Below are 144,179 nucleotides of genomic sequence, written 5' to 3'. Positions count from 1 at the left end.
GAAACTATAGGATTAAATTACTTACTCTATTTAAAGTAAATTGAGTGGGGTGCCCCCGGCCTCTCGGCCTGGGGCTCGGTCACTCAGGCGCGGCTGGCTGCCGGCGGAGCTCACGGGCGCATCACTGCAACTCCCCCTGGCTTCTGCTCCGCAGCTGCTGAGTGAGCCCTCATCTGGGACTCTCCTCAGCTCTTTCCGGGACAGTGGCGCGGCTGCCCCTCTGTTGGTCTTCCTTGGTCTCTTGTGTTCTGGGGGCCTCTGGATGTCTGGAGTTTTGATCTCCTCCATACCTGCTTCATGCCCTGGAGGACGGGGCTGTGGCCCCCCCCACACCCTCTAGCAGATTATTACAAGAAGGAACCTTTTAAAAAACAAAAAACAAGCGCGTCCATGCTCACAGGTGTACACACGGGTGATCACACCCACAAACTACACCCTTTTTGGCTCCTACCTCAAAGCACACTGTGTTCTGTTGATCTTATGTGCTGCACAATGATGTTTAATATTTGGTATTTGCTGTCATATTCCCATATATCATTGTGATGTTGTTTATTCTGTTACTCTTGTTCTCTTCTGCATGTTTTCTTTTTTCTTTCTCAGCAGGTGACCCAGGTGATTGATATATGCATTTTTTTCTTCTCTGCCCGTTCTGTTGGTTTTTGTCTTTTGCCCTTCTCCCCGTCCCTCTTCTCAGCTGTTTCTCTTTCCCTCTTTCTTTCTCCCCTTCTTTCCCCCAGTCAAGTCTGTCCCGTATTCAGTAAGTGAAAATAAAAGAAACAATAAAAGGTGAATCAAATGGACCATTACGGCAAGGCTGGGATGGTCAATTTGGTTAAGTAAATCCGTTGGGCATCTTTCTTTGCCTTTAGACAACAATTCTGATGGCAAAAGAGCCAAACGGGACAGGCAAAGAATAAATAAATAAATAAAAAAAAATAAAAAATAAAAAAAATAAAAAAAATATGAAGCTTTTGCAAAACTCTATCTAGTCCTGTGAAAGACCAAGTACACCCATACTGATTCTGTAGGAATTAGGATGGTAAGTAGCAGCCAGGTGCGGATCATCTGATTTTCTTCATTAATTAGCCGTCAGTAAATGCCAGCGCCTCAATAAAAGCAGCACAATTCAGGTGTGTGTTAACACAATGCCACAGTCTTTCCAGGAATGGATGTCCCAGCAAACTGACCCCAATGGTAGACCATGCAATGCTGAGAGAGACTGCAAAGAACCCAAGAGCGATATCTCAGACTCTGTCAGTCTGTTACATATTAAATGTCATGACAATGCAAATGGAAAAAGACTAAACAAGTATGGCTTGTTTCATGTGTGGCTTGTTTCCCAGGAGGAAACAGCCCAGGTTTGCAAAGAATTTGAATTCTAAAGGTTTGAATCAGAATAAACCACAGCACTTCAGTTTTGACTCAGGAGACAGACAACCTCTCTACTTTAAGTAGGGCTGTCAATGTTAACATGTTAGATTTATGCAATAAAAATTTGTTTTAACGCATTTAACTCAATCTGGAGTGCAGAATGGACAAACTTTGGACAAACTGCCCGAAATGCATTGACAGAGACATTTCAGGGATTTTGAGATGGGTTAATTGCGTTAAACAGACCTCAACTCATTATATATGTTGCAGTGAAACCATAAGAGAGGTGTGCATTAAAGAAAATGTCCACAAACCTCAATGAACTGAAGGAATCTTTTAAAAAAGAGCAAACAACCATATGAGAGTCACACAGAAAACCATTACTTAAAGTTATTGCTGCGCAAGAAGAAACAAGAAAAAAAATAAATAAATAAATAAAGTAAATTGAATAAATCAAACACAATTTTATTCAGTTAACCCAACTTTAATAACACTTGGTGTAAAATGTGCTGAAGCAAACTTTGAGCTGTTCAAAATTCTAGATCAATGCCTTTTTCCTAAACAAAAATATCTTCACATATATGCAAGTGCATATTAAGTACAGGAAGACATAATGCAGAATGTTAAAATCAAGTTATTAAAACTGGAAAGTGTTGTGATTCCAACATTTTTAACATTAACATGACTTAATTTAAACTTGCTTCGGGTACAATGGAAAACTCACAATACAGTCCTATAAACAACAAGTAGAAATGACTTTAGTGGCATTTTTGTCCATATTTAAAAAACCTTTTTTTTCCCCCAAAACTTAAAATGAAGTCCAAACTTAGGAGCAGTCTTGTTCAATGTAGCTGGATGGTGGTAAAAGTTCAACATGAACAAAGCATGCCAAAAAGTATGAGGCCTTGCAGAAGTTCTTGCGGAATTCAAACTGAACAGTTTATAAAGTGCAAGGAGATGGGTTTGAGAATCTTGTAACCAGTTCAGTGTCCTCTATAGTTCAGTGCAGGCTGTTTCACTCAAGCAGTTTGTTTTTCAGAACTTGCACATTCATGGATAGGTTGTTCCCATCCAACTCCATCAGCACCTTCTGAAGAAATTCAAATATGTATTTCAGGTGCTTTGGGTACCTCAGATTTAGACTGTAGATTAGTCCAAGCAGGAGGGCACACCCCTTTGCCACATCACTAAGAGCTTTCAGCACAGTGTATCCTTCTATGATGACACCAATGTCCTCAAGTGTATCTGCAGAGTCTGCTCCTTCATGTCTGACAACGCAGACTCCTAAAGTCAGCTGCTCCGTTTCTCTTCTTGCACTAAGATCCACATCCTTAAAATGAAAACAAGGGGGGGGGGAGTTACTTGCATATAGATACATATGAACAAATGAGCCCACCTTCAATTTACTATCCCAAATTAAAAAAACCAAACAAACAAACTGATCTTTCCCCTTTTCTAACTTACCAAGAATTCCTTGAACAGGTCATCTGGCTTTTTATTTAAGTAGACACAGATAGTTTTTAGGACGCATTCCCGTCGAACATCAATGCTGATATTCTGGTGGAGATAAGAACTCAATGTGAGACAAGATTTTGGTTCTTTTCCACCTCTTCCCAAACCAAAGTCAAAAATATTAACAGATGAGTGATTAGCGATGAGTAATTAAACAATGTTTGACAACTCACATTAGTGACATTCAGTGAGGTTAATGATTGGTTAGGCACTGACTCTTCTGAGTCAGATCAACAAATATATGAACACAAAACTAGAAGCTTTTCAATTTTGACAATACATGAAAGCTTTCACTTTTGCTTTAATCAATTCTAGATTGTTCAACAATATAATTATTAATTGTACCCCTAAAAATGTTAAAATGAAATAGAAGATTAGAACTCGGCAATATGGATTCAAAATCCTATCACAATATTTTCTGGTATTTATTACGATAACAAGAGTTACAATAAAAGATAACAGTAACCACAATCACATCTGAGCCACTTTTGTTGCATCTACTGACAGACAGAACTAGCTGACCAACATAAAATGAAGGGGGGAACACACAAATTGTCACTTTGATAATCAATGGAACTGATACAAGGAGTTAAATGCATTACATATAGCTGTATTACACATAATGCTGCATTTTAATGACACAAGATAAATGCATGTCTTACACTTTAATCACTGATATTAACACTAAACCAGATATCAACACGGGGTAGAATTCCTTCAAACAATGTAGCAACTTATTTGATGCATGTTTCTAAAATACACTATACATATACAGTGGGGCAAAAAAGTATTTAGTCAGCCACCGATTGTGCAAGTTCCCCCACCTAAAATGATGACAGAGGTCAGTAATTTGCACCAGAGGTACACTTCAACTGTGAGAGACAGAATGTGAAAAAAAAATCCATGAATTCACATGGTAGGATTTGTAAAGAATTTATTCGTAAATCAGGGTGGAAAATAAGTATTTGGTCACCTCAAACAAGGAAAATCTCTGGCTCTCACAGACCTGTAACGTCTTCTGTAAGAAGCTTTTCTGTCCCCCACTCGTTACCTGTATGAATGGCACCTGTTTGAACTCATCATCTGTATAAAAGACACCTGTCCACAGCCTCAAACAGTCAGACTCCAAACTCCGCCATGGCCAAGACCAAAGAGCTTTGGAAGGACACCAGGAAAAGTATTGTAGACCTGCACCAGACTGGGAAGAGTGAATCTACAACAGGCAAGCAGCTTGGTGTGAAAAAATCAACTGTGGGAGCAATCATCAGAAAATGGAAGACATACAAGACCACTGATAATCTCCCTCGATCTGGGGCTCCACGCAAGATCTCATCCCGTGGGGTCAAAATGATCATGAGAACGGTGAGCAAAGATCCCAGAACCACACGGGGGGACCTGGTGAATGACCTGCAGAGAGCTGGGACCAAAGTAACAAAGGTCACCATCAGTAACACACTACAACGGCAGGGAATCAAATCCCGCAGTGCCAGACGTGTTCCGCTGCTGAAGCCAGTGCATGTCCAGGCCCGTCTGAAGTTTGCCAGAGAGCACATGGATGATACAGCAGAGGATTGGGAGAATGTCATGTGGTCAGATGAAACCAAAGTAGAACTTTTTGGTATAAACTCAACTCGTCGTGTTTGGAGGAAGAAGAATACTGAGTTGCATCCCAAGAACACCATACCTACTGTGAAGCATGGGGGTGGAAACATCATGCTATGGGGCTGTTTTTCTGCCAAGGGGACAGGACGACTGATCCGTGTTAAGGACAGAATGAATGGGGCCATGTATCGTGAGATTTTGAGCCAAAACCTCCTTCCATCAGTGAGAACTTTGAAGATGAAACGAGGCTGGGTCTTCCAACATGACAATGATCCAAAACACACCGCCCGGGCAACAAAGGAGTGGCTCCGTAAGAAGCATTTGAAAGTCCTGGAGTGGCCTAGCCAGTCTCCAGACCTTAACCCCATAGAAAATCTGTGGCGGGAGTTGAAAGTCCGTGTTGCTCGGCGACAGCCTCAAAACATCACTGCTCTCGAGAAGATCTGCATTGAGGAATGGGCCAAAATACCAGCTACTGTGTGTGCAAACCTGGTAAAGACCTATAGTAAACGTTTGACCTCTGTTATTGCCAACAAAGGTTATGTTACAAAGTATTGAGTTGTATTTTTGTTATTGACCAAATACTTATTTTCCACCCTGATTTATGAATAAATTCTTTACAAATCCTACCATGTGGATTCATGGATTTTTTTTTCACATTCTGTCTCTCACAGTTGAAGTGTACCTCTGGTGCAAATTACTGACCTCTGTCATCATTTTAGGTGGGGGAACTTGCACAATCGGTGGCTGACTAAATACTTTTTTGCCCCACTGTATTTCATTCTTCAAACGGATAGGATCGCTGGCGCTCCTGGTGCTCATTACTGACACCAGGGAGCATGCGCGGTAGATGTTGGGCAGGGGTGCCCAATCCCGGTCCTCGAGAGCTACCGTCCTGCAGCTTTTAGATGCATCCTTGTTCCCACACACCTGAATCAAATGAATGGCTTGTTATCAGGCCTTTGCCAAACATGATGGCATGCTGAAGAGGTAATCAAACCATTTGATTCAGCTGTGTTGGAGTAGGGATGCATCTAAAAGCTGCAGGATAGTAGCTCTCGAGGACTGGGATTGGGCAGCCCTGATGTTGGGAGTAATTTTAAAGCTGCAGTTCTTAGTAGGCAAGTTGCAGCTTAACATGAATCGTAAAACATTTTGGGAAATTACACCGAAGTGGGCCCAATAATATTTGTTAAATGCCTGACTAATAACACCTGTGAGAGGCATACAAGCTAGAATGCTAAAAATTTTTTTTACCAGACATCATTTGTTTTAAAATAAAACATACAGAAGTACTCCCGAAAATGTCGGATGTTTATCATTTAGTACACATTAACCAAATATGTCATCCTTAAATGGTTGTACTTACCAAATAATCCTCAAATGGCAATGGATTTTATCCAGGCTTCTGAGCATGATGCAAGTTTCGGTTGAAAATGGCGGTTGTTCAAACTTCCACACTGCACATGTGCAAACTGAGAAGTACGGAGAGCCTGTTAGGACAATCCTCTTCAAATTAAAGTGCTGTTCATTTTAAATGAACTTTTTACGTTGGATTTAATGTACTGCATTTTGTTGTATTGAAATATTGTGTTTGTAGCTGACGCTGAAATGTTTGTGTGGGTTGTCATGACAACACCAAAGTGAATCTGAGATCGTTATTGTTTTCTATTTGTTTTCTTTATTTGCTTCTCATGCTTGTGTACATTTGCAGTAGGAAAGGTAATCTATGAATCCAGTGATATATCCTGCTTATAAGAAATGTTTCTGTTAAAATATTATTGTGAAGTAGTCACTTCCTGTGAGTTGCGGGAACCGGAAGTTGTGCGCGGGAGAGACAAGACAGAACGTTAACACGGCGGACTTTTCGGAATATACAACTTTTCTACTGCTGGTTTTACAAGGCGTACACGGTAAAAATTCATTATGCTGTTATTTGTTTAACACTTGTGCACCTTGTGAAAGGAAATAAGTGGCTGAGATGAATATCATATGTGCTATTGATATTATTTTACTTGTTTCTAGTTTTCACGGTGCTCCATGATTGTGAGAGGAATAAAAGAATTGTGGACATCAGTACGGAGCGTGGATTCTTTCGACCAGAGTAGAAACAGTGAAAACGTGTCCCAATCCATCTGGAGGCTTCGGTGTGCAAAGCTCTTCTCATCCTGCAGCAAGCTACAGGTCTCGGTTTGCAACGCGCTTCGCCTCCTGCAGCAAGCTACAGGCTTCGGTGTGCAAAGCTCTTCTCATCCTGCAGCAAGCTACAGGTCTCGGTTGCTTCTCATCCTGCAGCGAGCTACAGGCTTCAGTGGACACGTTGCTTTGCATTTTGTGACAACCAATCGGGAGCTGCAGATTCAGCGGACACTCCAAGAAGCGGTTTCAGGCTAAAGCGTGAGTCCTCAGGCCATATTGCGCAGTAATTATGCCTTGTGAGTTGATGGATAGAACATGAGCTACAAATTTGCTGTAATGGACAAGGAATTAATAGTGTTCAAATTTCGGACTGTGTAAAAAAAAAAAAAACGGACAATCTGTTGAAGTTCTGGAAATTATTGTTGTTTTCTTACCTGTTGTTTGCAAGCTTCATGAAGGCTGAAACTGAAAATGTATTTGCTGTCATACGTAAGAATCTAAGCTAAGGTTCCTTTGTGTTAATTTTAATAATTCTCCGCCTATTACATCCATTCTTGTAATTACCTTAGTTATCTTGTCCTCTTCATAAGATACCCCCTTTAAAGTCTGAAAATGTCTAAAGATGGTCATAGTCACCCTGATGTTATGTCAGAAGTACAAGATGCAGGGGATTTGGAAGAGGAAAAAAGTGTAGTGTCTGAGAAATCTGAGACAAAAACAAGAAAATCCTCTCGTGAAAGGCGATTAACGCCAAAAATGCAGGAACTGAAAGATCAAGAGTTAACTCAAAAGGAGAAGAGGTTCAAAGCAACATACGAGAAATGGAAAAGCAACGTAAGAGACATTCGCACAAAGTTAAAGCAAGTATGCTCTGAGAGTGACATGTATGATATGATGGATGAGGCTGAGAAGCTAGAGTCTGAATTAAAGGAACAGTATGACAGAATTCGACTCCAAACCTCACCAAGTCAAGAATTTCGAAGAAAGATCGATGCATGCTCAGCCGTGACGGCCGACTTGCTGCAGCTGATGAGAGTACGTCTGACTGAAGATGAAGGTGAGTTTGACACGGTGGCGGAAAGATCAAGGTTACGCATGCTACTTGATAATGAATATGCTAGGTCCATATATGGATCCACAGCCTCCAGAGTTACTGCACCCAGCTGTCACAATTCTAACCATCTCTCAGAGTCACCTAGCATTTCAGCTATGAGAGCGGAAGTGGCTGCTCAGCTGGCTGCAAAGAAAGCCGAAATTGATATGGAAGCTGCCATCGAAGCTCAACGTCAGCAGTTGAGAAAACTTGAAAATCAGAGGGACATTGATGTAATTCAGGCAAAGCTAAATGTCTACACTGAAGAAGAGGGAAGGGATGGGACACGCAGTCCTCCATTCAGCAAAGTGAGTGATGCACACCCCTTCGCTCACCACATCCCAGATCAAGAACGGCAGGTTGTGCAAAACGAGACATCATTGGTCCAATCGCTACAAGAGTCATTAGCTCTTACTCGCTTGCCAACTCCAGAACCTTCTGTATTCTCGGGCGATCCTCTGAAGTTTACAGAATGGAGCATAAGCTTCAAAGCCCTCATAGAGAGACGATGCTCTGACCCTGCAGACAGGCTATTCTACCTGCAAAAGTACATAGCAGGTGAGGCAAAATCCTCTCTTGAAGGCAGCTTCTACAGAAAAGATGAAGAAGCCTATCAACAAGCATGGGATAGGTTAAATGCTAGATATGGCCATTCCTTTGTAGTGCAGCGGGCTTTCAGAGATAAGCTAAATGGGTGGCCGAAGATTGGTGGAAAGGAATATCTCAAGTTAAGAGAGTTCAGTGATTTCCTCCAAACATGTAGTAATGCCATGCCTCATGTAAAGGGCTTACAGGTTCTTAACGACTGTGAGGAGAATCAGAAAATACTAGTCAAGCTTCCTGATTGGGTGACAACTAGATGGAGCCGTTATGTCACAGAGCAGCTAGATCGGGGCAACGACTATCCAAGCTTTCATGAGTTTGCTTCCTTTATCTCTAAGGAGTCACGCATCGCATGCAATCCAGTGTCATCCTTACATGCCTTAAGGCACTCTGCAGAGGCACCAGCAAGAGAGATGAAGCGTTCAAAAGCAAACACGTTTGCCACAAATGCGAAACCCCCAATTCCATCAAGCTCCACCGCCAAATCTGACCCTGGTGAAATCAAGTTGGGAGATGCAGGGAAACCAAAGAAATGGACCACACCAACACAAAATTCCAATAATGGCCATTGTATTTGCTGTAGTGAGAACCATTCCATACATAAATGCAAGAGGCTTATGGACATGTCTGTAGAGGATAAGAAAAAATGCATACTTGAAAATAAGTTGTGTTTTGCATGTCTAAGAAGGGGTCACAATTCCAAAGACTGTAGGAACAGGGCCATGTGTGGCATATGCAGAAAGAGTCACCCAACGCCATTGCATGAAGATCGTTCTACAGCAGCATCAACACAAGGCGCAGTTGAAGAAAGTACGTTGTCATTATCATGTTGTGTGAGTGGAGGTGAAGGTGGGAGTACATCAATGATAGTCCCAGTGCTCCGGACACTGAAACCCTAGTGTATGCACTATTGGACACTCAAAGCAGTCACACATTTGTTGATCAGGAGGTGTGCGAAAAGCTACAAGCAACAATGGAACCAGTGAAACTTAAACTTTCCACCATGATGGGGAGAGACTCAGTCGTGAAGAGTCAAAGAGTATGCAAGCTCAAAGTTAGAGGATTTTCCTCTAATGTTTCCATCAGTTTGCCTCCAGCCTACACAAGGGACTTCATTCCTCTTGACCGCACACATATTCCCACTTGCCAGACAGCCAACAAATGGAAACACCTTGTAAGCATGGCCCAGGAGATACCCCCGTTGATGGACTGTGGTGTTGGATTGTTGATTGGATACGACTGCTCCAGAGCGTTAATTCCAAGAAGGGTCGTCACTGGGGGTGACTATGAGCCTTATGCTATTGAGACGGATCTTGGTTGGAGCATTGTGGGAAGCGCACCACAGCGTGTGCAGGCTAAAGATGTGACTGGTTTTTGCCATCGAGTGTCTGTCAGAGAGGTGCCACCCATAACACCATTTGCTGTCATCAAGGCCCTGGAGTCTGATTTTGCAGACACAAAACCTGGTGACAGAAGCATATCTCAAGAAGATATTTGCTTCCTGCAGATCTTGAAAGACAGAATCCAACAAAATAAGGATGGTCACCTGGAGATGCCTCTCCCTTTCAAAGCACGTCCGCATCTCCCAGATAACAAAGGGCTGGCGTTAGTACGGCTGAAGCATCTAAAGAGGAAGCTGGACAGAGATCCCAAATTCAAAATAGACTACGTGAGATTTATGGAAGGTGTCTTCAAGGATGGAGATGCAGAGAAAGTGGAAAACCAAGCAGAGCTGGGGAAAGTCTGGTATATAAGATAAGATAAGATAAGATAAGATAACCTTTATTAGTCCCACACGTGGGAAATTTGTTTTGTCACAGCAGGAAGTGGACAGTGCAAAAGTTATGAGGCAAAAATTAGAATACAATAAGAATAAATACAGTACACAACTGTCAGTGTTGGGGAGTAACGGAATACATGTACCGCCGTTACGTATTTAGAATACAAAATATGAGTAACTGTATTCCGTTACAGTTACCGTTTAAAAAGGTGGTATTCAGAATACAGTTACTTTGTTGAAATAAATGGATTACACTGCGGTACTTTCCTGTTTCATTTTGTCGCGGATCAGGACTGTTTGGGTTTTGTTTGACAGCTACGTTCTGTTGTTCCAGGCGGCAGCGTTACGGTTGCCATGGTTACAGGGCGACGCTCTCTCTCTCTTTCTGCGACTGTGTGTTTCCTGGGTGAGAGAGCGCCTTTTCGTTGTTGTTGTTGTGCTAAGCTAACAGGCAGAATGCTACAAGCATAGCTCTAAAGAATGTAGCATCATGGCCAGTGTAGTCCGTGCTGCAGGGAGAATGCACTGCCATACACGTTATGTGTCTGTGAGCGCGAGGAGGGAGAAAAAGGAGAGTGGAAAGGTACGAGTTGTCGTCGAGGAAAAACGGGAGCTGGAAGCATGTAAATATAATAATAACCACTGCAGCCAAGAAGAGTGCCTGACGAGCCCAGTTGTAAGTAAGCTATTTAGACTCGACTGTACACCGTGTTCGTGTTTTCCTCCGAAAACAATAAGTTCCGTTGGAGCAGTCTTTCAACGCCTCTCTCTGTCTCTCGCAAGAAAAATTGACCCACACAACAAAGTAAAGCTATTTTTCGGCTATGAGCCGACAGGGACCCCGCCGTATTAGTCAGAGGTCCCTTTACTACAGTTCGGAGTCGCGGACCTTCAGTAATAGTAATAAATCACACAGCAATAGTACATTCACGTTGTTGTAAAAAGCACGATAATATATTAAGTAATCCAAAGTATTCAGAATACGTTACTCTCATTGAGTAACGTAACGGAATACGTTACAGAATACATTTTGGGGCATGTATTCTGTATTCTGTAACGGAATACATTTTAAAAGTAACCTTCCCAACACTGACAACTGTACAGAATAGAATAAAATAAAATACTATATACAGTAGAATAAAATAAAATAAATATACAATAAGATAAAAATAGAATACAAATACAAATACTATATACAACTGAGTAAAAATACAACGATGACAGAAAGGATTATTGCACTTAGTATTATTGCATATGTATGGATGTGTGTGCTTGATCAGTTAAAGTCTTTATTATGGAGTCTGACAGCAGTGGGGAGGAAAGACCTGCGAAATCTCTCCGTCCCACACCGTGGGTGCCGCAGTCTCCCACTGAAGGAGCTGCTCAGTGCTGTCACAGTCTGCTGCATGGGGTGGGAGATGTTGTCCATCAGGGATGACAGCTTAGCCGCCGTTCTCCTGTCCCACACCAAGGAGTTTACCACCCCAGAAAACCAGGAAAAATCAGAGTGGTTTTCGACTGCTCTGCAAGGTATGAAGGCACCTCCTTAAACGACCATCTGCTAACAGGACCTGACCTCACAAATAGCCTAACAGCCGTGCTGTGCCGCTTCCGTAAACATCCCATCGCAGTCATGTGTGATGTGGAGAAAATGTTCCACAGGTTTCATGTGAGCGAGGATGATAGAGACTACCTGCGGTTTCTCTGGTGGGAAAATGGAGACACAAACTCTGAACCCAGAGAGTACCGCATGAAGGTTCACCTGTTTGGAGCATCATCATCCCCGGGCTGCGCCAATTATGGCATGAAGCACCTTGCCAGCCAATGTGAGAAAGAGTACCCCTCCGCAGCTAACTTCATCCAGAAACATTTCTATGTCGACGATGGTCTCATAAGTGTAGAGTCGGTGGGTAAGGCAATTGAACTGGTCAAAGAAGCCCAAGCCGTGTGTGCCAAAGGAAAGCTGCACCTTCACAAATTTCTCTCCAACAGCCGAGAGGTCCTTGACTCTGTCGATGTTGCAGAGCGTGCTACGGAGGTAAAGAATGTTGATCTTAATCTCGAGGATTTACCAGTTCAAAGAGTGCTAGGTATAAGGTGGAATGTTGAAAATGATAGCTTCTCCTTCAAGGTGTCACTTGAGGAGAAACCAGCAACGCGCCGAGGGATTCTCTCAATTGTGGCCTCCTTGTATGACCCTTTGGGGTTTCTAGCCCCAGTCATTCTTGAAGGGAAAAGAGTGCTGCAGGAGATGTGTCAGAGAGGCACAGGGTGGGATGAGCCACTACCCAAAGGCTTGAAGTTAAGGTGGGAGACTTGGATGAAGGATCTGGAGAACCTGGAAAGAATTGAAATTCAAAGATGCTTCATACCTGACAGCCTTGGCGAGATTCAAAGAGTCGAGCTTCATCATGTCTCTGATGCAAGCAGTCAAGGGTATGGCCAGTGCTCTTACATCAGAGTGGTAAGCAGAGAAAGGGTATGCTGCTCCTTGGTCATGGGCAAGGCGAGGGTTGCACCAACCAAAATAGTTACCATACCGAGACTTGAGTTAACTGCAGCAGTAACCTCGGCATCTGTGAGCAGCATGTTAAGAGAGGAGCTAGAACTCAAGGTTGATGACGAATATTTTTGGACAGACTCAAAGGTCGTGCTTGGTTACATCAATAATGAAGCAAGAAGGTTCCATGTGTTCGTGGCAAACCGCGTGCAGAGAATTCGAGAAACCACCGATGCACGGAAATGGTACTATGTTGACACAGGAGAAAACCCTGCTGATCATGCCTCGAGAGGCCTCAAAGTAGCTGACCTTATCAAGTCAAATTGGTTCTCTGGTCCCAGCTTTCTATGGGAAAGAGAGATAGCCACAAAACAGGCTACTTCAGATTTGCTGGTGGGAGACCCAGAGGTGAGGACTACTCAGGTGTTGAAGGTTGATGTAGCAAGGCAGTTTGACATCCAGAAGCATCTGCTGCGGTTCTCAAGATGGACTACAGCTGTCAACGTCATTGCTCGTATCCAGCGGCTGGCAAAGAGGATCAGGACCGCTGAGCCTTTAAGCGTGGAAGAGAGAAAGCAAGCTGCACAGACTCTCGTCAAGCTTGCACAACAAGATGCCTTTCAAGAGGAGTTAAACACACTCAGCCAGAAACTAGGAAGGCTGCCTTGCAACCACCAACTCTTTCAGCTTGACCCATTCCTCCAAGATGGCATGATGAGAGTAGGAGGAAGACTGAGGAAGGCATCTGTGCCTCTTGAGTTAAGACACCCAGTGATCCTTCCTAAAGATGGTGCTCTTACAAACCTCATCATTGCACACCATCATACCAAGATACAACACCAAGGCAGAGGACAAACCCTCAATGCCCTGAGAGCCAATGGTTACTGGATCACTGGTGGAAGTAAGGCTGTAGCCCAATACATCAGGCAGTGCGTACAGTGCAGGAGAGCCTGCGCGCCACCAGAGGAGCAACGGATGGCAGATCTACCTAGTGACCGTGTTGATCCCACACCACCATTCACTTATTGTGGTATGGATTGCTTTGGTCCTTTTCACACCAAACAAGGTCGCAAAGATCAAAAACGGTACGGCCTCCTCTTCACATGTTTTTGCTCAAGGGCAGTGCATATAGAGATGTTGGAGGATTTGACGACTGACGCATTCATCAATGCTTTGCGCTGCTTCATTGCCCTTCGTGGAGCTGTTAGGCACATTAGGTCCGATCAGGGAACTAACTTTATGGGGGCAAGAAACGAGATGGCAAAGGCTCTGAAAGAACTTGATAAGGAAAGAGTGACTGCATACCTAGCAGAAAATCAGTGCGACTTCCAGATGAATACGCCCCACTCTAGTCATGCTGGAGGTGCATGGGAGCGTCAAATCCGGACAGTGAGAAGCGTACTGAGCACGGTCCTTGCCTGCAGTGTGGGAAGGTTGGATGATGCTTCATTGAGGACATTCCTTTATGAAGCTATGTGCATCGTGAATAACCGCCCACTCACTGTTGATAACATCAATGACCCCAAAAGCTTGGAGCCACTCACACCGAACCACTTGATCACCATGAAATCCTCAGTCCCACTTCCACCTCCAGGTAAATTCGTCAAGGAGGACCTGTATGCTAAGAAACGGTGGAGAAGGGTACAGTATCTGACTGAGCAATTTTGGCACAGATGGAGAAAGGAATACCTGGCCAATATTGCTCTGAGACAGCGATGGCATACACCAAGACGTAATGTGGAGGTGGGTGACATTGTGATTCTCAAAGAGGAAGATGTTCCTCGCAATGAATGGAAACTTGCTAGGCTTGTGGAAGCACATGAGGATGATGATGGACTTGTACGGAAGGTGACAATCCAGACTGGTGATCGAAAGTTAGGAAAGGGAGGCGAACGCCTCGTCCAACCCTCAATCATTCAGAGACCCATTCAGAAATTAGTGGTCCTGGTGAAAAACAGCTAAATGGGAAAAATGTCATTCATTGATTAGATTTCCCTTCTAAAATAGAAGTTGTCATTATGCTGTACTTCATGCACATGTTATGGAGATGTAAAATCTACTGTTCATATTGTTGAATTCATTTGTTGAGAAAATAATATTGTTTATGTCAATGCAAGAATGTTTAAAACAACAACATGGTGCTTGGGAATTACCATTGATATAATGAGAAATGCAAGTGTATTTACGTTCTCAATTGTAATAATCAAAGGTAATTGGTGGGAGTGTAGCTGACGCTGAAATGTTTGTGTGGGTTGTCATGACAACACCAAAGTGAATCTGAGATCGTTATTGTTTTCTATTTGTTTTCTTTATTTGCTTCTCATGCTTGTGTACATTTGCAGTAGGAAAGGTAATCTATGAATCCAGTGATATATCCTGCTTATAAGAAATGTTTCTGTTAAAATATTATTGTGAAGTAGTCACTTCCTGTGAGTTGCGGGAACCGGAAGTTGTGCGCGGGAGAGACAAGACAGAACGTTAACACGGCGGACTTTTCGGAATATACAACTTTTCTACTGCTGGTTTTACAAGGCGTACACGGTAAAAATTCATTATGCTGTTATTTGTTTAACACTTGTGCACCTTGTGAAAGGAAATAAGTGGCTGAGATGAATATCATATGTGCTATTGATATTATTTTACTTGTTTCTAGTTTTCACGGTGCTCCATGATTGTGAGAGGAATAAAAGAATTGTGGACATCAGTACGGAGCGTGGATTCTTTCGACCAGAGTAGAAACAGTGTTATTAATTAAAATCAAAACAATATCCTTGTGTTTGGAGTTAAAAATCAATTGTGACATTAATTTTAACATAAAACGTTTACATAATGCTAGCAACATCAATGTATCATTTCTTAGAGTGTTCACTGACCACACCATCTGTGACGGAGGACTCATCTCTCCCGGTGTCCTGCAAGCAAACAATCATATTTTTTGGAACATGAACTTAATTGCTTTCTTAAAACATTTTTTTCTGCATTTGGTATAAAACAGACTCCAATTTACACAATCTCAGGCTCCCTCCCCACCGGAGAGGTGACATTCAATGTGCAATGCAAATATGTGAAAGGATATATAAGATACTGCGCAGGACCCTCAAGCTCCCAGGCCTCTGGTAGAGGACCCGAGCTTGAAGGATAAACCGCCCGCAGGATCTCACTGAGGGGGTTCAGGCCTATGCAGAACAGCAGTGGGGACAGAGCATCTCCTTGGTAGATCCCGCACATGATGGTGACTTGTGTATATATATATATATATATATATATATATATATATATATATATATATATATACACAAGTATATATGTATATATATATATGTATATATAAAAAAACACCCAGCACGCCCCTGCGGGCGGTTTATCCTTCAAGCTTGGGTCCTCTACCAGAGGCCTGGGAGCTTGAGGGTCCTGCGCAGTATCTTAGCTGTTCCCAGGACTGCGCTCTTCTGGACAGAGATTTCCGATGTTGTTCCCGGGATCTGCTGGAGCCACTCGCCTAGCTTGGGAGTCACCGCACCTAGTGCTCCGATTACCACGGGGACCACCGTTACCTTCACCCTCCACATCCTCTCGAGCTCTTCTCTGAGCCCTTGGTATTTCTCCAGCTTCTCGTGTTCCTTCTTCCTGATATTGCTGTCATTCGGAACCGCTACATCGATCACTACGGCTGCCTTCTTCTGTTTGTCTACCACCACTATGTCCGGTTGGTTAGCCACCACCATTTTGTCCGTCTGTATCTGGAAGTCCCACAGGATCTTAGCTCGGTCATTCTCCACCACCCTTGGGGGCATCTCCCATTTTGACCTCGGGACTTCCAGGTTGTACTCGGCACAGATGTTCCTGTACATATATATATATATATATATATATATATATATATATAGCTTGAAGAAAAACAAGCAAAATTAGAGGAAGTGCAGAACAGATGCAAGAAACTTGACAAGCAAAATGCAGAAACAAATGTGTCAGATCAATATCTTCATTCAAGAATAATTCATCTTAAGTATAAAAACAAGAAAAAAGCTGCACTTTGAGTTTACTTTTATTTGAGGGTTTCTGCATTTCAGGTCTGCTCACCATCTACCACACAGCTCGCCTTGACAATATTTTCTGTTACTGCAGCATCGCAAAAGGACTTAAGCCATGGTTACAAACTGCAGGCCTGTGCACTATTATAGTGCACAGTAATTCAATTAAATATATGCATAAAAACTCACACCACGCACACAAACATGCATCTGCTTAAAACTAAATGTGTATCCATGTATGATATTCACACACCATAAACTCTTTAAAAAGGTGGTGGCTGACAGGTAAATGTAATTAATGGATTACGAAGTGCCATCTTTCTCCACTCCTGATGTTAAATATCATAGTTTCCTCCCCCTAGTTTTTTTGTCACCCCACCACTGATCAATGTTTATAGTCTCTCTTATAACCCTCACCCTAGGTCCTCTCATATTGCCATGTCTCTCTTGGACATTAAATCAAAGTAGATTCCTGTGAAGAGCGGTCAATACTAATGCGGCTCTCATTTGGTGCTACATTATTCACCCTGCAGGTGTGCAGCCCACTTGACCATATTTTCCCAAATATTGTCTAAACCATAAAATGTGATCTTTTCAACAGGCCTTAGTATGAGTTTCATTCATTTCATATTTTAAACATGATTAAAACCTTTTGTGAAAGCAAGATGAACTACTGTACGTCAGGGTATCAGCCCTGAGTCCATTCTGACAGACAGATGAGGTGGAGTCTTTGTAGACTATGATGGTTGCAGATGGCATTGTGAGTGAAAGTAGGGAGTAAATGGCTGAGAGCCTAGAGAGGTGGAGGTATGCTCTTGGGAGAAGAGGAAAGAAAATCAGTTGAAGCAAGACAGAAGGAGAAGGAATGTGTGGGAATGAGAGGGAGACTGGTTTCATTTCATTTCACCAAGAAAGTTTTTCCTTCCCACTGTCACCAAGCTGGGGCCGTTTGATTGTTGAGATTTTCTCTCTGTTATTGTAGGGTCCTTACCTTACAATGTAGAGTACACTAAGGTAACCTTGTTGGGATTTGATGTTATCAATAAAACTGAATTGAATTCAGTCTACGGTCAGAGTAATTGTTGACTGGGTTGAATTTCTAAGGAAGCAGACTAATAAAACTGCAAAAACCAGGTTGAAAAAAGATGATATAGATAAACAATTAACCAACCATTATTGGTTTAAATATAATCCAGCGATTTGCATTTTCATACACTTAATGCACGTGTAGTTTGCCCCCTGGTTTAAAAATCCAAATATAAATAAAATAAAATAAAATAATACAATGTTTCAAAGGGAGGAGACCTCCACCTTGAAAATATGCAGTGAACATAAAACTTTTCTCAGGTGTGTATAATACTGTAAGAAATGCAAATTTCAAATGCAGAGAGGTAAAGCAGAATAAGATTACTGAGATAATATGAATAAAAACACTGATAGATTGTGCTGGAAGGATTTAAACCCCTCAACAGAACAAACATTACTTAGAAAAGAGAAAAGAATCAAAATGAAAGCTGGAAGAAGTGCAGAACAAAGGCGAGTCATATAAGTGAGTGGTGTAAGTTTTGTTCTGGTAGAATATATAATGTATGGTAAAACTATTCTGTCCTTTTCTATTTTCCATTCTTTCCTTCTTTCTACCTCTCCTGCTGTCTCTTCTTCCAACCCCTGGCTGCCAAGGAGGGGAAAACCAATTAACATCACTGTCACTAACCATCTATTATCCTCCTTCCTAATGGAAAATGACAAATTATGGAGTGTAATACGGGATGCTGTGAAGTGGTGTGTGTGTGTGTGTGTGTGTCTGTGTCTGTGTAGTCCATTCACCCTGAAAGTGGTTCTATAACTCAGAAACTTTCCTAGAAACTAAGTCCATGCAGTATGTGTGAATGTAGACAGATAAATTCAACTGCATTCCTTTATTGTAAATACACACAGTAAAACAAGATTCAATGTGCAACTTCTCCATATAATAATCTACCTGTAAAGTGATAAAAGTAATGAGAAAATATGCATTGATTAGGAGACTGCAGAGCTGCTTTGGTTGGTACATTCTTTTTCTTTATCTGGCTTCATCATTGAAAAAGTTTGTTTGCCATACAAAGTCGTGGTCAAAAGTTTAAATACAGTCCTTATAGGTATGAATTTCATAGCAATTTGGGGGTTTTAATGATTTCTTTTGCATAATAATGTCAATAATGATAAATGCTGATTTCTTTCAGGCATACATCTTTAAATAAACATTTTTTTGCAAAAGTTACAGGCCCAAATATATTAATACAGAAAATTGGCAAAGTGAAAGTGATCTTAATATAGATCTAAGAAGGTCTCTAAACTTGAAATTGTCAGGTAGTGATCAGCTGATCACGGGGCCGGGTTTAAAAGAAAGACACCACCCACCTGTTCGCCGTTCAGACATCATTCTCTTCATGTCAGGAGCTCTGAAACCTTGCCTACGTCAGTCTCCACCTGCCTCAGCAACTGTGAGTGTTTTCCCTCTTGATTCCTTTTCTCATCCAGGCTCCGCTCGCTCTCCGTCTGTAACGCCAGTTCCGAAGCCACGTTTCGTGCACTGATCGTTACTAGAATAACTGCGTGCCTGTTCCAACCCATCGATAGCCTTTGCCGCGTTTGGGTCTAGCCAGCACGCCACGCGGGCACGCCGAATTACTGTGTGTAATTCGCCCGATCGTGACAGGATGTCTGAGCCGCTTATAGACCCAGCGGAATTCGAATGGCTGAAAGCCGGAGGACTATATCTTCGCAGTGTGGTAGATCGGATGAGTACAAAAATGGAATCTCTCACCGAAACTGTCTTCCAACTTTCCACTTCCGTCACCTCGCTGCAACGTCAGCCAACGCCGGTAAGCGCGGAGCCCCGGATCGGACTACCAGATAAGTGAAACGGAGTTGATGGCTGGCCTGATGGTTTGCTCGCCACTTTAGACATGCTGTTTGAATGCCAGCCCACGAAATACGCCACCGCCCATGCAAAAGTTGCAATGTTAACCTCTCTCTTGTCTGGCCAGGCTCAGGAATGGGCCGCGGCTCTCTACAACAATAAATCCGCAGCTTGCAATGACTATGCCCCGTTTGTGGAGGAATTAAAAAAGACATTTGTTCCCCCGAGCAGTGAAGTGGAAGTGGAGTCACAGCTGCTTCATTTACGCCAGGGCAGCCGACTTGTCTGTCACTTTGCCTCCCAATTCCGTACCCTGGCCGCTAAGCTAAAGTGAGGAGATGCTTCTCTACGCTCCATTTTTCTGGAGGGACTGGCTGATTACATCCGAGATGAGATGACCGGCCGCGAGGCCCCCAAAACTCTGGATGAGGCCGTGGACCTCGCCCTGAAGATCAACCAATGAGTGATGTCGCGGCCTCGCCACACCCCTCGGGCCTTCAAACCCTTCCAGCCTCAGAGGGCCACGTCTTCGCAGCCTCCTGCCCCCTCTGAAGGAGCAGCTGCTAGCCCAAGCAGTATATCCAGCGAGGAGCCCATGCAGCTGGGTAGACTATCTAAAGAGGAGAGAGAGAGATGCTGGCGTGAGGGTCTCTGTGCCTACTGTGGATCAGCTCGACACCGTCGTCCCCAGTGCCCGCTACGTCCGGGAAACGACGACGCCAGGTAGACTGCGGGGGAGTCCCACCTGGCCCTTCACACTCCTCTGACCCCTCTCGTTTTTTGTTACCAGTAATATTTCACCTGAAACACCAACAGTTCTCATCTGAAGAACCTCCTGGACACCGGAGCCGCTGAGAACTTCATCGACCAAAAACTAGCCTCTCGACTTCGCATTCCATTAGCTCCTGTTGATCGATTTCTCCCGGTGACCTCAGTAGATGGGCGACCCCTCCAACCCTACCCGATCCAGTTCCAGACCCAGCCGGTTCGCATGTCTATTGGGGATCATCAGGAGGAGATCCGGTTTCTAGTAGTCTTGGCCACTTCCTCTCCTCTCATCCTTGGATACCCCTGGTTCCGTCAACATGACCCCCACATTTCCTGGTCTTCCTGCCAGATCCTGGATTGGAGTCCCGAGTGTCCACGCCGCTGCCTTCTCTCTCGGACCAAAAAGAACTCAAAGTCAGAAGAGGCCTTTCCCCCGGAGCCCATTGATCTGGATAAGATCTCTCCGGCTTACCACGACCTATCTGAGGTCTTCAGTAAGAGGCGAGCCTCAACTCTACCTCCTCATCGCTCCTACGACATGGCCATTGAGCTCCTCCCCGGAGCTGTCCCCCCCAAGGGTCGCCTGTTCTCTCTGTCTCCTGCAGAGAATAAGGCCATGGAGGAGTACGTTGCTGAGGCTCTCCAACAGGGCTTTATTCGCCCTTCTACCTCTCCTGCTGCTGCTGGATTCTTCTTTGTCAAGAAGAAAGATGGCGGGCTCCGCCCCTGTATAGATTATCGGGGCCTGAATAAAGTCACTATCAAGAACCGCCATCCTCTTCCTCTGCTATCCACCACACTCAATTCCCTCTCCCAAGCCTGCATCTTCACCAAACTGGACATACGCAGCGCCTACAATTTGGTGCACATTAGGGAAGGGGACGAATGGAAGACGGCCTTCATCCCCCCTAACGGGCACTGGGAATACCTGGTGATGCCCTTCGGCCTCTGCACCAGCCCTGCTGTCTTCCAACATCTGATCAACGATGTCTTGCGGGATATGCTAGGCCGGTGGGTGTTTGCTTATCTAGACGACATCTTGATCTACTCCCGCACCGAAGTGGACCATATTCGCCATGTGAGGGCCGTGCTGAACAGGCTGCTCGAGTACCAGCTGTTCTGCAAACTGGAGAAGTGTGCTTTCCATCAGCGGTCCACCACCTTCCTAGGCTTCACCATCTCCTCCGATGGCCTGACCATGGACCCGCAAAAGGTCCAAGCCGTGACCCAGTGGCCTCAGCCCTACAGCCTTAAGCAGCTACAGAGCTTCCTGGGCTTTTCCAATTTCTATCGGTGCTTTATTCGTAATTTCAGCACCATTGTCGCCCTGCTGACATCCCTCACCAAACCAGCTAACCTGCCTAAACCCTTCTGCCTCTCCCAAGGCGCAAAACAGGCATTCCGAGACCTTATCCACCGGTTCACTACGGCCCCCGTCCTGCTCCACCCTGATCCTGCCAGAGATTTTGTGGTGGAGGTGGATGCCTCCGATGTTGGCGCCGGCGCCGTCCTTTCTCAACATGGCCTGGATGGAAAACGTCACCCCATGCTGCTATTTCTCAAGGAAGTTTTCTCCCACACAACAACAGTACGGTGTCGGAGACCGAGAACTCCTGGCCATCAAGTGGGCCTTAGAAGAGTGGCGGCTTTGGCTCCTGGGAGCGAAAGACCCTTTTCTGATCTGAACTGATCATCAGAACCTGATCCATATTAGGACTGCCAAGCAGCTCAACCTAAGCCTTTGAGCCTTACAATTTCCACCTCGCCTACCAAGAACGCTAAGGCAGATGCTCTCTCCAGACAGTTTGCCCAGGACGGCCTCACGTCAACCCCGGACCTATCCTACTTTCTCATCACTTTGCTGCCCCCCTTCGGTGGCTGTTGAAAGATTTTGAGTTTTGTGTTATGTTTATTTGTAGCTTCATTTAAAGGAAGAAGAGCTTGTGAGTTGGACAATTGAAGGAAGGGAGTGAGACACTGTGTGTTGAAAAAATGTGCTGTGACAGCCAAAAAGCTACCACCTGTTTCAACAGATAAGCTAACGGTCTCTCCTTTTAAGGAGATGTTATTTGAGTTCTACACATGCCACACCTATTTCTGTGAAAGCTTGTTTGAGTATAAATAAAGAACGTACTGGGAGCCCCGGCGCAATTCCTCTGTGACACACACAGTGCACACGTTGGTGCAGTGTCGGGGCATCGCCCATGTACATATAAAATCTTTTTTTTTTTTTTCTTTTTTTCCTAAAAAACCCCAAAACAAAACAAAACATGTAAAATCTTTGAGTCTGTGTTTCTTTGCCTCCTAATAATTTTCTCCTCACAGTGGCCCCTGGAGGACTCTATCCGGGATGCCCTGACCGCCGAACCACCTCCGCCTGACACCCCTGCTGGGAGGCTCTATGTACCATCCCTCTCCCAGCCTCTCGTCCGACTATCACCCTCAGACCAATGGGCAGGTTGAACGGATCAATCAACAGCTGGGGCGCTTTTTGGCCTCGTTACCTGCTGTGGGCTGAGCTGTCTCATAACCTTCACATCTCTTCTGCCACCGGTCTCTCGCCCTTTGAAATCTGTCATGGTTTCCATCCTCTTATCTTCAGCCATCAGGAGGTGGAGGTTGACGTGCCTGCTGCTGAACGAATGGTCCGCCGCTGTCGTCAGGCCTGGATCAAGGCACGGGCTGCCATTTCCCGAGCCAACGCTCTGTACACCAAGCAGCATCATCGCCACCACCGCCCGGGTCATCCTTTTCAGCCGGGGGATCGTGTCTGGCTCTCCACAAGGCACCTGAGGCTCCGCACCGAGTCCAAGAAGCTCGCTCCCAGGTTCGTTGGCCCGTACGAGATCACTGCCCAGCTCAACCCCGTGACTTATCGTCTCAGGCTTCCATCCGCCATGAAGGTCCATCCGGTTGTCCACGTCTCGCAGCTTAAACGGCACGTTACTTCCTCGCTGGCGCCTCCCCCCCCGCCCAGGTTTGTCAATGGGGATCCTGTCTACACTGTCCGGCAGATCTTGGACTCCCGTCCCCGGGGTCGAGGGGTCCAGTATCTTGTGGACTGGGCTGGCTACGGTCCTGAGGAGCGCTCCTGGGTGCCGTCCCGCTTCATCTTGTGTGTGAATGTGTGCGTGAATGGGTGGATGGATGACTGGATATGTAAAGCGCTTTGGGGTCCTTAGGGACTAGTAAAGCGCTATATAAATACAGGCCATTTACCATTTACCCATTTACCATCTTGGATCCCTCCCTTATCTCGGATTTCTGCCGTCCTGGACCGTCGGTTGCCGGTCGTCGGGGGGGGGGGTGGTGATCTGTCAGGTAGTGATCAGCTGATCACGGGGCCGGGTTTAAAAGAGAGACACCACTTACCTGTTCGTCGTCGTTCTCTTCATGTCAGGAGCTCCGAAACCTTGCCGACGTCAGTCTCCGCCTGCCTCAGCAACTGTGAGTGTTTTCCCTCTTGATTCCTTTTCTCATCCCTGCTCCGCTCGCTCTCCGTCTGTAACGCCAGTTCCGAAGCCACGCTTCGTGCACTGATCGTTACTAGAATAATTGCGTGCCTGTTCCAACCCATCGCTAGCCTTCACCGCGTTTGGGTCTAGCCAGCACGCCACGCGGGCACGCCGAATTACTGTGTGTAATTCGCCCGATCGTGACAGAAATTTCATCACTTCAAAAAACTGTATCTAAATACAAAGTATTTGGTATTTATCATTTTGCCAAGATCTGGAAGAGGACCCAGATTCTCACCCTCAAATGAGACCCTGTTATGAAGTGGAAACTGCTAGAACACCAATGTCACCCTTAAAGAAAACAGACCCTCACTCCAAAATTGACATCTTCAAGTTTGACTGAAATTTGCACCATATGGTTTCTGGAGAAAAGTACTAGACAAAGATTTAGATATTAGCCAAAATTATAAGGTAGCCTAGAGGAGTAAATATTAAGTTTCCAAACCTATGAACACTGACCAACTGTTAAACATGGTAGAGGCATCATCACGCTCTGGGGTTGTTTTGCTTTCAGTGCTTCTTGTACATTGCAAGTACAAGTCGATTGAATAATGAAGAAGGAGGATTACCTCCAAGCTTCACTTCAAATCAACAACTAGAGGTTTGAAACTTGGACACTTGGGTGTTCAAACAGAACAATGATCCCAAACACATTAAAAAAAGGCTGATATTAAAGTTCTAGAATGGCCTTCCCAAAGCCTCGACCCTAAACCTATTGAAATTTGTGGACTACTCTTTAAAGCTGGGTCTGTGCCAGAAAGCCAGCCAGTTTAAATAAACTTTACAAATTATGCCAAGAAGAGCTGGTCTAATATCTAGCCAGAGTTATGCCACAACCTTGGTGATATCTATCAAAGATCGGGTTGGGCTAAGTAATTTTAATCAAATATTAGTGAGGGTATATATTTGTTTTTTATGCTTTGTGGATGAGAGAAACTCCAAAATAAATCCAAACCAATTCTTGTTTTTTTGTTTTTAAAATAATTAATGTACAATCGTTCCACCCTAGAAATCATTTAACGCCCCAAATTACTATGACATTCATTCTAATTAAAAGTATATGGAAACTTCTGACCACAACTAGCAAACAAAGTTTTTTCTGTGATGAACACCTGAACAAGTGCATTTTTAAAATAGACTTTAGCAAACAAATTATTAACTATACATATTGCATATTATTACTCTACCACACCACCACATGCAGTTTCATTGAATCTCTCCTTGATTAGCAGTTCTTGTTTTGTTTTTTTATCTGTGACCACTGGTGAGTTATTTATTTCCACATCCTGATATCTTACAACTAGACTGTTCAGCACCAGAAGGATAAACTGAGTCAGTGTTCATTTCTATCTTTATCGAAAATTCTACCTCTATTGTACCTTCAGCAAATTTTTGTGAACAGTGCTCTTCATCTTATGGATCGTGAACCTTGAGGCTGCCACCCCCGTCTTCATTTCCAGCTGTTCTTGGAGTCTGAAGTCTTTTTTCTCCCATGTCTTTGGCGAGAACAGAAGATGCTTTTTTTGTTTGTAGTTTTATAAACAAGCATGTGTTTTTCTATTTGTTGGTCCAGGTGTCCTTGTCCTTAGGTTAACTTAATGTAATTAATGTAATGTAAACGTGATTACATGTTGCTTTGACTGATGTGCCCTTCCTATACTTTCGCCCACACTTGTCTCAGTGCATTAAGTTTCAAATGACACTTACTCACACATCCACTCGACAGCATCTTTACACCTACACATGCGCACATGTCATTAGCAGTGCTTATAATTAGTACACAGGCAGGTTTGTGGAGAGTAGAGAGCTTCAAAGACGTTATTTTCCTCTTTGATAATCACTGGTCTTCCATTTATTCCTGTGATGGGAAGACATGAAAGAATAGATGAAGGTGGAGCCCCAAAGCATTTTTCAGCATCATCATCATCATCAGATTCATGTTGCTTTCTGCTTCTAAGTTTTCAGTTCCTCTATGCAATCAATCTCCAATATAACAACACTTAAACAGCCAAGTGTCATAATGGATAAATACTGCTGTGAAGTTTGCTTGTAAACTCTGCATTAAAGGACCAGGTAATACGCACATGAAACAAAACATAATGTGAATTTGTTCAAATCAGATCATCTATGAAGCTAACATAAATAAATAAAATATCAAACTCTCCTGCCTCAATATGAATGCGTGCGTCATTTTTTTTCCTCCAAGGGGCAAAGTGACTTGACACTTTGGCATTTGCAGAAGATTTGTAGACAAAAGTATCTGCTCTCCTTGGGGCTTGACCATGTGACGCACTAAAGATCACAGGGCCAAGGTAAATCAGGCTGTTGTCATGGAACTTTGCAGGTTAGGCAAAATGAATAGGTATCAAAAATAGCATTTTATCTGCCTCACTGACTGCATTTATATGATTATCTGTTTAACAACTGACAAAAGACATCTCACACTGCTGTTGCAGGGAACATCAAGAAATGCATATATTCCAGTAATTTATTAGGAAGAGGCCATTTTTTTTTTCAGACATAGAGTAAATCCTGGTGGGATTCACAACATTAAAAATGCCTTTTAACCCCTCCTTTCTACCACTTTGAGCTTATTCCCTTCATCTCACAGTCTTTCAGTCACCTCCTTGTCTCCAGCACTTTACCCCTGTGTGGTAAGAAATGTAATTAACCTTGTTTTAACCTATTATTCCACAGGCCCTTCCTCCTGTTCCTTAATATCCCTCAGCGATACCTTGAGCTTTTGATGCTGCTTGATGAGAAGATGGGGGGGGGGGAGTCAGAAATAACTCAAACAAAAAAAAGCTGTGTGTTGAAAATTCCAAAATTAAACCAAGTTTTTAGATGGTGGCCAAATTCTTGGAATTTTTATCGGAAGGGAATTCTCCATTCACTCTCATTGGGTGCTAGAAATGATCTGACACTGCTTTTTTAGCAGGTTTGAAATCAGTAATAAGTTCTGTTAAAATTAATGTTTTAATTCTAATCTAAAAATCATAATCAAAACTAGTAAAATTTATAATTTTCAACAAATTTTAGTCATGTTAATTCCAAACTGCCACACAATTATTAGTTTTCATGAATCAATTGGTCTTGTTTCGAAGTACTTATTCAGTAGTTTGGAAGTTAAAGCAAAACCAAGCAATTATCTACCTCTCAAAATACATTTTTCAGAGGTGTGTATGTGTTAAGTAAGAGCAGGATTTTGAGTGGAGTGTGTAATTACACGGAATACAAAGCAGTGCATCCTGATGCATTCTAAAGTAGACCTTGCTAACAACCTGCTTTGTTTTTTTTACCTATAAAATTATGCACCCACCAGGGCGTATAATTAGAAATCAATTAAACTCCATATCACACATCCAACTAAATTACTCAGAACAATTTTGCAGTGTATTATCGAAGTGTACAGCCCAAGGGTGTAATATTGACAGTTTTGGAGAAGATTGCAAAAAAGTGAAGTACATTTAGAAGAGCCTTTGAGAACACTTATTTGCACATTTTAAGCCCTATATAAATGAGAGTTTACAGTATTTCACTAAACCATTGTGGTTGTGCTGCCATACAGATGCATTTGAACGCACACAAACACACTTTTTAATGCATGCTTACAGTGCAGCTAGTATAGTTGTCATATTATGCGTCTGTCTATCTGCCATCATATGTGACCAACACCAACGTGGTGGTTTGTGTACTGTACTTTGGCTGGTACATGGATGCTTGTTTTATCAAGAAAATATTGCCAAGATGAAAGATACACTAAGGTGTGTGGAATTCAGAGTTTCAAGACCAGTTTGGTTTGAGCCATTAGCACTGAGTACTCAAGTGACACAGCATGTTGACATGGTGATGCTGCTTGTTTGATCCTCTCGAAATTGTCTCTGGATTCATTTCTTTTAACGCTGAAGCAGCTAATTACAAGATTACATTGCACAGAATCTTGGGCTGACAGAGTGAGGTCATAAGTATGAGTTGAAATTGATATGATGAAAAATGAGTCTGCAATGTGGTGTATGATCCAAAAAGACCAAGGACACCCGATTTTAATTTTAATAATGCAGCTTCATAGATTTCTTTCCGGGCACCCAAATAATACCCAAATTGGATGATTCTTGGCATCTTTCACCAAATTTGCTATATAGAAGCTCTGACTTAGAATTTTGTCAAGTTTTACAAATAACTCATGTCATATGAATCTGTGAGAGCCCTGTAAGACTTTTGAATTCGTACATATATTAACTAAGCTACATTTATTTGTGAACTGGAGGTGGTTAATCTGATTTTCTTGTAGGAGAATGTAGTTTTACACAGACTTGCTGTCCACATCTGCAATCTTGTTATTCTACCAGTACTTTATATTTGGTGGCATAGGACTGTTCTGTGACCATCCAGCTGTTGTGTGCTTGGTCATACAAGGAAATTGTTGACTTGGGCATTGAGATCTGCCCATTCGCTGGCTCATAATGCCTCTCTGGAATCCTAGAACTAATACTAGCTTAGTGAAGCTATGTTCTTAGACTTCAGACACCTTTATATCCTCTCTGTAGTGTCAAGCGCTTTGGGGTCCTTAGGGACTAAGTAAAGTGCTATACAAATACAGGCCATTTACCATTTACCATCTCTAGATCTAAAAAAGAAATACAATCATGTCAAAAAAGAAGCTTTATGGGGATTTTATGCAGTCCTGTGAAAAACGAAAAAGAAGTTCAGAGCTAAGCAAATGCACTTGACTAACTGATTATGAGCAAGTGAATAAAGAAGCCTTTATAAAGGCAGACATTTTGGCAATTTGCTGGAGAGAACATGCAGTGCACGACTGTGCAATGCTCAAGGAAACTGCTAAAAGGCTAACAGCTACATTTCAGCCTCTACAGGCCTCAGTCAGAAAGTTAAATCCTTGATGGTAAAGCCATAGTAGAGCACTTGAAAGGAGTTATGGTTGGTATTACAATCAGTTTATTATTCACGCAGTGGCACACAGGACAGAAATCTCTTCATCTGTCCTCTTACTATTTCTCCATTCACTGTTTCCACCCACTCACCTCTCACCCTGCATATTAGCATTGTTTTTGATTGATCAATGACTTGGTGACGCTCATGAAAAGAAAAAGGGAACATAAGAGAAAAGGTGAGATGATAATCATGGTAAAATGTATGACTTTATATACCTACATGATGATTTCTGAACACAGCTCATGATGTTACTACAGGTGACAGGTGTTGTGTGTACATGTGTGTGTGTGTCTTGATATTAGATTTTTTTATTTTTATTCACTTCAACCCTTACATTAAACAACAGCTGCTGGATAGAAATGCAAATGCATCTGCATTTTTATTTGACTAAGAGGGATGTCCTTCCAAGCTTCTTCCTTGCTCAATGAGATTTCTACCATAATGGTTATTTCTAAAAGCTGAGGAGAGGAGTGCTCATTCACTGAAGTTCATGATGGCCCTTCTCTAGCCGTGCAGAATAGGATGAGTTTTTGGGGATTGCTTATTCTCTCTGCCCAGACTTTTGCATTGAACTCTTTTACCCTCCAACGTTTTTTGGAGAATCATGAGTCACTGACACCTTTTAAAAGGAACAGATATAAAGACGCTGAGTGCAGACAGAGGAGGAGGAGTGGCACTTTCTGAAGAAGTGGGTATGCTCTGAACTCAAACCATGAATATTTTTGTTTTAGGCAGACCATCCAGGAAAGGATAAGTGTCCAGTGTTATAAACAGTGACACATAAGACTGCTCTTCCATTAAGTTCAATCAAGTTCCTCCAGTGAGGACATTTGTTGCATATTTTGCTCTCAGTATATGAAAATTGGACCATTCTCTCACCATGCAAGTCTGTGGACCATTTTTTTTTCTTTTATAAGCTTTCTCTTTGTAGACCTGATTTGAAAATCACAGTATAACCATGAATATGTCACAATTATAAGATTAAAAACATTAGGAAATTGTATTAGTCCTATAATGTCAACACCTGGCATATGTTGGTAATTTATAATTTTATAATTTATGAAGTCCAGCCCTTAAAAAGCGCTTTCAATATATTTTGAAGTTTTAGTTAAGGAGGACAACTGGGTGCCTAACAGATTTACCTAGATTGTTTGTCAACGTTCACACTGATAATCAAATAAAAATGCATACATTCATGCTGTTATTTAAAGTAAATGTAAAGTATGGGTAGGCAGCAGAGAATATTTCTTTTTCATTGCATTGCCAAGTTGTGACCCACCGTCTCTTCTGCTTGGTTTATCCTGATAGTCATACACTGGTCCAGTCACTAGTCCTTATGGCTAAATCCAACCAACAAGCCACTCAGAGGCGTTGGGTTCTTCATGTGCATCAGATGGAAGAAAGATATATGTAATTCCTGGATATGTATGTCATATAATACTGAGTGTAGACATGCAAAAAAGCTGTGCAAGCACATATAGACAAGCACACAGTGTGATTAAAATGTAATGTAAAGTCAAGCAGACAATTATCTTATTTTAGCTCATATTAATTATTTATTTCCCTTTTCCTATTCCCTTACACATATGCCTTTGTTACTGTCTCTGTAATACAAAAAAATGAATAAACTAAAAATATAAGAAGTTATTGATTGCCTTAAATCTGTGACTTGGATTTTTATTACTTCAAAATGGCTCTTCTGCTTTATGCTGGGGCTAATGTAGCCAAGAGCCAGCTCCCTAAAACAAACAAACAAACAAACAAACAAACAAACAAACAAACAAACAAATCCTTGCAGCCATAAACACATATTCTTCATTAACCATTTGAACTGCAAAAGTTATTGATTACTCTAAATTATTCACCCAAGAAACACCAACATTTATTTAAATACACATTTTAAAACATAAAGAACTTATATGATAAATCATTTAAAAGTAACGTCTTTAATGATTTGAAAGAAAAAACATAGTAATCAAAAAGTGCAGTCAGCTGTGAAATATAGAAGCAAAAAAGGAAGAGACAAAACAACTTTTGCTGAATGAATAGATGTTATGCTGAAAGCCAATATTCTTCTATTACATCTAAGTTAAGACAGGAAACCACCAACATCTTTACCGTGTTGTCAAATGCATTTGCTTATTGAGTTACTCTGATGAGAAAACTCTATACATGAACCTGTGATATAAAAAATACCACACTATGAGACTTGATTTGTCATGTACTCTGTGCAGGTAGGAATGCTGAACCCAAAAGTGCAGACTAACGGAGGCAAAAAAGGTGAACTCAAAATACAGTTTTAATACTGGACACAAGGAAAACTAACTAAACTGAAGAATACAAATAAACTAAGGCAGACAGATGGAACACACAGTGAGGTATGATGCAAATCACAACATAGACCAAGAAAAACACAGGGTTTAAATACACAGAGGGAGCAAACAGGGAATGGGGGACAGGAGGGAAACACAGCTGGGACAAATCATGCCTAACAAGACAAGGGAAGCAATCTAAAAACACTGACGTGAGACACAGACTTTCAAAGTAAAACAGGAAACATAACACAGAGACACGGATTTGACGAGCAGACAGGGGCAGACGGAGCAACTATGGAACAAAGACAGAAACCAGAAGACTAAAAACTCTAACATTGAACCCAAAAGACTAGAAATGATAAATAATGACAAAATCAAAGTTAAATAATCATGCAAAACTTCAAAACTCTGGGTCAACGACCCAGGTATTCTAACATGATTAGCCTAACACATTCTGTTTGCAGGAGAAGCTTAATGTTCATCAATATAAGTGTAGTGTAGTGTACTTTAGTGTTGTAAGATAATTAGTGTTTAGTCTTTGAATTTTATTTGCTAGTGTCAAGGTAGCAATGGTCCTAATCCTATATAAACTCTGTGGTCTTGAGTAACTGCTACGGGTGCTAACTATCTTCGGTTGCTTACTCTTGGCTTTGTGCAGGTAAATGTTGGTAACATAAAACCAGTTCTGTGTTTGTGTGCTTTGGTGTCTCTGTGGATGTGTTAAAAGCTTATCAAAGGAGAGGTGGTTTGTGTTGCCTCAACAGGAAGTTGTAAGTTTTGTTGTAGTCACCTGTTTTATATTGGCAAAAATTGAGAAGTTCTATGAAACTTTAACAACAGAATTTTTTTTTTTGCTGAACCAAAGTACAGCTTGTGGCTTTGCAGAGCAACGCCACACTGAAACTGGTCTAGTTCTCATAGGAAAAATGAGATATGAATATAAATAGTCAGTCTGTTGAGAAGGTGAAATTGAGGTCTTTTATGTGATTTAATAGCAAGATGGAACAAACAAAGGTTCAGGCACCAGAAGATCTGTCCATGTGTTCACAAGATTTTTTTTGAAAAGGATGTGGAAAGATACTTTCCCATTTTGAGTGTGTATCAAAACCTTTAGAATGGCCTAAATATGCTTGAACATCATTGTTGCTATGTGTCCAGGAAAAGAACCCCCCAACAAGGTTGTTAAAACAGCCATTTGAATTTTTACTGAGGAATTTAGAAATTATGTTCCTGTGGCGGTTGATAAAGTAGCTCTCAGTGACAAACATGAAACTAAAAGCTATGTTTTCTCTCGTACTGTATTCTAAAATTAGCCAGAAAGGTTCTGTTTCTTCAAGGTCAATTATAAAAGCTCTGAATGCTAGCAGTGGGAACTCTGAATGATCTGTTTTTATGATAAAAAGCCAGGTGATTTCATAGCTGACTGTAATGCTCTTAATAAGAAACAAAATACTGTTAAGTTTGTGGGATTGATGGCTCCAGTGCAATGTCAGACACCCATGGTAGAAAGTAGTTTCATTTGTTCACCTTAGGCTATCTCTGTTAACATAATAACTGATCTAGTACAGGAAAAACTAGCCTCAGGTCAAGTGCTGGTGAAGGTGCTTTCAGAGGCACCTCAAAAAGGAATGCCTCCATGGCTAAGTAAAATTTCAGTATGGACCTAAGACAAGTAATTAAAGCCATGCAGCAACATATTAAACACTAACCTTGTGTTGTGGATGAAGTTATTTTCACAATCAAGCCTCCATCACCATGGCAAGATCAAAAAGATGGTCTTGTGTAGGGATGGGTATCGTTTAGGTTTCATCCGATACCGGTGCCAAACCAGAACTTTTGAAACGGTGCCGGTGCTTAAACGGTGCTTGAACCGGTGCTTAAAGAATGGAGAACACAAACTTTGTCCACAAACCTCTTATGTTTTTATTTGGAGCAGTCTCTTTTTTTCTGCAAAATGATAACCAAGTTAACCTTTTTTGTTGATACAACATACCTCCTTTGGTTGGAACCGGTGCTTAAACAATGCAAAACACAAACTTTGTCATAAAACCTCTCATGTTTAGCTCATGTTTAGCTCATGTTTGGGGTGAGGATGATCATGAGAAAGGTGGTCGATCAGACTAAAAGGACACAAGATGAGCTTGGTAATGATCTTAAGGCAGCTGGGACCACAAACACTAAGAACACCTGTAAAACAACGCTGTGATGGACTGAAGCACCTGTTTGTCAGTGAACTTCTAAATTATTTAGCGAAGTTATTTTGGTCAGATGAAACCGAAATCAAGCTTTTTGGCATCAACTTAAGCCACCCTTTTGGAGAAAGAGAAATGGTGAGTATGAGCTAAAAAATACCATCCCCATGGTTAAGCACGGAGGTAGAAATATTATTCTTTGGTGCTGTCTCCAGACATCAGTCCAATAAATAAATAAATAAATAAATAAATGAAAATCGGTGGAGGGAGATGAGACCTGGAGGCTTCACAAAGTCATGTCAGAAAGGACCAAAAACTATCAGGAATTAAGGCAGTTATGTAGCCAAAACCAATAGTAACTATCAAGGTATGACTAATGAATTGGCTGGTGAAAGTATACTCATAATTTTCTCACATTTTACAGGTCAAGTCATGAAAAAAATAAACCTGGGGTGTATTTTGCAGTCTTAACAGAAGCTGCTTTTGTACATTAGCACTTCAGAGGATTTAGGCACTGCACAACTGTTTTTTAGTGAAGTTGCAGCTTTAACCAGCAGCTTCTTTTCAAACTTCTCCCCGGGAGCCAAATTTCAGCCCTCCCTTACTCTCATCTTACGTCTAAACCCAGCAGCTTGTGATTGTAGCACGTCACGGAACCTTCGCCGGATACGTACCGTGGACTATTATACGGAAATGCTCACTATTGTCCGTAGGATGCAAAGCCACTATTGATCTCAGTCTGCCTATTGCTCATGCACCCTCCCTCTCCCCCTCGCTCCCCATCACAGACACACACATACACTCACACACTCACTCACGCTTCCTACCTCCCATCAGCATCCCTGGGCTTTCTTGGACTGCAGCAGAGAAACCGCTGCATCGAAGAAGACAAGAGGAGAAAAAAAATAGAAAAAAGAAAAAAGAAAGAAAGAATTAATTCGTTGCTCACTACCTCCGTGGCCGTGTAGAGACGCAAATCAAGGAACGGACACTTCAGAGTCTTCGAGTTCGTTTCGATGCACTAGAAATTGTAAGCATTTATTCATTTGTCTCACTGAATATCAGCAACTATAAGTTCATCTCCTCCATCACCCACGCTTTAGTCTGGATAACTGTCATTAACGGTAAGAGGAAATTTCGTATTCACCTGCTGCTTAAAAAAATTGCAGTAGAAAAAATAAAATGCTCCGCGCTCATGATTGACGGGAAAGTTGGGCAACTTTCGAAGTCGTCCAGCGCGAGCATCTTAAGCTGTGCTTAGAATTAGAAATCCACACCACAGAACTGTGTTTGATCAGAGTAGCTCCTCATTTTCTTGATGATCAGAGCAGATTCTGAGGCGTGTGTCAGCTTTTGCCTGCTGCCAAAGTTTTATTGATTATTATTATTATTTTTAAATATATTTTTGTGTCTAGTCTTTTTTCATCGTGGAGCAATGCTGCGACTTTTTGCTATGCGTGTGTGTGTCCATGGAAAGGGTGATGGGGTAGGGGGTGCTACCATCCTGACGCGATCATTGGTCATAGAAAAAGCGAGTCGGTGCACGCACGGCGAGGCAACCCCGAGCTTCCCCCTCCGCTTAGCGCGCACGAGCAGCCGGAGTGAAATCTGCAGTAAGATGCGCACAGAGAGAGAGACGACGAGGGGAGGGGGGGAGATAGGTTCATCCATTAATCAGGAGTCAGTGCTCGATGCGGTGTGAGGAGAGCAATCTAACTGTACAGCGTAGTGCGACGTCGTCTCGCAAGGGAACATTGAAAGGACTGCCCGAAATCTAATTATGGGACGCCAGTTGCGTCAGAGGGCCGCGCGGTGATTGATGTTCCTTCCCGCTCGTGCTCTGCGCTATACTCACCCGGTGGCGCCGCCGCGTAGAAGCCGCAGTAGTAAAAACGCTGCAAGTGGAACAAAGAGGAAAGTGACAGATGAGTTTTGCATAAAGCTTTCCCAAACTTCCCCATTCATCCTTCTGGAAATTGTGACCAGGTGTTCGCTTCGAGGCAGTTCTCTTGACCGGATAAATGTTCCATTTGAATAGATATTTGTCAAACACCCAAGTCAGTAAATTGATGTTTGCCTTAGGCCCGTGTGCCTCCGTGTTTGGTTTAGCACGCGAGATGGCAATGAAAACATCCATTCATCTATTCACATTAGTCGTTTTCACTTCTTTGTTAATCTCAATTTTCATCTCTGTTTGAGGACAGTACGCACAAAGGAGGGTTTGGCTTGCATGTCTGCGGCACACGTCTCACAGATGGTGGGGGCAGAAAGTCAGGATACAATCTGTCAGGCGGTCACCAGCCTGTAGAGAGCAGGGCAGGTAACATCAAGCGATTCATATGTGGACATAAGTGAAGAATGTCTCCCTCAATTATTTAGTAGCGCTTCATGACTATGTCTTCTTTTAACTGGATTCAGTGTTCAGTATGCCAACAAAGGTGGGAGAGTCCTTTGTAAAATTCGCTTCATTTGCTGAGATCAGTGATGTGAAGCCACCTTCATGTCTTATGCTTCAGCAGCTCATCGTTTTACTGTGTGGAGGTTAATTGAAATCATAATGAGTTAAAATGTTTCCACCTGACCAAATGTTTTCTAGTATCCCTGGCCTAATTAATGTGTCACGTATAGGACAATGAATTTGTTTCATATAGCACAAGAAGGTACAACAGCAAGATACCAGGAAGAACTGGAGACTATAGAGATCTGACTTTATTCAGAAGCTGAGCTGAACAAACACACTCACACCCGGTCTGTTGCTTTGAACTTCACTGGCTTGTTGAAAGTGAATATTTAAGTTGGAAATTTTTTTCTGAGAGGCACTGTGCAATTTGCTGAGAACAAAATGATGCAACAGCAGTCATCATCCATCCACTGAGGGCTGGATTAAAAAATCCCACTAAAAAGTTAAAGGGTGTTCCAGTGTCCCCTTTTTGAGCAGCATAAGGAGAGAGACAAACAAATATAAAGTGGTGGATTCTGACATGTTGACAAAGCCTAAAAATACAGAAAGTTCAACTGAGCATTGCACTGATCATGACAACAGACACACACGATTCAAAGTTCTACAGAGGGACCTCTACAGCAGCTGGCCAAGCAGTCAGTAAACCTTCACAACTGTCAACTGGCCTATTGGGATTCTGATCAAAGCAGTCAAGTGGGGTTTGCTTGTAAGTTTTTAGTTATTTCCACTCCCTCTGTGTTCTGTGGCAAATACTCACTTGTGGCCTCTAAAATTTGCTATGTAGTGGTTTGATCACACTACATCTTTTGTGTCAATTTTAGGGAAAACTACAACGGAAAGATATCCCTCTAACGTTCTATTAGAAAACAACCAGGTGTTAAATGTACACATAGATAAGAGGTGTGCTAGAACATGGCATAATGTTTCATAATTTTCTGAGATCAATAGGGATCGAAACGTTTTATACCTTCTTCTTTTTATGCTTTGGCGACAGTTGTGAGGTTTCCTTCAGGCTTTGCTAAGCTTCATACACCTTTCATGCAATACAGTTACAGTTTTTAATCTCTGTCTCCTACAGGCAGCAAATCCAAATTCAAGGCTTACTTTACCTACCCATCGTACCACTATAAAAGTACTCATATTGCATGTCTACATGTGGAACCACATGGGAGGTTCTGAAGTATTTCTGTCAAAATTTAAACTTCTCTTGTGAAGCATCTGCAGAGCTTGGCATGTTATTTTATTCACATGATGTGCATGAACAAATGTTCACTGCAGCCATCTGTGGGCACCGTAGAGAGCCTGTAGGGCTTTGCACATACCGCTTACACTCACATATTGTCAGCCAGCATGTCGCATGCACTCACTGGATCTTATGCTCAACAAAATGTTGCTGATTTTGATATTATCAACAATGAATTATAGTTTCAAATTGAATAATATACTGCTGAAAATAGCTTCTTCCTTTTACCTTGTGTCATAAGAATATGCCTTACTGAGTCTCATAGCAAGCACCTCCAAAGTGGACCTGTGTGTGCTTGCAGGCATCTTGTGTTTTCGTGCGTGTTTGCCAGTGATTAATGAATGTTGCTGGATGGCGTCAGCAGGCCATGACAGCTCGACTGCAAGGAAATCATTTCTTCGCCCTCCGCGGACTGCTGATTCAGAACTTGCAGGAATTTTGCTGATTGCTAAAATCACAACATGAGAGTTGTTGTAATAATAACCCCAATAACTGCGTCACAGCAGAAGGCATGAGTCGCCATCAGAAAGAAAATAGAAGTGACCATAAGCAATATTAGCTGTTTATTGGAGGAAATGCCAAGGTTGTTGGTTGAAGTGTGGTGACTTATTGTATAACCATGGGTAATTTCTGACATCAGCAATATGTGTATGTGAGGAAATGGATTAAAGATTGCTTCAAAAAGAGACTGGACATTTGGACCGGACTTTTAAGAATTATCTCTGTAGCCCAAACTATATTGAAAGACTTCTAAATGTCAGCATTAATGGCCATTTGCATAAGGAGGAGAACGGTTAGCCTATCATGAATAATGAAATGTCAACAGAAGAGGCATACGTTTCATATTCTGCATTACCATCAAGATGATGACTTTGAAATTCTTGGCGCACTTGGATAAGCGAGATGAGAGATGGAAGAGGGAAAGAGAGGGAGAAAAAAGGAGGAGGTGAAGAGAGATTGAGAGCCAGAGCGAAAGGAAAGTAGAGATTAGCATGGAGACCAGGGAGTACACGCAGACCCAGGTGTCTGTTATACAAAATTATCCATTTCCCTCTTTTATAAAAAGTTCTCTGAGCATTGCTGGACAGTTAGTTGATTGGTTATTTTCTTCTTGACCATTGGGTGTGGAAACTCTCAGAGCATATCATGAGGTTTATCACACATTTAGACCTTTAGTCAGAGGCATCAAGTTCTCAGTTTGGAGGAGCAGTGTGGTTAAAAATGAGGGGAAGTTTGGAAGGAGGAATGTGCTTCTGTACTCACAGCGGTATGCTCAATGGAAGCTCTTTTGTGCATTATAAAAGCACAGAATGTCATATTTGACCAATAATGTTTGATGTATAATGTAAATCCGAGTGTTACTATGAAGTCCTTCACTATATAGTATCTTGTTTGATTTATATAGGGATCTTATATAAATAACTAAATATGTAGTTATTTAGTTATTAAACAGGATGCTAAGGTCTGACAAGATAATCTACGTAATCTGTTTCAAACCACATTGTGATCTGCCCCTAGATATTTCTAGTTATGGCTAAACTAGTTTTGTTATTTTGAAATGCACCCTGCATCTACTACTTCAGTAGCTAGGTACATTAGTTTAGCTTGCCACCATCTTTTACCTCAGAAGTCAAATGTTGGAACTGAGAACAACGTCAAGCCCGAGTTTGCAGTGTTCCAATAATAATAGTAAGAAAAAAAGCCAATGTTTTGCTTGCATTATCAAGAGTACAATGCAGTATTTGTTTTTTGGGCTCAAAAAGAATGCTTCAGCAAGTTTATAGATAGAACCTGTCCAGTGCTCTGTATGTGGTGTGTTAAACAAGTTACTAATACACAGCAGTGGTAGTACAGTGTTTTGGTGGTAAGACCAACTTAATGGGGGCTTCTAGCTGAAAATTCTGACTGTGAATTTGGAATTTCCTGCTTCCCACCTCAAATGGGACAAATTACATTTACAAAAGTTCTCTCCAAAGACTAAAAATACATTGCTGATCCAGCGAGTAATGGATGTTTGGCCCAAACCAAATCGACTATCGATCTATAGGTTTGAATGACTATGTTGACTCAGGCTAAGTCTGGGTGATAGGTATGTTGGGACATTGAGTCTACATCTGGTCTACGTAATATTTGCCATAACACATGTCTACACAAAACAGTAACATACCTGAGCCTGAAACTGTGAGGACCGATTCATCAGATAGATTAGATATTCCAACATCTAACCTTGTAGAATTTTTCACTTCCCACTTCAGGTTGTAATCCATCTGTTTGTTTTTTACTGTAGGACACATGGAAGCAGTGTAAATTATGTAGTTGTCCTGTAGCCACAGAATTAGTGCTGTATCTTTGGGAATTGTTGGGGGGGGGGGGGGGGGGGGGGGGGGTAATCACCTGCCTGTGCACAAAGTTAGTTAGGGCACTTTCGCCACATCATTTGACTGCTGCATTGCACCAAAATCTGCTTCACGTCGTTGTGGAGCTCCGGCGCTTGTGTTCAAATGACAGAGTCCGACTGATGCTTTATCTAATGCTGCAGAGCAAAGGTGGTAGAAGCACGATACATCAACCTGCCATGGTCAATAGGGTACTTCACCCAGTCTTAACACATCACTGTATGCTTTCCACCCAAGAGATTTCACACAGAAATGCAGAAGTGTGTTAAGGTTTTCATCTGCTCTTAGACAAAATCATTTCACATTACTGTGTGACTGCAATGTATTGTCTTACTGATATGCGTACTAGAATCTACAAGGAAGTACTTACAATTTGCTTCTAATGCTTCTAATTAAAATAAAAAGAGTGTAGCCAGATAAATTACTCTTTCAGGTTGTTTGCGATTACTAGTATTTTTGTTAAGGAGATGCCAGTGACTGCTCTTTTTCTCGAGGCCAGCATTGAAGTTAAGAAAAATAAAGCAGTATTTGATTAATCGAGGATTTATTTACCATTAAACAAACTCAGTCGACGAGCCTTCTTTCTCACATACCTGGCTTGTCAAACACCACTTGACCATTTGTTCAGTGTGCACTCTACAGCATATAGTGATGCTAAAGTGGCTTTGGAATGGAAAGTGATGGCCCAGAGGCTTTCTCGTGTTTCTCTTGCAGCAGTGTTTGGGTACAGTGACTGCTGGGTGCTCATATGGCTTGGCCTTGTGGGTTGACAGGTCTTCTGAAATGCCCCACCAGTGTCATAGTACAGAGTCCCCTAAGGAGAGTCAGTCATACTAGCTGACATGTAATTCCAGCCTAGAAACATGAGCCAGAAACAAATCACATTTGACATAAAACAGAGCAGCAAAAGCCACATTTTCAAGGATGTATTATTTTTGAATGCATAACAGAAATACATATAGTTATGGATATCTTTTCAGAACAATAAAGTTTATTCTGACTTAACAAAAATGTAAACCGCATGTATAAAAACATATACTAAATACAAAGCAAACCTGACATACAGAACAGAAAACAATGCAACAGACGTGGTGCTGAAATGCAATATGGACTCAGCATTGTGAAATTATAATTCTAACATGTTAATGCCAACAAAACAAAACAGGCTTAAAAATAAATTTTTGATCAATCAAATCACAGCCTCTGTCAGTGCGCCCCAGGGCAGCTGTGGCTACAATGTGTGAATGACTGAATGTAGTGTGAAGCGCTTTGGGGTCCTTAGGGACTAGAAAAAGCGCTATACAAATGCAGGCCATTTACCATTTACAGCGCCATGCAAAGAAAGTATCAATAATGCTCAAGATATACATTAATCAGCCACCGCATTAAAGCCACTGACAGGTGCAGTGAATGAAATTGACAGTCTCATTTCAGTGCAGTGTTCTGCAGTGGAAACCTTGAGCTCCTGGATGCATGTAGATGTGCCAAATTCCACTTTGTCATATCCACACCCACTGAAATATTGTCGCAAATCAAGCCCACACCCATACGGCAGTGAGACTCTTTAATGACAGTGGCCTCTGTAAGGAGGGCAGTGCATACCAGCAAACTGCGAAATCTGCTCATAAATGGCTCGAGGAACATCACAAAGAGCCCAAGGCAATAACCTGGTGTTCAAATTCCCCCAGATTTCAGTCCACCCATGACATCCATGATGGAAAAGGTCTGCTGCTAGTAGCCAAGATTCTGACACACAAGGGAGTCATTCCATCTCAAATCATTTTTTTTTCATATTTTAACAAGCCAATTATCAGATATTTTTTATATATCTGTCCCAAGTTACAAACCCTGATTTATTTTGACGGTAAGAGTGACCAGTGAAAATTGGGCTTTTATCTTTAATAGTTTTTTAGATATTCATTCACATTCAATCTGTCCTCTGGCCATTTTTCAAAAAAGAAAAAAAATCTTAAAAACTATTTAATATATGAAAATAAAACTTCACATCAGTCATTTTATATAGTCAAACTTTGGGCCATAACATTTTTATGCAAATTGGAGATGTCCGAGCAATGCTGCATATAAATTTAATAAATTGTTTCACATTTTCTGAAATACGCAATATGGGCAAAAATATTGAGCCACATTTCTTAAGCTTTGAGTTCAGATGTATAAAATTAAGCACCTATGGACAGGCAGACTGCATGGCTTTGGTTTCAAAAAGCTCACCGAATTTGATTGTGGGATGCTGCCACTCCAACAAGTTAGTTTGTGACATGTCTTGGAAATATTTAGGAATTACATCAACATGGGCATGAAGTAGCAGGTCATGTAAAGTCACCAAGCACAGAGACATGCATAAATTCACCAACACAGCTGATTCACTCCAAAAATTCCTCTGGCATTAACGTCAGCACAACAGCTGGAAACTTCAACATACTTTCTATGGCCAAGCAAATCCTACAGGTGTAATGTGTATGTGGCCCTGTACTTTGTCATTTAGTGTAAGTGCAGGGACCACAAACACCTAGTTACAGTTTTCTAGCCACTGATTTCAACACATCATACTTCATGGGTTGGTCATTAATTATGTTTAGACTACTGCTGTCATGCCATCAACAAACTAATAATGTGTGAACAGATCATGTCCGAGAACTGAGTACAAAGCACTATACAATATACTCTAGAAATACTTCAAGGACCTGAGTTGTAATTAAATGAAACTCTGACAGCAAGCATACCGCTATACTTACTGTATTGCTTATTTGTGCACTTGCTTGGACATTGGTTTCTTGATGGGCTCATACAAATAGCTTTTTTTTTTTTGCTATGTAGTTCAAACCATAAATAGGAGCATATTTCAGCCAGACTGAGAGTACAACAGTAGTGTAGGTTTGGGATATTTTGTATTCAGGAATATCAGAAAATTTGGCCAGTAACACTTTTACTTTATATTTTATCCATAGCTAGTCTACTGACTAATATTTATTTTATGCCAGTAGATTTATATTACAGCTATGTTTATGAGCATAACAGAATATGTCTAAGTCCCGGTATGTAGAGTTTCTTTAAATCATCAATGCTACTTTCAGCTAACAACTTCAAACCTGCAAAATTTGGCCTCTGTGACTTTTACTTCCTAGTACATCATTTTCATCTCATTAGTAGACTGCGCTTTCTGTCAACATCAGTGGGGAGTGTGGCTGTCTCTGTGTAAAAATTTTCTTTTGGAGTGTGCCAAGAAATACTGCAGGCAGGTATTTGTGACTGGCAGTCTTTAATCAAGCTAAACTTGCTTTTTTCTGTCTGTCCCTGCAGGTTTCCTCTCCTGAGTGGCCACTGGACTTTGAATCTTGCCAGTCTGAGATCAACTGTCTTCTCTTCAGCACTGTCTAGTTACTGCAATCCAATGGAATTAGACACCATTACTTAATTGCTAGTCTTCTGGCAGTTGGGTGGTATTTCAGGGGTAATAAATTAGCATAAATCTTGCTCTGTCTGGGAATAGAAGATAGAAAAACAACTAAGTAACTTATATTTATTGTAGCTGGTGGAATAAAAGTGGACTAAAGCTGAATTTAGTGCTTGTTACCCTCGTGCCAAGATGGAGGAAACGCATAACAACAGGACTTCCTTGGTCAGAGGTGCCAAGGACATCGCTAAGGAAGCCAAAAGGCAAGCTGCCAAAAATTTCAGCAAAGCTGTTGATCGAGCCTCTGATGAATACTCATCCCAGCGCAGCTACAATCGTTTCCAAAATGAGGATGAAGAAGAGAACAACTACAACAGTTATACTCAACAAGATGGTCTTTATCCCGACAATGCAACCAATGAAGAGGACGGGGCCTCTAGTGATGCCACGGAGGGTCACGATGATGAAGATGAGATCTATGAGGGGGAGTACCAAGGAGTGCCTGGATACAATGATGGGAAGCCACGGGATGGTCAGGTTGCTCTGGGCCAGCCAGTGTCTGACAGCCTAAAGAGCCGCAAGGAACTAGAAAATGAGAGACAAGCAGATGAGGAAGAGCTGGCCCAGCAGTACGAGTTGATCATGCAGGAGTGTGGCCATGGGAGATTCCAGTGGCAGCTGTTCTTTGTTCTAGGTCTGGCACTTATGTCCGATGGAGTGGAGGTGTTTGTAGTGGGCTTTGTCCTGCCCAGCGCTGAGACAGACATGTGTGTTCCCAACTCTGGTGCTGGATGGCTTGGTAAGGTTTTTTTCTTTGAAAAAGATGTTATATTAAGAAAAATATTACATTTTTGATATTATTCACTGAATGGTTTTGACGTCCAAAGAGTTTTCCTCGGTCTTCAAAGAAGTCTGCATTTTTTACAAAAATTACCTTGCAGAGTAAGAATATTACTGTTTCACCACTGATATCACCCTACCATCAATGAGGAACATGAAAAAGAGTTACCACAAAATGGAGATACTCAAATAAAATACATGTAAACATCAAGACTGAGCTTAAATATAGCTACACAATATGGACAAAGGTAATGGACAACTACAAAATGACAACTACAAGAGCTGCTCAGCCATGGAAACCCATGTTATGAAGCTCCAGTCATGCAGTGTTTGTGCTCATGCTAATGCCAGAGGAGGTTTGGGCCCATGCCGTTATTGAGTCAGCAGTGTTTTGAACAGTTGGGTTTACAGGAGCTCTGTTTATGTAGTCTGCCACTTCATGGCTGAGTTGCTGTAGGTGCTTCTCCTTACAGTTGATTGTAGAATAGCTAATAGGGAAGAAATATCACGAGATAACTTGTTGCAATAGTGTCATCTTATTAGAGTACCACACTCAATTTTAATGAGCTCTTTAGAACCATCAATTCTTTCACAAATGTTTGTAAAAGTAAACTGCATGGCTAGGAACTGGATTTTATACACCTATGGAAGTGGGACTACCTGAAATACCTGAAATCAGAGATTTATACCTAAATATCTAATGTTACCTGACTGTGGCCTGCTGGAGGTATTTTGAAAATAACAATTAAGAGCCAAACACCATTCCATGGAGTAGTCTGATATAGATGTGACCTTATCTATAAAACTTGACATAGACTTTTGCGGGAAATCTATGTCTAATTGACATAACCAGAAACTCCTTTTATCCCTACATCTTCCCGTCACTCAAGTTGTTGTGGTATGTGTTGACCTGACATGTAGTCAAGTTTGTGTTTCAGCTTAGCTCAGCGTGTGAGCAGGCGATGACATGGCCACCAGAAAGCAGCAGGGGTTTGAGTCCTGCTTTCTTGTCCATCTCTATTGTCTCTATTCAATATAGGGCAAATGTCAGTCAAATATTTTTAAAAAAAAGAAGGTTGCAGCATAGGGTTAAAATAGGGTTCGACATTTGCGTTATGGCATTAGTTACTACATAGATCTGACGATTCATCTGTTAATGTGACAGTCTTCAGAAAAGAGGTTTGTGAATTGCCAAGGAAAAGTAATACATCATCAGTAAAAGGCTTATCCTAAAGTACAGTGGAACCCCAACTTAAGAAATTAATTCGTTCCCGAGGGTCTTTCGTAAGTCGAAAATTTTTGTAAGTCGAAGCACCCATTGCGCCTTTTGAGTGAACGATAGGCTATAGGCTAATTGCTAACTGCAACAACAATACATCGTTCAAGTGGAACAGCGAAGCGCAAGTACGAAAGCCAAGGGGGTTGTCACATGATTCGGAAGGCATTGTAGGCATTGTAGACATTCTGGGCTCAGCCAATCAGAGCCAACGGATTTCGTTACTCGGGCATTTTGCCGTTAAGTGCCTTCGTAACTTGAATTTTTCGTTAAATGGGGTATTCGTAAGTCGGGGTTCCACTTTATTAATATCTTTTTAATATCTTTATTTTTTTGGATTGCTACTGCTACTGGCTCAGTGAAGACAACAAGAAGTGAAGGGGAGAGTAGGCCACCGAGCTTGGTGCCCTTGTGCAGACTGAAGCTTTTGTCTTGACACATGCATTTGGAGAGCTTTGTAGTGTTTTGTTCCAGTCTATGAAGGAAGAACCAAATCCAAATTTGCACAGAAATACAACTCATTCTCTCTCACTTTTCTCCTACCCCTCCACACCTGTCAGCTCTGGCTGTGAATATACTAATGTGAATAATACTATAAATAAATGAATTGAAACAAAAAGAAAAAAGACAAATGAGGAACTCTATCGAAGTCCTCCTAGCAAAGAAAATGTGTTTAGTGTATGTCTAGTTCTCTGGCTATTAATTTTACTGCATACAATATACTTTTCACTGTTGGGTATGAAAACTGACTGGGCCATTCCGAGCCAATTAGAGACAGCTGTTAAATATCAGTTTGCTATTCCAGAAGAACTTTTTATAGCCATTTTTTAGTCAGATTGTTCAATTAAGTGACCAGGGTCCAGTTTTCATTATTCAACTTAACAGGTGTGTTTTTAATCTTGTTTTACTCATTATTTTGAAGTAAGATTCAGATTTTTTTAAAAAGTGATTTTTATTGCACTTTAGTTAAGCAATGGGATTGAGTTGCTTTACTTTAGTACTTTGAGCTAATGGCAATGTTAGCATGGCAATAATTTATACACATAAAATAATAAAATGTCTTCATCTTTAAGACAACAATAGACAAACATTACTTTCTTAACTTTTTTTTAGATAAAACATATGATTTTTTTTATAAAGTTAAGCAATTCTTTGCGATTTGTTTAATTCACCAATTTTTGTGTGTGACTTGTTTCATTTCAGCTCAGTGTGAGAGTCATTGACATAGAGAGTATAAAGGACATAGCTAATGTGACATTCTTCAGCTCCTCCCATGCCATTCATGCTCTCCATATACAACACAGTTTCTGTCCCTCCATACATAGGACTCAGTTCTGCGTATATGCACCATCTTTGTTTACTCTTTCCCACCCAGTCTTTTAGAGTTCTGATTGGCCAACATTTCTACACGGTTAGGAATATATCGCCACCTGTTGCTTTGGCATGTTCCTAGCAACGTTTTCCTTCGTTTTTGGGTTTACATGTGAACGGAATTTAAAAAAAATAACAAAAACGGAAAATCTCAGTTTTCAAAAATACCCATGTGTGGACGTAGCCTAAATGGAATTACATTGAATAGATTTGCCATGTAGATTAATTCATTGTCACCCATACCTCATATAGCTGAGTCAGCATCTGAGCAATATTGAAATCGGTGTTTGGATAATTATTACTTTGTTGTAACAATTCATATTGGCAAAAAATAAACAAAAGAAATAAATGACCAAAAACAAATTGCCTTACTTTTTGTGTAAGGCAATTTGTTACAACAAATTACAAGTAGACTCCTATTTTGAAGCGCTCTAATGAACCATCTAAAAGTCATCTAACATTGCTATCAGGAGACATTAATGCTTCTGTAAAGTCAGCTTTGTAGACATGGAGCATAATCTTATTGATGCTCATAAATTAAGTTAAGATTTATATGACACTTATAGACTGGTAGAAGTATTAGAGTGTTGACAGAATTAATCTCATGATCCTAACTTTCACAAGATTTGTGCTTTTAATGACATTTGATATGCAGAGAAACTAAGTGGTGTGTGACACTTTTAGCCATAATCTCATTGCTTTAGGAATTGCCAGTGGGTTGTCATGGCACCAGGTATTTGGATAGATGAGTAGGAGGTGTGTTAAGCTAGATGGATCTCTCCCACTCTAGGGAAAAGTTGTCTGTTTGTGTGCCAATATGTATCTGTATGTTTAAATGTGGATGGTGTGTGATTTGGCTTTATCATTTCTAACACAACTATAAAAATACTAGCTTGGCACTGATATTTTTCTCAGTGTGTTTGTGCTAAATGAAAGTTTTTGTCACTTAATAAGTTTCTGAGACAAAAAGTCATCCTTGTCTCTTATTACATTATCTTAGTGTGGCTTTATTACCAGAAGTACATGTAGAAGAGAGTACTAATCTTATTTCATGTTTGGGGGAGCAAGATGGTTTATTATTCACCCAGATTCCTCCTGTATTCTGACTCATCCCTCAGTGGGAGACAGGAGGGAAAGAATAGAAAGAATGAGTCATTTCACCAACTTGTCACACGCTGCATAAATAGACGATGCATATATGTGCTCACTTGCAGATATGCTTAAAAGAACAGTAGCACAGTAGCACTCATTAGTTATTTTTATCACAGATTCTCTGTGAAGGTCAGTGACTCTTGAAGTGGTCAGTAAGATAAGTTTCAGTGGACATCTTGTTAAAAGGAAAAACTGTCACAACGGGACTGAACGGACTCACGCGCAGGCTCTAGGTCTTGAAAGCACAAGAGTCTTTATTATGATGCACCAGGTGATTATTTACAAAAGTGAGGGGAAAGCCGGGCTCCGGGGGTCCACACACGAACGGGAAAGACACGCACACTCTCCGTCCACTCCTCCTCACACTCCACTCACTCGGGTAACACAGGGGTAGGTCCAGGGAATCTGTACACAGAGACACGAATGGGTAGTTAGGTAAATCGCTATGAAACACTTCTGAAGTCATTGAGCTGGGGTTACACTGACGAGGGTCGGCAACGGTCCAGCGACGAGAAACACAGGGCTGCCGTCTTATAAAGGAGCTGGATCACTCGTGATGAGCCACAGGTGCGTGGGCCAAGGGCAGGAGCCCGCAGGTAAGCTCCGCCCAGGCAGAGGGAGGAGGGAAAGAGGGGAAAGGAGAGAGCAGGAAAAAAATTAAAAAAGGAATACAAAACATATGTAGCCGTACTGAGCCGACCGGGTAGGCACAGGGACCCTGACAGTACCCCCCCCCTCAACGGGAGCCACCCGGCGACCCACCGGGCTTACCAGGGTGCCGGCGATGGAAGTCACGGAGCAGGCGCCGACACAAAACAGCCGAGCGAGGCACCCAGGAGCGCTCCTCCGGCCCGTAGCCCTCCCAATCGACCAAATACTGGACCCCCCGCCCCCGGCGCCGAGAGTCCATAATGCGGGAGACCTCATACGCCGGCAGCCCATCAATGATCCGGGCGGGAGGCGGGGGCCCGGAAGGAGGGCACAAAGGACTGGAGAGCACGGGCTTAATCTGGGAGACATGGAAAACGTCGTGGACACGCATGTTGCGCGGAAGGTTCAACCGAACAGACACAGGGTTCACAAGCGCACCGATTTCGAATGGCCCAATAAAAGTAGGAGACAGTTTCTTGGACTCCGCCCGGAGGGGCACATAGCGGGTGGACAGCCATACCTTTTGTCCGACCGCATACTCAGGAGCCGGTGTCCGATGGCGGTCTGCGAGCTGTTTGTTACGTGCCGTCGTCCGGAGGAGGGCAGCTCGGGTGGCTCTCCACACCCGGCGACATCTACGCAGGTGGTGTTGGACGGATGGCACAGAGAGGTCACCCTCAACGGCCGGAAAGAGCGGAGGCTGAAATCCTAATGACGCCTCAAAAGGTGAAACTCCAGTGGCTGAGGAAGTCAGGCAATTGTGGGCGTACTCAATCCATGGCAGCTGGTCACTCCAGGTCGTTTGATTTGTGGACACCACACACCGCAGAGCAGCCTCCAGGTCTTGGTTCGCCCGCTCAGCCTGCCCGTTGGTCTGAGGGTGAAAGCCAGAGGACAGACTAACCTTAGCGCCGAGGGCGGAGCAAAACTCCCTCCAGACCCGTGAAGTGAACTGGGGGCCACGGTCTGACACAATGTCCTCCGGAATTCCATGGAGGCGGAATACATGCGTGGTGAGGAGGTGAGCGGTTTCCAGGGCCGTAGGCAGCTTGGGCAAGGCAACGAAATGGACAGCTTTAGAAAACCTGTCCACAACGGTTAGAATGACTGTGTTACCTTTTGAAGCCGGTAATCCGGTGACGAAATCCAAGGCTATGTGGGACCAAAGCCGTCCCGGAGTGGGCAGCGGTTGTAGCAAACCGGAGGGAGGTTGGTTGGACGACTTGTTACGGGCGCAGGTCGTGCAGGCGGCGACGTATTCCCGTGCATCCCGAGCCAAAGTGGGCCACCAGAAGTAACGCTGGAGGAATCGTATGGTGCGGTGTACTCCCGGGTGACAGGTGAACCGGGCGGCGTGTGCCCATTGCAGTACCTGAGAACGAACAGAGGAGGGCACAAACAACTGACCTGGGGGCCCGGTCCCGGGATCTGGTTCTGTTTTCTGAGCTTCTTTAATCTGAGATTCGATTTCCCAGGTCACCGTGCCGATGGAGCAGGAGGCAGGAAGAATCGGACCTGGCTCGGGTTCCGCTTCAGAGGAGTCATACAGTCGGGAGAGGGCGTCTGGCTTCACATTGCGGCTCCCGGGCCTGTACGTAATTGAAAAGTTGAATCTCGTGAAAAAGAGAGCCCACCTCGCTTGCCGGGGATTGAGTCGCTTTGCGGCTCGGAGATACTCAAGGTTTCTGTGGTCTGTCCACACGATGAATGGTTGAGTGGCTCCCTCTAGCCAATGTCTCCATTCCTCCAGTGCTAACTTGATAGCCAGAAGTTCCCGGTCTCCAACATCATAATTGCGCTCTGCTGGGGAGAGACGGTGAGAGAAAAAGGCACATGGGTGGAGCTTACCCTCCCTCCGTTGGGACAACACCGCCCCGACCCCGGAATCCGATGCGTCCACTTCAACGACGAACTGTTGCTGGAGGTCGGGTTGGCAGAGGATAGGTGCTGTAGCGAACCGTTCTTTGAGACGTAGGAAGGCCTCCTGCGCGGATTGGTCCCACTGAAAAGACACTTTAGGAGAAGTGAGTCTGGTTAAAGGCAGAGCGAGTTTACTGAAATCTCGGATGAAGCGGCGGTAGAAGTTGGCAAAGCCTAAAAAGCGCTGGAGCTGTCGACGGTTTGGGGGTTCGGGCCAGGTAAGCACTGTTTGGACCTTCGCCGGGTCGGGTTTCAGATCACCCCGCTCTATTATGTATCCGAGAAAGGCCACGGAGTCCACGTGAAAGTCACACTTTTCGCTTTTCACAAACAGTCTGTTTTCCAGCAAACGCTGCAGAATCTGTCTGACGTGTGTCTCGTGCTCCGCCACTGTTTTAGAGAAGATAAGGATATCATCCAAGTAGACAAATGCGCACCGATTGATAAAGTCCCGGAGGACGTCATTCACGAGGGCCTGGAAAACTGCTGGGGCGTTAGTCAGCCCAAAGGGCATCACCAGGTACTCAAAATGCCCCAGATGGGTGTTAAAAGCTGTTTTCCATTCGTCGCCTTCCCTGATCCGAACTAGATGGTAGGCATTGCGGAGGTCTAATTTACTGAAGATCGTTGTCTCGTGCAGAAGTTCAAAAGCCGAGGAAAGGAGCGGTAGGGGGTATTTGTTCTTAACCGTAATGTTATTAAGGCCGCGGTAATCAATGCAAGGCCGGAGAGACTTGTCCTTCTTTTCTACAAAGAAGAAGCCGGCTGCCACAGGGGAAGAGGACGGCCGGATTATGCCTGCTGCCAGTGAGTCCGTGATGTATTTCTCCATAGACGCTCTCTCAGGTTGGGAGAGACTATAAAGGCGACAGGTGGGGAGTGTGGCGCCTGGGAGAAGATCAATGGCGCAGTCATACGGCCGATGAGGTGGTAACGATTGTGCATGATCTTTACGAAAAACTTCAGCCAAGTCGTGATACACAGGTGGAACAGAGGTGAGATCCGGAGGCTCAGACAGGTTATTTGGAGGAGACGCGGAGGGCGGAGTTGCAGCCCGGAGGCAATTCATGTGACAATCCACTCCCCAGCCCACCACGCATTCAGATTTCCAGTCGATATGAGGGTTATGCTGTCGCAACCAGGGGTGACCTAAGACAAGCGGTGTTTGAGGAGCTTTAAACACGAATAGGCTTAGAATCTCGGTGTGGTTGCCGGAGAGTGTGAGTGACACGGGCTCTGAGACATGGGTTATATCAGGCAGCCGCTGCCCAGATAAGGCGGTGACATGTAAACGATGAGGTAGAGGGTCAGACCCAACCCCTAATTTTTCCGCGAGGGCTGAATCGATAAAGCTCTGTTCCGCGCCAGAGTCAATTAACGCCATCACAGAATGGGTTTTTGTGTGAACTGTTAACTTGGCCGGTAACATTAAGCGCGGAAGGGAGCTTTTACTAGACAGGTCGCCCACCAGTACTCCCTTAACTACGGGCGGGCGCCCCCTTTTGGTCGAGATGGACAGGTGGCAATGAAGTGGCCCTTACGGCCGCAGTACAGGCACTCACCAGAGACCATGCGTTGCTGACGTTCCGCGGGTGTTAGCCGTGAGCGACCCAGCTGCATGGGCTGCTCGCCTTCCTCGCTTAGCTCGCCACTGTGGGCAGCACTGGGTTTAGCCCTCCATTCCCCCGCTGGTGGGCCCAAGAGCGCCCGTGGCTCCTGAAAGGCCCGCCCCCGGAGGTCTCTGCGAGCCGGAAGGCGATCATCTAACTTAATGCACAGAGTCATTAGAGAGTCAAGAGAGGCAGGCAGGTCATGCATTATTAGTTCGCCTTTTAATTCATCACAGATGTTATTAAGCAAGGCACTCTTTAGCGCCTCCTGCCCCCACCCCGTTTGCTCAGCCAAAACCCAGAAATTGACAGAATAATCCGACATCCTGCGTCTACCTTGTTTAAGATTTAACAGGCGTTGAGCGGCGGCGGCAGCCTCGGATCCTTTGTCAAAAACGCTCTTAAACTTAGACAAAAACTCGGGGTAGGAGATGTCGGGGTGGGATCGTAGCACTGCCTGGGCCCACTGTAGAGCGCGATCACGTAACAGTTGCACAAAGAAGGAAATCTTATCTCCATCGCCAGGGTACCAGTGAATTTGCTGACGAAAAAAATAAGTGAGTTGTGTGAGAAATCCTGCACACTTATCCAACTCACCATGAAACAGTTCAGGAGAGGGAGGCTGATGCCCGACGACCACAGGTGTAGTTTGGGCCGCGCTTGCGGGCTGAGACGCGCTCGCGCCCGGGATGGGTTCGTCTGCCGGAGAGGCTGGCGGGGGCGGAGAGTCAGTCAACGGGGTCCGCTGGGCGAGAGCCAGAGACAAAGCGGCAACGTCTCCACTGAGCCGCATCAACATATGCTCGTGTCGCTGCAACAGCTCATCCAACGAGACCGGGGCTGGGGCGGGTGACGCCGAGCCTGCTGAGTCCATTGAGGCTGGACCGTTCTGTCACAACGGGACTGAACGGACTCACGCGCAGGCTCTAGGTCTTGAAAGCACAAGAGTCTTTATTATGATGCACCAGGTGATTATTTACAAAAGTGAGGGGAAAGCCGGGCTCCGGGGGTCCACACACGAACGGGAAAGACACGCACACTCTCCGTCCACTCCTCTTCACACTCGCACACTCTCCGTCCACTCCTCCTCACACTCCACTCACTCGGGTAACACAGGGGTAGGTCCAGGGAATCTGTACACAGAGACATGAATGGGTAGTTAGGTAAATCGCTATGAAACACTTCTGAAGTCATTGAGCTGGGGTTACACTGACGAGGGTCGGCAACGGTCCAGCGACGAGAAACACAGGGCTGCCGTCTTATAAAGGAGCTGGATCACTCGTGATGAGCCACAGGTGCGTGGGCCAAGGGCAGGAGCCCGCAGGTGAGCTCCGCCCAGGCAGAGGGAGGAGGGAAAGAGGGGAAAGGAGAGAGCAGGAAAAAAATAAAAAAAGGAATACAAAACATATGTAGCCGTACTGAGCCGACCGGGTAGGCACAGGGACCCTGACAAAAACAATGTTAAAATGATAGAGACATCTGCTTATATTTGATTAAAACACTAATCCCAGCTCGTACATTAGTGTTTGTGAGGTCTGACTGAGTGAATACATATCTATATGTGATATGACTTAAAAAATCTTTGCCTCTCCCCTCACCAGCTTCAGATTAAAGATATCTCACAGCCTTATAATATTGGCAACTTCCTGGACACATTTAATTTTAGGTTCACATCTTTGAGAACATGTTTCAGTAAATTTAGTCAAGAGACAAACAGATTAAAATTGGGTGGATAAAAGTCCAAAGGGGAAGGTGACCTCACTGAACTTGTTTTTGGCCATAACTCAGGAAATGAAGTTTATCATGCATAATTATGATATATTTAATTTTATCACAGTATTTTAGATAGAATAGCTTAATACAAACTAAATAACACCAATAATAAATACATATATAATCACTGCCAGGACACTGCTGTCGGAAGGAAAAACTCCCTTTCAACAGGAAGAAACCTGACTAAGGGAGGGGCAGCCTTCTGCCACGACTGGTTGGGGAGAGAGAAAGAAGACAGGATAAAACACATGCTGTAGAAGAGAGCCAGAGATTAATAACAGGTATGATTAAATGCAGAGAGGTCTATTAACACATAGTGAGTGAGAAAGGTGACTGAAGAAGAAATACTCAATGCTTATGACTAAATAAGCAGCACATATATTATCATTGATTACTTGCTGCTATTCAATGCACACCTATGAAAAGTCTGGGTAGTCCCAGATCAAAGCCTTACTAACATGAATATATTTATTATTTATATAAAGGAATTATCTCATTTTTATATTTCTGTCCCTGATCTACTCCAAATACTTTCTTTCCCTTTAATATAATGTAAAAGGTGAAATGCTATCTTGATGTGGGATGGTCCACTTTTTTTTTAACTCCCTGTCTTTTCTGTTACCCTGCTGTAATCCTGCTCTTACGCTCTAACACAACCTCTTTGTGTTTCATAGCCTCACTGGCGATCTGAAGATATGGGCCAGAGTTAATCTCTGCAGCATTGTGCTTCACCGCAGTTTAGCTATGGTAGACTGGCTCACGTACCTCCCGGGAGAAAAGGAGAGAGGCTGAGATTTTACACACTTCCTCTAAATGTCCTCTTCTCCTTTTCTCCTCCACCACATATGGCTTTAATTTGTCTGCCGGTGTTTTCCTGCATCACAATCACCCTTTTTGACTGTTTTAGTTCAAATGTGTGCTTGCTCAGATGAAACCATGCTGCAGGTGTAGTGTAGTAAGAAGACTTTAAAGGGGATTTTGGCCAGCTGATATTTGTTAAGTCTATCACCTTTGCATGCTGTGGTTACGTACTTATAGAGTCACAATCACCACAGACACCTGAAGTTTATCAGCACAGCAGAGTGATAAATAGGCTCTGTGCAGCTTGAGGTTAGCTAATTAAAAACCTAGGCTAAACATGTCCTCTTCACAACCAAGGACAGCATTGTTAGCTAATCACCCACTTAAACGATGTGGGCTTCATAGATAATTGGCAAACTTTCTGGAGGAAACCTGGTCTTGTTAGGAGAGACGCCATCCATCCCACTTTGTATGGAGCAGCTCTCATTTCTAGAAATATGGACAAATTTATTAAACCCCCCAAAATATGACTATCCAGAGTTGGGACCAGTAAGCAGAGTTGCAGTCTAACACGCCTCTCTGTCCTCTGTCCTCCTGCTACCCCCCCCCCCCCCCCCAAAAAAAAAAAACCCATTTCCACTGAGACTGTGTCAGCTGCCAAACAGACAAAAAACAAACTAAAAACCAACAATAGACAACTTAAACATAAAAAAAAATTACAAAGAAAGAACAATACAGTATCCACATCTGAACCAAAGAGTAAAACAGTGAAATGTGGATTATTAAATATTAGGTCTCTCTCCTCCGAGTCTCTGTTAGTACATGACTTAATAATTGATCAACAAATCGATTTACTCTGCCTTACAGAAACCTGGTTGCAGCAGGAGGATTATGCTAGTTTAAATGAATCAACACCCCCAAGTCATTCTAACTACCAGAAATCTCGAAGCACAGGCCGAGGGGGCGGTGTGGCAGCAATTTTTCACACCAGCCTATTAATCAACCAAAGACCAAGACAGACTTTTTGTCACAGGCTGGGTCTCCGACCCAGCACTCTGAGTTCTCTTTGTATTTTTCTCATTTTTTGATATGTTATTAGTTTTTGTGTTATTTCCTATTTTGCCTTTAGTTTGGGCAGTTATTGATGATTGTTCCTGGGTTTTTTTATGTTTGGGGTTTTGTATTCATTCATCACGTATTAGGTCTGTCTTATTGTGTTGTCATGTTTAGTTTTTAGTGTTTCCTGTTTTATTCTGACAGTGTCATGTGTTCTTTGGTCATTGTATTTAGTTTCACTCCTCCTGGTCCTGTCATTAGATTCATGTCAGTCAGCTGTTTCCTCATGTGTCTCCACTTCCCTGGATCACCTCATGTGTGTATTTAAGCCTTTTGTTTTCTGCTTGCCTTGATCAGTTCGTCTGTTTATTTGACCTCAGTCTTAGTTACGGTTTTCGTCTGTTATGTATTATTAGTCTTAGTCATGGTCTTTGCTTGTTATTTTCCACCACAGTCATAGTTTAGGTTTTGGTCTCAGAATCAGAATCAGAATCAGAAAGGGGTTTATTGCCAAATGTTGAGCAGGTTTACAACATTAGGAAATTGCTGCGGTGCTTCAGTGCAAACATAGTGTCATAAATAGCACTTAAATAGACATGAAAAAAAAAATAAAAGTAGGGATAAGAATTAAAAGTGCTACGTAGAAAGATATGTGCATGAGATATACATGGGATATATACATGAGAATAAGAATTAAGAGTGCTACGTTGAAAGATATATACATGAGTGCAGGTGGTGATCAGTGCCAAACATGGAATGATGCAGTGAACACAGCGTAGGGTCATGTGTTAGTGGCGGGAACAGTCATATGGTTATTGTTCATGTGTCCAACAGCAGAGGGGAAGAAACTGTTCTTATGGCGAGAGGTTCTGGTGCGAATGGACCGGAGCCTCCTGCCTGAGGGGAGCAGGTCAAACAGACTGTGTCCAGGGTGAGAAGGGTCAGCTGAGATCCGAGCTGCACGCCGCAATGTCCTGGAGGTGTACAGGTCCTGCAAAGATGGGAGTCTGCAGCCAGTCACCTTCTCAGCAGAGCGCACAACACGCTGCAGTCTCTGTTTGTCCCTGATAGTGGCTCCAGCGTACCACACGGTGATGGAGGAGGTGAGGATGGACTCGATGATTGCAGTGTAGAACTGCATCATCGTCCGTGTTGGCAGGTTGAATTTCTTCAGCTGCCTCAGGAAGTACATCCTCTGCTGGGCTTTCTTGATGACGGAGGTGATGGTGGGCTCCCACTTCAGGTCCTGGGTGATGGTGGTACCCAGGAAGCGGAATGAGTCCACAGAGGTGATGGGGGTGTCAGTCAGGATGATGGGGGGGAGTGGGGCTGTGTGCTTCCTGAAGTCCACAATAATCTCCACTGTCTTCTGGGCATTCAGCACCAGGTTGTTGTGGCTGCACCAGGACACCAGACGTTCAACCTCCCTCCTGTAGGCAGACTCATCCCCATCAGAGATGAGCCCAATAACGGTGGTGTCATCTGCAAACTTGATTAGCTTTACAGACTGGTGGGTGGAGGTGCAGCAGTTGGTGTACAGGGAGAAGAGCAGAGGAGAAAGAACACAGCCCTGAGGGGAGCCGGTGCTGATGGTCCGGGAGTCCGAGACATTCTTTCCCAGCCTCACATGCTGCTTCCTGTCCGTCAGGAAGTCAGTGATCCACCGGCAGATGGGATCAGGCACATTCATCTGGGAGAGCTTGTCTCGGAGATGGTCTGGAAGGATGGTGTTGAAGGCAGAGCTGAAGTCCACAAACAGGATCCTGGCGTAGGTTCCTGGGGAGTCCAGATGCTGCAGGATGAAGTGTAGGGCCATGTTGGTGGCGTCGTCTACAGACCTGTTGGCTCTATATGCAAACTGCAGGGGGTCCAGGAGGGGGGCCGTGAGGGTCCTGAGATGGGAGAGAACTAGGCGCTCAAATGACTTCATGACCACAGATGTCAGAGCCACGGGTCTGTAGTCATTTAGTCCAATGATCCTAGGTTTCTTGGGGACAGGGATTATGGTGGAGGACTTGAAGCAGGCAGGCACATGACATGCCTGCAGTGAGGAGTTGAAAATGCCAGAAAACACTGGGGCCAGCTCGTTTGCACAGTGTCTGAGGGTGGCAGGAGACACGCCGTCTGGGCCGGGAGCTTTCCGAGCATTCAGGTTCTTAAACTGCTTCCTCACATCTGCTTCATGAATATGAAGAGTTGTGGTGGGAGGAGGTGGTGTGAAATCCTCTTTTGTGTGGGGTGAGGAGGGGGGTGTTGTAGGTGAACAGTTTGAAGGTGGTGATGGCTCTATGGAGGGGGGAGAGGTGGGGGAATTAGTGTCCAAAGTGCCTCTATTGTTGGGGCCGTTGGAGGTGTGAAGGCTGCCTGATGGCTCGTCAAAATGGCAGTAGAAGTCGTTAACACTAGGAGTCCCAGGCTTCTACCTTTCTACCTTTAAAACCCACCACCAGCCAAATGGCTGGTAGGCTTTTAGCTAGGCTTTAGCTTCAGCCAAGTGGAAGCTAAATTGGCTAGTCATTCATATGTAAATTAGGTTGTTAGCTGGGAATTCTGGAGGGAGGGGAGTGGGGGTGTGTGGATGAGGGGGTGGGGGAGCTGCTAAAAGCTGTGAACTTCCTTTTGTGTTTCATCTTGATGCATTCTCAATCATCCAGGGAAATAAATCTCCAAAAGTCACCAACTTGGAGTGTTTCAGTTTGCCATCTTAGGGAGAAATCAACACACATGGGTGTAGGTCCTTTGTTGCTGAGATTTATTGATAAAAACAGTACAAAAAACCAACCATTTGTACACATATTTACAAATAATAATAAAAAGTGAGTGAGTACATAAAGACAGCATAAAAGATGAATTTAGCCTCCTGATCTGATAATTGAAGCCAACCTGGAAGTGTCTTAAATCTGGAATCTTTTTAAAGGCCACCAATGAACGATAGCTGTGGTTGTTGAAAGACGTCATATCCTATTAAAGCCCAGAGTGTACATAAAGTGTTACTTTATACCTTGGCACATACCTTTGACGTTGCGTGATGAACTCTGTATTCCTCATCCACAGGTAAACGCAAAAAAGGAGTTTTAAAAAAATCTCCGTTTTCGGTGATTCAAAACGGCGTTTACGTGTGGACGAAACAGCTGCGTTTTCAAAAATACCCGTGTAGGTGTGGACTTAGCGTAAAAGAGTTAGTAGTTTATTTCCTTACTACCTGTAATTTATTGCAGATTACTTGTATTTGCTTAATTGCTTGCTAAATGTTTGAGGTCTGAAATAAACCGCAATGGAGCAAAATATGGGTGTATGTGGTTGGAGGATGTGTGCGTGCGTGTGCGCAAACATTTTTCTTGTAAAACAAAGGGGGGCCTACCAAAAAATGTTTGGGAACCACTAATTAATGCCAGAATGTGTGTTGCTCCCAGGGGTCTTCTCCTCCTCCCTCCCTGAAACAAACTGTTTGTATGATTCCCTGCAGCAACCACCTGTCAATCACAGGTGGTCTTCAGGGAATCCCCTCATCTGTTGAAATCCTGAAGCTCTCCTCTCATCCATGCCAGGACATTGCATGGTGACAGGATGAGAAAACAGAGCAGAAATGTGTCAAGAGAGAATTACACTTGCACATAAGAGCTAATTACTGTGGAAAAGTAAGTGGCATGCATGCAGACTGCTGAGACTCCACTGCTGAAATAATCCCACTGGATGCAACAAAAGCTACACAGTGTAACATTAGAAGCAGACACTGTCTGGTCTTACTTAAGAAGAAGATTAACACTTCATACTTAACAGTTCAGGTGTTTTCAGAACAACTTTAGTAAGGTTTACTTTGCACTTCTGAGGTCCTGTGACTACAAGTGTTTGAGAAATGGAGGCAAGTCATAACCCTTATATGTGTTTAGGGTGGTTGACCATGGCTGTGATACTCTGTGAAAGACGTTGCTGTACAATGTCATCCTTTTAGAACTTTTTACGGACAATATATAATTTTGTCATTTAGATGTTTTTATCTAAACACACACTGAATAAACTTCCAAATCCATCTAGGTGGCTAAAAATGCAGTGGTATGGTGTACTTTTCTACTCAAGCTTTTTTTATTTTTTTATTTTTTTTATTTATGAAATTCCACATTCACCAATATTCATCCAAGCTAATCCAGTCTACATCCAAATTTCTTAATTTTAATGTGAATATTTTAATATTCACATACTGATGAACACACCAGAGAGCAACTTGGGGTTCAGTATCTTGTCCAGGACTTTAAGGTCTTTGAGGAGAAAATGTTCACTTATTCCCTAATATATCCCACCCACTAACAGTGGCCGTGATGAAGAGATAGTCAGTGTTATTTGCTACATTTCTAAGTGGTCATAATATTATGCCTTATCAGTGTAAATATGGAACTATAAAATTTGAATACACTGTTGAATTGCAATATCTGACAAAAAAAAATCACTCTGGTGCCAGGGCTGATTGACCATTGCATGTTTTGGGGGCTTAAATATCTATTTGTTTTAACCATTGAGTATGATTCATGCATAAATCACTTATTTATGATACAGTATTTGATTTTACTGCAATACCAATAGGTTTCTAATCTTGTAAACTATCTCAAATAACATCCATCAAGTGAACTATCACAATCATGTCATTTTATTTTCATATTAATGATCTAATAACTGATCAGGTTGTCATGCTGACAATGTGCACAGTCAAGTAACACTGATGAAATGGAAACTTTGTTGGTTTCTTCGGTAGTTGGTAATCAGGGTTGGAATTGTAACTCACAAAAAAGTCATGTGTTAGACTTATTGAGAACACAGGCTGTTTTACAATAATAATAATAATAATAATGGATACTTTATTGATCCCCATGGGGAAATTACTTGTTTTTCTCTGCATTTGACCCATTCACTCAGTGAAGCAGTGGGCAGCCCACTAAGCAGGCGCCCGGGGAGCAGTGTGTAGGGACGGTACCTTGATCAGGGGTACCTCAGGGTAGCCGTTAAGTGGATTCGAACCGCCGACCTTCCGATCATGGGGCGACCACTTTACCTACTGAGCTATCCCTGCCCCCAAGAGGGATCTGGTCAAAAAAGCAGTCCTTTATCTTTACATTTGTAAAAGTAACAAGTAATCTAAGGCTGTTTTATTTATGTATTTATTCATTTTACATTACACTCCTCCTTGAATCGCTACCTTATCGTGGTGGAGGGGTTTGTGTGTCCCAGGGATCCCAGGGGCTATGTTGTCTGGGGGCTTTTGCCCCCTGGTAGGGTCTCCCATGGCAAATTGGTCCTGGGTGAGGGACCAGACAAAGAGCGATTCAGAAGACCCTTATGAAAAGGATATCGAGGGAACAGTTTACCGTGCCTGGGATAGGGTTACCGGGGCCCCGCCCTGGAGCCAGGCCCGGGGAGGGTGCCCAAGGGCGAGCGTCTGGTGGCCGGGCCTTAGTCCATGGGGCCCGGCCGGGCACAGCCCGAAGAGGAGACATGGGCCCATCCTCCCGCAGGCCCACCACCCGCAGGAGGCGCCATAGGGGTTGGGTGCATTGTGTGTCGGGTGGCGGCCAGGAGCGGAGGCCCTGGCGGACTGACCCCCGGCTGCCAAGACTGGCAATAGGGACATGGAATGTCACCTCTCTGGTGGGGAAGGAGCCTGAGTTAGTGCGTGAGGTTGAGAGGTACCGGCTAGATGTAGTCGGGCTCACCTCTACGCATGGCTTGGGCTCTGGAACCAGTCTCCTGGAGAGGGGCTGGACTCTGTCTCAGTCTGGAGTTGCCCCTGGTGAGAGGCGGCGGGCTGGGGTGGGTATTCTAATATCCCCTCGGCTTGCTGCCGGTACGTTGGGGTTTTTCCCGGTGGACGAGAGGGTTTGTTCCCTGCGCCTTAGGGTCGGGGAACGGGTCCTGACTGTCATCTGCGCTTATGCGCCGAGTGGCAGTTCAGAGTACCCAGCCTTCTTAGAGTCCCTGGGGGGGGGTGCTGGAAGGTGCTCCACCTGGAGACTCTGTTGTCCTGCTGGGAGACTTCAATGCTCACGTGGGTAACGACAGCGAGACCTGGAGGGGCGTGATTGGGAGGAACGGCCTCCCTGATCTGAACCCGAGCGGTGTTTTGTTATTGGACTTCTGTGCTAGTCACAGTTTGGCCATAACGAACACCCTGTTCGAACATAAGAGTGTCCATAAGTGCACATGGCACCAGGACGCTCTAGGCCGTAGGTCGATGATCGATTTTGTAATCGTATCACTAGACCTGCGACCATATGTTCTGGACACTCGGGTAAAGAGAGGGGCTGAGCTGTCAACTGATCACCACCTGGTGGTGAGTTGGATCAGGTGGCGGGGGAGGACGCTGGACAGACCTGGTGCACCTAAACGCGTAGTGAGGGTGTGCTGGGAACGTCTAGCAGAGGCCCCGGTCCGCGAGATCTTCAACGCACACCTCCGGCAGAGCTTCAACAGCATTCCGAGGGAGACTGGGGACATTGAGTCCGAATGGACCATGTTCAGCGTCTCCATTGCCGAAGCTTGGAGCATTGAGCTGCGGTGGCAAGGTGGTTGGTGCCTGCCGTGGTGGTAATCCCCGAACCAAATGGTGGACACCAGAGGTGAAGGGAGCCACCAGGCTGAAGAAGGAGTCCTATCGGGCTTGGTTAGCCTGTGGGACTCCGGAGGCAGCCGACAGGTATCAACAGGCCAAGCGGAATGCGGCTCGGGCAGTGGCTGAAGCAAAAACTCGGGTGTGGGAGGAGTTCGGAGAGGCCATGGAAAAAGACTTTCGGACTGCCTCGAAGAGATTCTGGCAAACCGTCAGGCGTCTCAGGAGGGGAAAGCGGTGCTCTACCTGCACTGTGTATAGTGCTGGCGGAGCGCTGCTGACGTCGACTGAGAAAATTGTCAGGCGGTGGAAGGAATACTTTGAGGACCTCCTTAATCCCACTGACACGTCTTCCGAGGAGGAAGCAGAGTCTAGGGATGAGGGGAATGACCCGCCAATTTCCGGGGGCGAGGTCACTGAGGCAGTTAAACAACTCCTTGGTGGCAGAGCCCCTGGTGTTGATGAGGTCCGCCCCGAGTTCCTGAAGGCTCTGGACGTTGTAGGGCTTTCTTGGTTGACACGCCTCTGCAATGTTGCGTGGAGATCAGGGGCAGTACCTATGGACTGGCAGACCGGGGTGGTGGTCCCCATCTTTAAGAAGGGGGACCGGAGGGTGTGTTCCAACTACAGGGGGATCACACTCCTCAGCCTCCCTGGGAAAGTCTATGCCAGGGTGCTGGAAAGGAGAGTTCGTCCGCTAGTCGAACCTCGGATACAGGAGAAACAATGCGGTTTTCGTCCTGGTTGTGGAACACTGGACCAGCTCTTTATCCTCTCGAGGATACTTGAGGGTGCATGGGAGTTTGCCCAACCAGTCTACATGTGTTTTGTGGACTTGGAGAAGGCATTCGACCGTGTCCCTCGGGGTGTCCTGTGGGAGGTGTTGCGGGAGTATGGGGTGTCTGGCCCATTGCTACGGGCCATTCGATCCCTATACGACCGTTGCAAGAGCTTGGTTCGCATTGCCGGCAATAAGTCGGACTCGTTCCCGGTGGGTGATGTGCTCCGCCAGGGCTGCCCTTTGTCTCCGGTTCTGTTCATAATTTTTATGGACAGGATTTCTAGGCGCAGCCAAGTGGCGGAGGGCTTTCGCTTTGGTGGCCTCAGAATCTCATCTCTGCTTTTTGCAGATGATGTGGTTCTGTTGGCTTCATCGGGTGAGGGCCTCCAGCTCGCACTGGAACAGTTCGCAGCCGAGTGTGAAGCAGCGGGAATGAGGATCAGCACCTCCAAATCTGAGGCCATGGTTCTCAGCTGGAAAAGGGTGGAGTGCCCACTCCGGGTCGGGGATGAGTTCCTGCCCCAAGTGGAGGAGTTCAAGTATCTCGGGGTCTTGTTCGTGAGTGATGGGAGAAGGGAGCCGGAGATCGACAGACGGATTGGGGCTGCAGCTGCAGTAATGCAGACGCTGCACTGGTCCATCGTGGTGAAGAGGGAGCTGAGTGTAAAAGCGAAGCTCTCAATTTACCGGTCGATCTACGTCCCTACCCTCACCTATGGCCACGAGCTGTGGGTAGTGACCGAAAGAACAAGATCGCGGATACAAGCGGCAGAAATGAGCTTCCTCCGAAGGGTGGCTGGCCTCTCCCTTAGTGATAGGGTGAGAAGTTCGGCCATCCGGGAGGGGCTCGGAGTAGAGCAGCTGCTGCTCCACATCGAAAGGAGCCAGCTGAGGTGGTTCGGGCATCTGACAAGAATGCCCCCTGGGCGCCTCCTGGGTGAGGTGTTCCAGGCATGCCCCACCGGGAGGAGGCCCTGGGGCAGACCCAGGACACGCTGGAGAGATTATATCTCTCGGCTGGCCTGGGAACGCCTTGGTATTCCCCCGGATAAGCTGGAGGAGGTGGCTGGGGAGAGAGAGGTCTGGGCCTCTTTGCTTAGGCTGCTGCCCCCGCGACCCGGCCTCGGATAAAGCGGATGAAGATGGATGGATGGATGGACATTACATTCCTGGAGAAATATTAGATTACTTGTTACTTCTGTATTACTCAATAACATGTGCCCAGATGTGCTGCCACACATTTATCATTTAAATCCATCCAAATCTAAATCCTTATTCTAATAAGCACAAGTGTGAACATAAAACTGAAAGAAAGCTTAAAACCATCTCAAAGAGAACTTTACAGTGATTGCCAAAGAGATTCTGTAGAAACGGGTATGGATAGAAGTTGAAAAAGACAATTTAGACTGCTATCTCTGCTTTTCTTAACCGTAAAGGTCAGGCTCTGGCTGCTTAACTGGGGTCAGCATGGAGTCAACTTTGTATTGCCATGCTGCCATTGCAGGTACTGTGGCTTAGCAGTAGTTGTCACGATCCTGGGTCTTATGACCCAGTGTTTTGAGTTTTAGTTCATTTTGATGTTTATAGTATGTTTAAGCTCATTAGGTCTCCTAGGTTCATTTGCTTATTAGTTCCCCCTTGTGTTTCCAACCCATGTTAAGTCTCCCCTGCTCTTCATGTGTTTCATGTCTGTGTCTTACGTTGTCAAGTTCTGGTTGTCATGTCTGCGTCTCATTATGTTTCCTATTTTATTTTGAAGAGATCTTGTGTTTTTATATTATGGTTTATGTTTTGAGTCCTTTGTTGTACTGTTTCTTGTTTCCCTAGGTCTGTTATGGTTATCATAGGTTTAGTTCTTTGGCTTTGTCATATGGCTTCCCTGTGTTCCATGTTATGTCCACTGTGACGTTTTTGTACCATGTTTCAGGTTCCTATGTTCTGTCTCCCCAGTTGCTGTTAAGTTTGCATGTTTAGAATTCAGTCAGTGTTTCCTGTTTTACTTTGAAGGTCCATATCTCATGTGAGTGTTTCTAGTTTTGCTTCCCTTGTCTCGTCACTCCCGGGGGTGAGTTATAATGACTGCCTTTCACACATCCCACCTGAAGCCATAACTGAAAAGGACAATAAACTCACCCCAGACACTGTTGGAGTCTCCCTTTTGGATGATGACATAGACTGGGAAAAGTTTTTTCATTTTGCTCCCTTTGAACAGGGAGAAATCAAAGACAATAAGCACTCGCCAAAGGCTGCAAATGCTTTTAAAGGAAAAACTGTGAGCAATGTCACCAGGTCTAAAACACTCAGTTCAGGGTCTGTCAGTTCAGGTTTTGTCAAGTCTGGCTCAGTCATCCCTAAGTCAGCTCACTCTAAGACTATTAACCCGAGGACGTCAAAACCTGCTAAAACAAAGACTGTAAAACAGGGTGGGAAAAATGCTAAATTCATTTTGGCTAGGTCTGTTTTTGTCGACCCAGTACATATTAACCCTAAGCCTGCCAATTCTAAGACTGTTTTTTGCCTGCTTGTGTTCCTGCTCCCGAGGCAGCTCGGGCCCAGCGTACCCCTGCACCCGTACCAGTTCCTCGGGTGAGGGAGGCTGAGGTCCAGTTGGTCCCTGCTCTGGTTTCCAGGCCGGCTGAGGCTCTGTCAGTTTCTGCACCCGTACCAGCTCCTCGGGTGAGAAGGGCAATTGCCCAGCCGTTGCCGGTGCCTGTCCCGGCTTCCAGGGTGAGGGGGGCTGTGAACCAGTCCACCCCTGCACCCATGCCGGTCCCCAGGGTGAGGTCAGCCAGGATACAGCCCGTCTCTGCACCTGTACCTACTCCTCGGGTGGGAGCGGCTAGTGTCCGGCAGGTGCCTGCACCCATTCTTGTTTCTGCTGAAGGCTCAGGCAACCCCGCCCAGCAGTCCTCCCTGTGTTCCAGAGGCTCAGGAGAGTTCAGTCCACAACCATCACCACCATCACTACTGCATGCTTTTCAGTCTATAGCTCAGTCATTAGCTCTGTTAGCAGCCCAGTCCATAGTTCATTTTCCTGTGTTTCCGTTAGCTCAGCCCTTAGCCCACTGTGCAGCTCAGCCAGCTCCCCAGTGTTTAGCTCAGTCATTTGTTCCATCACCTGCTCAGCCTTCTGTTCAGCCAGTAGTCTCTGCACCTACTGGTCCTGCCACTGCGTCAGCTGGAGGGCCCGAGGAGCCCCTCCAGCCTCATGCCACGTCAGCTGGGGGTTCAGGAGAACCGCACCAGCCTCATGCCACATCAGCTGGAGGGCCCGAGGAGCCCATCCAGCCTCATGCCACGTCAGCTGGGGGTTCAGGAGAACCGCACCAGCCTCATGCCTCGTCAGCTGGAGGGCCCGAGGAGCCCGTCCAGCCTCATGCCTCGTCAGCTGGAGGGCCCGAGGAGCCCGTCTGGCAACCTTCCCCGTCAGCTGGAGGGTCCGATGGGCCCGTCCAGCCTCCTGTCTCCGCTGGAGGGTCCGAGGGGCCCGTTCAGCCTCCCGTCTCCGCTGGAGGGTCCGAGGGGCCCATTCACCCTCAAGCCACGTCAGCTGGAGGACCCGGGGAGCCCGTCCAGCCACCATCTACTTCTGCGTCGTCTGGTCCAGCCGCGGCCTCTGCTTCTGCCACGCCTGGTCCGGCCTCCGAGCCTTTGTCCTCCACGCCTGGTCCAGCGATTGTTACACCCCCGTCCAAAGTACATCCAGCACCTCGGCATCGTCGGCCAGTTTCTGGGCCTCTAGCCGGACGTCATCGCCGTCGTGGTCGGCCCCCAGACCGCCTTCGCCTGAGTCGCCGCCGTTGCCTTCCACACGGTCGGCCCCTTGACCTGTCTCTACGTCATCGCCGCCGCCGCCGTCTTCCACGCGGCCGGCCTCCGGACCCGCTCTGTAGCCGCCGCCATCTTCCACGCGGCCGGCCTCCGGACCCGCTCTGTAGCCGCCGCCGTCTTCCACGCGGCCGGCCTCCAGATCTGTTCTGCCGCCACTGCCACTTTTTCACGTGGCCGGACCCGGAACAGCTGAATTGTGAACTTTTGTGCTGTCTTTGGACTCAGTTTTGGTTCATGCTCCTCATCTTTTGTTTGGTTTCGTTCCCTCTGTCCGGGTCCCCCGCCTCCCGCCCTGGGTGGGTTGTTCTCTGTTTGTCTTGTGTTTTGGTTCTCGGGTTTGGGCTGTCGGGAGCCAGCCCTTGGGGGGGGGGGGGGGGGGGGGGGTGATGTCATGATCCTGGGCCATGTTGGCCCAGCAGTCTTAGTATTCATGTCTTTTCGTGTATTGTTCCTTATTTGATTTCCCCTTGTGACTTTTATCCCCTGTGTGCCCCTCTATGTATCTGTGAGCCCTCGTCTCCCCTCCTTGTGTTTCATTCCATGTTTCCCCAGCCCACTATGCCCGTGCTCTCTCTCTCCTCCTGTCTGCACCTCTGTGTACTTCCTGTTTTACTTTGACAGTCTCCCTTCAGTGTTGTTTACTCCTGCCATGTCTTGTTATGTTTATCTGTGTCAGCTGTGCTCCCATGTGTGGCCACTTCCCCTGATCATCCCTCTTGTGTATTTAGTCTCTGTGTTTCATGTAGTCTGAGTCGCGTCGTCTGTGTTCCCACCCTCCGTGTTTCCATGCCCAGTCTTTTGTATCCCCAGCCATAGCATAGATTGTTCCCAGTTTAGGTTTGTTTAGTTACTGCTCTTGTGCTGCCCTCATTCTTGTTTCTTTCGTGATCATCAGTCACAATAAAAGGCTCGCTTTTGTTTAAGTGCACTCCCGTATCCTCACTTGTGTTCGCACCTGGGTCCTCAACACACTCTCCACACGGTCTGCCACTGCAACCGTGACAGTAGTGGATAGTTGTGTCTATCCAGTGTCCAACCCAGTATCACGGCAAAGCAAGTATGTATATGCTGATCCACCGTGTCCATTTCCCGCTTTGCCTATCCAATACGTGAAATGGGCACGCATGCAGAAATAGCATTACCAGCAAGGGGAAATAATATAACCACGAAGTCGGTAGTGAGCAAAAAACGTATGAAGTGCATTCCAGGATCCGTAATTGTCAGAAACGATTAAGCTAGGCGGCTGATTTGTATGTACATGCAAATGTGTTAATAATGTCTATTTAAACCCCCCCATTATTTTCATGTTGGCTTGAAATAAAATATCTCACTCTGCTGTTACTGCAGTTTACTGCAACTTACTGCAAGTGTGTCCTTTTCACACTTTGGATAGGCAAAGCGTGAAATAGACATAATAAAATGGCGTATCTATTACATGTTTTGCTGTTTTCTTAGAATGAATATGTCATGAACCGCTGTGTGGCAGGCAAGCAGGAGTGGTGGACCCAAAATGCAGAACTCAGACACGGAAGTGAAACTTAAGGCGCAGCTTTTTTGCTGGGAAAAACCTCGTACAAACTAAACTCACCAAAAGAAAACCAAAAGTCAGAACAGAGGAACCAAGGACTGAAACACTGGAAAGAAACACTAAACTGGAGCAGGAGACCAAACACTAGGAACATAGAAGCAGAACACACAGCTAGATGAGGGTACGACGCGACACTGACACAGAGAAACACAGGGCTTAAATACACAGATGGCAGTAATCAAGGGATGAGAGACAGGAGGGGAACACACCTGGGAGAAATCACAGCTGACGAGACAGGGGAAACGTAAACTGAGCACACTCACATGCTCAGTTTCCTTGTAATCGGAAGGTTGCCGGTTCGAGCCCCGGCTTGGACAGTCTCGGTTGTTGTGTCCTTGGGCAAGACACTTCACCTGTTGCCTACTGGTGGTGGTCAGAGGGCCCGGTGGCGCCAGTGTCCGGCAGCCTCGCCTCTGTCAGTGCTCCCCAGGGTGGCTGTGGCTACAATGTAGCTTGCCATCACCAGTGTGTGAATGTGTGTGTGAATGGGTGGATGACTGGATATGTAAAGCGCTTTGGGGTCCTTAGGGACTAGTAAAGCGCTATATAAATACAGGCCATTTACCATACGACACAGACCTTCACAATAAAACAGGAAACTCAGACACATGGAACCAGACAAGACATTGAACTAAACAGACAGATTCACAAACAGATGGGGTGACACCATAGACAGAGACACAGACTCAAAGGCAGACCAAATATAACACACAGAACTCAAACAATAATAATCATCATCATCATAAACTAGAAAATGATAACTAAAAGCGCTGGGTCACCGGCCCAGGACCATGACAGAATAAATTATATTTAATGTCACTATTCATAGTACGGTGAAACTAGCAATTAGTGGCCTTCAGTTACAACGTCAGTATCTACATGAAGATTCATGGGGCTCTACTGCAAGCACTACTGGATGGATGCACTGTTTTCAATATCCTTGGTCATGCTGTTGTTAAGCAGTCTCACTTACTAATTTCTTTTATGTGGGAGTATTTATACCACTGGGATTTTAAAATGCATTTGTATGTATGGTTTCCTGCTTGAGAAAAGCACTTAAAACCTTTTCCCCCATGTGCTTCAGTGCCTCTAACTGACCCTTGCTAATTTGCATAAAGGCCCTTAAGGTCTGACCTGAGTTTGAACCCAGCAGGAAATCACAAATCCAATCTCAGAATGCCTCTCAGATGCCCCATCACCCTCCCCCTTTATTACAGATACAAACTCAGCGTGAGTGAAGCCATAAAACAAATGAGCTAGTGCTCCCAGATAGCATCTTCTTCAGTACACACGTTCAGATGTAGCTACACAAATCAAAAAGTGTCAACAGTTTGTGCAGAATGCAGCACTTTTGATATTCAGTTTGATATTTGTAAGCCAGCTCGAGTGAAGCTTCACCTTTATATCCTACTACCTATAGGAGAGCCTTCTCTGCAGCTGAAGTGCATAGATCTAGGGGCTGTCACCTGTAATGAATCACTACCTCTCACCATCATGTCTGCCCAGCTTGATAAGGCCCTCCACTTTCAGCGTATCTGTCCCATCACCGCAAACATGGGGGGAGGGGGGGAGGTGGGGGGGGGGGGGGGGGTGCTGCTTCCTATCATCTGCCAGGATTATTTCAGGTGCTGCCATGTCAAACGCCTTCCTCCGCAAATTATCATTTTTATTAGAACATAGGGAGAAAAGTGGGTTGTTTACAGGACAACCCTAACCCCTCTCCACCACTGCCACCCAATGTCTTTACTGCATGGGAAGAGAAATGACCCCAACCTTGCACAGGTAAGCAGCAGTACAAAGAAACAGAGCCACAAAGTCAACTGCTGCTCTATTTTTCCTAGAGACACTTTAAGAAATATCAGTTGTCAGACAGTGATTTGATTTGGAGAAATTTAATATATGGTCAAATCTTCATTACACCGCAAAATGTACAATATTAGGCTTTCAGCAAAAAAAGAAGAAAAAAAAATCTTGAGTTACCACATTATGAGATCCCATTGAATAGATAAATATTCTAAGCCGAAGTTTTTGAACGACATTATTGTGTGTGAGCGCTGAACAGTCTAACATGTTGTTAGGACACTGAGCAGCTCTTGTAATTTAATGCATTTAAGACTAGAAGTACCTAACATATGCCCATCTAGCTGAGCAGAGCGTAAGTGAGTAAAAACAAATAACTAGACATAAGAAATATCAAAGAAATCTGTTTTTGTTTTTTGTGTCTAAACAAAAACAAAATCTATTTTGTATTCAAATTTTTCTCATTTTCTTCCATGTGTTATAGAAAAAAAAGTAAAGCAATAATTGGATGTTAGATTATGGGATTATTTAAAGTCTGTAGTTTAAGTACAGACTGTAAGTTAAGTCAGTTTTAGTGATGGAGTTTTTGTTATCTATGAACTCTAGCTTAAAAGCTGTGTGTGTTGTGAGGATGCATGAATAAATTGCTGAAACTGTCTTCTTATATTCCAAAATGTAAAATGGATTTTGTTTACTCAGCGGTTTCAGTAACAAACACTTGACTCCAGATGGTTGTGATCATTTATAGCTCTCCCTCTTTCTCTCTCTCTATCTACCACTGTCTTTCCCCCTGTCTCCCCTCCTCCAGGCAGCATTGTGTATCTGGGGATGATGTTTGGAGCCTTTTTCTGGGGTGGCCTCTCAGACAAAGTGGGCCGCAGACAGTGCCTGCTTATATCCATGTCAGTCAACGGCTTCTTTGCCTTCCTTTCCTCCTTTGTCCAGGGCTACAGTATGTTCCTCTTCTGCCGCATGGTGTCTGGCTTCGGGTAAGTTTGTTTAACTTTCCTCTTCTCACGCTCCTGCAGACCCTCTGATCTATCTTCCCACCACTTCCTCTGCTGTCTCTCCTCCTCCAAATTCAAAACACATGACAAGAGGTTATACTAACTGCCAGGCATCCGCTCTTCCTCATACCCAGGGGTATAGAAGAAATAAAGCAAAAGAGAAAGGTCTGCAGAAATCAGCTAGTAGTGTAAATGAACATCTGGGTGTTTTAATGCTAGCATGGTCTGCTTGGCTGCACAGATCCTTGACAGCCCTCCCATCTCAGTGACATGATATCCTTTTTAGATTGTATAGTGTATGAACATTTAGATCAAGTTGTGATGGCTTAAGCTGGTGCTGCTTCATGACTAGACCAAAATGGATATTCAAATCAGAATGGGCCACAGTGCCTGAGGGCATTCATGATTGGTTTACCTGAGCTGCACTCAGCTCTTGTGCATTTAATTACAGTTCTGTAAGCAACCAGTAAACCTCACATCATCTGAAAAACAGCTTCTGCCTTAATGGCTTTAAAATTTCATTAGCAGCTTTAGCTTTTATGTCACCACTAGTTGTCAATCTGTATGCAGAAAGTAGTCTATGGTGTGGGATGGTATCTATGATTGTACATATACCTTTGGGAATAACAGCAAAGAGGCATTGCTTTGTAAGGGGTCACTGAGATCTTCTGTTTTGTTTTCCATCCTCATTCTGGCAGAAATACGATCTGGCATCCAGTGCTGTGTGTTTCACTGTTCCTTTCATTGAGTTTTTCCTACCTTATTAGCATTGCTATCAGAAGCTGTCTCAGCAAATAGGAAAAGACATTCACAGCACAGTGCCATAATAAAAAAAAAATATAAGAATTCACACAGATTAAGTTTTAGTGCAATTTTACTTAATGTTCTAAACCAGTTTGTCATATCAGTCACTCCTCTGGCAAAACCTTAAACAGGTTTTGACATTTTTAGAATGAATATCATAGACAATTATTTTCATACATATATAACCTCTTACTGTAAGTTTCTCCCATGCAGACATGAAGGAAGCAGGACAAAAGGCACAACCCAATCTCATCAGATTCTCGGGTGTCACCACAATCTTGAATATTTACTGGATACTTTATACATGGTTGGTTTTTTTGTTTTTGAGAATTGAAAACAAGCCATATACATTTTCATTTGCTTTAAGCCTTTTTGCAGTTACGCAGTTTCTATGAATATGTAATGTTGATGATCTGAAAAGGTTTTGATTTTGTTTTATTTACTTTATCTTAAATGGAAAGGGGTGTACCCCACCTCTAATTAAGTGTTAGGACAGGCTCTATCACCTCATCTTAGACATATAAGCACTTTGAAAAATTTATGAATAAATGGATGGATTATCTAATATTGGCATCTTTCAGGTAATACAAAGCATATGGCAATGCAGATTCTTTACTTGTTCCTCATGAGTTAGCGCTTAGTTTCTACATGTAGTGAGAAATTAAAATGTCACAGATGGCTGCTCAAGTGAGAAATTTGGGATATAACAGCTACAGCTCAGATCAGACTTTAAAGGAGAAGCAACATTTTCAATACATGCTATCTTTGTTTTTCTCCAAAGCCATCTATCCATATTAAATTCAGCTAATTAATGTTGAAATGAATCAGAAACAAATGTATAATAATAAAAGAAATGCTGATTGCTCTTTATCTGCCTCTCATTTGCAACACTGTAGTCAACCATAAAACTGACAGTAAAACCAGTGCATCTCAAAAAGTTGTGCATAGATGAACATACCTTTCAGAAGTTTTTGTATTGTTAAAGCTTTTTTTATTGATCTGTAGAAATAACTAATACATTATCAGATACTGTATTTTCATGAACTATGAGCCATTATCATCAAAATTAAAACAAAAAGGCTTCGTGTTGAATGATTACATGAAAATGTAACTTTCTGAAATAAATTATGAAAAAAAAAAACTTTTTGATGATATTCTAATTTTAAGAGATACACTAGTAAGATTTGCCATTTGGTTTTTTTCCTCTTCAAATATGTACGACACTCTGAGGCTATGAAAAAAATGGGCACTGTCACTGCAGTCACAGATGGGCTCCCTCTGACTCTACTGACACCTCACTGAAAGGGTTCAGTTCAGTGCACCTATCCCTCACATTAACACAAGATACAACAACGTACTAATATGGAACAATGCAATTTGAGACATGTTCACTATGTTAAATTTAAAGGCCACACAACCTGTGATTCTGGAAAATGATATAATAAGCAAGTTTGATAGAAAGCAGCAAAGATGGCTCAAAGACTGTAATATCCTGTGTGCTACAGTGTGGTGATTTTTCATTTTCTTTGGTCAAGAAGATGACAGTATAGTTTGTGCAAATAAATACTAAGCTGCAGTGGATAGTGCCGTTGCCTCCTGATGATCTGGTAAGACTCAGAAAATAAGCCAGAATAGTGTAGAATCTGCTTTGTGACATGAATGAACAAAAAATGTGCGAAGACATGTTCTAAAAAAAAGTTTCAGACGTTTGTACAATTCACAGTGACAAATGAAGAAATGTTTTCTGTAACAATAAATCAGTTTCATATTGTGATAAATGTTCATTGTTGCAAGCGCTGATGAGGCAAATGAGGATTGCCTTTTTGAGCATGCATAGCTAATTACAACAAGCTGTATTTACAGGATCGGTGGAGCAGTACCGATAGTATTCTCATACTTTGCGGAGGTGTTGGCTCGCGAGAAGAGAGGAGAGCATCTGAGCTGGCTGTGCATGTTCTGGATGATTGGAGGAATTTATGCCTCAGCCATGGCCTGGGCTATCATCCCACACTATGGTGAGTGACATGATGTACCACTTCTAAAAAAGGTTACATTAACATGACAGCAAAGCAGCACTAAAGGGAAATCATTAAAATGATCGAAGAAATTTGTCATAAAAATGTTAAAGTGTATTATTACATTTTCCCACCTCATAATATTGCTCCTTTATTTTATATTTTTGCTTTTTTTTTATATTATCAAGTTAGTAGAGTTTACAATGAACAGATAACCCAACCAGATTTAGGAAGTCATTCCAATTCAATGCAATTCAATTCAGTTATCTCAAGGTCTTTTATATTGTAAGGTAGAGACTGTGTCAATAGTACAGAGAAAATCCCAACAATTAGACGACCCTCTGACCACTTAACGAAGGTTGGATGGAAAAACTCCCTTTTAACAGGAGGCAGTCATCATGTGACTGGTTCTGGGAAGAGGGAAGGAGACAGGACAGAAGTTAGGTGAGATGATCGCAGTGAAGAAAGGCCAGATGTTTTAACATTGAGTCCAATGTGGAAATACCCTGAACTGGGATTTGTTTCAATGGCCAGCAGAGGGCGAATGCTCTGGTTGCCAAAATGAAACGATTGTACAGACGTAGAAAGAAAACAGCCCTTGTCTTCCTTAATCTACCTTAAATGAACACTTTCATAATGAGTTTATGGTCTCAATTGCTAGTTTACACTGTTACTGAATACAACATGACGTTATTACCTAAACCTACTCTGTGAATGAGAAGCCAGTAATGTATGAGCACGCAGTGCTTTATGATTCACTATTCTCTTATCACATCTATTTTCAAAACACCAATAAGGTGTTCAAGGCCTTAACATGAGACTTCAAAAACCAGGGGATGATGTAAAAGTGCTTCTATTTATCATCTATCTTTCACATCTATCTTCCCCTCACTCCTGGCTGATTGTGACTGCTGTTTCCTGAGCCTGTGAAAAATAATCCTGATGGTAGAAAAAGGACCAATAATGTTAAAAGTACTGTGTCACCAAATGTATAATAAAAATGTTATTAAAAATCAGGGACAAGTGGTATAACCTATGTGGGTGTTCATCATGGACAGAATATATATTGAAATAATGCTGCCAAGGTGTGTTATGAGAAATACTCAAAAAACTATGCACTGAAGTTTAATGGAGACTCATGCTAGGGACGAAACTACTCTGCTACCCTGTAACACAAGCATGTAATGCTAAATCACTGGAGTACATCAGTGAAAGCCTGTGCCTGGCAGTAACGTTTTCTATGCAAGCTATAGTCTGTGGATGTTTTGTTCCACTGCTAAGAACAGAATAAAGTGTCTAATGCTCATCATATGAGGAGGGGATAAGGGTGTCGACGATCTTGGATTGAGAACACCAATTGATTGTGCCTCTGTTGAATGAAACAAGGCTGCACTGGAACTGGAACAGACATGTGAGGTAATTATAGACATTTGCATCTTGACATGGCAGATTTCTTGTTATATAGGACATCCTTTGAAGTCATCCTTGTAGCCCACTACGGGCTAACTTTAGCCAATCAGATGTAGAGATTACAGCAAACAAAAGATAAGGTCTAAGGAGCTTGGAAAGAAAAGCGTCTGGACTTCTTTAAGTTGCTTGAAGATGTTTCACCTCTCATCTGAGAAGCTTCTTCAGTTCTAAAAGTCAAATGGTGGAGAGACCCAGATTTAAACCCAGTGGGAGTTTCCCCCCAAAGAGGGACAAAGGACCCCCTGATGATCCTCTACCAAATCACATGAGCCAAGGTTTGAAAATGGGTGTGGGTCACAATCAGCCAGGGTTTCGGGTGAGCTCATTGTGAAACCTGGACCCACCCTATAGGGCTTTGGAGTGTGATGTCACAGGGGTGGGCGTGGAAAGGATTTTGGCCTGATGCACCATTTTCCGGGTCCAAACAAAGCGCAAGCGAAAAAGGAGCGAAGGCACACACAACAGGTTCGTCCTTGCTGTGTGGTCGGCTGCAATGTTCGATCGCATGACCGGCACGGGAATGAGCTTAAAAAGGGTTTGTCTTTTTATTCTTTCCCAACCTGAAAGCAACATGAGGGAGCTTATATGGCGGACCTTAAAAAATGAAGGCGTCTAGCCTGGATAGCAGCCGTGAGATGAGCTGATATCCAGTTCGCTTCCATCTCCAGATATCTGTTGGTGTTCTCCAGACATTTTCACTCCGGTTCTATATATGTTCATATCACTCTTTATAGCTTAATAATATTATTGTTGGGGCTCTCGAGGTTTTAGAAATTGCGAACAAACATAGAATTGAGTGACTGTGCAGACATACGTGCTACGTAACCCATCCATCCATCCATCCATTTTCATCCGCTTTGTCCGGGGCCGGGTCGCGGGGGCAGCAGCCTAAGCAAAGAGGCCCAGACCTCCCTCTCCCCAGCCACCTCCTCCAGCTTATCCGGGGGAATACCAAGGCGTTCCCAGGCCAGCCGAGAGATATAATCTCTCCAGCGTGTCCTGGGTCTGCCCCGGGGCCTCCTCCCGGTGGGACATGCCTGGAACACCTCACCCAGGAGGCGCCCAGGGGGCATCCTTGTCAGATGCCCGAACCACCTCAGCTGGCTCCTTTCGATGTGGAGCAGCAGCTGCTCTACTCTGAGCCCCTCCCGGATGGCCGAACTTCTCACCCTATCTCTAAGGGAGAGGCCAGCCACCCTTCGGAGGAAGCTCATTTCTGCCGCTTGTATCCGCGATCTCGTTCTTTCGGTCACTACCCACAGCTTGTGGCCATAGGTGAGGGTAGGGACGTAGATCGACCGGTAAATTGAGAGCTTCGCTTTTACACTCAGCTCCCTCTTCACCACGATGGACCAGTGCAGCGTCCGCATTACTGCAGCTGCAGCCCCAATCCGTCTGTCGATCTCCGGCTCCCTTCTCCCATCACTCGCGAACAAGACCCCGAGATACTTGAACTCCTCCACTTGGGGCAGGAACTCATCCCCGACCCGGAGTGGGCACTCCACCCTTTTCCAGCTGAGAACCATGGCCTCAGATTTGGAGGTGCTGATCCTCATTCCCGCTGCTTCACACTCGGCTGCGAACCGCTCCAGTGTGAGCTGGAGGCCCTCACCCGATGAAGCCAACAGAGCCACATCATCTGCAAAAATCAGAGATGAGATTCTGAGGCCACCAAAGCGAAAGCTTGGCTGCGCCTAGAAATCCTGTCCATAAAAATTATGAACAGAACCGGAGACAAAGGGCAGCCCTGGCGGAGCACATCACCCACCGGGAACGAGTCCGACTTATTGCCGGCAATGCGAACCAAGCTCTTGCAACGGTCGTATAGGGATCGAATGGCCCGTAGCAATGGGCCAGACACCCCATACTCCCGCAACACCTCCCACAGGACACCCCGAGGGACACGGTCGAATGCCTTCTCCAAGTCCACAAAACACATGTAGACTGGTTGGGCAAACTCCCATGCACCCTCAAGTATCCTGGAGAGGATAAAGAGCTGGTCCAGTGTTCCGCGACCAGGACGAAAACCGCATTGTTCCTCCTGTATCCGAGGTTCGACTAGCGGACGAACTCTCCTTTCCAGCACCCTGGCATAGACTTTCCCAGGGAGGCTGAGGAGTGTGATCCCCCTGTAGTTGGAACACACCCTCCGGTCCCCTTTCTTGAAGATGGGGACCACCACCCCGGTCTGCCAGTCCACAGGTACTGCCCCTGATCTCCACGCAACATTGCAGAGGCGTGTCAACCAGGACAGCCCTACAACGTCCAGAGCCTTCAGGAATTCGGGGCGGACCTCATCAACACCAGGGGCTCTGCCACCAAGGAGTTGTTTAACTGCCTCAGTGACCTCGCCCCCGGAAATTGGCGGGTCATTCCCCTCATCCCCAGACTCTGCTTCCTCCTCGGAAGACGTGTCAGTGGGATTAAGGAGGTCCTCGAAGTATTCCTTCCACCGCCCGACAATTTTCTCAGTCGACGTCAGCAGCGCTCCGCCAGCACTATACACAGTGCAGGTAGAGCACCGCTTTCCCCTCCTGAGACGTCTGACGGTTTGCCAGAATCTCTTCGAGGCAGCCCGAAAGTCTTTTTCCATGGCCTCTCCGAACTCCTCCCACACCCGAGTTTTTGCTTCAGCCACTGCCCGAGCCGCATTCCGCTTGGCCTGTCGATACCTGTCGGCTGCCTCCGGAGTCCCACAGGCTAACCAAGCCCGATAGGACTCCTTCTTCAGCCTGGTGGCTCCCTTCACCTCTGGTGTCCACCATTTGGTTCGGGGATTACCACCACGGCAGGCACCAACCACCTTGCGACCGCAGCTCAATGCAGCAGCTTCGGCAATGGAGACGCTGAACATGGTCCATTCGGACTCAATGTCCCCAGTCTCCCTCGGAATGCTGTTGAAGCTCTGCCGGAGGTGTGCGTTGAAGATCTCGCGGACTGGGGCCTCTGCTAGACGTTCCCAGCACACCCTCACTACGCGTTTAGGTGCACCAGGTCTGTCCAGCGTCTTCCCCCGCCACCTGATCCAACTCACCACCAGGTGGTGATCAGTTGACAGCTCAGCCCCTCTCTTTACCCGAGTGTCCAGAACATATGGTCGCAGGTCTGCTGATACGATTACAAAATCGATCATCGACCTACGGCCTAGAGCATCCTGGTGCCACGTGCACTTATGGACACTCTTATGTTCGAACAGGGTGTTCGTTATGGCCAAACTGTGATTAGCACAGAAGTCCAATAACAGAGCACCGCTCGGGTTCAGATCAGGGAGGCCGTTCCTCCCAATCACGCCCCTCCAGGTCTCGCTGTCGTTACCCACGTGAGCATTGAAGTCTCCCAGCAGGACAACAGAGTCTCCAGGTGGAGCACCCTCCAGCACCCCCCCCAGGGACTCTAAGAAGGCTGGGTACTCTGAACTGCCACTCGGCGCATAAGCGCAGATGACAGTCAGGACCCGTTCCCCGACCCTAAGGCGCAGGGAACAAACCCTCTCGTCCACCGGGAAAAACCCCAACGTACCGGCAGCAAGCCGAGGGGATATTAGGATACCCACCCCAGCCCGCCGCCTCTCACCAGGGGCAACTCCAGACTGAGACAGAGTCCAGCCCCTCTCCAGGAGACTGGTTCCAGAGCCCAAGCCATGTGTAGAGGTGAGCCCGACTATATCTAGCCGGTACCTCTCAACCTCACGCACTAACTCAGGCTCCTTCCCCACCAGTGAGGTGACATTCCATGTCCCTATTGCCAGTCTTGGCAGCCGGGGGTCAGTCCGCCAGGGCCTCCGCTCCTGGCCGCCACCCGGCACACAATGCACCCGACCCCTATGGCGCCTCCTGCGGGTGGTGGGCCTGCGGGAGGATGGGCCCATGTCTCCTCTTCGGGCTGTGCCCGGCCGGGCCCCAGTGCTACGTAACGATTTGCTAATTCTTTCGCACAACTGTAGGGAAGCCTGCCTATGAAATGGATCAAACAAATCCAGACTGGGTACCAACGTTACACATGGGGCACTCAGAAATGCGAACGTGATGGTTAAGGTTAACAAGATACGTGAAGATATTGGGGTAGGACAGTGGCAGTAAGTCGTCTGGGTCTTTACTCCACTGCCGTATTTCATATGGGTCCACATTTGCGATGCACTCTATTTTTTTTTTCAAGTACCGCTGCTTCGCCTCTGGACGCAATCGGTCTCTATACCCTCCGTTTTCTTTTGAGCTGCTTTTACGCATATTTCTTGTCGTCGTTCCAACACTGTGTGTTTGTTTTGATTTGTGGACCCGGAAAATGGCACCGCGCTCCCACAATACATTGCAGCGTGACGTCAACTCCAAAGCCCTATCATCTGATTTCCTGAGGTCAGATGGCCCAGGGTGTGAGTGGGCATTAAGGCATATGGGAAGGGATCTCAAAACTGGATTATAGATGGCAGACAGTCGGTGTCGTAAACCCCCGCCTCTGTTCAAAGATGGTTGCTCACAGTGGACATAGATGGCTTCTTTCACTCCTCTTTAAAACCACTGTCCTCTCTGTCCAAAATGTGAACATTTGCATCCTCGAAAGAGTGTCCTTTATCCTTAAGATGCAGGTGGACTGCTGAGTCTTGTCCTGTGGAGGTGGCTCTTCTGTGTTGTGCCATGCGTTTGTGAAGTGGCTGTTTGGTCTCTCCAATGTAGAGGTCTGGGCATTCCTCGTTACACTGTACAGCATACACCACATTGTTAAGTTTGTGTTTTGGGGTTTTGCCTTTCGGGTGAATAAGTTTCTGTCTGAGTGTGTTGCTGGGTCTGAAATACACTGGGATGTCGTGCTTGGAGAAAACTCTCCTCAGTTTTTCTGATACACTGGCAGCATAGGGGATGACAATGTTATTGAGTCTGTCTTTCTTATCCTCCCTAGCTGGTGTCTGATCTTCTTTTCTGTGCCTCTTTGCTAACTTTATAAACGCCCAATTAGGATAACCGCATGTTTTGAGTGCTTCCTTTACATGTGTGTGTTCCTTCTTTTTCCCTTCAGGCTTAAAGGGAACATTTTTCTGCCCGGTGGTGTAGGGTCCTAATTACTCCAAGTTTGTGTTCCAGAGGGTGATGGGAGTCAAAGAGGAGTTACTGGTCCGTGTGTGTGGGCTTCCGGTAAACTTCAATGTTGAGGTTGCCATTCTCTTCTATGTGCACAGCATAGTCCAGGAAAGGCAAACAGTTATCCTTTGTGTCTTCACTGGTGAACTTACCAAAGTCCGGTAGAGGATCATCAGGGGGTCCTTTGTCCTTCTGTGGGGGGTCACTCCCACTGGGTTTAAATCTGGGTCTTTCCACCATTTGACCTTTAGAACTGAAGAAGCTTCTCGGATGAGAGGTGAAACGTCTTCAAGCAACTTAAAGAAGTCCAGACGCTTTTCTTTCCAAGCTCCTTAGACTACGATGACCTGGATGACTGAGAACCTTCACAGACAAACAAAAGATAAGCTACCCTCTAACGGGCCTTGAGACTGGAAAATAGCCAGTAAGGTTAACTATGTAGATGCTTTGTAATATTTTGCATAATATTTCATATTTTTCACCAGCAGGCAATTACTTAAAACACATATTTTGCAGGTGGTTAAATGAAACCATCTGTTAACATACCTAAAACCTGCCAGTAACTACGATGTTATTGTCCAGGTATTCGTCATCAACTTCATTTCTGTTCAGTTCTGTTTTAACAATTCAGTTCAATTCAATTTTATTTATACCATGGCAAATCACAACAGCATCGTCTCAAAGCACTTTATATTGCAACCTAGACCAAACAATAATACATAAAGAAAAAAAACCCCAACAATCATATGACACCCTATGAGCAAGCACTTTGGTAACAGCGGGAAGGAAAAACTTTAACAGGAAGAAACCTCCGGCAGAACCAGGCTCAGGGAGGGGCGGCCATCTTCTGCAACTGGCTGGGGAGAGAGAAGGAAGACAGGATAAAAGACATGCTGTGGAAGAGAGCCAGACATTAATAACAAGTATGATTCAGTGGAGAGAGGTCTATTAACACATAGCGAGTGAGAAAGGTGACTGAAGAAGAAATACTCAGTGCATCATGGGATTAAAGCATAAAAGCATAACTAAGGGAGGATTCAGGGTCACCTGATCCAGCCAAAACTATATGCTTTAGCAAAAAGGAAAGTTTTAAGCCTAATCTTAAAATAGAGATAGTGTCTTCTCCTGAATCCAAACTGGAAGCTGGATCCATAGAAGTGGAGCCTGAAAACTGAAGGTTCTGCCTCCCATTCTACTTTTAAATACTCTATGAACAACAAGTAAGTCTGCAGTGCGAGAGCAAAGTGCTCTAATGGGTGATATAGTACTATAAGGTCATTAAGATAAGATGGGGACTGATTATTCAGGGAAGCATGTATAATGTAAACAGAATTGGTCCTAGCACTGAACCCTGTGGAACTCCATAATTAACCTTAGTGTGTGAAGAGGACTCTCCATTTACATGAACAAAATGGAGTCTATTAGATAGATATGATACAAACCACTGCAGCACAGTACCTGTAATACCTACAGCATGCTCTAATCGCGCTAATAGGATATTATGGTCAACAGTATCGAACGCTGTACTGAATTCTAGCAGGACAAGCACAGAGATGAGTCCACTGTGAGAGGGAATAAGAAGGTCATTTGTAACCTTCATTAAACATGTTTCTGTACTGTGATGAGCTCTGAAATCTGACTGAAACTCTTCAAATAAGCCATTCTTTTGCAGATGATCTGTTAGTTAGTTCAGATCAACTACTCTTTCAAGTGAAAGAATAGTTTCGATGTGGATAACACATTTTATGTGCTAGAATGTAACGTGCTGACATCACATTTAATTCAGTATATCCCACCACCACTTCCTCTGCCTACCCTCCGTTTTAATTTGATTGCTAATTTTTTTTTTTAAATTACAGGTTGTATACAAGTTTATGTATCAATTGCTAAATTAAATTAATATTGATTACATTCTTTTAGAAATTATTATCAAATCAAATCAAATCACTTTTATTGTCACATCACATGTGCAGGTACATTGGTACAGCACATGTGAGTGAAATTCTTGTGTGCGAGCTTCACAAGCAACAGAGTTGTGCAAAATACAATAATGTAAACAAGCAAAATACAAGAATGGCTACATCTGAAACTAATAAATATATGTACAATATATAATAGTATATTATATATTGTGCAAAACAGTGGCATTACTGTACAGTATGGAGTGCATAATGTTAAAGTTCCAGTAGTGAAGGTGAGGTGTCTATGACGTGTTCAGCAGTCTGATGGCCTGATGGAAAAAGCTGTCTCTCAGTCTGCTGGTACGGGACCAGATGCTGCAGAACCTCCTTCCTGAGGGAAGTAGTCTGAACAGTTTATGGCTGGGGTGACTGGAGTCCTTGATGATCCTCCCCGCTTTCCTCAGGCACCGCTTCCTGTAGATGTCTTGGAGGGAGGGAAGCTCACCTCCAATTATCCGGTCAGAGCACCGCACTACTCGCTGGAGAGCTTTGCAGTTGTAGGCGGTGCTGTTGCCATACCAGGTGGTGATGCATCCAGTGAGGATGCTCTCAATAGCACAGTGATAGAAGGTCCTGAGGATGCGGGGGCTCATGCCGAATCTTTTCAGTCTCCTGAGAAAGAAGAGGCGCTGCTGCGCCTTCTTCACTATTTTGTTTGTGTGTACTGACCACGTAAGATCCTCAGCCAGATGTACACCAAGGAACCGGAAGCTGCTCACTCTCTCCACAGCAGCGCCGTTGATGGTGATGGGGGTGTGTACTTCTCTGCACCTCCGGAAGTCCACTATCAACTCCTTTGTCTTTGCGACGTTGAGGGTGAGATGGTTGTCTTGACACCAGTGGGTCAGGGCGCTGACCTCCTCCCTGTAAGCCGTCTCATCACCATTGGTGACTACACACACCACTGTAGTGTCGTCCGCAAACTTCACAATGATGTTGGAGCTGTTAGTGGCTGTGCAGTCGTAGGTGTAGAGTGAGTACAGGAGAGGGCTCAGTACACACCCCTGTGGAGCACCAGTGTTCAGTGTGATGGGGGATGAGGTGATGCTGCCCAGTCTGACCACTTGGCGTCTGTCAGACAGGAAGCTAAGGATCCAGCTGCAGAGGGAGCTGCTCAGTCCTAGATCCTGCAGTTTCCTGTCCAGCTTCGAGGGAACGATGGTATTGAATGCTGAGCTGTAATCTACAAACAGCATTCTCACATACGTGTCTCTCTTCTCCAGGTGTGACAGGGCAGTGTGTAGTGTCAGGGCTATGGCATCATCAGTGGACCTGTTGTGGCGGTATGCGAACTGTAGAGGGTCCAGTGAGTCGGGTAGTGCAGAGCAGATGAAGTCCCTGACCAGCTTCTCGAAGCATTTGCTTACGATGGGGGTCAGGGCTACAGGTCGCCAGTCGTTCAATGAGGAGATGGTGGAGGATTTGGGTACAGGGACGATGGTGGCCATTTTGAAGCAGGCTGGGACTACAGACAGAGAGAGGGAAAGGTTGAAGATGTGCGTGAACACTCCAGCCAGCTGAGCTGCGCATGACTTGAGGACGCGGCCGGGAATCCCGTCCGGACCAGTAGCTTTGCGTGCGTTCACCTTCCTGAAGCACCTCCGCACATCCTCCTCAGACACAGTGTGCGCACTGACGTCATCCGCGGTGCGCACACTGTCCGGTCTCATGGTGTTCGCTGTGTCGAATCTAGCGTAGAATACGTTTAGATCCTCACACAGAGAGGCCGTGGTCTGCGGTGTGCTGGTTTTCCCTCTAAAGTCTGTGATCGTGTTTAGTCCCTGCCACATACTCCGAGGGTTGTCAAACTGTTGCTCCACCCTGTCCCTGTACTCATGTTTGGCTGCTTTGATCGTCTTCCGGAGTTGGTAATGTGCGTGTTTGTAGTCCGATGTGTTCGCGGAGGCAAAGGCGGTGCTCCGTGCCGCCAGTGCCGCGCGAACATCTCCGTTAATCCAGGGTTTTTGATTTGGGAAGGATTTAACTGTTCTGGATGGGACGACATCTTCCACGCATTTCCTGATAAATCCACAGACTGAGTCTGTGTATTCATCAATGTCCCTAGCAGCCACGTGAAACATTTCCCAGTCCGCGTGATCAAAACAGTCCCGCAGCGCAGACTCCGATTGGTCCGTCCAACAGTGCACCGCCCTCCGGGTTGGAGCTTCCTGTTTCAGCTTCTGCCTGTAGGCGGGCAGGAGCAGGATGGAGCGGTGATCTGATTGGCCGAATGGGGCGCGGGGGAGGGCTTTGTACGCATCCCGGAAAGAGGTGTAGCAGTGGTCGAGTAGCCGATCTCCACGAGTGTTAAAGTGGATGTGTTGGTGGAGTTTGGGTGAGACTTTCTTCAGGTTTCCCTTATTAAAGTCTCCGGCTGTGATAAACGCCGCCTCTGGGTGTGCGGTTTCCTCGCTGCTGATCGCGCTGTACAGTTCCCTGAGTGCTCGGTCAGTGTCGGCTTGTGGGGGAATGTAAACAGCCGTAATAATCACTGCTGTAAATTCCCTCGGTAGCCAGAATGGCCGGCACTTAATCATCAGGTACTCCAGGTCCGGTGAGCAGAAGGATTTGACCGGGTGCACGTTCGCATAATCACACCAGCTGTTGTTGATCATGAAACACACACCACCGCCTCTGCTTTTCCCAGTAAGATCCTGTGACCTGTCCGCGCGATGCACGGAGAACCCCGGTAGTTGTATTGCTTGTCCGATAGCCAGGTTTCTGTGAGGCAGATCACGCAGCAGTCCCGCATCTCTCGCTGGAATGAGATCCGTGCCCGAAGCTCGCACAGCTTGTTCTCCAGAGACTGCACATTAGCCAGTAATAAACTGGGTAATGGTGGTCTGTTAGTGCGCCATCTCAGTCGAACCAGAACGCCAGATCTTCTCCCTCTGCGTCGGCGTTTGCGGCCTCCAGGGCCAGAGAACAAAGGCGTCTCAGGTGAGATGAATGGGGGGTCTGCAAACGGAGCGTCCGTGTTGCAAAACTTGAACTCCGGAAAGTTATAAGAAAGACCGTCTTTTATGTCCAGTAAGGTTTGTCGGTCGTACACAAGGAGACATGTGCTACTCGTGAAAAAATGAAGGAAAAGTAAAATTAAACACAGAAAAAAGCTGTTGCTTGGGGGAGCTCGCGACAAGGCTGCCATACTCGGCGCCATCTTGTTCTCTCTATTATAAGTATTAATTATTAGAGTCAGAGAGCAGGATAAAATAAAGATACACAGGTTCCTCAAAATTTGTCAGTTTCAACTTTCTAACCAATGGCTACGTAGTATTTCTCAACTTAACAGTGAGTGTCATCCCTTGCTTATCACAAAATGGTGATGACAAAATACCTAGTTCAAGGTTTTCACTAACCAGCGTGAGACGTTGTAGTGGGCATATCCATCTTTTAAATTCCACCTTGCATAACGAGGTGGCTGTGGCTCAAGAGGTAGGGCGAATCACCTATGAATCACCCACACATGCAGGGCCTTGGGTTTTATTTTTTTTATTTTTTATTTTTTATTATTTTTTATTCCTATTTATTCTATTTATCCCCTTCGTATATTTTATTTATATTGTCTCTGTATTTATATATATGTGTGTGTGTATAACTCTGTAACTTCTGTCGGTGCTGTGCTTTTTTGGAAATCGAATTTCCCAGAGGAACCCACCCGAGGGATTAATAAAGTTCTATCTTATCTTATCTTATCTTAAAGGTGTGTCACCAGGGTGCAGGGGAGGCTTCCCCCCCTCTGTCCCCTTCTGGCTGCCTGTGCCTAAATTTTATCCCACAACTTAGACATTCACATTACTCACACTCTCATAACACATACATATAGGCACAGCTGGCTGCCGGCGGAGCTCACGGGCCCCAGATGAGTGACCCCTCATCTGGGGCTCTCCTCAGCTCTTTCTGGGATAGTGGCGCGGCTGCCCCTCTGTTGGTCTTCCTTGGTCTCTTGTGTTCTGAGGGCCTCTGGATGTCTGGAGTTTTGATCTCCTCCATACCTGCTTCATGCCCTGGAGGACGGGGCTATGGCTCTCCACACCCTCTAGCAGATCATTACATGAAGGAACCTTTTAAAAACAAGCGTGTTCATGCTCACAGGTGTACACACGGGTGCTCACACACACAAACTACACCCTTTTTTGGCTCCTACCTCAAAGCACACTGTGCGCTGTCGATCTTATGTGCTGCACAATAATGTTTAATATTTAGTATTTACTGTTATATTCCCATATATCATCGTGATGTTGTTTATTATGTTGCTCTTTCTTTTCTTCTGCTTGTTTTCTCTTTTTTCTTTCTCAACAGGTGATCCAGGTGATTGATATATGTATTTTTTGTCTGCTTATTTTGTTGGTTTTTGTTTTTTGCCCTTTATCCCCGTCCCTCTTCCCCGCTGTTTTTCTTTCCTTCTTTCTTTTTCCCCTTTCTTTTCCCCAGTCAAATCTGTCCCGTATTTAGCAAGTGAAAATAAAATAAAATAAAATAAACAATAAAAGGTTAATCAAATAGACCATTACGGCAAGGCTGGGATGGTCTATTTGGTAAAGTAAATCCGTTGGGCATCTTTCTTCGCCTTTAGACAATAATTCTGATGGCAAAAGAGCCAAATGGGACATGCAAAAAAAAAAAAAAAAATACATGACTGAATATAAAGTTTTAAATACCAAAAAAAAAAAAAAAGAGTTGATGGATTGCGTGTCGAAGTATGCTAGATCAACTCCAAGGTCCCCCTGATGCATCCACTGGAGTGTGAGTATGTGTGTGAGTTGTAGATATGGTGTTTGTGTGAATGTGTGTGTGATTGGGAGAATGAGACTTTAAGTACTCAGAGTAAAAAAGTGCTACATACCTAAAAAACAATCTATATCATATATGTTATTTTTTGCTTTTTACATGAGGAACACACACATGCACACACACCCACACACACACACACACAGAGAGAAAGAAACACAAAGTGTAAGCAAAAGCTGACATTGCTACGTTTAAAGTAAGGGCAAAGTGATGCAATGTGCTCGCAACTTTACTGGCCCAGGTTCCAAAGTGGAGAGGTTTCCCACTGTTAGGAGAGACTCACATCACCAGTTTGAACATTACTGCAAAAAGAAAAGGCATTAACGTCGGACTTGGCGGTACTGCTCCACTCTTGATGATACCCCCTGCAGTAGTAAGGCATGCACATCACAACACGATACATAACATCCAGTGAGCCTCGCAAATAATTCCCCCATCGTGGGGCTTAATTTAGAAATCAAGACCCATCAGGGGGGCACACAAACACATAGCAGGTGGCGATGTAGGTGGAAACCACAGCAATAACAGCAGCACAAAAAAGCAACAAAGTGTCTGTCAGTCTGCACAATAAATATATACATGAAGGGCACTAAAATGTACAGAGTTGTGTTAGGCAAGCAAGGTTCATCTGGACATACAGCATTTTTATTTTAAAAGAGCATTCTTTTTAATCAAATCCTTTTAGGAGACTATAATTGAAAACCAATGGTTTTGCTCATTTATTGGAATTTTATGACAAACTGTTTGAGGTTGTGAAAAAAATGCAAAAAGTTGACTCATATAGTTAATCCCATATAGTGAAGGAGAGGAGGTGTGTCAGAGCATATGAACAAAAATTGAGCTAACTGAAATCAATCAGGAATGGGGGGCTGCAGATAAAGAAAGAGGAGCAGAGAAATAGATTAGGAAGACATGGCAAAAGAGAAGCGAAGAGGGCTCTGATTTATGAGGCCTGCATCGGGGATAATCAAAAGGTGAAGGGATACAGGAGAGGGCTAAAGGGAGGCAAAACAAAGACAGAGTGAGAGAGTGAGACTGTTACACAACAGAGGAGCAGAGGAGGAGAGGAGGAGGAGGAGGAAAGCTTCTTGTTTGCCATGGTCCTGGTGATCAGATATAATGGAGTTTGCTCTTGGACACTGGCCATCAGGATGTTGTCTCTGCTGGAGACTATTCTGTGACTGTGTGACACTATAGTGTGGGGGCACAGGGTTGATTAAGTTCCTACACCAAGTGGTGTTCTTTATTTAGAATGAAGCTACAACACCAACTTTTTAAGCAGGTAAAGAAAACATGTTGAGGAAGTGCAAACTTCTTCAGTCTGTGCAGCTTCACATTTCATAAACACTACCTCTGATTTCATTTCACACTGAATGAACTTGGAGAAATTTTGAATTTTGGGCTCACACTTTTGAAAATAGTTCACATTGAGCTTTTTTCCCATTCCCAGCACCCATGCAGTAAAGTAAAGTAACAGTATCTACCTTTAGGAACTACTACTGTGAAACTAGAGAAAAGGCACCTAAACAACAGGAAATGGCAATAAGGAGGAAAGAAGTGGTAACAAAAATACAGAAAAGACAGATGGAAGTAACTATAAAGAAACACTGGACAACACAATATCAAAACAGGGACCAGGACTCAGCAAATACAAATAGAAAATTAAAGACCATGACAGTACTGACTACACATGGCAAGTAAGCACCTTAGCTTTCCTATTAAACTCTTAGTGATATCAAAATATCAGTAGAATGTGAAAAATAATCTGCAAATAAATTCATAACATAAATGTATTTTCTTTAATGTATGTATTCATTTATTTACTTTTAACTTAAAGAATTTGTATAGACACGCAGGCCATATACTATCCAGCAGTGGGTGCCGCAGAACCCTCTGCGACACATTTTTAAAGTGATACAGCAATAAATGGACATCTCCGTGACAAATACATGGGATTTCTCATAAATGCTTTACAACGATTTTGCCAGTAGAATACTGTTATTGTAAAACAGAGCTAAACTCAGTATGTCTCTGAGTCAGCGGGTAAAAATAGTTGCATTGTGTTCTGTCCCTGCAAGTACTACTACTTATGTATAAGTACCAAAAATTAGAAGTAACTGTTTAATGAGAAAAAAAGAAGAAAAATTAGTGTGCGGTGAAGCTCACAAGCATACACAGAAAGATATTTCTGTCTTATAGGTCATAAATGGCTCCTAAGAATCTAAAGATAGAAGCTTACATTCTAAAGCTCTCCAGTGGCCGTCAGAGTGCAGGAGCGACTGAGTGTGAGAGGGCTTATAATTGAGGTCAATTGATTAGACGCCAGTGTTGTAACACATTTTTTCTACAAGATGCAGCAATGTGTGGGTAATAAGTTCTGCCGCAGTGCTTCCATTGACTTGTAGATAACTGTGTGTGTGTGTGTGTGTGTGTGTGTGTGTGTGTGTGTGTGTGTGTGTGTGATTTTAGCTTTTTAAGGTGCTAAAAATGGGTTAAAGTAAAGAAGCACATAAATCACAATAAAAAATGGCCAGTTCAAGTGTGATGTGTGTCACAGTGCAACATGTGTCTCTTTAAGACTCTTCTGTCTGTGAGTCTTTGTGCATGCTTGTGTGTGTGCAAGTGTGTCTGTGTTTATGCACGTACCCTATGTACATGCTTTAAAATTTGTGTGATACCACTAAGCAATGGCCAAGGACAGTGTGTGTGTGTGTGCGCGCGTGTGTGTGTGTGTCGGTGTACTGTATGTGTATTTCAGCAGTGTTCACTTACTGTAGAGGAGGGACATAAATCTTGCTGAGTGTCTGAATCAGTCAGCCATCTCCTCTAGTCCATTATAGCCATAATCCCCCTAATGAGGTTTGTACTGGTACAGGCTAGAGCAGCGCCACAGGCCACGCACACGCGCACACACACTTGTATGTCCATGCTAATACACTTTTCTATTGTTAATTTTTGCATACAGACTTTGCTGTGTGAGTAGACAGGATGGCTTCCAAACATATAGGTACTCCATCATATATTGCTACAACTTGTTGATGGTCTTTGCAGAATGTCCTTTGGAGCTTTTGAAACTTTTAGAGAAATCACAGAGTACTTTTGTATTTGATGTTTTTCAGATTTTAGTACTGGAATGGAGCCAGTGTCAAAAGATCTCTGTTCTTTTTCAGAACACATAGTGACCAACATATCGTTAGAAAGTGATAATTAAAGTATTTTTGTTTTTTCATTAGATCATTTTAAAGACATCATGTTTTGTCTCTTTTGTTTTTTCTATTATGGGACCAAATCCTAAGGGGACTCGTTGAATCTCTACTAGAATATTATTATAACATTTTGTAGAGGATTAAATCTTTCTTAATTGTGAATACAGTGCATTAGACACCACAAACTGTTTTTTTCAGGCACAGTTTTGTAAAAGCAGCTAAATCAGCTTAAATAACCACACCTAAGAAATTTTCCAGTTGGATGTCGAAAAGAGTCATTTGGCCTGCCAGTGAGATCAGCTGATCTGACAGGAATGCTGAGAGACTTGACTTTATGGCCCACCTGAACTAATGCAATGCTCAGTTTTGGAGCCTATCACAGCTACAATAGGGTGGACAGGTTGCCAAGCTGATGCAGGGCTAACACAGAGAGACAGACAACCATTCACGCTCACATTCACACCTATGGGGAATTTAGCAGTTAACATAATTCCACTAACTGCATTTCTGTCCAACCTTGAGGGACAGAAAAAAAAAGCTACAGCAAGTATACATGTGTGCTTGAATTTAAGTTTTATGTCTTCTTGTGCAACGGGGACTGAGCTCACAACGTGATGCTATGCCACATTATTTCTAACTGTCCTTGTGTGTGCATGGTTCTCTGTGCAGGCTGGAGTTTCAGCATGGGATCAGCCTACCAGTTCCACAGCTGGCGAGTGTTTGTGGTGGTGTGTGCGCTGCCCTGTGTCTCTGCTGTGGTAGCTCTCACTTTTATGCCTGAAAGCCCCCGTTTCTACCTGGAGGTAAAGGAGATGTTTAGTATATGAACTGTTCCCGCTTGCTTGCAACTTGTTCATTCTTCTTTGCCATAAAGCTCAATTAGTGAGCCACACTGATGGACTGGGTAACATGTCTTCCTCATTATAAAGAAAAGACACTCTTACAGAGAACCATTAGCCTTATTATTTAAAGAAAAGAATAATTATGATTCTTGTAGATATCAGACAAAATCAGACCGTAGTGAAAAACAATCTTGATGTCACTTTTTAAGTCAACTTTTTTCTGATTGGCTGCCCACTAAGATACATATTAAACTACAGGTAGGTGAGCTTTAGCGCCCTATTAGGCAAGCGATGAATTTAGTTAAAACTCAAAATCACAGTAATTACTTGTACATATGCTGACCTCATTATTTGAAACTTAAACACTCACTACTGTAGCAGTGTATATAAAGAACATGAAAATGGAAAGTAAAACTGTAACAGGTGAATTTGAAACTTTATGAAGATGTATTTATCCTCTATTATTTCTGATCATTATTTATTATTACACATAAAATATTCATAGAGGGAGATGCAAAGTGTACTACTAAGACTTCCACTGGGGTGTAATAAAGAAAAAGAATTATAATTTTAAACTTAAAAGCAGATGTTACAAAGAGTATGCATTTTTATGTGTTACCAATGGAGAAGTCTAGTCTCCCTACACACAGTGGAATCCTAAACTCCAGATGGCTATTGCAGTGAGCATTAAATGCTTCCCACTTTTAGACTTTTATACCACCTTGGAGGACTAAAAGTCTAAAGGAGCCTCTGACAGAGCCTGTTGTCCAACTAGTATGATGTGTAGCAAGAGTGTGCAGTGTTGTTCATTACATTGACCACTTTGTGGTGCTTCCCTCTCTACACAACACATGTATGGACCTCAGAGTATTCCCCATGGAGCTCAGCCAGCCTTTATCAGTTTTTTCAGTTTCTTAGAGTCACTCTCTCTGATGCTGCCTCCCTAACAAAAAGCTGCAAAGAAAAAATAAATCACTGGCACACAATGAAGCTTTTTTTTTTCTCACAAAGTGGATACCATCTGTTAGATGTCCTTGCATGAAACTGAAGTTTATGTACAATAATTGCTTTATATTATCCTTTTATCAAAAAGAACAAATTAAATGAAACAAAATCATTCTCCTAGGAGAACAGCAAAAAGCTTATTTTCAGCCTGCTCTTCTTAATAAGCTTACTTATTAGGACAGCAGTGTGGAGATTCTGATGCTGGGGTTGGGGCATAGAGGTGAAGGTCACTGTGCAACACATGAAATAGACTTTACACACAGATATATAAATTGCATACATGTGCTATTCACTGTGTATGTGGAGTGTTAATATTGAAATCCAGCATATATATCCAAATTATGATAACTATTCCCCAGATGGGTAAACATGACGAGGCCTGGATGGTGCTCAAACACATCCATGACACGAACATGCGTGCCCGCGGAGAGCCAGAGAGAGTCTTCACTGTGAGTACACCCCGGGCTTTGCTCTTCATCATTCCTGCTGCTGCAAAGCCATTGGCAGATGACTGATCAGTGTCTCCCCCTGCAGGTGAACAGGATAAAAATCCCCAAACAGCTGGATGAGCTGGTAGAGATGCAGAATGAGTCAGCCAACCCTGTACTCAAGGTCCTCTTCAAGATCAGGGCTGAACTCAGAGGAGTAGGAGACTCTTTATGTCCTGTTTGTTAACCTTCACTTTTGTTGCTGCATTTTCTTTTATAGTCAATATTTATGGTTGCTATGAATAAAATTCACCAAAACCTTTTTCTTTTATATCAGATCTGGTTGACATTCATGAAATGTTTCAACCACCCAGTGAAAGAAAACACTATGAAGCTGGCTGCAGTCTGGTTTACTTTGTCCTTTGGGTAAGACAGTTATTACACATCCCATATAGTTCTACTTCTGCACTTTGAATGTGTTGTTACTGTTGGCTTTGATCATGTTCAGATATGCTGTTTTTTGCTCTGGATGATGCATAGCTAATATAGATTTCTGTTATGCCCTTGGCACCAAAGTAGATGTTCTCTCACTTATATCTGCCTGATGAGCCGTGGTCAGTTAGATTACATTTAATTTGTGTCTTTTATTGCTTTTATTTTACATCATATTTATGACAGTTTTTCTGTTGCAAGCTTTCTATGATTGACTGGATTTTTTCCATTTGAAACCCCAAGTCAAATACAATGTTTTTTTTGTTTGTTTGTTTGTTTGTTTAAAAAAACTGGTATTCAATTACACCTCATACTCTACCTCTGCAAGAAAACATCAACATCAGGGCAATGGCTTTGAACTTGTGGTCAGTTAACGCTGCACTGTCCTAATGACTTTGTGGCAATTTAGACAAAGCAGTATCATTTAAACAAAGACAGTTTCATGTCTTTTACCTTCCACCTAACCATCTGCATATATGTACACCCAGATAAATATTTCTCAGCAGATGTTGTGCAGTAGTGTTGCATCTGACTCATGTTCTTTTAATATAGATCCTTATGGAAAGACTAAAGCAACTCAAAGAAAGATGTTAGCAAAGAAAATAAAGAAAAAGACAGGAGCACTGGGAACCTGGCTGTACGGTAAAGACAGAAGCAAATGAAAAAAAGCATATATTGAGTTGTAGGTGAGTCTGGGCACTAAGGAAGGAGAAACTAACGCGTATCGATTGGCTAGACAGCGAGATAGAGCCAGACAGGATGTGCAGCAGGTCAGGGTGATTAAAGATTGAGATCGAAATGCGCTAGCAAGTATAAAAAGTGTGTTAAGAAGATGGCAGAAGTACTACGAAGAGCTTATGACTGAAGAAAATGAGAGAGAGAGACAAGTGGAGATGGAGCAAAGATGGTGAATCAGCAAGTGTGGAGGATTAATAAAAAGAAAGTGTGGTCAGCTATGACAAGGATGCGGAATGGAAAAGCTGTTGGTCCAGACGGGATACCTGAGAAGGTATGGAGATGAGAGAGAGCAGTGGATCTTTTAACCAGTTTGTTTAACGCAATTCTGCAGAATAAGATGATGGAGAATAGAGAAAGTGACTATTACTAGAGGTTATTAAAAATTACCATATGTAACGCAATTTAATACAGAATCTTTTGCTGTGTTCAGGTACTACGGGCTGTCTGTGTGGTTCCCAGATGTCATCAAGCACCTTCAAGCTGACGAGTACGCCTCCAGAGTGAAGATTCATAACAATGAACGCATTGAAGACTTCACTTTCAACTTCACCCTGGAGAACCAGATCCACAGAAATGGGGTCTTTGTAAATGACAGGTACGCCAGGCTTGGTGCACAAACTGACTTCTATTTGAATACTTTCCAGTGATCTTCAGCTTTCTCAGACACCGATATCAAGAGTGGGAGAAATTATTAAAACTAGCTACAGGGTAACACATTGTGATCTAAACCTGTAAGCCTCTTTTAGCACAATGTTGAGTTTAAAGCTGCTTGTCCTGTTGTGGGATAGCAGTACTATTTGTCATTCCCACAAACAACACACCACTGCAGGTAATATAAATCTTTCCTCTTTCTCGTCTGCCACCAGGAAATTAAAAAGCTTATCTCTCTTCCTTATTCTTTCTTACGGTCTCTCTCTCACCCATATACACACATCTGGTCCTCCTCCTCCTCCTGGTTACAATTCTCACAAACAGAGCCGAGCGAAGACACATTGATATGCTGTTTTTGTTCTTTTTGCCTTCTCACTGGAGACCAGAATGCATTTATTATAAGAGATTAAATCAAAAACAGTACCATGTACTGTGTATCGTGGTGTGAAATAGCACACATAGATAACTGACTGCTAAGGCCAGACATCCTGAAGGGAGGAGATGCTGGTGGTTTTCAAACTGTGGGACATATACCATTGGTGGGGAACAGATCCACTGTAGATGGGGTGCAGCTGACCATGGAAAAATATGGAGTGGAACTGAACAGAATAAATATGTTTTTTGAAGATAAAATAAACAACAACAAAAAAACAGTTTCCTGATGCTGTCATGCTGACCAGTACTTCGATAAAATTCAACTTGGATTATTTTTTTTATTTATTATTATTATTTTTGCTGTTCCTGAATGATAAAAAAAAATGTGGAGAATGGAGGGTGAACTGAAGTGGGAAATTCCTGGTTCTGCTGGAGGACAGTGACCTTTTTTGTTTTTGTAATTTTGCCTCTTTTAGCACCACAGTGAATCTTAAATCAAACCAATACATCATGTGATTAAAGTGCTGGCTTTCAACTTTAATTTGAGGGGCTCAACAAAAGTATTGCATTAACTGTTGAATTGTTGTAGAATTACAGCTATTTGTATCCATAGTTCCCCAGTTTGAGACACTCAAATGGAAGTGGACAGTATTATTATTATATTAGTATTAGTATTATAAAGAATATCATACATTCTGGTTTTAAGTGCTTTATCTGTTCAGTTACAGATGTCCTCAATGCCTAATTAATTCAGTAAAAAGTAAAAGGCCTTGTATCTCCAAAAATAAAAAAATGTTAGTAGAAATATTTCAAATTTCTGCTGAGGTTTTATATCAGGTTAAATGCAGCTATTCACTTCCATCTAGCAGCCTTTGTTACATCTAATTTCTAATATTCCATCTTAAGAAGTTTGAAATTGGACCGTTTGGTTTGCATTCAGCAATTCATCCCTGCCTTTGTTGTCTGTGCAGACACTGAAATAGTGACTCTGCATTTCCCTGGTTTGAAGGAAAATTATCTGCCATCACCCTAATTGTCAATAATATGTGTTGCATATCGCTGTCAGTAGGTGCTTCTTTCTTGCAATAACTCCATCCTTGTCCACTTCCTATTTTTATTTTTATTTTTTAGGTTCATCAGTATGAGATTTAAGGCAGTCACGTTCATCGACTCATCTTTTCTCAACTGCTACTTTGAAGATGTCTCCTCAGTAGGATCCCTTTTCAGGAACTGTACCTTTGTAGACTCCTTCTTTTACAACACAGGTAAACCACATCTGTAAAATGCACACTTATTCAGGGCACTTCTCTTCTGCCTTTCCAGAACAAAGGCACTTCTCTCCAACCCAGAAAATCCTATTAGGCTCTTGTTGCCTTATACATAAGTCTCACTCAGGCTCCCCGCCTCTGTCTGGCAGTTCATTATGGATCCAAACTTCTTGCTCAGAGAAGAAAGAATGGTTTTGAGCATTTTATACCTCTGCTTTATGCCTCTAAATTACTGCTTAACCTCTGTGCCCCCTGCACAGATTGCCTCTCTGAACTAACTGTGACTTTATTTAACAACAAAAAAGTGGGCCAAGCTGTGCTTGGGAGGACTGAAAATGGCAGTTTGTAACCACATGATGACTCCTGCAGAGATACATTTTCTTATGTGATTGTTCAGTCAGACAGTTATTTAGAAATATTTCTCTGTGCATGTGGATTTTTCTTTACTAAGGCGGTCTTGCTGATTACTGTTTTCTTTTTCAGGAACAAATTTAAAATTGCAGCAGCACCAAAAGTGTCAAACTGTACTGTTAATAAATCTAAGTTATGAAAGTGTAATCCAGTTATTTTAAGGCCGACAAAGAAACAAGTTGAACCAAAAGGCAAAGGCAGGAGAGGTGTTTTAAATGGTCTGAGAGAATTGGAGCTGAATCAGACCTTGAGGGAGCACATGGTAGAAAATCAGTCCCCTTCAGCACTCAGGAAAGCGCTGAATATAGCAACAGCATGGGCATGTCGGGTTTGCCAGTAATGCTCCATGAGATGTGAAATCTTTTTGCAATTGGAAATGTGTCTCTAGAGAGCAGAATTTCACGTATTGTGTGTTTGAGAGATGCTCTTCTGCATACCTTGGATTTAACGAGTGATTATTTGAGTTACTCCCCCCTTCCTGTCACCTTGAGATCGTCTAGCCACTCTCCTCTGGCATCAACAAAGCGTTTCTGTCCAGAGAACTGCCACACAATGGATATTTTACTCAAACAGCATGAACCAGCATCGTAGTTGTTTATATTTGTGCTGTTGTCTGTCTTTTAGTCTTTAGTCCTTTATCCTGCAGAGAAGACAAACCCCTGACCGTGGCTCAGGGGGTTGGGAATCGCATCTGTAACCGGAAGGTCGCCGGTTCGATCCCCGGGCTCTCTGTCCTGGTCGTTGTGTCCTTGGGCAAGGCACTTTACCCTACTTGCCTACTGGTGTTGGCCAGAGGGGCCGATGGCGCGATATGGCAGCCTCGCTTCTGTCAGTCTGCCCCAGGGCAGCTGTGGCTGCAACTGTAGCTTGCCTCCACCAGTGTATGAATGTGAGAGTGAATGAATAGTGGTATTGTAAAGCGCTTTGGGTGCCTAGAAAAGCGCTATATAAATCCAATCCATTATTATTATCATTAACTCTGGTAGTACTGCAGTACTTTGGCTCTCTGTAGTAATGTTAAATGGACTGTGGTGTCATTTCCTATCCTGTCCAAGCAAACTTTTTAGGCAGTCAGTATTCTAATGATGCATAGCATCATAGCCATCAAGCTAAGTGCTGTTAGCTTTTTAGAGGACTGTATGTAAAGGGTTGTTCAGACAGGAAGAAGCTAGCAGTTATTTAGCAACTTATAAACACATCATGGAATGTCAATGAAATTCAAAAATTTGCAATTAGCAAATTACATTAGCAATGACAGGCAAATTAACTGTTAGCCACAAAAACCAGGCAAATCCCAAATGATAGTTTTCTCAGCTAGCAGGCAAAACATGCTACAGTAAGGAGCTAGTTAGCAGAGGTGGGACCAAGTCATTGTTTTGCAAGTCTCAAGTAAGTCTCAAGTCTTTATCCTCAAGTATCGTACTGGGCAATTAGTGATACAAAAAACCTGTTTTATCCTGTGAATAAAAGTATATGTTTTTGTTAATGTACCATAATAACAGAAGCGAAACGCAATATTGTGTCAGGACAATTCACTATTTATGCACAATAAATAAAGGAGCATAGCGCGACAATTTCTGTTCAGCGCCAGACTTGCTTGTAACCTATATCACTAATTATGTTATGAAAATGACGTATTAACTACTAAAAAATACTGACCTTCGTGTAAATGCTTGGAGCAGACTAACCTGTGAGCTGGAGGGTTCTGGGACGTTATATTTGATCTTTGAATGGCTGCAATCCAGGCCATCCGTCGCGTCTTTCTTACTTCGGAAACATGGCTTGAACAATTTCTCTTCAACGACGTAATCCGATAACAACCGATCTCTTTACCCGTCGGCTTCCCGTGGCTGTTATGCGACCGGCTATTGCAGTTAATAATACAACGGCTTCTTGACATTTTTGTGTTTCTTTTTATCGCTGTGTGACTGATTTCAATTGAAAGCCTGCGTGCGCTACTACCGCTTGCCACGAGTTCCCAGAATCCTTTGCGGTTCTACCCGTGAATGACGTCACATTTTCAATCTCTATATAATATGCATGTTAAATTTTATATTTTGGGTAAAATATCAAGTCTTTTCAAGTAAACCGGTTCAAGTCCAATTCAAGTCCCAAGTCATTGGTGTAAAAGTCCAAGTCAAGTCACAAGTCTTAGAACATTTTTTCAAGTCAAGTCTAAAGTCATAAAATTAATGACTCGAGTCTGACTCGAGTCCAAGTCATGTGACTCGAGTCCACACTTCTGCTAGTTAGTTTAAACTGGCATGACTGGAGTAAGAATGGCTTTGATCAAATGTGCCTATCAATACATCTGAATCTAACAAATAGCTAACATATTAATGAATCATGTCTTGTTTGTTACACTCATAATCTTCTTCTTTTTTTAACTTTCTTGTGTTCTTGGGTCATTTTTATGTTTACCCTTTTTGTCAGCTCCATGTTAACATTTATCTGTTTTCTTCTTCACGTCTTGCATCTGGTCTTAGGATATACATTGTTCACTTTTTTCAATTAGTTGTATTTTATGTAGTTTTGAGCCCAAGGGTCATGATCAGATTTGAGATTAAAGCTCATTCTTGTCTCGATATAACAAAGAAAACACTTTGTGTTTTTTTGTGCTTTTGTGCTTTTGAACATACTCTTAGGTGTTGGTTTCCATGTTACAATGCATAATGTCTTGTCTGCCACTGTTCGAGTTAATAGCAAGTGGTAGTAGAAGGTGACAGTCAGATACAAACTTTTAATCCCGGGTCAACATGTAAAACCTTTCTTTTTATCTTCTACATTTACAGATATTGATGACACCAAGCTGACAAATTCAAGGGTGATCAACAGCTCTTTTCACCACAACAAGACAGGCTGTCAGATGACATTTGATGACGATTACAGTGCCTACTGGGTCTATTTTGTCAACTTCCTGGGAACGTTGGCTGTGCTTCCTGGAAACATTGTCTCTGCTCTCCTCATGGACAAAATAGGACGCCTAAGCATGTTAGGTAGGATTTCCTTTCGATGTGGGATATGAATAGCAATTTTTTCCCCTTGCTGTTCTAGTGTCATGTGCAGTTGGCTTTTGTGCCTGCAGTGACCTCTAGTGACGTGAATGAAGTTATTTCAAGTTTAAGATGTAAAGCTCATGCTGTGCTCTGCAGGAGGTTCCATGGTGCTATCAGGCATCAGCTGCTTCTTCCTTTGGTTTGGCACCAGCGAGTCAATGATGATCTTCATGCTCTGTCTCTACAACGGCCTCAGTATCTCCGCCTGGAACTCCCTGGATGTGGTCACCACTGAACTATACCCAACAGACAGGAGGTGAGTGGTGCACTTACTGCATATACTAACTTAGAATACAGGAAATAGTGTGGCTCTGTGCTTTATCACTGAGCAAACCAATATTTGTGCAAAATTTTGTCTTGTCAGTTCCCCCATATGAAAGAAAGATAAAGAAGAACACGTCTTTATTATTTCTTGTTTTTCAAGACTTTTCAAGAACTAGTCTTGCAGAGGCCTAAGGCCAAGAAACATTACAACAACAAAACAAAAAATCGAGTTTTTCCTCATGCTTGGAAGTTTTGCTTTGATCTTTGAATAAAACTAAGCAGTGCTGTGCTATAGCACTGCTTCAAAGTTGGGAAGTTTTGGGAGTGTTAAATAATTTCAAATTTACTTTGATAAGTAGCAACCTCAAACCTTTTATTAGTGAAACACTGAGGACATTCACAGCCAAAGTCTGACCCATTCACAGACTGTAATGTCACTTCACAGTACTGGAAGTTTTTTTTTTTTTGTCACGACAGTCGACTGTTTAATTCTAGACACAGGTTGGACATAAAGAAGTACAAATACTTTGTAATTTGTACTAAGTTGAATTTTCAGGCACCCTTATTTGAGCATTTATTTTTCTGACAACTTATCATTTGTACTCCCTACAGTTTAACATACAGTAAATACCTCTACTTTTTACTACTTAAATTTTCAAAACAGGTTCATTACTTTAGGTTGAAGATATCAGAAGGGAGTTATTATTTCCCGTCACTGCAAAAACCAACTAATGTGAGCCTAAATGGAGAGCCCATACTCAAGACGAAACTTGCAAATCTATGAGATGCACCATGATGTGTGTCAGAAGTGTCTCTCAACTTTCCATCCCTTGAAATAGCCATGCTTTTCATAGAAGCCACATCAAGCTGCATAGACCATATTTGGAGGTCAAGACGTTAGACACAGCAAAGGCATATAAAACACCCGGTGCAGAAATTGCATCAGAAACTGTGTTTCAGGGCTCATGTCAGTTTTTATTATGAACTATAGTAAAAAACATGCCAAGGCTTCTGTATTATCTACAGCTTTTTCTGGCTCTCTAAACTGGTGGCAATCAGGAGATTTGATTTTGTATTAGTAATCAAAAGTTCTTCTGGTGCCCTTGACTACAGCAAGAACTGAATAGAAATTAAATTTCTGCACATTTGGGATATTTGCAGCAGCATTTTTAAGAAAACATGGTGTTTCACGTTGTTAAGAAACAAATGAGACATACTTACTGTACATTTGTAACCCTCTTCTCCTCTTTGTCTGTAGGGGCACAGGATTTGGCTTCTGTAATGCTATGTGTAAGCTGGCAGCGGTGCTGGGCAACCTGATCTTTGGCTCTCTGGTTGGCATCACCAAGGCCATTCCCATTCTGCTGGCATCATCCGTGTTGGTTGGCGGCGGGCTAGTGGGGCTCCGACTGCCAGACACACGTGCCAATGTCCTCATGTAAACCTCACCACAGAACAGTATGTTGTTTACCAGGTATTTTCTCAGTTTACTGAATAGCAACATATTTACAGAAAGTGATTTGTTAAAATATTTTTGAAATGCGCTTTGCAGTTTGTTTTTTATTTACTTTTTTTCCATAAGATATGCGGAATATGTTCACAAACTCAGATTCATGATGAGTTTTATTATTCTGTTATTTCTGAGAGAAATACCTGGTAAATTAGGATAATGAAATGCAGTTTTGCAGAGCAGTAGGTGTACAGAGGAGCTTCATTTAGAATATCAAATGTTATGCCAGTGGCTTTTTACCAGAGCTATTGGCATTCTTGCAGGAATTTGGAGGAAAAAAAAGCTTTTCAGAAGCAAGCTAAATTTATCAGCGGTGATTAAAGTCTTTATAACAGCAGCTCATTGCAGCTCAGCACTACAGTGGGCGGTTTCACACATGCAGCCCACAAATGCATGTGCCAAAGCTGCAAAAGGCTTGGGTTTCTAGCAACCTTCCCCTTCCGAGTTCCAATCAGTTGTATGCTGATTAAAGGAAATGTGTGACGTTTTTGTTTACATGTGCATTTGAAGCCACCAGCAGCAGCTCAGGTTTGCCAACTGTCAAGGTTTTGGCATGAGACACTTGCTTTGAGGCTCTACCTTGTGTGGCTCATGCTGGTCAATAATTTGCTTGCCCTTAGTCAGCAAAAGGACACACAGTCCAAAATAACTGAAGACCTTTCATGCACAATGACTGCACAAAATGCTGAGCACAGGAGTTCAGTTTATTGAGTTCAGTTTATTGCTTTCAGCTGTTTATAGGAGTCTTCCCACTGACTTTTTGCTTAAATTTGTAAATGTTATATAACCGAAGGATCCATATGAGCATGAACATTCATGAACATGACACACAAGTGATAAAGATCTGTCAGCATATTATCCTCTACTTTTTTCCAGACAGGTAATGTCACACACAGTCACAGTTTTCATGCTGCAGTTTAATTACTTGTTTAGCCTTCTCTATTATAGCCATTAGGACATTTTTAATTTACTGTGTGTACAAGTCTCATCTGTTTTCTAAAGTTTTTATTTTTATTCGTTTATTTATTGTAGATATTGTCCACAGTTGCTTTCTGTAGCAGTAATCTTTTTCATGTATCAATGCGTGACTTAACTACAGGAGCTGTTACCCTCTTGTAAAGGGTTGAGTTTATAAAGATATAAAATTAAATTGTGAGCATAACTGAGTTCAGCTTATTTATGTAAGCCTCCAAAATAGTCCCCATTTATTTATTGGCCCCTTGGGATATTATTTGCTCATATCTCATGCTATAGTCATTACAGTAACTATGACCAGTAACAATGAAAACACTTTTAATGGTATAAGGTACAGTTATCATTGGACATGGTTAGGATCTTCAGTGTTCATTATAAAATCATTAAATTTCATAAATAAACCTAAAGCAAATTTGTGATCAACATATAGCACCAGGATGGGGAAAGAGGTATTGTTTTGAGTCAAAACTTGAAAGTTGGCAATGTTGGCTTGCTTAAAAATTATTTATCAAGTGTTTATAATTAGACAGGCTGTTTTATTATTTATTTATTAATTTATGTCTCATTCATTGCTTTACCAATGTGCTTTTCTGTTTTTTGGGTGGCGATTTACTGTGTTTGAACTTTGCTCCTACAATTTTCACTCCATTGATAAAATAGGTTGATGATACTTAAGCCTTTTGCTGCAATTTGCAAAAATGACAAGGCCATAAAAATCAATAATGATATACATAGTAGTTTAGTCCAAACTGGCAACTTCAGCAGCTACATTTCTAAAGTGAAAAGAAGTTTACATTTTCTGCTTTTTACAGTAAGAGACTTTTTTGGGCCTGGAATCCTTTTGTCTGAATGCTTCCTCTCTGCATCTCTCATGTTGGTATTGTTTAGTTCACCATGAAGGGCTTTGCTCTTTCTTTTAATTTCATCTGCCAAAAAGAATTTATACTGTAGGAAACTTCTGTTGGTATCAAATTATGTTTAGAGTCTTTTCCCCCTCTCTATCTGTCTCATTGTCCTGGTTTCTTCATAGTGTCACTTTGTCTGTCTTTTCACTCTGTTCCTGCCTTGCTGCTGCTCCGCCTGAAACTCAAAGGCCTTTCTCAGATGTTGTGCCTCTCTTACCGTCAAGCCCACCTCTCCTTCCAAACCTTGCTGGAAGCTTTGCTGCTCTATCTTGCTTTTTTCATTCCTATCTCTTGATACTGCAGTGAGCACACCTGTGTGTGTGTATTTCTCTCTCTCTCTCTGTATGTACAGCTGTGATCAGAAGGTTGCATACACTCGTCATGGCCACGAATATCATGGTGAATTTGGGCTTTTAATGATTTCTTTGAATGGTTCTTTTTTCAGGTTGGAATGATTGTACCGCACACATCTTTATTTACTTTAAAAATAAGAATTGGCTACACGAGGTGAATTTATTTTATTGTCAAATCCACACAGATTTATATACACCCCTGAAATTGGTTAAATGACTGTTAACAATTTGTAACTCAATCAACCACTTTAGTAACCATCAACAAGCTTCTGGCATAATTCTAGTTGGACATTTGACCACTGTTCTTAGCAGAAGTGTCAGGGTTCATCTAAATTGGTTAGTTGGGAAGGCCATTTCAGAAGAATAATGTTAGCAAGCTTAAACTGTTCCAAAACCAGCTCTGATGTGTGTTTGGGGTCATTATGTTGTTGGAACACCTAGTTGTCCCCCAGTTTTAACCACCTAGCTATTGATCTCAGCTGTAGTTGAAGAATTTTGAGGTAATCTCTCTTTTTTATTATTTCATCCACCGCACACTCTATCAGTACACTGGCAGTAAAACCACCCCTGAGGATTATGATGCCACCACCATGCTTGCCATTTGGTACAGTGTTCTTAGGTTTGAAAGCCTCATGTTTACTGCTCCAAACATACCTCTTGTCATTGTGGCAAAACAGCTCAGTCTTTGTCTCATCTGACCATAAAACTTTCAAGCTTGAAGGTGTCAGTTTTGGTTCAGGGGTTTTCTTTCTTGGTCCACAACCTCTCAGGCCATGGTGATATAAAACTGGCTTCAATGTGGACAGTGATGCTAGTGTTCCAGCAGTTTTGATTTCAGACTTCCTGAACATTCTAACTTATTTCTTAACCACAGAAGCTTGTTCATGGCTAACAAAGGCCTCTAGTCGAGGTATAACTTGCTAAAAAACATTTGACCAAATATCCAAAACAAATTCAAACTTGTGCGCCCAATCTTTGTGTTTTAAAGGACTAAAGAATTGTATGCTGCACAATTATTACATCCTGGAAAAAAAAGGACAGTTCAGAGAACTCATTAAAAGCCCACAAGATGACACTGATGCCTGTGATGACTATATAGAACTTTTTGACTACGACTGTAAGTTTATTGCATGTATATCTAGACTAACACTATGTGGACAGATATTTTTTTCTAATTTTTTTCTTAAACCAAGGAACTGAGGTTTTTACATTTTGATTTATATCATGAATTGAAACTAAAAGCCATGTGTAAAAGGCCAAGTCACTCAAATTCTAAAAAAACAAGAAAACAAAACAAGAAAACAAAAACATGGTAAGATTGCAAATTCAATTTGTTTGTGATGCTCACTTATTTAAGATTTTAAAGGCTCTTTAGCCTTTGCAGCCTTGCACTATCATGCTGGCTAAGCTAGCATGTGCGTTTCCTGTGCTAGCATAAATATTTTGTAGTGCAGTGCAGACAAGGATGGTGTCTTTTGGAGGTGAATGTCATAAAAGACAAAAATAACCATCTAGCTAATTAAAGATATGGAGAAAAATTAATGAACTGCTTTATTAAGTAGGATATATCCTCTGGGGAACATGAACAATGAGATATTTCAGTCTGGACCAAAGAAGTCACTTTGATCCAAAGTGGACCAACTTTGGGCCTAACTTTGGTTCACCTTTGGTCATCCCAAAATCAAGCACTGGGGGGAGTCAACAGTAAAGTTTATCCTGAAATGCTAGTTATTTTTGAATAATCCATGGAAGTCGGATTCAACAGTATTTCTTTCCTAATTTGCAAAGGAAACACATGTTATATATTTGGAAATATTTACAAATCACACTTTTCAGCACTGTGAGCACCACAAACAAAACTACAGTGACCTCAGAGAGGGATATCTAATAAAATAAATAAAAAAGTTATTTGTAGAACATTATTTTTTGTGACTTATATGCTTGAACAACCTCCTGCTTTAGTGCTAATGAGTTGATGTTAACACACATTAGGTCATTTGTAAAACATAAACTTGTAGTTTGTTCTGCATTAGTTCCATCATACAAAAAATCATTGGAATTTCATAATTTTTGTCAGCTTTGGTGATACTGTTATTGAATGTTATATTATGTTTCTCACATATATCTTAGTTTTGGTAGTAAAGGACCTATTATTGACCAATTATTTCCTTTTTCTACCAATATAAATGGACTGCAGCTGTTTCAAGATATGAATCTGCTTTCCTGTGTTTGATGCTTTATCTCTGTCTGTCCTCGGCCTTGCCTTGTGGCTTCTCCTTCGCTCTTCCACTTGTGCTGAACCAACTTGTTATACTGTACATCACAGTTTCCAGACTGAAACCCTGCATGTTTGTTAAGTCCCTCTGTTTTGTGTGCTATATGCCATTTTGGTGTCTTTGCTGTTCCTCTGTGGAGGTTAACAGATGTGATTCCCGGGTTAAAGGTGAATGTATCATTCTCGTGTGTTGTCAGGTTTGTTGTGGACAGGTGTTCCTTAAACTGAATTGTTCTTCTGCGTCATTGTGAAGGGGCATGCTAGTGATGAGATGATTGTATTTACTACAAACTGACCTCCAGCAGGGGTTGTCAGATCTGTTTTTCGGGTGATTTCGAGTTAGATTAGTCATTATTGTCACTGGAGCAGGAATTAAAGTGCCACCATTGAGACTTTCAGATTTGAAAAGCTCTGCTGTCAAACTACATGTGCAGGTGTGTGTGTAAAGATAAAAATCTGACCTTGACATGATTTATTTTGATAAGGCTGATAAAAAGCTCTAGTGAATACAGTGTAAAGGTGGATTCCTCTGGTATCTACATATTGAATAAAGAGTTTCATTTGAGCAGCTGTTGAACTTTCATTTTTACCAGCAGATGGTGCCATTCATACTAAATTTACCAAAACATGCAACTCTCTCTGCCTGCCCTTATTCAAATACACAGTCAAAGAATCTTTAATAAAGAATAAAGATTAATCTCAGTAAACTGTCTTATCATTAATGTCAATTACAGCCAGAAGTGAGTCATAGACAAAATTTTAACATAGTGCTTTCTTTTTTTACTACCCCAGTGTGACGTGACGGACGGACAGTAGACTTTTCCACTCGTCAGTGTCACTTTACTCTACATCCTGTCAAAGGCTGGTTAGGAAATACCAAGTCAGTGGTAGAGAGCAGAGAGAAGTAGAGTAGTTTAATAACTGATGATATCTTTGAAAAGTTCACAGGAAAGCCGGAGATACAGAAATGTATAGAATATAGTTATATACTACTGTAAAAGTTCAAAAAGGTTATGAAATCTTTTTTTTAAGTATAGATGTATAGTATTCTTACTTGACACATTTATTAATTATATTTATTATTTAATTTAAAAAATAATATACATCCTTTCATCTTCTATGTACATCCATATACTATATACATATACAAATTGACATAAAAACACACAGCTATGTTTTAGCTAAAGCCCATCATGACATTAACTTCCAGTTCAAATCTTCAGGGTAGTTACACAACAGAGGATAGTAGGGAAATTACTGTAAACACTGTAGAGAGAAAAATGAAATTCAGGGAACATGAACATATGTAGATGCATTTTACTCTAATGAATTGTTTATGCCGATTACAGTAGCTTTACTAAAATACTATTATAATAGCAACCAAATGGCAGACACTAAAACTCATATTTTATGTATCATTGCACTGCATCTTTTCAAATAACTTGTGAATTACAGTAAGCATAAAATGACCCTACATGCTGTAAATCTTGCTGCCACTACTGTCATTAAACAGGAAAATGTATTATGTACGTATACATTTCTTTTCTTTTTTCTTTTACACTTTCAAGTTTCTTATTGTTTTCTAGTTTTTAAATATAGGAGTTACGTTTTGTGTGTGGGTGTCACAAAAACAGAACTTTTATAATAAAACAACAATTATGACTCATAGAATAAGGTTAATACAACAATGATGAAATCCATTTATAGTTTTAAATGAAAAATCATGTGCTTTTGATCTCTCTTTGGATTCCTGCCAAGGAGAACATTTCTCTCATTATCATCCACAAAAATAAGAAATATGATCACTTACTTTTTAACACTGTTAAACAGGTTTCTATTAGAAAGATATGCTCAGCGTCTTGCCTTTGAAAGACATGAAGTAAAGCCTGGAGCTTGCAGATTTGGACATGAGAAGAAAAAGGAAAGGATCCAGACAGGCATGGACACAGCACAAACACACTGCCACATTAAAGTACATATACAGGGTTTCCGTTCCATTCACAAACAGTTGGACATAATGGACAAAGTGTAGGACTCCAGAGGGTACAAAGCACACCAGAAAGATACTAAACACCAGTGAGCTGGCCTTGATGTACATTCTCCAGTCAAAGTGTGATCTTGTTAACTCGTTGATGATTCGGGCAAAACACACAATTGTAACCACAAGTGGAACCATAAGAAATAAGATGATAAGAATCAGGTGATAGTAGAGTAGAAACATGTGAGAGCTGTGATCCAGGGGCAACACATCATGGCAGGTTGTGCGGTTGAGCTGAGGGAGCCAGTAGCTCTGCTGGACGATGAGCTCTGGGATGATGGCAACACCAAACACCCCCCACAGAGCCAGGCTCACCCAGGCAGCGCACATTCTCTTGGGCATACTTTTGTACAGGAATGGGTACACCACAGCAAGGTAGCGCTTGATGCTGATGCAAGCCAGCGTCATGGCCGAGCAGTAGAGATTGCCGTAGAAACATGCCGTAACAACTCGACAAGCAGTCTCTCCGAGAACCCAGTGGTTTCCATGGAAATGGTAGTGAGCCTTAAAGAAGAGGGAGAGGAGGAGGAAGAGGTCGGAGACAGCCAGGCTGCAGTAGAGGATGGCAGAAGACACCTTTCGGATTTTAGTCACTAGCAAACACAAGATACTGACGTTGGCTGGAATCCCAACTGTAACCACCAACATGTAAATAATGGGAATGACTCGGGTGCTCAGAGAACCACCGAGGTACCGCACTGTGCTGTTGTTGAGCAAGTTCAGAGCTGGAGGGGAATAATTTAGAAAGGAAGCCTGAGTCCCATTTACACAGGGCTGATTGTTAATGACTGGGGCCCCTTTAAATGTTCTGGGCATGGGAAAAACAACCTCAGAGCTGTTTTTCTGCTCCCTCCATGTCTTTTGTCCTGCAAAAAACAAAAAACAAAACCAAAAAACAATACAAAAATGAAAGTTACTGCAGGTCATTCAAAATGTAAATGAATTTCAAATATATTTGTACCAACATAGATTTCAAATATACTGGTTCAAAGTATCTATACAATGTGCTAGGTATTTAGATATTTAGTTTCATCTGTAGCCAAATGCTCTCAAAACACTTTCATCTAACTTAAATTCCACGAACAAATAATGATTAGGAAACTCAGAAAACACAAAAAAAATCCTCTCACTGAAATAGCTGGAGAATATGATGTCAAGATATTGAAATATTAACTATTCAAAGTATATATATGTATAATAAATAATTCAGGGTCATGAATCTGCTTCAAATCCTGTTTCAGCCAGTTTTTACCAAACAGTCATTCAACCCTCAGCAACACCGCCAGATGTTTTAGATTATCTCTCAAGTCCATGAAACTGTTACTTAAAGCTGTTGTTGAATTTTGACAAGCTTCTCCTACCTTTTTTCTGCTGTGTACTGCTTATACAGAGGACAAAAACGAAGAAAACCAGGAGTAGTTTCCCCATATTTTTCTTCTTGTTGATCGGCTCCCAGCTTAAGAGTCACTAGCAAGCCTCTTCTTTGTTTGTTATCACTGCTTTTCCCTGTCACCCCAGTCTGCTTCGCTCAGTTAGCTCTGTGGGAGGAACTTGAAAGCCGACCCTTGTAAGAAAAAAAAAAAAATCACACGTTCACCCAACACAGTATCAAAACAAAATATCTTTGCTTTCGTTTTGAATATGAAGGACAATGGTTTTCACTTCCCTACTCTGTCTTGTCTGAAAACTATTTTATTGTTGCTGTATCTTTGCCAAAACAAATACTGACCCACTTTTTACCTGATATCTCAGTACTTTACTCAGAACTTTCTGCGCAGTTTTTCCCGTGTGTATTGTGTATCATTTTCACTGTCTTAAATAGAAATGTTCAGATATACATTTTCACACAGTTCTCCTAGTGCTGCAAGTTATATGATGCCTAAGTTTGGAGCTATGAAGAGAGGTAACACACAGAAAAAGGAAAAACTGGTGAGTCAAGGAAATGCCTGTGTGAAGATGATAAGCCTGCCTCAACACGAGCAGCTTTGTCTTCCCTTCCTTTTCTGCAGCTATTTGTGTACAGGTACGCTTACTAAAAACATTACTCATTTTGGTTCAGAAACCTTTAAGAAGGTTTCTGTTACTGCAGTTTAAGTTCTGTGTTTTTGACATGTTATTTACATTTCACTTTTACATTTACAGGAAACTTAATATGCTTGAAAGTGATCAGGGTAAGACAGATCAGGACACATGCTGGTGGAAGGATTGTTGGAGTATTTTCTCTGCTTTTATCAAAGAATAATTTATTATTGTAGACATCCAGCTGATCACAGATGTGACCCGGGCCTTGTTTTCGGCGTATATTTTTATCAGAGGGAAGAAGTAACATCAGTATCAGGGTCTGTTGTGCCCCAGCAGTGACCTCAACTTCCTGTTGTGACGTCAAACTCCAAATGTCACAGATGACTCAAACTGAGACAACCAAATGTTCTCCACTGTAGTCAACTTAATGGAAACTTTAGAATGTTCTTTTCAACCTTGAGGAGGACTAACAGGTTATGTTTAATCTATGTTTCAGTGAAAGTCGGAGACCATCCTCCACTAATTACATTTCTTTACATTAGAACTGAAGAAGCTTCTCGGATGAGAGGTGAAACGTCTTCAAGTAACTTAAAGAAGTCCAAACGCTTTTCTTTGCAAGCTCCTTTGACTACGATGACCTGGATGACTGAGAACCTTCACAGACATTTCTTTACATTTTTTTCCTCTTCTCCTGTCCGGCAGTGTGTCAGTCAGAATTGTTATCTGAAGGCCAAAAAAGGCCCAACAGATTTACTTTCCCAAGTGGATCATTATGATATTTTGCATAATGTTCCACTTGATAGTCATAGTTTATTAGAATTTTATTAGGATTTTTTTATTTTGAATTATTATAGTTACAACAGACAACACTAGGGGATGGGAAAAAAGAAGAAAGAGAAGTTGGGAAGGAATTTAACAGAAGGAGAGGGAGAGAAAAATAGAGGAGAAGAAGAGGGATAGAGACAGAAAGGGAGACAACCTACATATGCATAAATAATAGTAAAGAATAAATAATAACTGTTACTGAAAAGCACACAGTACTAATAACACAAGATATTTTTAGAAGCAGCAGCCGACCAACATAGTGTGTGTCTGTGACCCTCGATGTCTACAGGCTGTTTTAAAATTGAGAAGTGGGCACCAGCACCAGTGGTGATGCTGAATGAACAGACCCCCCCCTCTGGACACCATGCCCACCCCCAAGGACCTAAATGCATGTGTCATGAGTGTCATGAGGCACAAGTGGCCGTGAGGGGACAGAAGAGGAATACTTCCTCAAGTCATTACAAGTCATTTGCGACCAGTTAAATATCACCCATTTTGTCTACCACGAACAGTGGTGACGTAGGCAGAAATAGCTTTTTTCATAGTCATACTAAGCATGATCCCCCGCCTTCTTTTCTTAAAAGTGGTGCAAGTGGTATGCCTAAAATAACTGCATCTTTCCTGTGTCGTCGCATTGTGTTACTTTCTGTTTCTATTTTCTAATGACAAAAAGTTTAACTTTAAAACTTCCAGAAAAGAACTAACAAAGAATTTATAACCTTCATGTATTTGCGCCAAATCATAACAGCACCCTTGAAGGCTCAAATAATGAAGAGAATGGTAAACATGAAGCTACACAATACATGCCCACCTACTCGTATTGGGCTGTTAAAAGGAATAATTTCAAAGACTAATAATTTGATTAACCAATTATTTAAAGTCCTTTAGATTTGTTATAAAAATATAGTTGTGTATTAGTATGACTTGATTTTAAGTCACTTTGTTCACACAAACCCTCAGACTACTCATTTTTTAAGTAAGACGGATATGACAACATCAGAAATTTGTTTGTGGCCAAAAAAATCATGGTAATATCTATAAAATGCCATTATAAATAAACTTAAATTTTAGACGTACTAAAGTACCGCAGTAGATTTAAAGAATATATTTGGTGAATGATAAATAAAAAAATGTAGCCACCAGGGGGCATTGGTTACAATGCAGCTTACTGAAATTAAGTATAAAAAATAAATTACTTGTGCTGTTGTTTCTATGTAGAGGGGCGTGGTTCTGTAACAAGGAATAAATGACCTAATAATAAACAGATAAATATTTTCTGTATAAACCTGCAATGTAACGTCTATTTGGACATGATTTTATTTTTCTGACTGCTTATTTCTCAAACATAACGCCAGAAATTAATACTTAAAATAAACATACTATTTATATGTACTAACATATAGAAAGTTCTATATGTCTACACAGTGAACCAACAATAAAGTCACAAAGTATTCACCAAACGGTGCAACTCATATGAGGTTGTTCAAACCTCAGCACACAAAGTAGTAAACTGTCCGATGACGCAAATATAAACAACAGTGACCACGTGGAAAGTTGCACCAAACTATGCTATCACGAAAACAGTATGAATTTATTTACTGATTGTCTGCACGCACACATTCTGGACAAAATTTATGAACCCCCCCCCCAACTAACACTTTAGCTCTACAGTAGGGGTAGGGCCTCGAGTGCCGGTGTCCTGGAGGTTTTAGATGTGTCCATGATCCATCACAGCTGATTTAAAGGGCTAAATGACTCCTCAGCATTTCTTGAAGTTCTCCAGAGGCCTGGTAATGAACTAATCATTTGATTCAGGTGTGTTAACCCAGGGTGCGATCTAAAACCTGGAGGACACCGGCACTTGAGGCCTGGAGTTGCCTATCCCTGCTCTACAGTCTTTCCACCATGATCCCTTTCCACTAGTAGTCTCCTCGTGCCAGCAGGGAGCACTCTGATTGGCTTTCGCTTGATAGTACATTCAGTCTGTCACAGGAGGCTATCCTTCTTCACATGAAGGGATCTCTCTCTCCTTTAATCTCAGACCCCGCTGTCGTCATCTTTTACATTATTGCTGACTTGTGGCCACAATTGATTATTGCTGTTGAAAGCTGCGCTTATTTCATCTCATAATAAAGTGCAGTCTTCTCTTTCTCTGAGGGCGTGTCCGTGTCCTGTTAACAAAGCTGGGCTAGCTGAGAGGCCAGCTCAGCTTTCACAGTTATGGCATCAGTTGTTAGCAATTAATTAAATGAGCTTTAGTGATTTAGCATCATGACAATTTCGTCTTGCTAACCACCTCGGTCGACATTTGTGATGCAGAGAAGATGGAGTTTGAAAAAAAAAAGTTAATAATAATAATATGATCATGTCTAGTCTAATAAAACAGGCATGTTGATCAGGTGCACGCTCACAGCACTTTCAGATTAACAAATATGGAAATTACTTAATAATATAAGTAATTTTATATAATATAATATAATATAATATAATATAATATAATATAATATAATATAATATTACGATTTCATTATTAATAATATAATATTACCTAATAATAATAAGCTTGCCTGAGCTGTTTTGCAGCTTTCATTTTCATTTTTCATTCATATATTTATTGCCCCCATGCATGTTGACAGCATGTAATACCCAGCCTTTTAATTCATCGGATTTTTCTATTAGTATTGTAATACACTTTTTGAAAATTCAAGATGTAGACCTGTTTTTCTGATTTTTTTTATATGTACATTGTCCTCACAGGACACCCACAACAAAGGTGTGATTTCTAGAATATAATACTGTAGGTTAAACAACAATTTATTTGTATCGTCAGCATACTAAGAGCTGGGAATAGGATTTCTGTACTACGACCCAGGTACACCACAGTCAGGATTACTGACCTGCTTCAGTAATCCTTTCCTCTCCAGGTTTAGTTTAAAGGTGTAGAGCTGCTCCTTTTCAGCTGTTATACTTTTGTTCCCCCAAACAGCTTTTGTGACTCCCACAACCTTTTCTCCTAAACACAATTTATAGACCAACATGTAGAAAGATTATGCTTTTTCACATAATTTAATGTACAAATTTTAAACTATGAGCCTCAATGCGACATCAGAAGTGTTCATCAGGAAGGCCTTTAGTATTATAGACTCAGAAAATAAACATCATGTGCTAGTTATAGAGCCAAAGTAAGCAAGAGGAAATTTAAGTGTGCTGATTTTTGCCTGCAAAATAAGTGTGTTATCTTAACATCTAATCACACAGCAGTGTTTATTGTGTGTACAACTGAGACTACAGTTCACATGTTTTCACACAGTGGCATTCCATCCTAATAATGTTCATCCAGGATCAACATTGCAGCTAACCCTTCATGTCATTGTGATTTCATAGCTTTAGAATGTGGAGGGAAAAGAAGAAAATGCCACAAAAACTCTTTTCTGGAATAAACGTTTCAGATATTTTCTTTATTATTTATGCAACAAAACAAGTATATTATCAAGTTAGGTTTACTCTTAGCAAGATTTAGGTCACTCATGTTGATTGATTTGTGATAGTTTTTAATAGCAATAGATAACTTCTTGGCTAATCACATCATGCATCATGGATGTGCTGCTGAGAAATCTGTAGCAACGGCATAATGCTTTCATGTCAATATAGGCAAAATTGTTGAGGAATGTTTTCAGCACCTTGCAGAACATATTACATGAAGAATTAAAGGCGTTCTGGAGGCAAAATGGTGTCAATTTCAGTACTAGTAAGCTGTTCTTAATAAATTGGCCTGTTAGTGCTTTCTTTTTTAATATCCAATTGTATATGTGTCTCACACACATAAACTAAACAAAGATAAAATCAGGTTCAGGTAAACTGCAAGTTTTAAATGAATAGAATAGGTATTTTTGATTTCTCTTTGGATAGCAACCAAGGAGAATCATTTTCCTCATGATTGGCTACAAAAATAAAAAGTCATAATTACTTATTGCTAACCCTTAGTCTACGTGTTACGTGTTAACAAGACACTGCTCAGTGTCTTTCTCTTGAAAGTTTTAAAATGAAACCTAGACTGTGCAGCCTTGGACATGAAAAGGAAAAGGAAGGGATCCAGACAGGTATGGACACAGCACAAACACACTGCCACATTAAAGTACACATACAAAGTTTCTGTTCCATCCACAAACAGTTGGACATAATGGACAAAGTGTAGGACTCCAGGGGGGACAAAGCACACCAGGAAGATACTAAACACCAGTGTGCTTGCTTTGATGTACGTCACCCAGTCAAAATGTGACCTTGTGAGCTTGTTGATGATTCGGGCAAAACACACAGCTATAACAACCAGAGGCACCACAAGAAAAAAGACAATAAGAATCAGGTGATAGTAGAGCAGAAACATGTGAGAGCTGTGATCCAGGGGCAACACATCATGGCAGGTTGTGCGGTTGAGCTGAGGGAGCCAGTAGCTCTGCTGGATGATGAGCTCTGGGATGATGGCGACACCAAACACCCCCCACAGAGCCAGGCTCACCCAGGCAGCGCACATTCTCTTGGGCATACTTTTGTACAGGAATGGAGAGGAAAGAAGAGGGAGAGGAGGAGGAAGAGGTCGGAGACAGCCAGGCTGCAGTAGAGGATGGCAGAAGACACCTTTCGGATTTTAGTCACTAGCAAACACAAGATACTGACGTTGGCTGGAATCCCAACTGTAACCACCAACGTGTAAATAATGGAAATGACTCGGGTGCTCAGAGAACCACCGAGGTACCGCACTGTGCTGTTGTTGAGCAAGTTCAGAGCTGGAGGGGAATAAGTTAGAAAGGAAGCCTGAGTCCCATTTACGAAGGGCTGGATGTTAATGACTGGGGCCCCTTTAAATGTTCTGAGCATGGGAAAAACAACCTCAGAGCTGTTTTTCTGCTCCCTCCGTGTCTTTTGTCCTGCAAAAAACAAAAACAAAAACCAAAAAAACAATACAAAAATGAAAGTTACATTCAAAATATAAATGATTTTCAAATATATTTGTACCAACATATGTACTGATATATTTTGTTAATAGAAAACCGTTTTCAGTGCCACGCTTGTTTTTTCTGCGCTTGAAAAATCAAAGATGAATATGCATGCATGCCCTCCTGGGTTTTAATTGCACCTTAGAACACATATGCATCAACACTACAATGAGCGGGTGGAGGGAGGTTTGGAGTCTTCTCCCACCCCCATTCTCTGCGGCCTGCTGGAGCGGGAGGGCTAGTAGGAGGAGTTGGCCGTCCGACTGCGGTCTGGGGTGTGGGGCCTCCCTGCTGCTGCGGAGTCGGGGTGGTCTGCCTCTCCCCACCGCAGGGAAAAGGGTAACACCACCTGGGTCTGGGTGCAATTCCCCCCTCCAGGGGCAAGGGTACCTAGACCCGGTTTGTAGAGTACGCTTGGGGAGTGTGATTGTGTGTACAGCGTCTCTTTATGTCTGTCTCCACGTTGGTTGAGTGTGGAGTGAGTGCATATGAGAGCATGAGGGTGGGAATGGATGTTTGTGTCTGTGTGTGCCTGTATGTCTGTGTCTATATGTCAGGTTGGGTATCAGACGCCACCTCTCTGGGGACACCTCAGGCCCTCCAAGGTTTGGAGGCCTATCTCCACCCACCACCACTTCCCCTGCCGGTGGCGGACTCCCTCAGGTGTCGGTGTGTTGGTGGTTCTTTGTGTCTGGGGGTGGGCGTCCGGGTACACACCGGCTCACTCCTTGGCGGCCGCTTGTCGGGGCCTGGGGCTCGCTCGGGCCCCTTTGGAGGTGGGGTGCCCCCGGCCTCTCGGCCTAGGGCTCGGTCACTCAGGCGCAGCTGGGGGCCGGCGGAGCTCACGGGCGCGTCACTGCAACTCCCCCTGACTTCTGCTCCGCGGCTGCTGGGCGAGCCCTCATCTGGGACTCTCCTCAGCTCTTACTGGGACAGTGGCGCGGCTGCCCCTCTGTTGGTCTTCCATGGTCTCTTGTGTTCTGGGGGCCTCTGGATGTCTGGAGTTTTGATCTCCTCCATACCCGCTTCACACCCTGGAGGACGGGGCTGTGGCCCCCCCACACTCCCTAGCAGATCATTACATGGAGAAACCTTTGGAATGCAAGCATGCTGATCCACACAGGTATGCACACATGGGTATTCACAGACACGGACTAAAGCTTTCTTGGCTGCTGCCTCAAAGCACATTGTGCGCTGTCTATCTTGCGTGCTGCATAATATCGTTTATTATTTAGTAAATATTGATATCTATGACTAGCTAGTTTATTGTGATGGTGCTTTGTTTTCTCTATTATTATGTTGCTCTTTGTTGTTTGCTGTCTCCTCTGTTTGTTTTTTTTGTTTGTTTGTTTGTTTTTTTTTCTCCATACAGGTGACCCAGGAGTTCTTTTTTTTTTTTCTCTCTCTTCCCCCCCCTTCTCACCGTCTCTTCTCCTCTTTGGTTTTCTTTCTTTCTCTCCCCCTCTCTCTCTCATTCATTCCCCCTGTCCTATTTATTTAAAAAAAAAAAAAAAAAAAAAAAAAAAAAAAAAATGACAAAGGATGAACTGAAGCTCTGCCATCACGTAATGTCGCATACTGCTGTTTCTGATGTCATTTAAAAAAAAAAAAAAAAGATGAATATGCATGACAGAAAATACGGGAAGTTTTCAAACTGACGGAGCTGCACAAGGCAATGTTTGGCTAACTATTCAAAACCATTCTATAATAAACCATTCAATGGCAAAATCATGTGTTTTTATCTGAATAATGAAACTGTGGCAGTTTAGTTATCAGATTAACTGTCAATTTCCATGAAAAAACACTTAAATCTGCTCTTAAATTTTTATAAAATTCTCTTACCTTTTTTCAGCTGTGTACCGCTTATGCAGAGAGCAAAAACAAGTAAAACAAGTATCTTCCCCATATTTTGTTCCTCTCTCCCTCAAATAGAAATGTACAAATCTACATTTCTACACATTCCTTCCAGTCGTGCAATTGTTTCAGCAATGCAATGCCAGTCTTCAGACTCACAACATGCAGAGGTGATATCAACATCCTTTTACTCAAAATATCTCAAACTGAGACCAATATCAGGAAGCCAAAACATTAACTTGTTCCTTCCATATGATAAGAGCTGTGCTTAACATACGTTTCAGTAACAGTCAGAGATATCTGAAAGAAATGTGTGACTTGAAAGTATCCATCCATCCTCTTTTGCTCATCCTTGTCAGAGCTGTCATGGTCCTGTCACATCAACACCGTGGTGAAAAAGGCCCGACAGCGTCTCTACCCTACCACCTCAGACGCTTGAGAGACTTCCAACTGCCCTCCAAGGTGCTCAGGAACTTTTACTCATGCACCATAGAGAGCATCCTGGCGGGAAACATCTTAACCTGGTTCGGGAACAGCACCATGCAGGACAGACGAGCTCTACAGAGGGTTGTGCGGTCAGCTGAGCACACCATCCGCTCCGAGCTCCCTGACCTGCACTCAATCTACAGCAGGCGGTGCTGGACCAAGGCCAGGAAGATCGTGAAGGACCTCAGCCATCCCAACAACAGACTGTTCTCTCTGTTGAGGTCAGGAAAGCGATTCCGCTCCCTGAAGACCAACACAGAGAGACTGAGGAGGAGCTTCTTCCCGCAGGCGATACGGTCTCTCAATCACACCACCACACAGTACTGACCCACACATATGGTTCTTACACACACACTGGACTTTCTGGACTTTGGTTTTGCACAACACTGGTCACTATATTCTTCATTTCCGGTTAATACTTGTACAGCTGCTGTTATTGTGTATATATTTATTTATATTTAGATTTCTTCATACATTCTTATATAGTTCTATATTGTGTATTGTGTATTTTGTTGTACAGTTATTTTATTTTCAACTTTAATTTATATATTTATCTTTATCTTATTCTTCCCAGTTAAATTTACCCTTCATTCTAATTTGTGTTGTACAGTTATTTCATTTTTAACCTTAATTTATATTTTATTCCTTCCTAGTTAAATTTACCCTTTTTAATTTTTCATATTTATTTCCTATCTTATTCATAGCCTTTTCCTTTTTTGTTCTCTTTAGGTCACGAGCAGTTGTCCAAGCATTTCACTACATATCGTACTGTGTATGACTGTGTACGTGACAAATAAAATTTGAATTTGAATTTGAATTAGAATTTGAGCTACAGGGGGCTGGAGCCCATAATATGTCAGATATGACACATTTATCTGATATGACAAAACAAAAAAGGACAAAAGATTTATTTACAGCAAACTAATAATCATGACATATTATATTTATGCAAAGGAATTTCATGATAAAGTTTATCTATACATGACCTGGTGTTACCAGTTGTTCATGGTCTTATTCTTAATTTACCTTCAACGATTTTCATGAAAAGTACTTTTTACAAATTGGCCATTGCAGTGAATCAAACCACATAACGTTACAATAAACACATATTACAGTGCTGTGTAGAGGATTCAAGCTCTTTCTTAACATGTTTCTTCCAATAGCCAGACTACCTTGTAAATATTTTAAAATTATCTTAATTGATAGTTCTCCAGAGTTTCTTTGGGCGCTGGCTGCTTCTTCACTCATTCCAACTTATAAAAGGAAATGGAGTCCTCTGTACTTGACACTAGGGACAGAATATTGCTTAGGTGCTTGAAATTTTATATAATGGATTATCTCATCCTCTACACAGCTGACAGCTATAACAATAACAGCTGGTTATAAGCTTACATCATGCTGGGAACGTGTTAGTGTTCCCGCATATGAGGTAAAGAAGGGGGAAGGAGTGAAGGAGATGGAAGTCTGGGCTGTTAAGCTTAGGCTGCTCTTCCCACAATTTGGCCCATGGATAAGAAGAAGAAAATGGATGGATGAATGGCCAGGATGTTGAAACTCCCAGAATGGTCGTACTGTAATTTATTTAGTTTTCTTTAACTAGTGTTATAAGAAAACCTTGCATTTTTTAAGGATGTAGTGATGCTGGTTAATTAAGTATAAACATACATGTGTATGTTATATGTAGGGCTATGCTGTATATTTGGCAGACAGAGTTGTCAGAATGGGAAAAGGCAGTAACTGACTGTAATCCATGTAGGAATGTTTTCACATTGTGTACTGTAGCATTCTTGTATGAGGATGGCTTACATCCCTTTAAGGGTTGAAGCTGAAGTACCAAGCCCATTTTTAAAATGTAAGGAGTAGAAAGTACAGATATTTGTGTTAACATGTAGGGGGTAAACATAAAAAAAATTTGAGAAAAAGAAGTACTCAAGTAAAGTACAGATACCCCCAAATTCTAAGTATAACACATTTGTACATTATTACTTCTCAACTCTGACCCTATGGACGCTGAAAGTTAATTAATCGTAGAATTAGCGGCAATCAAGCCAGCTTGCTAAATTGAGAGCTTATCTTTTATACTTGGCTCTCTCTTCACCACGGTGGACCAGCACAGCATCTGCATCACTGCATCTGCATCAGTGCAGCCATGCCCCCAATCCATCTCTCAGTCTCTTGCTCCGTCTGCCCTCATCAGTGACCTTTCATTATTTTTTTTCTACCAGTAGGTGTATTAGTTTTTAAAGATTTTCTAGAGAATGGACTGCAGACTCTGTGTCTGGTGTAATAAAACAAACAGCACAAAGAAAAAAAACAAAAAACAGACAGAGATGCACTTGGCAACATCTGGAAGAAGTAACTATTGTTCTTCCCGATGTTGCCATCCTGTGGTGGATGTTTGAAACGTTAGGTAAATGTACCTTACAACCATAAATTAAGAACATTCAAAAGACAGTAACGAAGAACATGTTTAATGGCACCCTAACATCCCAAGAGAAAACTTTAGTCAAACTCCATTATTAAATTAAGTTTGTGTTTTAACCACCCACCTACATCATTAAGCTGTAATTTCACATTCCTATCTGTAGTGCAAAAGAGTTCTTGGGTATGTTGTATGCTGTCTAAATCTGGTTTTTGGGCTGGCTAAAATAATATCCATATTTAGATGGGTTCTAGTCAGCTGTACGCAAACAAAATTATTCTGTGTCTGCGCTGCTGTATCATAAAATACCTTGTCTGCTGTGTCCAGTGGGGTCAGATGGAATATATTATATATATTTTATACCTCAGAAATTAGTACCCCCAACCCAACACATGCACGCTCTTACTTCAGCACCCTCAACTTCAAGTACCTTCCCATGGCTCTGACGTCCAGGGATTTTTAGCAATATAACACCTTTCACCTATTTCTGCAAAGGTTAAAATTTCCAGTAATACAGAATATATAAAAGTCTATCTGCACTCTTCTACATAACAGTAGAAGAGAAGCTACTACTAGTACTAGTAGTAGTAGTATCCCTTGTTTACAAGGGGTTACCACAGTGGGTAGTTTTGCATATTTTATTTATCAAATTTTTCACACCAGATGTTAAAAAGGTGCAAACTACTACACTATCATACAGCAGGTGTCATTTAAATCTTGTAAGCCCAATACTCCGCTGCCATGGAATTCTGTGTACTGTCACTAGAGGGCAAGGTGAGGGAAAATGTGCTGTTCGCAGTCATGTGCCAAAACTGTACTGTCAAATAATATAAATGTCTGCATGGTTTTCAGCTCTTTTCTTATGTTTGCTGTGTGTATCTTCCTGTTTTCTGGTCGCAGATGTTGTATTTTATTTAGTAGTGTAGTTTAGTTTAGCAGACTGCAAGTCTAAAAAAAATAAGTTCCTCATTCTGTAATCTTTTCAAGCTGGAATATTCTATATCTATATCTATACTGTTTTTGGATTTCACAGCTGTAGATCAACAGATGCTAAAATCTGATATATGTGTCTCTCTCTGCAGTTGACATAAGTTTTCAGACACACATTCTCCTTATAAAAATAAGGAGAGTGGATGAGTAGTCAGATTGTGTTCAGCAGAAAGTGTGTGGATCCCTGTGAACCAGCTCAGACACAGATGAGTTCTCATATAATACCCCCTAAAGATCTTTAGCATCTTTTAGCTACAACTCCCTTATTTACAAGGGGTCACCATATAGTTGATTTGACAGAGTATTGCAACAGATAGTCTTCCTGACACAGCTGTCAATGCATTAATGGCTCCTCTCACACTCAAACCAGAGATAATTTGTTTAGATATGTGAACTACTTACCCATGTAGCCACTTGCTCTCACGGAGAGGAATAAAAGAAACCCTTAAATCCTATCAAACAAGTAAGCCTGCCTTGGAAATTGAATATGGATGGACATTTTTCACTTCAATTCAATTCAGTTGAATTTTATTTATATAGCACCAAATCACAACAACAGTTGCCTCAACCTGCTTTATATTGTAAGGTAAAGACCCTACAATAATACAAAGAAAACAGAAAACCTGTTAGAAAAATTATCTTATGAAGTGAGACACACAGTAGTGTGTCCCAACGCGTTTATTTACTTGCAAGGAAGCAATAGCATACACAGTGAATGTCTATGTGAGTAAGAGGAGAGGATACCACATTACAAAGAAATATTGAGTGGCTGTTAGATCTGGCTTTCCTAGTGGACGTGACTGAAAGAATTAACCAGCTGATCTAGCAGTTGCATGGCAGAGAGTAAACAGTGTGTGAAATGATCAGTGCTGTGAAGGTGTTCACAGCTAAATTCTCATTTTATATCCAGCAGATACTAAATAAAAGACTTAAGCACTTCATCTCAGTTGCAAAGATACTGGAGTCCCATTTAGGAGCAGAAAAGGTATTTAATGGACACAGATTCTGTGATCTGGTGTCCAAAGTGGGACAGGAGTTTTCAGACAGATTCTATGGCTTTGAGAAACTGGAGCCTGCTGAGACTTTTATTGCTAACCTCTTCCTAGATGTTGACACTAGTGAGTTGTCAGGGCAGATGACTGAGCTTTTCAGTGTTGGTCCTTTGGAGATGGACATCATAAATCTCCAAAATGATGTCCACCTTAAACTTCAGCAGCATTCTCAGCATTTCTGGAGTTTGGTGGAGCCAGACAACTATAAAAATCTTACATGGATACACTCTTACATAAAGCTCTCTGGTTGAATCTATGCAATGCCAATCTTCTCACTGACAGAAACTGTGCAACTCATGAACATTATAAAAAGATGGTGGATTTATGAGCTCAGAAATTTGCACTGTTTGCTGTTGATTTGTTTGGAGAAAACATGAATTTAGAGAAGTTCAAGTCCTTCAAATATGCTGAATCACATGCTGTTGAATCTTATTTGATTATCTGAGTTTTACACATTTTGTTGTTCATGTTCATGTTCATTTGCACCATTCATTATTCATTATTGGGTACTGTGCATAGAATTTAAGTTGAAAATTTTTTTAATGCATTTTGGAATAAGGCTGTAACATGACAAAATCTGGAACAAATGAAGTGCTATGACTCCTTTACACATACACTTTAAACGCATCAAGTGCAAGAACCCTCATGCGTTGCATAGGCTGGCATGAACATGCTATTTGTTCAAAGGCGCTGATGTAATGACTTACATGAATTTGCTCTAATTCAGTTCAAAGAAGTAAGCACCAACAGTTACATTTCTTCAAATATACATATATATATTTATATGGTCTGTATTTCTTGGAACTAGACTAAAGTAGATATCTGAGTATTTGCACATAAAATTGTTATGGCTGTATTAATTTAAAAAAAAAAACAGTAATACACTATTCACTTGCCAACAGAAAGAAAAACATGCTCAAGTCTTCAACATTAAGACATTTGTTTCAGCTGTTACAGGCGCTAAAAAAACAGAAAGCAGGAAGCGTGGCAGTGACATTGCTCTGGATCTAATCTCCCACAGTCTGTATCCTTCCTCCTCCTATTTGCACGAATGAACTTTTGTTAGTTTAGAAACTCCCCAAGCCTTGCAGGCTGCAGGAACAACATGTCCTCTACTGTGCATACCAAACTGTACTTTTTCTCACAACAAAAATGTTCAGGAAAACAGTTTCTGGCAGCCATTAACCCAGAGAATTATACTGCCAGTCCCAGAGCCTTATAGTATCATTTTTACAGCACTCATTGTTTCAAGAAATAAAAAAGTATTTGAAAGCATAATGCTTCCTTCCTGCCCAACACTAGAGCAGCAGCTAACTTGGGGAGTGTCTAGAGAGCAAAGTAGAAATTCATTTCAGACGATACCCTCGTACAAAAACACTATACTAATGCAGTAACACTAATGCGCTACCTAAAGTATATTGATCATCCTTCAGGGGATATAATTATATTCTGCAATGCGGTGTTGAATTTCAAGTGTCATAACAGGGGCTAACTAACATAGCTTGCTTGGGACTTCATCATGTTTCATTATGGACCCTGAGTTAAGTGGTTTTGTGGTATCGTGTATGTAGAAGTTTCTAGATAACATCAACAAAATAATCAACTTCAAATTCTGCTTCTTCTTGGTGAAAATCAAATGTTATATGTCTTCAATACATTTGTGTAAATACTGTGACTTTCATTTAGCCAACCAATTTTCTGTTACGAGTTATTATTTGTTATTTATATATGTTAAAGAATGGCCAAGTCACCAGTCATTCTGAGGAAGTCATGAGAAAGTTCAGTTTACAGCATTATGATTACAACATGCGGAATTCACCAGAATACACACTTGCTGCCAGTACTGCTCAGGTTTTTTGCCCCACCCCAAGAACTGAAGGCTTGACTATGAAAACTGTAACAAGATCAACACCTTGTCAATCATGACTGAAATACCTTAGGTTTTGCATCGATTAATCGTCATGCACTAAGGCATACAAGAGGAACACAATAAACATAAAAAAGCTTTAACTATCTATATGCAGACCCACTTCTTTCCATGTAATCTCCCTATTGTCAGCAATTTTATTTAAAACTCAAGTCCTAATGAAGAAAATAATGTAGGCTATAATTAATGAAGTTTTCTGTATAGATAGGCGATATATGTGGACTTTATGAAAGCGGCCAGGCGGCCTGGGTTCAAGTCCGACCCACGGCTATTTGCTGCATGTCTTCCCCTCTCTCTTTCCTCCACTTTCCTGTCAGTCTTTGCTGTCCCTATCAAAAATAAAACCATAATAAGGCCCCCCAAAAATAAAAATAAATAAATAGATATACTTCCTGCTTTCCAGTCTTTATGCTCAAGTATGCTGGTTGGGTCTTTATAGTTGTGCAAGATATGCACCTTCAGCAAGAAAGCAAATTTATTTATCCCAAAATGTTAAACTATTGCTTTAAGTAACACCAATGCAGAAAGAGATTTTATGTTTAAATATGATTTTATATTTGTGTTATGATTTTTTTTTATGTTTAAATATGTAAGAATGTTTAAATAAGAAACAATTCACTGTGACCAATATTTTTGGGAGGAAATGGGTTTAGTCTGCCTCTCTGAGTTTGAGTGAATATAAAAGCATGAAAGCAAAAAGCAAGGCGAAAAAGTCCAGCTGCTGACAATCCCTACTCCCATCCCTCCCTCAGGAAGTCTCTTTTCATCTTACACAGAGAAAATGTAATCAGCACATTTCAAGGCAAAGGTGCCTTTCATTTTGGTGGTTTTACTGTCCTCTGTTCTCATCCCAGCACTTTATAAATATAGACTTTTATAAAGCAGATACATGAATATAAAAACTCCCTTTACTTTAACTTGTATGATTGGTTATTGTGTTGGTTGTCTCTTGGTCATTTTCACCAGTGGGAAGACAAGCAATTGCAATCTGGATAAACAGTTTACATAAGTAAGTAAACAAAAATGTAAGGACACATAGACAAAAAAGGGAAAAAATCTGGAGAGCAATTTGCTACCAGGAACGGAGGATGTAAAGGCACATTTATCATTTTACCAGCCACCTTTTGAATATGTCTAAAATAAGTAATGGCAACATCTTATCTCATCACAAAGGGTTAAAAAAAATAAAAAGAAGAAAAGGGAAAAAAGTTTGGCTTTTGTTGTCTGAAAATATATTTGTTCCAAAATTAATGACCCTATAGAGCTTTCCATTTGCCCTCTGTCACAAACAAAGGAAGCAGTTAAGAGTCTGCAGGGATAAGTTAAATCACTTCAAACAAAATTGTTTATTCCAAGGCATTTTCCCAGAAGTTAATACTTTGAAATGTGTTGCTGGATGTTTACATCCCAAGAACAGAAAATCTGTTTCATATTTAGCTGAACGAAAGATCAATTTAAAGTGGTGATAAATAAATTGCTGTTGTTGTCCCTTCACTACTAGGTTACTGTGGTTCATTATCATTGTTTCTTATCACTCATCAAATAGAATGCAGCTCTTAGGCAGAGTTCAATGTGCTGTCCGGAAAAAGGACACAACTTTCTGCAGTGTTAGTCACGCTTCCTGGGTTGAGAGGAGAGTTTTTGCTTTTAAAAAAAGAAGAAAAAAAAAGCATGAGGCTCATTTAACTTCACTGTCTAAAGAAAACAAACAAACAAAAAAACCCACACTGTTTTAAATGTGCCATTTGAAACACATTGTGCCTTTTTCTTTGAAATATGCTACGTTATAAGCCCCGTCTCACTCTAATTTTGTTTTTCATCGTGTGTTAAAACGACAGGTAAAAGGTTTCATTAGAGAACTTTAAAAAATAGTTTGTTTGTTTTTTCTAATTTAAAATAGACAAAAATCTATGAACTGTCTTCTAACCGTTTACATCATTAATTAAAACGGTCCTAATTTGTTGACGAGGTTTGGGTGTGCGGGGGGAGGCAGGGGGGGGGTCGATGCTGCTCGCATGTCTTTGGTTAGATGTTGACCTTGCTGTGTGACTGGAAAGGTGACATCACACCACAGGAATGTGTCTGGGAACAGACCTCTCTGATTGGTGGAGGGGCGCGATAGGATCTGACCAGCCGAAATTTGGGCGTAAACAAGCCACATTTGACGTGCTTCTGTAGAAGAGCGGCAGCAGAAGAACTCTGGGTCGACTGGGAACGGAGAGTATTAACGTCGCGCATTTAATCAATTTATTCTCGTTTAGTGGTTTTATTTTTCACCGGTGAGCAGAATGCTTCCGATGTCTCTGTTAGTTTCTCTGTGCCTTGTGTCGTGTTTCGGTGCTGCCTACGCAAGAGAAAACGCAAGTAAGAAAAGTTTCTACTGTGTTTAAAACTCTGGCATTCCCTGCACACTGTTTAAAAAAACTTTCACTGGAAATGTGTTGATTTAGCTACATTTAGTCGGCATAAAATTGATGGTTTTCTTTTTTTTTATTTTAAAGTCATTGAAGAAGTGTTTTCCCTTCCAAGCTGAAGTAATAAAACAGTAGCAATTAAGAGCACTTTTTAAGTTTTTAAGAAATGATTTAATTAGCGATTTTAAATTTGGTAAGTATTGTTAAAATTGAAATTGATTTTTCTTTAATGGACAAAACTGGTATTAAGGTAATTAGATAAATTAGAAATGCATAATATGGACCTAGTAAAATGTGGTATATGTTTGTTAAACAGTTTGATACCAAATGAAGATTGTCTTCCTGTTGGATTAGCCAAAACTTTTCCATTTCCTTTACCTTTGATCAGACTGTTCCCCCCCCCCCCCCCCCCCCTTCTCTCTTTCTCCAGCTGCTCCACACGGAAGGGGCTTTTTGTATGGCTTACGCCAGTCAGTGACGGATGAACCAATAGATTATGATGATAACAGAACATTAAATCGTTCTTCAAATGGTCCCAAGGACAGAAAAGTTTTTTCGGAACAGGCCCTGATGTTTCTAACTGGCCCTGTTTCCACCATCCTTTTACCTTCCTTCTACACGCTGGTCTGCTCCATCAGTGTGCCAATTAACGTCTGTGCTCTGCTGGCCTTTGCTCGGGGGATCCGTCCTAAGAAGCCAGCTGCAATCTATATGCTGAACCTGGCCTTAGCTGATCTGCTCTTTGCACTGATGCTCCCCTTCAAGATCTCCTACCACTTTGAAGGCAACAACTGGAAATTTGGCCCGTCCATGTGCCGTGTGGTCACTGCTGCCTTTTACTGGAACATGTATTGTTCTGTTCTTCTCATAGCTTGCATCAGTGTGGACCGTCTGCTTGCTGTTGTTTATCCCATTGACTCTCTGGCTTGGAGGAGGCCAAGGAACACAGTCATAGCCTGCATAACCATGTGGGTGTTATCCTTGACTGGCTCTGTGCCTCTTGTTACATCGGACCAGACTTTTCACATCAGTGAGTTGAATATCACCACCTGCCATGATGTCCACTCCACAGATAAGATCGTCTGGTTAAAGACATACTTCGTCACTCTCTGCTGTGTCCTCTTCTTCCTGCCTCTGCTCATCACAGTGGTGTCCTACACTCGAGTCATCTGGTCGCTGAGCAAACTCCAAAAAAGGCTCCCTGGAAGCTCACACAAAAGGAAAAGAGCAATAGTGATGGTTTTGACAGTTCTGTTGATATTTGTCCTGTGTTTCATGCCTACAAACTGTCTGCTGCTTGCACACTACCTGCAGTTTAACACCGAGAAGAGCCAGGAGGCACCTGATGGCTCTTACGCACTCTATCTGGTGTTTCTGTGTTTGGGAAGTCTGAACTGCCTCCTAGATCCCCTACTCTACTACTTTGGATCCTCCCAATGCCAGAGACAACTCTCCAACGTGCTCAAGTGTCATAAGGTTACAAAGAGAAATGATATTAGTAATTCATTACCTGCTTCATGCAGATCCAGCACCAGACCAATGCTGAAATCCAGCTGTACAGAAAGTTCAAAAATAAACTCTTCAATTAAAGTGGATTCTTTCCAAGAAAACACCGACAGCCAATATAAGAAACTACTCCTCTAACTCTCACTGAGCTGACATTTTAATTGAATCCTTAAATGTGATTTTTTTTTTTTTAGTTATGAAACAACAACAACAATTAAAGCCTATATATAGGGTTTAGCTTTGTTTGGATTCCTAATTATGCCTTTTAAACGATGAAGGGAGTTCAGATAAGACTGCTTTTTAGAGCAACACTGAAATGAAATACTATTATTTTTATGCACCCTATATATATAAAGGCTCACTGTTCTGTAAGTATTATTCAATCCATTTTTTTAACTGTTTGCTTGTTTTAAAGTGTTTATATATAACCAGTGAAAAGCAGTTACTTATGACTTTTTGTTTTTATTACATATACCAGTTTTATTTATTTTTTTGCAGCATTTTTTCACTGAATAAATATTTTTGACTCACACTACAAGCATGTCTCAATGCCATCTATAATTTTAAAGCCCTTCATAGTTTGTTTCATGCCTCCCTCTGTTGGTGAGAGTGTGCATTGATGAGTGTCAGTTCATCCTACTGCACCAATATCCTTTTCTCTCCAGTAGGCAGTTGTATATTCCTTTTGCCTCATCTTTCATTCAGAGGTGTGGGTGGATGTAGCCAAATATTTAAAACAAAACAAGAAATAGCTGTTACTGCTGATAGATTTACTGGTCAAAGTGGACATTTAAACAGAGATGCCAGTTTCCATTATCAGCATGACATGTGTAACTTTGAAGTGATGAGCACAATTATACACAACCCACAGGAACTATAACTCACCTACTGTTCCTATAAAATACAGTTTTGAGTAACCCCTTTATATTCTTTATATTTTCCTAGTAAAATTGGAAATATGTGTAAAGGAGCATGAAAATATATTACATAAGGCAAAACAGATTTGAAGGACAGTCCACAGCTCTTCTTTAGCTGCCTTTTGTTTGTTTTTTTCTCTGTCAAGATGCTTCCATAATGTTGAGGTGTGGGCTCCAGGGAGGCCCATAAGTGAGTGTCTATTTTGTGTTTTTTTTTCTATCTGGGTATGCTTTAAATGTATTGGCAATATATTTGGGTAATTACCATGCTGAAAAATAAATCAATTGCCAATCAGACACTTCCCAGATGGTCTTGTATGAATGGGACTGCATTCATAATTCAATCAATGTTTGACAAGATCTCCAACGCATGCAAACTACACACAGAAAGACCCCCCGCCTTATGGTGGAATTGAACTCAGGACTTTCTTGCTGTGCATCCCACCGTGCTGCCCAATACGACTGGCTAAAATGCAGCCACAAACTGTATTGACAAAACCTTCTGACTTTTAGTTTAGTTTGTGTGTAATCTGGCATACCTCAACCTTTTCTCCCTGTTTCCCTTTCTTAAGAATGGCTTCTTCACAGCCACCCTGAGTAGTTTCAGGGAAACAGGTGCAATGGCTGCACTGAAAATGGAAAGAAAAAAAAGAAGCAGCCAATGTCCATAGTTCTGTACAAGGCCTATACAATGACTAAAAAAATCGGGCTCCTTGAAACCAAAATTTATAGAAATGAGGGCTTACTTAGGACCTTTTGAAAAGTACTGTAATTTCACAACAATCAGATCTATGAGAAGAAGAAGACTTGTAAGATAACTTGATTGGTTACTCTAAATTGGCTGTAGGTGAAAATCGGTCATCAGGTTGTCATTACAGATGTTAGTACAGCCTGTTTCAGCCACAAAATCTAAAAAGGTAATTTATCCTTGAAAAGCACTGTGGCAAAAAGGTATATTTAAACACTGACATTAACAAATTAAGCTGAAAAAATAGAGCATTTACAGTGAGATCCAGCGGACCTCTGGACACGCTTAGCTTGAAATTCTGTCTTTTATTTTCATGTTAACCACTTTTATATGCATTTTGTATCTTGTATTTTGCAGTTTGCACAGCATTAAACCTATACCAAGTACTCCAGGCCTGCTACAGTTGAAGGTACAAGGAGCACAGTTTATGATAATAAACACAAAATCACAAGATACCAGATCACATTGTGGTGATAATGTATTCTTTTGCATTACAAAACACAAATAATAAAGATAAAACATTTTAATGGATATTTTTTACTTGCAGAGAAATTAGACATTTTAAGTTTATTACCAAGCTGGTTGTTGAATGTGACTATTAAAGCCATGTTGCCAGTCATTTACCCCCGAGGAGATAAATGTTTGTAAATGTATAGTCAATAAAGTATTCTGATTCTGATTCTGATTGATTCTAAGCAGATGATCTACATTTCCCAGCTAATGGATAAGATTCTCAGGAGACTTCACATCAAGACACAAATTTCCTAGATTCCATTAGTGCCTAACCATTTGTGCAGCACTCATTTATATCAACATTTTGAGTACATGGTAAATGGCCTGCATTTGTCTAGCGCTTTTCTAGTCCATAGGACCCCAAAGCGCTTTACACTACATTCAGTCATTCACCCATTCACACACACATTCACACACTGGCGATAGCAAGCTACATTGTAACCACAGCTGCCCTGGGGCGCACTGACAGAGGCGAGGCTGCCGGACACTGGCGCCACCGGGCCCTCTGACCACCACCAGTAGGCAAACACGGGGTTAGTATCTTGCCCAAGGATATTTGGCATGCAGCCAGGAGGCAGCCTGGGATCGAACCACCGACCTTCTGATTAGTGGCTGACCTGCTCTGCCACCTGAGCTACAGCTAGGTGGCAGAGCAGTTTATTACAATCTACAGTATGTTGTCATCAGAGGTGGGTAGTAACGAGTAGGGATGGGTACCGGTATCCGGTGCCATTGTGGCATAAACGGTAGTAACCAGACCGAAAAGCAGCGCACATTTCGGTGCTTTATTTCGGTTTTTGTTTCCTGAGATGTCATGCACTTTGGATTCTAGCCAATCATTTTACCTTTGCGAGCGTAAGTAGGCGGGTCCAGGTACGTACGTTCTTTTAGAGCAGAGCTACAGATTAAAAATGCCCAAGTCGAAGCGGTCAAATTCTGGCTGTACTTAACAGCAAAAGATGCAAACTCAGCAGCCTGCAACAAGTGCTTTAAGGTGATACTGTGCAAAGGAGGTAACTCCTCGAATCTGATGAAACACCTGGCGACGTATAGCATTTTGTTAAAAGCCGAGAAATGCGCCGTATTTGATAGCTTGCTGCGAGACCTCACACCGAGCACATCTACTGCGGGTGGGTTGCCTGTTTTCTAGGGATGGGTATTGTTTAGGTTTTATCCGATACCAGTACCAAACCAGTTCTTTTGAAACGGTGCCAGTGCTTAAACGGTGCTCGAACCGGTGCTTAAAGAATGAAGAACACAAAATTGGTCCAAAAACCTCTCATGTTCAGCTGTTTTTTTGTAAAAAGATAACAATGTTAGCCTTTTCTGCAGCTATAGGGGATTTATGACATCACTCTTGGCTGGAAGTAGTGCTTAATCAATGGGGAAAAAAAAACTTTGTCCAAAAACCTCTCATGTTTAGCTGTTTTCCACTTTTTCTTCGGTCATTTTAGCCTTTTTGGCCAGGGTGAAGGGAGCATCTGCCATCAAACAAGAAGACAGCCGCATGTAATTACGATGGTGTTTGCTAGTTCACCTTACATGCATTAATGTAATAACGTGGTTAGCCTACTCAACGTAAATTACACACGAACAACATTAAGCTACTCGCCCAGAGAAGAACGGCTGCTGCTGCCGTCATCATCCATCATCATTTCTGCTACACTGGCAGGGCTAGGGGCCAGGACTCTCCTCTTCGGGTTCTTGGGGGATGTTCCTCACATCAAGAAGCTGTCGATCAAAATCAATACAGCTCTTCATGCATCTGGAGCTTGTGAAGGACTTCTTAGTCAGGCAGGACTCCTGTTCACTGCTAAACAGTTACAGCTTCACAGAAAGAACCTTGAGAGCAAACTGCTGCTGAAGCTTAACCATCACTTCACTGAGTGAAGAAATGGCACATTTTTGCTAAATATGCAGAAATAAATGCACACCCATACAACTTATGGTAAACTGAGCTGCCTTGTATGTTGAAGTTGCCGTGTTCTAATGTTTTCTCTGAGGCTGCTGTGCCATTTGGAGCAAAATGAATATAAAGTTTACAGCATATCTTGTCACTAGAAATTGTTTGCACTGTTTATATATTTATATTATTTACTGTAGGTATTGGTGAAAAAAGCTTTATGTTGTGGAAAAACTGAAATCTGGAAATTAGAATTGTTGTGCCTTATTTTGTTGATCTTTTTACATATATTCCTGTTGGAAAATACTACAATTTGTATATTTATTTATTTTTGTTTGTCTGATAGCATTTATTTAAAAAATAAATCGGACATTTCAAACAGTTACTCACTACTTGAGTAGTCTTTTCACCAAGTACTTTTTTACTCTTATTTGAGTACAATTTTTGGATACTCGACCCATCTCTGGTTATCATTGAATACAGAAGTCCCAGTCATGTTAGCCTGTTAGCTAAATCTTTGTTGTCGGTGGCTACATGGCCAATGGAAAACATGTAGTGTAGTACAGCTTGTCTGAAAAAACACTCCAAGCTGTTTGTACTTCAAAAAATTATGAACATGACTGCCAATATAAACCCAAGGTATCACAATAGTTCAGGGACTACAGGGGCTCATTAAGCTTGTTTGGGCCTGGTTAGAACTTGGATGGAAATACCAGGTGGTTTGAGTGCCTGCGTAGATCAGAACCAGTCCGTTTACCATTACTCAAGCAGTGTGACATCATCTTGTCAGAGAATGGAACAAAGGGAAACAACATCCAAAGAAGAGCTTTGAATGCCCCTCAAGAAGCCTTGAGAACTATTCCTGAAGACTAGTTAAACAAATTACATGAAAGCTTTCACAAGTTCAAGTCATGGTGAAGAATAAAAGTGGTCATACCAAATATTGACTTTCAAGCTAGTTAGAATTGTAAAAACTGTTTTTGCTTTATTCGCTGTATTTCACTCATGTCTGTTTTGATGAATTGCTATTTATACTGCCCAACAAAAGCAGCAGATACCACAGATGTGTGATGGCAGAGGTCTTTAGAGTGAATGAATAAAAAAAATAATAATAATTTAAAGGCATTTTTCACAGATAGTAATCTAGAACATGCACAGCTATATGTAATTATATAGCCATTACACTTAATTGCAGGAAACCATTTTCTATTTAATATATATTATTGTTTATACATTATTGCCAATAAGTTTTAAGCACTTATTTATAAACAGTGAAAACCCGTAACATGTCATGTTTGTCATCTTCTTAAATAAATAAATAAATAATCATGATAATAATAAAATCTGCAATTAGTGATCCTAGACTCTTCATACCATGGCATATATCACATTATACTGCCCTTGAAATGCTGTCAAAGCTCTACAAAAAGAAGCAGTTGAAGGACTGGGTTAGGGCTCTTCATATCTAATTGATATCTCTATAAAATAAGACTCCAAGGATTCACTTCAGTAAATTGCTGTTGTCTCTACTTGTTTTTCATCTATCTGTTTATTGGCGCCTCTGCTACTCCCTGGTGGGAGGAACTAAAACGTGAGGAGAGGAAATGATGTGCAACTGTGAAATGAGAAAAGAGTGTAACATCTCTATGTGCAAACCACTCTGATTGGTGTGGAGGGGTGCGTTTCAAACAGATTACATATTTATATCCACTTATATATTTCTTGATGATGAATGGGAGCAGGAGAGGCATGGAATCATATACATAAAGGAACGTGAAGAGAATAACAGCAAAGTGTTGGCTTTGTTCCGCTATTTAATTTAGCTACTTTTTTTCTCACCTGCAGAAAGTTTTCAGTTTCAACTTTTTTATTGGTTCTGTTATGTACGTGTGCTGTCTCCCACACAGGCAATAACGGTAAGAAAATTCAATTAAATTCAATTTTCAATTCAATTTTATTTATATAGCGCCAAATCACAACAAAAGTCGCCTCAAGGCGCTTCATAGATACAGAGAAAAGCCAAACAATCATATGAAAACTGTCCACTACACTGTTAAAAAATGATGATGAGTACATTGGTGATGAAATGGGCAATTTGTTGATTTATCTATGATCAGCCAAAGAAAATTTTTGATGTTTGGATTAAAGTCAACTGAAAAAGGTATTTTTTTAATGCCACCTAAACTAACTGTGATCTGGAAATATTTGGAAATATTTCCTGGGTACTCAGTTCTGCAGTTGTGAGATGCAGCAGGCCTGCCATTGCTGAGGACAGGCTGGTTCCCTCACCAGTGGCGATGTAGAACAAAAATTTCAGGTCATACACTGTGATTGTCAGCTGCTGCTGTTTTTATCCTGAATTCTCGGAACAAAACAATCCCCATTTTTCTTTTTCTCCTCTATGGCTTGGAGGAACTCACGGACTGCAGTTCTAACCTGTATAACCATGTGGGTGTTATTTTTCACTGGTTCATTGCCTCTCGTTACCTCTGTCCAGACTTATAACATTAGTGAGTTGAACATCACCACCTGCCATGATGTCCACGCCACAGAAAATATTATCTGACAAAATACCAACTTCATCACTCTCTGCTGCCTCCTCTTCTTCCTGCCTCTGCTCATCACAGTGGTATCTTACACCAAAGTAATCAGGTGATTGAGCAGAGACCAACATGATGTTCCAGAAACATCACATAGGAGAAGAAGAGCAGTGACAATGACTTTCACTGTGCTGGTGATATTTTTGCTGTGCTTTATGCCTACAAACGGTCTGCTGCTTGCACACTACCTGCAATTAAATGAAGGACCCAAGAAGAGCCAGGAGGCACCTGATGGCTCTTACGCACTCTATCTGGTGTTTCTGTGTTTGGGAAGTCTGAACTGCCTCCTAGATCCCCTGCTCTACTACTTCGGTTGTTCGCACTGATTATGGCTATTGCCCTGTTGTAAAAGCTGTGCTTAAGTCTGTTTGTCCCCAACATCAGTAGCTGAATCTCCTGCCAGACATCAGCAGCTTAAACCCCCGGTGTCCCAGGTGTGTCCAGTCCCGTAGGATGCTGCGTGTCCTCTTGAGACAGCGAGTGCTGTACAGGTCCTTCAGGGAGGGAAGAGGATGTCCAATGATTTTTTTGGGCCATATTGATGACTGAAGTTCCTTTTTGTGTGCCATGGTGCAGCTGGAGAACCATACACAGATGCAGTATGTCAGCACACTTTCAATGGAGGAGAAGACAATCAGCAGCTCCTTCTTCAGCTCCATTTTTCTGAGGATTCTCAGAAAGTGGAGGAGCTGTTGGCCTTCTTTAAAACCGCTGAGGTATTTGAGCTCCATTGGAGGTGTGTGTCTATGTGCCCACCCAGGAACTTGAAACTGGACACCCTTTCCACACTCTCCCCTATTGATCCTGACAGGCTGCACCTCAGATTTCCTCCTTCTGAAGTCGACTACCAGTTCTTTTGTCTTGGTTGTATTGAGGTCCAGGTTGTTGTCTGCACACTAATCCGACAGCCTCTGAACCTCAGCTCAGTATGTTGTCTCGTCGCCACCAGAGATGAGCCCCACCATCTGCGAACTTAATCACTGCATTGCCTGGGTGGGCAGTAGCAGTTTTTGATACGGGCGACACGGGTGGTTGCCCGGGGCGGCATAGTGGTGGGGGGCGGCATCACGGTATCGGCCAAAAAAAAAAATTGCTCATACTCATGCTGCCCCGACGTCATGCCAGCGCATAGTGGGAATGGCATAGGCACCGATCGGTTTTCTATCGCCCATTTGCTGGGAGAGGGCGGGGCTGCGGGGGATTCTCTGGCTGGAGCAGCATCTACCAGCTCACAAAATAAAACAAAATAAAAAACAAACCAACAAACACGAAAAGACCAGACATCATGATACAGACTTATAATTTGCACTGATGTTTTTTCGAAATTCTTGGATGCAAAAAAAAAATGCAAAACGTGAGCGCGAGAGCCCTCGGTGCGCCTGCTCGCTGCTGAAGTCAAAGTAAACTTTATTGTCATCTCCGCTACATACAGTACAGTAGGGGAGACCGGGGATAGTTGTAACGTGGGTCAGTTGTAACACTTCCAATTTCTCCAATCAGGGCTAAGTTTCAAATGATGTGATTAATCCTGTGCATGCCCAACTCAGTTGTGCTATCACATGTGAAAAATCAGCACATTTTGTCAAACACAAACAATTTAACACGAAAAAAAGTAATTTGTATGCCAAAAAGTAAGTTTTTCTACTTTATTTCAATTTCTAATAGCATTATCTGCTTTGCAGTTAAACTCATCAAACTTAAATTATGTTATTTGTATGTCTATGGGGATATATTCTGTGTAAGTCTTTAGTGCTAATGTTTTAGCCGTTGGCTGTAATGTTAGCTAGTTCATGGCTATAGGAGTCTGGGTCAGTTGTAACAGCAACAGTCTGGGTTAGTTGTAACAATAATGCAGATGTTACAACTTACCACACTATTACTTTAACTTATATTAAACAAGTTGGGGCAACGACATCAGCAGAGAGAGGTTCACTGGTCGCATTTGTATATGCGGTTAATGCCATTGGCAACACAATTCCTCCACTGTTTGTGTTCCCACACATACACATTCTCACACTGTGTCAGAGATGGACCAGTAGGAAGTTTTGGTAGTGGAAATAAATCAGGATGGGTGCAAGAAACAGATTTCCTCATCTTTCTGAAGCACTTTGCAAACCACACCAAGGTAAGCCATGATAAAAAGTAATGGAATTGCGATGCTGGTGAACAACTACATTTTTTCAGCTTCATTGTTATGTTCAAAATTGGTGCAAGAGTTGTAGGTTATAATGCCCACTGGACCAATGAGGCCAAACGCAAGGAAGACCAACCAAAATTAATGAAATATTCAGTTGCAGAAAATTCCATAATTTGTCTTTTTTGGGGGGTTGGTATATGTTCAAAAGTTAGATTTCTGCATTCTGTCACACACACACATAACTACATAAATGGCTCTAAGTGCATTCATGTGTTGAATAAACAAAGATTACATGTTAATGTTTTGTTAGTACCCTTATTTCATTGTGTTACATTTTACCCCAGGATATGTTACAACTAACCCAGACTATGGGGTTAATTGTAACATTTCACTCTTTGTGTTTGAGACCATACCATGCAATGGGTAATTGTGCTGCAGAGAAAATAGCTGCACTATTTAATAGCAGAGACATGTAAATACTTTGCATTACATTTTGAATCCCCTACCTTAAAAGAGCTCCAATTTACAGACAGAAATGTCAAAAATGTTACAACTATCCCCGGTCTCCCCTACAGTATATAGAGAGACGAGACAACGTGGCTCCAGTTACAGCAGTGCAAGTAAACAGACAATAAATATAAGAAGAGTAAGAAAATAAATATATACTTTAGGACTCGGGGTAAAAGGATCAGTAACAATTTAAAATTTATAATTTACAGTTTGATGATTTAAAGTTTCACACGCAACCCGTCGAAAGGGGAGGGGGGTGGCTGCTTCCAAATAGAGCACATTTCATTCATAATGTTGTAAATCCAAGCCCATTATGTATTCAATGTCAACCTGTTAACGGACTCAGGCGCAGATCAGGAATCCTTGTAGAGAAGACAGTTAATTTATTTATACAGACAACACCAGGTGATAATATATACAACATGCTGGGGGGTGGGGGGGTGGGGTACATGGCTCCAGGGTCCGTGAGGGAAAGGAAGGGGATCAAACGCGCTCCAAAGGGTCTCCAAATCACTCTCCTCACTCCGTAACTGGGTCACACACATCCACACACTCGTTCACAGGATTACAGGCAGGCAGGGAAAAGTCCGGGAAAGATCTGCACACAAAAACTTCAGTTAGAGACGAACTGATGGAAGCAACTCACAGATTCAGATTCAGATTTTCAAACTACTGAGCGGCAGGTGTGGAGATGGCAGGTGCATGGGCCAGGGGTGGGAGCCCGTAATGAGCACTGCCCCAGCAGGAGAGAGAGAAAGAGCAAAACAACAAAAACACATGCTGCCTAATACAGGATCAGCTCTTGATCACAGGGACCATGACACAACCCGTGGTAGAGAATACACATTTTTCCAGCAACTGGTGGTTGTATCTTTCTAATTAGGTGGACAGCTCTTGTGCACATTATGCCATGTGAAAAACCTGAATATGTTCTTGCCATATTGAGCTTATTTTAAGCTTATTTAAATGTGTCATATATAAAAAGAAGATATGTCGGTATTACAAAATGTAGTAATTAAATGTTGTATTTACTCTCGTTAGAAAAATGGAATGTACAACATTCATAATACATTGTTTAAACCTAATTTTTGTTTTATTTATGGAATATATTAACATGCATGAGAAGCCTTGTGATATTTTCAAGCTAAGTTTGCACCAGCATCCCTGCCTCTGTGTTTCTTGCAGGTAGTGTTACAAAACTGTAAAATAACTGAGAATGTGGCCCAAAATGCTTTTATTTTTAAGCTGCTTTTAAGGAGCTTGTATATGCTTCTGTGCTGGGCTGCACCTAATTAAAATTTTCAACAAAACACTTTTTGCAATAAGAGAATCAAAATAATCAAGTTAGAAGTACTGCTTATAAAAACAAACAAAAGAAAACAGAGAGATGCCAGTTTGTATTGTCACCATGATATACTTGCACATGACTTACTAATTTTGTGGAAAGTCAGTGAAAGCATTGTACACGCACAGTCCACAAAGCATACAAAACGATTAATAATCTTTACATGTTTTCACAGCAGTGGGATCTGTGGGACCCAAAATAATAAAGTGGCTACAATTTCATTTACCAGGAAATGAAATTGGCATGAAATGAGAAGAGAGAGGTGTTTTGAAATAACGCTTGCCATTCTACTATAGCTTGGGAGCAAGTTTAAGATTTGAACAGAAAGAAATCATTTCTGTCTCTTCTTTTGCTCTCGTATAAATTCGCTTGATTGTCTCAGGATCAGGATGAAGAAGAATTGGATTGAGGAAGGTTTCCAGGCTCAAAAGTTACAGTACACAACAGTAAGGGAAGAGTCACATACAATGGTGTGAAAAAGTATTTGCCCCCTTCTTGTTCTTGTTTATTTTTTTCTATGTTTATCACTTTTAAATATTTCATATCATCAAATAAATGTAAATATTAAAAAAGATAACATAAGTGAGCACAAAATCAAGTTACTAATAAAAGGTGTTTATTATTATTACTATAAATATTGTTGCAAGGGAAGAATTCAAAACCACTTGGAAAGAAAAGTATCTGGACTTCTTTAAGTTTTCTTGAAGACGTTTCACCTCTCATCCGAGAAGCTTATTCAATTCTAAATGCAATCAGTGGAGAGTCCCAGATTTGAAGCCCTATGGGAGTGTCCGCACGAGCCAAGGTGTGAAAACGGGTGTGGGTCACAATCAGCCAAGGTTTCGGGTGGACCCATTGTGAAACCTTGCCCAAATATATCATGTGATTTATTGAGGTTGAGCCAGGATGTCTGGGAAGGGATCTCAAAACTGGATTATTTTTTGCCAGACAGTTGGTCTCGTAAGCCACCACCTCTGTTCAAAGACGGTTGTTCACAGTGAACATAGATGGCTTCTTTCACTCCGCTTTCAAACCATCTGTCTTCTCTGTCCAAAATGTGAACATTGACCTTTGTCCTTTAGATGCAGATGGACAGTCGAGTCTTGTCCCGTGGAGGTGGCTCTTCCACGTTGTACCATGCATTTATCAAGTGGCTGTTTTGTCTCTCGAATGTAGATGTCTGAGCATTCCTTGCAACAGGATACAGGATATGTTCTTAAGTTTGTGTTCAGGAGTTTTGTCTTTGGGATAAAACAGTTTTTGTCTGAGTGTGTGGTTGGGTCTGAAGTACAGTGGCATGTTGTCCTTGGAGACTCTCCTGGGTTTTTTCTGATAATCCAGCCCCACAGGGGATGACTATATTGTTGCGTTTGTATTTCTGATTCTTCCTAGTTGGTGTCTGATCTTCTTTTCTGTGCATCTTTGCTAACCTGATGAAAGCCCAATTATATGGCGTTATTTTTGTGCCACTGTTCTGAGCGCACGTAAAATAAATTTGCGCGCACGTAAAAAAAATTTGCAGGTGCAAGTGTTGCATTTTGAGGAGAAATTTATTTTGAGCGAAGAAAAGCTAAATTTGAGTGAACTTTTTGCTGCGTGCAAAAACTGTATTTCAGTGTTTGCTATTATCCATACACACACAATAGCAGCCGCTGTCGCTCAGTGTTTGCATTTGCGCTTGCTCGCAATGTGTTGCTTGCGCTCTCAACATTCAACATTCCGCTCAACTCTTTCTATACACCGTTATAGTTGTGCCACAAAACCAGCCAATCACAGACTTGGATGCAAAAAAATCTGATTGGCTGTTTTGGTCTCCATGACTTAATAATTGCTCAAAAAATCAATTTACTCTGCCTTACAGAAACCTGATTACAGCAGGATGATTATGTTAGTTTAAATGAATCAACTCCCCCGAGTCATTCAAACTATCAGGATACTCGAAGCCAAGGGCGTAGATTTGGTTTTGGCATTGATGGGGATGGATGATTCAACCACCAAACCCTGCCCTGTATCTTTTTTTTCCTTTTTGTCTTTGCTTCTTGATAAAAAAAAAGGAGAAATATACTTGCCTACATATGCTATTCTACATGCTTTTAAACCATTTAAAATTACAATTCATAGTCTTATATGTGAATTATATAATGTTAAATACTACTAAACAAATGACTAAGTATTTTAGACTTTAGTTTACTTCAGCCATATTCCATATAAATCAGGTATCAAACAAAAAAAAATAGCTTCAAATACAGTCATGACAGTAAAAGAATATGACTTTAAGGACTTAACAACATTACTTCAGTTATAGTACACCAACATCTCTTATACATTAGCACTAAGGGAAAACTGAATGACCTGGTGATTTTTGTCCATAAAACTACTCATCTAAGATTACCACAAAGTAAAAGATCTCTCAGCAAAATTATGCAACATTTTAGGCACACTATTGCCCCGATCAAATCAGTGAGCTGGGATTTTTTTATTCTAAACATGAACTACTGTTACAGCAACAGTCATGGACACAACAACCAATGGCCACTATGTGAAGGAGCCAAACACATGCTTTCTCCTCTCGTTAACTGAGATAAACTGCTGGCATATTTTTTTGACATCTATACTGTCCTCTCCTGGTGGACATGGCAACACGTTATTCATGGTTACATACAATTTTAGACTGATGTGGGCCAAAGCCTAAAACGATGTGCCGGGAGCTTGCTGTTCTCCCCGGCTCAGATATTTAAAGTTTACACAGCTACATTCTCGCCTGAAAATATGTTAAATGTTTATTTTGCGACACAGAAAGAGTAATAAGAGTAATACTAAAACTAAGGAGCTGCAGTAGTGTTAGCAATTGTTGGAAACTGGAATTAGCTGAGCCAATCTGAGACATGGTTTTTCAATTTTGTTGTCCAGAAGAAACGGAAGAAATTCGGGAGAATGGTGGCTCTGGGAGATTATCGGGAGGGGCACCGAAATTCGGGATTCTCCTGGAAAAAATTTGGAGATTTGGCATGTATAGCGTAGTGTAGCATAGCGTGTAACATTATAATGAGGGACACATTTTATGAATGAACTTGACTTTAAGTGACTTACAGGTTTCTTTGAAAATTACTTTCTTATATCCAGTGTTGGGACTAACGCCTTATCAGGTTGTTCAGTCTGACGTCACTAGCAGGCCCATATATCAAACAATCACTATGGCATTACTGAGAGTTGAAAAACTGTCTAAAGTCTTTCATCTTTAATAAAATGATCAGCGTTCTGCTCTACCAGGTGTAACAATTGAGTTTAACATCCAGGCATCCATAAAAATGGAATTTATGACATTTAAGGGAGTTAGAAGTTAGCAGGAAGTTAGCTCGCTAGCTTCTATCTAAATACAATATAGCATGTCCTGACTGCGGGGTTTTGGAAACAAATTAAAACGTACAGCTCTGTTATCACTTCCAGCATAAATGAAGACAGGAAACTAAACAGCAGTGACGTTTGTTGGGTTACTGAAGTTGGGCTAGCTGGTATATAATGATGTATATGATATGACATATGACATTTTGTTCATAAGTTATTAGAGTTGCCAACCGTCCTGTCTGGTATTCAGAGAAAATATTACGCGTTTCTTATTAAGGTGAAAAGGAACAGTTTGTCCCGTAATTCAGCTACAATGAAAAAGGCACAAAGCTGGAGTTATTCTGTGTCTTTGCTGCACAGCTGCCTCTTCTTCTTTCATTCTCCCCCCTCCCTCTCCCGTTTCTACTTCAATCCTGAAACTGATCAATGATCAGCTGATCGGCTCTCTTGTTTGTTTATCGCCCACTTTGCGCCAGAAAGAGGAAACCAGCTGATGTTGCGTTAAACAACAGCAGCACGTTTAAGCTTGATCAGCTGTTGTTAGAATGTATTTAATATTAATTTCTACTATCAGCTGATGTTTGCTGGAGCCACAGCTGCAAAAAAGCTGCTGGTCATGATATCGTTTGGTTATCTGGTGAGAGGGAAACATGAAGATGAAACCAGGAGATGTCCTTACTGGATCATCAGAGCTGAACAGGTGATGGAGAAACAGCTTTACCTTTTAGGTGACATAAATTAGTTGAAAGGAAGTTATGAACTGTTACTGAGAGACAAATAACACCAGGATCCTTTTTTACGTAGCTGACAGCTGGTAACTGTGCAGGGGCGGGTCTAGCAAAGTGTTGCCAGGGGGCCAGGTAGGGCATTAACAGGGAAAGGGGGGCACAAAGAAATACTTTTCTTTCTTATTCTCATTTAAAATGTCTAGCTTTTAAAAAATAATTATCTGAATCTTACAACAAACGATTGATAGATTGATACATATATACCATCAAGACAGTGAACATCACTGTCACAACAGCGTTTGTTGGGAGGCTTTATGGTTTTTCCTATAATGACGGGCCAGTCTCTAGTCAAAATGCCCGGGCCAATTTTTTGTCCCAGTCCAGCCCTGTATGCAGCTCATCTGCAGCCTGGTGTTGCCTACATCTTCCTATTCAGAAGGCAGAATTTCAGAGTTCTGAGTACAATCGAAAGCACCATGACTGTGGTTTTTGTGTTGGATGTAAAAGGCGCACATGACACTGTGACGTAGGCTAGAATCATGGCGGTGGTCAATGACGGTCCAGGCGTGGGATTTCTCTCGTGGAAATATGCACATTATCTTTTCCTTTCTATTGTTAGGTGGCACAGTGCACTTGTGGCAAGTAAGCAAGCTAGAAGACTGGCAAAGTTATGGAAGCAACACATTAACAAGAAAATTCTGAGTAAAACCAAAGTTACTTTCCCTAGTAACTCGTTACTTTCAAAGTAACTAGTAATGTAACTACGTTACTAATTTAAAGTAACTTACCCAACACTGCTTATATCCAGGTTCTTCTTTTTTGCTGCCATCCTCCTCTCCTCCTTGCGGGTCTTCGTAGCGCAGGCTTGCCACTGCTAAAATTAAACAGAGCTCCCTGAAAGGCACAGCCAATCACATTGGCCATATTTGTCACATGAGGTAGGACTCCACTAGAGAACGTAATTTAACTCTTTCTGCACCGCTACGTTTTTTTCTGCCTATCGGTTTTGTTTTTCTTTACTCGAACAGATCAAATTATTGGTGGGGATAATTCAATAATCGCTGGATATTGGTGGGGACATGTCAAATCTACACCCTTGCTCGAAGCACAGGTGGAGGCGGCAGTGTGGCAGCAATTTTCTACACCTGCATATTAATCAACCAAAGACCAAGACAGACTTTTCATTCATTTGAAAG

At 42.3% G+C, this 144,179-nt stretch overlaps 3 protein-coding genes, 2 long non-coding RNA genes and 2 pseudogenes across 8 annotated transcripts; 3 read left to right on the top strand and 4 right to left on the bottom strand.

The window, feature by feature from the left end:
- Window positions 1-1,822: 1,822 nt before the first annotated feature.
- Window positions 1,823-15,701, bottom strand: LOC146706230 (uncharacterized). Of its 2 annotated transcripts, XR_014921473.1 has the most exons (4): window positions 15,474-15,701; window positions 5,855-5,960; window positions 2,836-2,928; window positions 1,823-2,701 (listed from the first exon to the last, which is right to left on the bottom strand). It is a non-coding gene; the product is annotated as an uncharacterized LOC146706230 (long non-coding RNA). The 2 variants fall into 2 exon arrangements; XR_014921472.1 differs by lacking the exon at window positions 15,474-15,701 and having other exon boundaries at window positions 5,855-6,363.
- An 18,159-nt stretch (window positions 15,702-33,860) lies between these two features.
- On the top strand, window positions 33,861-102,355 carry LOC146706228 (synaptic vesicle glycoprotein 2C-like). 2 transcript variants are annotated; one of them, XM_085464314.1, is made up of 13 exons: window positions 33,861-34,400; window positions 42,695-43,587; window positions 70,642-70,822; window positions 73,508-73,659; window positions 90,829-90,962; window positions 92,366-92,455; window positions 92,541-92,651; window positions 92,772-92,860; window positions 94,095-94,259; window positions 95,822-95,955; window positions 99,162-99,365; window positions 99,522-99,681; window positions 100,948-102,355. In XM_085464314.1, exons 2-13 carry the CDS (start codon window positions 42,981-42,983, stop codon window positions 101,129-101,131), a joined length of 2,211 nt encoding a protein of 736 aa, XP_085320440.1. In that variant the 5' UTR covers window positions 33,861-34,400; window positions 42,695-42,980; the 3' UTR covers window positions 101,132-102,355. The 2 variants fall into 2 exon arrangements, with proteins under 2 accessions (XP_085320440.1, XP_085320439.1); XM_085464313.1 differs by having other exon boundaries at window positions 33,862-34,306.
- On the bottom strand, window positions 47,664-48,338 carry LOC146706229 (uncharacterized). The gene is made up of 2 exons (XR_014921743.1): window positions 47,914-48,338; window positions 47,664-47,832 (listed from the first exon to the last, which is right to left on the bottom strand). It is a non-coding gene; the product is annotated as an uncharacterized LOC146706229 (long non-coding RNA).
- Window positions 102,356-106,595: 4,240 nt separating the features above from the next.
- On the bottom strand, window positions 106,596-109,291 carry LOC146706227 (proteinase-activated receptor 3-like). The gene is made up of 2 exons (XM_085464315.1): window positions 109,107-109,291; window positions 106,596-108,611 (listed from the first exon to the last, which is right to left on the bottom strand). Exons 1-2 carry the CDS (start codon window positions 109,171-109,173, stop codon window positions 107,545-107,547), a joined length of 1,134 nt encoding a protein of 377 aa, XP_085320441.1. The 5' UTR covers window positions 109,174-109,291; the 3' UTR covers window positions 106,596-107,544.
- Window positions 109,292-114,095: 4,804 nt separating this feature from the next.
- Window positions 114,096-117,595, bottom strand: LOC146706226 (proteinase-activated receptor 3-like; annotated as a pseudogene). Its single transcript, XR_014921470.1, has 2 exons — window positions 117,429-117,595; window positions 114,096-115,517 (listed from the first exon to the last, which is right to left on the bottom strand). The product of XR_014921470.1 is annotated as a proteinase-activated receptor 3-like (transcript).
- Window positions 117,596-126,463: 8,868 nt separating this feature from the next.
- LOC146706225 (proteinase-activated receptor 1-like) lies at window positions 126,464-129,451 on the top strand. Its single transcript, XM_085464312.1, has 2 exons — window positions 126,464-126,681; window positions 127,162-129,451. The coding sequence occupies exons 1-2, from the start codon at window positions 126,606-126,608 to the stop codon at window positions 128,373-128,375; spliced, it is 1,290 nt and encodes a 429-aa protein (XP_085320438.1). The 5' UTR covers window positions 126,464-126,605; the 3' UTR covers window positions 128,376-129,451.
- Window positions 129,452-134,710: 5,259 nt separating this feature from the next.
- LOC146706224 (proteinase-activated receptor 1 pseudogene) lies at window positions 134,711-135,244 on the top strand (annotated as a pseudogene).
- Window positions 135,245-144,179: the final 8,935 nt, after the last annotated feature.

Source organism: Copadichromis virginalis, linkage group LG7 (assembly GCF_057382275.1).
Source record: "Copadichromis virginalis isolate Kocher_CV1m ecotype Utaka linkage group LG7, C_Virginalis_male_GT1.1, whole genome shotgun sequence".
NCBI lineage: Eukaryota > Metazoa > Chordata > Actinopteri > Cichliformes > Cichlidae > Copadichromis > Copadichromis virginalis.
Note: the sequence above shows the minus strand (reverse complement) of the source record. Positions and strands in the feature narration are given on the sequence as shown.

Bases quoted from the DNA above. Each gene is read 5' to 3' on its own strand.
- LOC146706227 (XM_085464315.1), bottom strand. From the start codon at position 109,173: ATGGGGAAACTACTCCTGGTTTTCTTCGTTTTTGTCCTCTGTATAAGC. The intron at 108,612-109,106 runs GTAGGAGAAGCT...TGTTTTTTGCAG, and splicing joins CAGTACACAGCAGAAAAAAG to GACAAAAGACATGGAGGGAG.
- LOC146706228 (XM_085464314.1), top strand. From the start codon at position 42,981: ATGGAGGAAACGCATAACAACAGGACTTCCTTGGTCAGAGGTGCCAAG. The intron at 70,823-73,507 runs GTAAGTTTGTTT...CTGTATTTACAG, and splicing joins CGCATGGTGTCTGGCTTCGG to GATCGGTGGAGCAGTACCGA. The intron at 94,260-95,821 runs GTACGCCAGGCT...TTTATTTTTTAG, and splicing joins GGGGTCTTTGTAAATGACAG to GTTCATCAGTATGAGATTTA.
- LOC146706225 (XM_085464312.1), top strand. From the start codon at position 126,606: ATGCTTCCGATGTCTCTGTTAGTTTCTCTGTGCCTTGTGTCGTGTTTC. The intron at 126,682-127,161 runs GTAAGAAAAGTT...CTCTTTCTCCAG, and splicing joins CTACGCAAGAGAAAACGCAA to CTGCTCCACACGGAAGGGGC.